The sequence below is a fragment of the Cupressus sempervirens genome, chromosome 10, assembly GCF_028749045.1.
Source record: "Cupressus sempervirens isolate cs-2001-9-10 chromosome 10, ASM2874904v1, whole genome shotgun sequence".
Lineage (NCBI taxonomy): Eukaryota > Viridiplantae > Streptophyta > Pinopsida > Cupressales > Cupressaceae > Cupressus > Cupressus sempervirens.
In genome coordinates, this window is record NC_143127.1 from 934,104,872 (window position 1) to 934,249,050 (window position 144,179).

At 33.2% G+C, this 144,179-nt stretch overlaps 2 pseudogenes; both read left to right on the top strand.

Annotated features, from left to right (window-relative positions):
- The first annotated feature begins 9,228 nt into the window (after positions 1–9,228).
- LOC149537039 (uncharacterized) lies at positions 9,229–105,607 on the top strand (annotated as a pseudogene).
- Positions 105,608–105,611: 4 nt separating this feature from the next.
- On the top strand, positions 105,612–113,164 carry LOC149537040 (pentatricopeptide repeat-containing protein At1g08070, chloroplastic-like; annotated as a pseudogene).
- The last annotated feature ends 31,015 nt before the right edge of the window (positions 113,165–144,179 follow it).

Here is a 144,179-nt window from a genome sequence, read left to right on the forward strand (position 1 = left end):
GATTCTCCCAAAGTTGTTGTCTTGGACATCAGGTAGCCAACTCTGTGCTCTTCTTGTTTTAATGTGGTGTCTACTTTGTCTTAGGCTTGGACTGCATTTTAAATGCATTGGATACACCCTTCTATGCTTGTTGGCATGGATTGCTCTGCAATAAGGCATGCATTCCTTTTGTTAATGCTAACTGCTTGCTTGGATTTAGCTATGTGGCCTTTTTCATGCTTGGTCTTCTTGTTTAAAGTGTTGGCTACATGTGATTCCTCTTCTCCAATGGCTTCATTTGAAACATGGCTCTACCCCTGCCTCAAATCCATAAGTGCTCCATCCTAAGCCAATCATGGCTTTTCTTTGATATGCCTGTGGCTGTCTCTATATTGGAAAGTTTCTCTCCCCTGCCACTGATTTCATTTCTCTATCTTTTCAAATTTCAGAGAAGACCAACCCGTACTCCAATCCTTATGGGCTAGTTTTAGAGAAATACTCTCATGCATAAGAGAATTTAGTTTCTCAGATGGAAATTGTGGACATTTTCGTGTGAGTAAGGAGGGTAAAAGCACAAACTTGTGTCACCTTTTATAAAGAAATGCAATATCAGAATGTGATAGTTCAACATTAATGACAAAAAAAATGGTATTTGTGTTTAAAATATGAAAATGATGTAAACTGATGAAATGTGTAGAATTGTATGAATTTTATGCCTATAATTTTTATAGTTTTACAAAGAATCTATTCATTTTATTTTATTTTGAAGTCCCTTTTTTAACTATAAAAAAGATAGGATGTAGTTCTTGTCAAACAAGTATGTGCAAATCATCTTTTTTTGTTCTAATTTGAAAATATTTTATAGATGACATGTATAGCTAGTGAACAAAAAAAGAAATAATTATTTTTGATGTATATTTTCTTTGTTATAAGTACTCAAGTTCGACCTTGTCAGAATCCAACAGTTTTTTCCTCCCGTCAAAAATTCCCTATCAAATCTAAACCTTCTTGAAAAAAAATTACATATTCGTGAAGAGAATTCTCTCGTCTAGTGATAAATATAATTTTAAAAATTTTTTTGATATGATTTTTTTTTTTTTTCATTTTTTGAGAGAGCATCTTCTGAAATGTTGAAATATTGACTTATAATATTTTGAGATTATAACATATTATAACTAATCAAAAAAATAAATAATTTATATAATGATGATATTGAATCTGAGATCTATAAAAGGGTATTTTTAGTTTTTGAAAAAAATTGAGTTTTTATAGAGAAATGAGATTTGACAAAAATAGGTATTTGTATCACAAATAGTGACACAGATCTGTGCTTTTACCCAGGAGTCTTTAATTCTCTTACGAAGGGCAACTCTATATGTAGCTTCCTGGCAAGAATCACCACAAACATGCTGCTCCACAAGTGGTTGTGATGGAAGAATCCCCATAAATGTGCTTGATCTTTAAAATAGATCAATGGAATTAAATTTTTCCTTTTCAACACAGGATTCATTCCCCTTATTTTGAGTTGCTTCCACATTTTTGATAACAATTGTACTTTACCTCCAGGTGGAAAAGTTATATGACAATCTACACAATATTTTTCTTTGGAAAAAATTGATTAGTTGGTAGCGTTCCATCCATCATTGCAAGAAACCTTTTGACTATTGATAGGTGTAGCATATCAATCACTTAACTTTTAAAACCACTCTAATCCTGAATATTTTATTTGCTTATTGAAGTTAGTTGAACCCCAAAGTGGGTCTGGCTATTTTCTTAAAATTTTCATACAGCTAAATTTGCAAAACTGATTCCTTCATCTTTTGATTGATTACAATCAATTTTGATCACAGATTGATCGTTAAAAACTCAATTTGTCACTTTCTACCAACTATCAAATTTGCATTAGGAGGGTCATTGACTAGTTTTAAAAATTGATCCAAACAGCTGATCGAGCTCTAAAAATTGGCACACCAATTGTTTGTTCCATATATTTTCACCCTATCAGATCTTGTCTCATGATGAATTCGGGGTCAAAAGATGTTTGTTGTCAAAGTTGACCTCTTGAAATTACCTGCATGTAAACATGTCAAAAAACACTAAATTGGTTTCAGATTTGGCTTTGAAAATTAGGTAAATTGACACTTGGGGAGATGAAAATTGGGGCATTGGTTCTCTGTCATGAGGAGATTATGGATCTGTGATTTGGGCTCATGAAAAATAATAGGGTACAAATGGCGATTAGTCAAAGTAGGTTACACAGAACTACTAACTCGAAACAATGTCAGAAAAGTGTTTTTTTGCAAATGGAACAGACCTAGGAAAGTGTGCAGACAGATTTATCAAGATTTAAAAATTGACACACTTGCAATATTTTTAGAGTACAACACAAGGGTAAAATCCATTCGATCTTACTAATCACAAGTTTTTAATTATAGCATCACGAACAGGGGTACCAAACAATTTGCATCTATTGACACCAGTAAAAGGATAGAAATTGTGTTTGGAATCGCTTTCGAAAACTAATCAAACAAATTTTTCATAAGTTGAAACTTAAAACATAAATAGTCTTTGACGTCTATAATACAATGCAAAAGGAATTTTCACATTTTGGTCAATTGGGTCAAAATTATAACATGTCAAACAGGGCTTCCCATAATTCATAATTAATTGCAAAAGCATGAAAACAGTAACTGAGCAACTTTGAGGGATTCAAAACCTAGTCAAATGGACTTGAAATGACTCAAAATTTGAAACATAGGCTCTCAAGTATGGGAGCTAGGTATTCCCAAAGTGGCAAGTCATGAAACATTTCTAGGTGAGAGATATTCAATTGCAAACACAGCCCTACCATTGTTTGACATAGGTAAAAATGCAAATTTGGAATTTGCTTAAAATGGGACTTCATAGAATGGCCTAAAATGTCAATTTATCATCATGGAACAAGTGTACAGGCTTAATGGAGGGTGTTAGAAACATTAAACACCTCAGAGCGGTCCAAAGTAAAGCCAGGAACAACCAAGTACATATGCATTTATTAGACTTGATTTGACTCAAAACCACAAATGGATGCTCAAAATGAGAATGCAATTTAGAGTGCCAACAGTGGCTCTATTTGGGGATGCATGCCCCTTGTGGGCATGGAAAGATTTTAGATCTCTAGGTAAAGTAGACCACACACCTAAACTTCAAAAACTTCTCTCGAACAACTTTATTGAAAGAAAAAGCAACTACAACTACTATGTACACATGATGACCCTGGGACACCAAACTTCAGCAAAATTATTTACCTTTGTTGTATACCTTATTCTCATTTGAACATGCATGAGGTAAACTAAAAATACTTCTCCTATCAGTTTCACGAATTTGATCACCATCCTGAAACTCAATACTTAGTAAAATTGAATCTTCATTCTTACTTCCATAATGCATATAAAAACTTGCTTCTTGTCAACCATTTTCTCATTATGAAACTATTGATTAGCATGCTGAAACATATCAGACTGAAACTGAAACTCTTCTTTATTAGACAAATCATGCATGCTATCATTCTCGAATATGAAGGCTTCATATCCAACATAGGGAAATGGGTCACATACACCTTGAAATTGTGTTTCCTTATGCATATCTAGATGGTACTCTGAAGAACAATCTAACTGGTATTCACACATATCATCAATGTTAAAATTTGAAGCTAATCCACAATCTTCAAATGGTTCTTCACAATCAGCAAAAAAATTAGTCTTCGTATTAAAATATTCATCATAAGACTTAGTACAAGGTGCATGCTGATTTTCAAGAACAACTTCATCAAACACCTTGTAATCTATCTAGTCAGATGCAACATCATAATCATTTTCTCTATCATACATAGAAGAAGAAGAACAGTCTGACCTCTTACAATAGTAAGACAAGGTATCCTCATTAAACCCATCCTCAATCAAATATGAAAGTTCCATGTCTTCTTCGAACAAGGGGCTAATAACTCCATATAGTGATCCTCTTTGAACATTATGACAAAATATGGGCTAATCATCCTCAGGATTTTCATCATAGAGAGCGTTAGTATATACTTTAAAACCATTACCCATCTTGTCTTCACATAGACTTTTAGCATGTAAAGAAAAATTAGAACTACATGTGGACTCACTTTCTACTCCATCAATGAAGCATGTAGAATATAAATCAAAGTTACTTTCATTGTCGTCATGTAGGTGATTCAACTGTCTTGCAGACCTATCATTATTTATCTTAGTAATAGGTGTTGATGCATTAACCTTATAATCATTCATATATTTATCATCACTACATTCATTCTCAAGACATTCATTTACATAATTAGGTAATCCATTCTTATAAACAACCTCTTTATCCTCGTATTGTGTAGACAAATATTCACAATTTTCAACATCTATTTGACTTGTATAACTCTGAATTGGAAATTCACTTTCAGATTTAGAAATAGAACTTATACCTTAATTGACATACAAATACTCACTCCCATCATTGCTTTCTTCTTCCCAACTTGCATTTGATTCGTATGAAGATGAACATACACTATGACTGTCCTCTTCTTCACTCGAGTAACAACTCTCATCATCAGCTTTATATGACACCTCTTGATTATACATTGGATCAACAACTTCATTATCACTTGAAAGATGACTTTTAGTTTCATCATACTCACATTGATATTACTATCTTTCAAATTTAGATTTAATAATGTTCTCTACATGATGTAATCTCTAAAGAAGATAAATCATTTCATGCATATCCGACTGATCCATATTACCATCTATTGTTGAAGCATTAGAAACATATGTGCTATGTTCTTCTAATTGAAAATGAGATGAATGTGACTTACATTTTTCATCCTATGTTATCTATTTGTGGCATGGCAGATCAGCAAAATTGACCTCATGAGTAGAGAGATAACCTTCAACCTCCTCACTCGCACAAGACTGAGACCTAGGTGTAGAATCCTCAAAATTTGAAGCATTAGTTACATCATTATAAATATAATTATCATTAGAAGAACTTACTGCTATAACTAAACTTTAATTCATAAAATCACCACAATGCTGATCCTTATCAAAGTTTGAAATATATCTTGTTGCTATAACATCATGAACATGTGTGTTGTTTTCATTTTCAATAAACTCATTATCCTCTACACACACATTTTGATTTAAAATTTCAATCTGACTATAAATTATAGCAGGGGTGTTGATATTCTGATTTGAAACTGAAGTATCTATACCACATTGAAATTTTGTTTTATGACCATTATACTAGAAATCATTCATAGCAAAATGACCTCTAGTCAATCCATATCTCATATTATTTCCAATATCCCTATCCATCATAAAAGCCTGATATAATGTCTATGGTTCTTTATCCCTTAGTATATAATTCATTTTCTTGTCAAATGCATCAAAATATACAACTAAACACATTTGATCATCAGGTCTATAACTATCAGGGATTTCATTCAACACTCTTGCAAATTTGATGTTAAATTGAGGGATAAGTTCATCACTCTCAATGTGAATCTTCAAGAACTTATAATAGGAATCATATATGCTTACCCATTCTCCAAATTGCTCCATGAAGGCTGACAGTAATTCATCCCAAGATGAAATTGAACATGCTGGTCAAAATAAAAACTAGTCCCTAGCATCATCTTCTAAAGTCTAAACAAACAACTTCATCTAAACATCTTCATGAGCAATTTCAAAATCACCAACCAAGTCCCTAAACAACTGAACATGATGACTGGCTGAAGTTTCACGGTTCCCACTAAACTTATGTAAATACTTTTTGAGATTATATGACATAGTATTTGGGACACCATGAATAGCATTAAAATTTAATGGCATATACCACTTGATAAAAATAGATCTATAATTCTTATCCATGGACTACATACTTGATGAAGGGAAATTTGACATTCTTCAAACTCAACACTCATTCATCACAAATACTCTTAGAATTTATTAATTGCAGCAGATCTGGAGTTCTTTCTACCAATTCAAAACTTCAAACATACTTTGACATATAAAACACTTTTGTTGAATCTACTTTCCACAAAGCATGTTGAACTATAGTGAACCAATCTCCTATTTAATGCTATAAACCATTTGATGGAGAAACTTTCAAAATCTCACTTTCATGTAAATCAGAACACATGAAAGTGGAAAATACCTTTTAATATGGATGCCTGCAACTACTTCAATGCTGTGAATAATAGAAGATTTAGATCTCATCCGGATTTAGTAACACTTGCACTACATCTCATCTAATTCTTTCACCCACTATCAAGAACTTGAAATGAATTCTTCAAATCTACTTTCCTACTGTTGTTTCCTTTAAAATAGCTTCACATTTTGAAGCACTGGTGTAGAGATATAACTTTGAGTTGCCACTCACTTAGTGAGAAATGATTTACCAAAATTGCAAAACATAACAAGCTGGTCTAGAATTTACAATAGGTATTTGATAAGTTTATTCAACAACATGGGAATTTCATATTATTGACAATGCGAAAGCACTTGACACTGACTCTGAACTATGACAACAACTTTATCAAAACTTCAAGTGACTTTGATATTACAAATTAATTAGTTCAATAAAACTACTATTGTCAATGAATAAGAATAATGGGGGACATGAAACTTTAGCAAGGAAAATAAGGAACACCTCTTGCTATATATTTGCTATATCAAATCTATTTCATGCCAAAGATTTTGGTTGTTTCTAAATGTAACTCCCTAGCAAAGTCACCATCTTGTTGGTGTTTGAAAATGTTATCGAGTTTTAAATTATTCCACTAAGAAATTAACATATCTAGGGGTTGCTAACTCCCATTTTAAACATGCCATTTTTGACAACAAGCCAACTATAAGGCATGAACCTTCTTCTACTTCAGGCTCTGCTAAACCTAGGTGGGTAGATCTCAGATTCAAATGATACCTTACCAGTGCAAAAACATATCCCTAAATTTATTTAACAAATGAGAACCCTTATATCTCCTAATAACTCATGAAATAACATCAATCTATAGTAGCTAAATGAAAATCTATGAATCTCATAAGCTGAGTAAGGGTATTACATTTAGGTCCTTCAACTTGAAAGGGAAAGAATGTTTGATTAATAATGATGATTTCAGCAAACCCCTAATATGCAACAATAAGACCTAATGATCCTGTAACTGATTAGTGCCTAATCCATTGGGAAAATCTATGAATCATTTGCATATATATTGATATCTAATACTTATTCATATATTCAGATATACGATCTATCTATTTACCTTGTGAATAGACATATGTGCTCAATCTGAACCTCATTCTTACATGATATCCCTATTAGTAAACTTGTACCCCTATTAATTCCCTGAAGCATTTATATAACTTCTTGAGTCATAAGCAATAGTGAAATAACATACAACCTTAAGGGACTGCAACTACAACCTAAGCTCTTTGTTCAAAGATCATAAAACATTGAAGATCACCCATAAGAGGAGATGAGAATTAGAATGAAACTAATGAATCTATTGCTCTTTGTATTAGTTTCCTTGAAATTATACAGTCATATGCATGAAATGAAAAACATGAATCAACCTAATGGATCTAAATGATCTGTATTAACCTTCTACAGCTGTTCATACAAGAGAAATTGTTGAAAAATATATGGTATCACAGTATTTGAATACATCAAAACTGGATAAAAGACATAGTATCTCAGTAGTGACTGGTTTTTCTCCAAAGACTAGAACCCGTACAATGGATCAGAGAAAGAAAGATAAAGGCAAGAAAGAATTCTCAGATTTTTTCTAAAGATGACATGTGTCCACTTGGAATTCCATCCCTAGTAGTTGTGAAACCTCTTTCATCTCTCTACCCATTTGATCTAATTTGGTTTCATCATTACTTTGTAATTGATATGCAAATTATCTCTTATTGAATGATGGAATCCTTTTGTTTGCCAAAATATCTAATATGCCTTATGAAAATGATGGTGAAAACCCCATTTAACTGACTTAGAAATGACCCCAACTTCATTTTCAGTTTTAACTCATTCCATTGAGAAAGCCCAAAATTTTACATTTCTAGTTATAACCAAAACCCATGAATCCTTGTGCAAAAATGAACTCCATAATCAGAAAGTTTGCCTTCTTACGATTCTGACAATATATAATACTACTATGTTCATGCTTTGGAAACCCCTTGAAAATAAATTTGAAAAACAGACCCTCTACTAGAAATGTCTAACTTGCAACTTTGATTAAACAAAAAATTTAAAATAAAAGTCTAAAGTCTACACTTTAGCTTTAATCATCCTTCAATTCAAAAAAATGTCCACATACATTTTAAGAAAATAATTTAAAATTATTTTCTTACCATTTGCAAATTTTCACTCATCCATGGGTCTTGGGTCAAACCCTGTTGACCAAGCATGCCACATGTCCACCTCTTATTCAGGAACCATTGCATAGTCATTTTCCATTGGTACCACAAGGCGACCTCCAATTGGATGCCTGATTTCTCCATCACCTGCCACTTCACCATCAGCCTAGGCCCCACCGACACATGGTGCACACCCGCAATCTTGCAATACTTAACTAGCAAGCAACTTTGAAATGTGATATTGCATCATCCTTAGATTGTCACACATGTCACAATCTAAGCACTTCCCACCTGAGCTACTTTGTAATGCCACTTCACCATGGCTCGGGACCTACTGCCACATGGCGGTGTCCCACATTCCTACACTTTTTATCCTTTGTGCATCTCTATTATGCGGGCTTGTGCATGCCATCGATTTAGACATGTTTCTAAATCTCATGCAACCTTTGCCACATTAGCGCGTGTTCATCTTTCTCTAAAATATGCTTTTAGGCTAAAAAATTGAAGACTATTTAGTTGACCACAAGCCCCACTCTCCATGTTGCGGCTTGCCGAAAGCCTCATCTTTAATTCATTTTAAGAGGGGTGTTTTATTGTATTTAAAACTTTAAAGTTCCTATATCCGCACAAATTTGGGATAATGTTACTTGATTGTTCATGCATGGCTTCTTGCTCATTCACACCTAGGAATGACATTTCATATTTCTTTCTTTTGGCATGTCTTTGTTTGTGTGCTGCATTGGTTACTTAAGCTATTTTTAGAATTATTTTGTCCCTTGTTGTGTATGGAATATATTTTTTTTAGACATGCCTACCCTCTATTGGAAATGCTTCCACCTTTTACATGCACGGGGCTTCCTTCAATTGGCACTGGGACATCGACAAGGGTGTGGTGGACATGCAGCTCATCGCACATGACAAGGAAGTCTACGACATTGCATGGGGCGATGCAGGAATCTTCACTTCAGTGAGCGCCAATGGGTCTATCCACGTGTTTGACTTTCTCAATAAGGAGCACTCCACCATAATCTATGAGAGCTCTGGCACCCAGCCCCCTATGCAGCTCAAGTGGAACAAGCAAGGTCCCCACTATATGGCCGCCATCATCATGGATTCTCCCAAAGTCATTGTCTTGGACATCAGGTACCCAACTCTACACTCTTCTTGTTTTAACATGGTGCCTACTTTGTCTCAGGCTTGGACTACATTTGAAATGCATTAGATACCCCCTTCCATGCCTATTGGCATGGATTACTCTGCTAGAAGGCATGGGTTCCTTTTATTAATGCTAACTACTTGCTTGGATTTAGTTGTGTGATCTTTTTCATGCTTGGGCTTCTTGTTTAATGCGTTGGCTACATGTGATTCCTCTTCCCCAATGGCTTCATTTGAAACATGTCTCTGTCCCTGTCTCAAATCCACAAGTGCTCCTTACTAAGCCAATCATGGCTTTTCTTTGATATGCTTGTAGCTGTCTTTGTATTGGAAAGTTTCTCTCCCTTGCTACTAATTTCATTTCTTTTTCTTTTCAAATTTCAAAGAAGACCAACCTGTCCTCCAATCCTTATGGGCTAGTTTTAGAGCAATAGTCTCATGCATAAGAGAATTGAGTTTCTCATATGGAAATTGTGGAAATTTTTGTGTGAGCAAGGAGTCATTAATTCTCTTGTGAAGGGCAACTCTAGATGTAGCTTCCTGGCAAGCATCACAACAAACATGCTGCTCCACAAGTGGTTCTAATGGAAGAATCTGCATACATGTGCTTGATATTTAAAATAGATCGATGGAATTACTTTTTTCCTTTTCAACAAACGATTCATTCACCTTATTTTGAGTTGCTTCCACATTTTTGATGATAATAATTGTACTTTAGCTCCAGGTGGAAAAGTTATATGATAATCTACGCAATATTTTTCTTTGGACAAAACTAATCAGTTGCCAGCGTTCCACGCATCATTGTAAGCGACCTTTTGACTATTGACAGGTCTTTCATATCAATCAGTTTACTTTTAAAACCACTCCAATCCTGAATATTTTATCAGCTTGCTAAAGAGTCGGTTAGACCCCAAAGTAGGTCTGGCTAATTTATTTTTTTGTTTCAATACAACTGAAATTGCAAAACTTATTCCTTCATCTTCTGATTGACTAGAATCAATTTTGATCACAGATTGATCGTTAAAAAACTAAATTTGTCACTTTCTGCAAACTATCAAATTTGTGTGAAGAGGGCCATTGACTGGTTTGAAAAACTGATCCAAACACCTGATCGAGCTCTAAAAATTAGCACACTGATTGTTTGTTCCATATATTTTTACCCTGTCAGATGTCGTCTCATGAAAAATTTGGGGACAAAAGATGTTCACTGTCAAAGTTGACCTCTTGAAATTACCTGCATGTAAACACGTCAGAAAACACTAAATTGGGTTCAGATTTGGCTTTGAAAATTGGGTAAAATGACACTTAGGGAGATGAAAAATGGGGCATTAGTTCTCTATCATGAGGACATTATGGATCTTTGATTTGGGCTCATGATGAATAATAGGGCACAAATGAAAATCAATCAAAGTAGGCTACTCAGAATTACTGACTAGAAACAATGTCAAAAAAGTGATTTTTTTCAAATGGAATGGACCTAGGAAAGTATGCAGACTGATTTGTCAAGATTTGAAAATTGACACACTTGGAGTATTTTCAGAGTACAACACAAGGGTACAATCCATTCAATCTTACTTATCATGAGTGTTGAATTATAACATCACAAATAGGGTTACAAAACAATCTACATTTGTTGACACCAGTAAAAAGATAGAAATTGTGTTTGGAATTGCGTTTGAAAACTGATGAAACAGATTTGTCATAAGCTGAGACTTGAAACATAACAATTCTCTAATGTCTATAATGCAACACAAAAATAATTTTTACATTTTTTTCAACTGGGTCAAAATTATAACACATCAAACAGGGCTTCCTAGAATTTAGAATTAATTGCAAAAGCATGAAAACAATAACTAACCAACTTTGAGGGATTCCAAACCTAGTCAAACAGACTCAAAACAAATTGAAATCTAAAAGGTAGGCTATTAGTTATGGACACTATATATTCCCAAAGTGATAAGTCATGAAACATTTCTAGGTAAGAGATATTCAATTACAAACACAGCCTCTTGTTGCTATTTGACACTTAGGTGAAAATGCAGATTTGGAATTTGCTCAAAACAGGACTTCACAGAATGGCTTAAAATGTCAATTTATGATCATGTAACAAGTGGACGAGATGAATGGAGGGTGTTAGAAACATTAAATACCTCATGGGGGTCAAAAGTAAAGCTAGGAACAACTAGGTACATATGCATTTATGAGACATGATTTGACTCAAAACCACAAATGGACGCTCAAAATGAGAACACAATTTTAAGCATTAACAAGACCACCCTTAGGTTTATTTATGTTAGGAATGCCTCTTACTTTCCTCAATTTACTAATTTTCATCAAATTGTCAAAGTTAACATGACATAATCTCCTATGCCATAACAAACTTTCTTCAATTTGAGCAATAAAACATGAACATTCACCAAGTTCAAGATAAAATAAGTAACCTTTTTTCTGAGTGCCTAATCCAATCAGCTCACCTTTTTCATTTAACAGTCTTGCTTTTCCTTGCATGAATTCTACTTTAAATCCATTTGTTGAGTAGTTGTGCCACACTCAATAGATTGAGCTTTAGTCCTTTTACCCAATATACATTATCACATATAAGTTCCTTGGTCAACAAGATTCTTCGTTTTCCTTTTATGCAACAAGATTCATTGTTACCAAATCTTACACTACCACCATCATAGTCTTCAAAGTGTTCAAACTTAGTTTTATAACCAGTCATCTGATGAGAATAACCACTATCTATGATCCATGTATCATTTCTACTCATATGAGAAATGAGTGTCATTTCTTCATTATTATTAGACTCATCTTGCACAGCAATGTAGACAATTTCATCTTTTTCTTCATCATCAGAATCATTGGAATCTTTAGCAATAAAACATGTTTTCTTACCTTTATCCTTGAATTATTTGAAGTCTTTCTTGCCATTGCACTTGTGACCTTTCTTCTCATCCTTGTTTTTCTTATTTGGGCACCTAGCAAAAAATGCCCAATTTCTTCACAAGAAAAGCAGATTAGAGAAACCTTACCTTTGCATTTCCCTTTGCTTCTTGAATATTTCCTTGCTAGTAGAGCTTCAACCACCTCAAGATCACTTTCTGAACTTTGTTCTGATTCTACATCACTAACTGACTATGGATCCTTTGTCTTCTTCCCTTTTTCTTTGAGTGAAATCTTGGCTTCAAATGCTGATTCAATGTTCTTTGCAACTAGAACATAATTATCATAGTTGTCTAGCTCAAATGCAGTCAATCTTCCAACTATGACCTCTAAATATATCTTATGATTTGCTTCACATCTTCTTTCTTGAATTGCAAAGACTCTAAATGCATAGATAGGAGGTAGACTTCTAAGAACTTTACTTATAACTGTCTCCTCCTTGATATCTCCTCTAGATGGTTTGATAGTTCTAACACATGCTTTGACTCTTTCAACATATTTCACAATGTTTTCATCTTCTCTCATCCTCATTTGATCAAATTGACCTCTCAAGCTTTCTGCTTTGGCTCTTCTCACATTATCATCTCCTCCATAGATCTCTTTTAGCTTGTTCCACTTTTCAAAGGCAGTGTTGCAATCTTTGATATCATCAAATTATCCATAACTCAGAGTAGATGCTATATCTATCATCATGTTATTATGAGTCTTCTTTTCAGCAATATCATTGACATATAATGTACCAACTAGTTTTTCATATTTTTCATCAAGATACGTTTGTCCTGAATAACCAATAAAAGCTAGATGAAGTCTCATCAATCCTTGCCATTGTAAGAAGTTGTCCTTGTTCAGTATTTGAAATTCCCTCTTCTAAGACATCTTGATCTTTGGCTTAGATCCTTGAAATCTTTTTGTGTAAGCACCAAAAGCTCTGATACCAATTGGTTGGATTAAAGATAAAGTAACTAAGAGGCGGGGGGGTGGGGGGGGGGGGTGAATTAGTTACTAACAAAAATTAATCCCTAGATCCCTTAGATGTCTTAAAGATCTAGTTACTGTTGATACTCGATAAAAAAAAATGTTGTAACTCAATGAATTAAATTGTTATTTATCTTCAAGCATTCATGCATGTAATTGAAAAAAAAAAGAACACAAGAGACACCAGATTTAACGTGGAAACCCAATATGGGAAAAACCACCAAGTAATTAGTTACCAATTTTTCACTCTTCTAAAGTGAGCCCTATTAGGAGCCAACCCTGTTAAAGGTTACAATACACACTGTTAGGTGTGACCCTGTCAGAGGATTTTGATCACCATGTTAGGAGTGCCTTGCTAGAGGTCTTTAGAAAAATCCAACTGAATTGTCACCTTGTTAGAAGATTTACAAAATGGTTGTTAAACCAACTCTGTTAAGAGATTTGAAATCACTACTACAATTGTTAGAAGGAAGCAATGAATTAACCTGAACAAGATGCATTTAAGTTTGCTAATTATAGGTCTTTATTCTTCATCATTAGATACTCTTTGATCAAATATGGCTTTTCTGCTCCTCAATGATCTCTGATCATCTTTTAAAATTTGCTTCCACAATAATTAATCCTCATATCACATTAATTCCATTTTCATCTCCATCACACTTAGAATTCACAACATGACCTCTTAATTATACCATTCAGATTGTCAAGTCGGCCCATTTACATGTTACAGTTACCAATAAACCACACATTAGTCAGCTAAAAATACTACTTTAAACAAATAAACATTATTTCATAAAATAATGAAACCCTTTACTGGACGACCCTTCTCAGTAAATATTGCTTCCAAAAATTTATTGAGATAATCTTCTTGACTCGGTTAATATTGCAATATCTGCAAAATCCTTTGGCTATCGAGTTTACTTGATAAGAACTACTTCTACCACATTTCCTTTGATGACCGAGTGAGCTAGGTAACAACTAAATTTCTTTGATTAACATTAAAATCTTGGTAACAACTGTCTACTCGGTAGACGCTACAAATTTTCTTTACTAACCTTCTGGGCTCAATAGACTCTGTCCTTTGCCTTGCTAACTATTTGAGCTTGGTAGACTCTATCCTTTGCCTTGCTGACCATATGAGCATGGTAGACTCTGTCCTTTGCCTTGTTGACCATCTGAGCTTGGTAGACTCTTCCCTTTGCCTTGCTGACCATCTCAGCTTGGTAGACTTTGTTTGATTACTGATATGACATTTGTGTGACATCAAAGACTACACAATTGAAAAATTGTATCTAACACTATTCTATATCAAATCAGTGATTTCTTTGATAAAATGGGTGAGAATTTGGATAGAATCATGGATGTATTTTTTGAGAACTTCAAGGAGAAGATGTAAAATAGGTTCAAGATCCCGAAGAAATCAGCTCATGATTATGGAAAAGTCATGTTTCCTAGTTGACTGTGAAAAAGTTCATATTCAAGCAGCTAGATTTAGAATTGCATGGGTGAGACCATTAGGTTATGTAGTTAACATAGATGAAATAAGAGACATCATTGAAGCCCTTATCAATGAACTAATGGATCCTAAAGTGACCTATTTCAGAACTTATGAAGAAGAAAAACTATAATCTCACATAAGATTCAGATTCCTCAAATTTTGAAGAGAGGAAAGAAAAGGGTAGAAAACCATGAGTAAGACTTTGCCAAATCTGATTCCCCTCTCATGCTTACTGAGGGAAAATGTGATGATATAGAAGAGGAAGAAGAAGAGGAAGGTGATCATGAAGAAGAAGAGGGAGAGGAACCTCCAAAGAAGAAGGCAAAAACACCATCAAGAATACATGAAAGGTCTTCTATACCCATGATTATTGTCACCAATCCTAGGAGGCCAAGAAAGAAATTGAGTCATGAAGATGATGATAACACTCCAATCTTCTCACTAAAGAGTCCCCCACATAATTTTGAACAAAACTTATGTTGAAATTATTTAGAATAATAGTGATGACAAGTGAATTAGTTATCCAAGGTCTAGATGTATAAATAAAACTTTTCACAGCTTAGAGAACCCATATCCATAAAACATATTCATCATACATGTGTCATTAGATTATGCAATCACTTAAACTTTGTAGGTTATTATCAAATAAACTTTGCATAAATATAAGCATAAAACAGAATAGATTCAATAACACATTTGACACCATGAATTAGGTGGAAACCCAATTTGGGAAAAATCACTAGTAACATGCTACTAATTCTCACTCTTTTGAAGTGATGCCCTATGAGAAGCCAACTCTATTAAAGCTTACAATGCACATTGTTAATGTGACCTAGTTAAAGGATTTCAATCACCCTGTTAGGAGTGAGCCTTATTAGAGGACTTTAGATCATTCACTTGGAATGTCACCTAGTTAAAGGATTTACAAATGACTATTACATCAACCTCAATCTAAAGGATTTATTCTACATTGATACAATGATTAGATAGTAATAGTAAAGCTTGATGTGATAAAAAATTATAACTCACTTTGTAATTTATAGATCTCTATTTCGATCCTTCATTATGCTTGGCTTTCACACACTTCAACTTTGATACCCTATTCACAATTCAAGCATCCATATCCTTAAGTCTTCTTACTTTTCATGCCAATTGTAGACTCTATATCTTGGCCACCATATGAAACAATAATCTAGGTTCCTTGTCTTTTCTTGGGTTCTTGCTCATGCCCTACATTATTTCATGCCTTGTATTCCCTTCAAAACAGAAATTATATCTTTTTTGTTCACCGTCTATTGTCTATTTTAAGATTAGATAGGATTACAAAGGATTCAATGAATCTACCCATATTTTCATTTTATTCTCCTCTACAAACTTCTGTAGAAGTTGTGAAAACCAACTTCAGAGATCACCAAGAACACCTACATGAAAATAACCAATACTGAAGAGAAACTAGAGAAGGAAAAAGTAGAGCTTGGAAAATCTCAATGGTGTGAGAGTGAAATTGTATTCCAAGTTATGAAAACAAAAAGTACAAAAGTTCAACCTTAAAGGTGAACAAAACCCTAAAGGGAAATAAAGCTAAGTTTACGCATTATAATTAATATAAAATATTAATTATATGCACCTAATAGTAAACTTAAGTAGACTAGAGTAATATATGAGTTAATTAATTAAATCAACATTATTTAATTAGTAAGCATAAATAAATAGTTACTCTAGCACCCACCCCCCCTTAAGCGAAGCTTAGGAGGTAAGCTAACCTAGAAAAGCTATGAAAGTAGGAAAAATGGGTCCTAGCAATAAGGACTAATTAGGTACCAAAAACAAGGAAATCTCTATAAACTAGAGACAAAGAACCCTCTCCAAAAAGAGATAGAACAAACATGCTGAAAAAATATAAATGAAGGAAGGCCTCAACAATACCTCCCAAGGAAAACTTCTATAACCCCAGGCATAGATCGAACTAAAGATAGTGAGCCAATGCAAATAACTTGGTGAAGATGTCAAAAATCTAGGAATTAGTGGGAATATATGCCAAAGAGAGAACACCATACTAGATTAGTTGATGAATGAAATGCATATGAAGCTCAATGTGTTTAGTGTGTTGATGTTCCACTAGGTTGCACAAAATATGAATAGCACTCTGATTATTTTACCATAGAATAGTGGGACAATTAGGAGGAAAACAAAACTCAATCATCAACTGCCAAATCCATAAAATCTCATAACTAGCAAGCACTACTATTCTATACTTAGCCTCTATAGATGAAAGTGTGTGAGCATGCTACTTCTTGCATGACCATGTGATAGGACTAGAGCTAAGACAAAAAAACAAAGCCAAAAGTAGACTTTTGATGATCAACAACACTAGCCCAATCTGAGTCAGTGTAGCCAACAATACAAGGAGTCTCTAATGTGTAATGAATAACATACATAAGGGTGCCCTCAATGTATCTCAAAATATGCTTGGCAACTTGCCAATGACTGTCATGAGGCACATGTGAAAACTAAGAGACAAGACCAACTGCAAAAGAGAGATCAAGACAAGTGTGGGTCAAGTACAACAAGCTACCAACCAACTGTTGGTATGATGTGGGACCCACTAAAGGAAAAGTGTAGGAGGTAGACAAAGTGACACCCAAAAAACATGTCAAAGCATTAAAGCATGTCAAGAGCATACTTCTACTGATAAAAAAAGACTTAAGTAGAGGAATGAACAATCTATAGACCAAGAAAATAGTATAATAGACAAAGATTAGTCATCTCAAACTAGTCCATCAATGTTTGTTGAACATCCTGAATCATAGAAGATGAGCTCCTTGTGAGAGGAAGTTCATCAATATATAGCACAAGATCAAAACATCAGCCTCAAGATGTTGAATGTTGACTATAGAATTGGAATAGTAGTATGTGAAGCCAATAGAAAGTAGAAAGGAGTCCATCTTCTCATACAAAGTTCAAGGGGCTTGTTTGAGACCATACAATGAGTGTCAAAATCTGCAAACCAAGGAGGAATCTAGCACAAATCCCCTAGGTTGATCCATGTAAATCTCCTAAGTGAGATCACCATGCAAGAATGCACTCTTCACATCCATCTAAAATATAGGCTATCCCTGGGAATATGTGAGGGATAAGACAAGGAAAATAGAGTTCACCTTGGTGACAAGAGTGAATGTCTCAGTGTAATCAATACCCTCAACCTATGAAAAACCCTTTGCAACAAGACATGCCTTGTTCTTGTCAATAGAACCATCAGCAACAAACTTAGTACAATAGAACCATTTGCATCGCACTAACTTTCTTTCCTTAGGAAGAGAACAAAGGTCCTGAGTATGATTCTTCATCAAAGAAGAATACTCCTCCTCCATTGCAATGTCCTAGTCAAAATTTCTTATCACTACAATAAATGTTTGAGGATCATCAAAAATAGAATGACTAAGAAGAATAGAACCTATAATATGACATTGAGTGTGACAAGAACTGGAAGGGTCACCAACTAGAGATCTTGCAACGTTAATTGTAACTCAAGCCCATTTAGACATTTGGGGAGGATCTTGTGGTAGAGGTAAATGGGGATGAGAAAGATCATCATCCTCATCAACTGAAAAAGAGATTGGAAAGGACGAGGGAGTAGTAGTAAGTGAAGTAGACTCTGGATATAGGGTATCTACTATAGGAAGGTGCTCATCAAACTGGACATCCTATCAAAATAGGCCTTAACATCCTCACAATAGACAACAAAAATGAGTTGTTGGCTCTTGTACTCCATTGCTCTCCTCTGAGCATGTGGTACAAATGTCCATGCTTCACTATCAAAAACTTAAAATGAAGATTCATCAAGCTTGATATGAGACCAAGCCTCCTCAGAAGTCATATGTTGAATAGCCTTGTGAGGCATCTAATTCTAAATATAGTTGGCACAATTGATTAACTCTACCCAAAAATATGAATCCATGGACCTAGACTAAATCATAGAATTAGCTATCTTCTAAAGTGTTCTATTCTTTCCCTCTACCACACCATTCTACTGAGGGGTGTAAGGCACTAAAAATTGATGTTGAAGACCATGTTCAAAGCAAAAATCCCTAAAAACTTGGTTCACATACTCCTTGTGTTTAATAGAAAGACCAAACTACTTCTCTACAATTATCTTAAATACTTGAAATGAGTCAAAGACATTAGAATTGTACTTCAAAAAGTACACCCATGTACGTGTGGATAATTTATCAATGAAAGTAAGAACATATCTAGCACCAAAAAAAGGAGTGGGAAATAACATGAGGTCACTATGAATCAACTCCAATGGTGCCAAAGCATGAGTGGCTCATCCATATGGAAAAGGATGCCTATGTTGTTTTCCAAGATCATAACTAGGACAAACACCATCTATGTAGGAAATCTAGGGATGCCCAAGAACAAGTGTCTATGTGTTCATCTAATTAAGATATCTATAATTGACATGGCCCAAATGCTCATGTCAAAGTCTACTTATTGAATCTGCATGTGTTACAAGACAGGAACTTGTTTCATTAGAAGACTCAAATCCATCAAATCTATAGAGGTGAGATGTAAAGTCAACACTCCCAATAGCCATAATCAACTCAGAATCAAGTAAGTCCCAAATAACCACATCATGTGGTGAGAACTCAACTATCTTACTAGAGCTAGGGTGGAAAATCTAATAAATAGACAATAGGTTTGTCAAGATGTTAGGGACTAGAAGAATATCTTAAAGAGAACACCTAGCTAATGCAACAAAACCAAAACCTACAATTGAAAGGTGTGATGAGTTCCCAATAGCAATCTATCAAGTAGCACATGGAGTAAGTGAGGTGACTAACTCTTGAGTGTTTGTCATATTGTGAGAGGCACTGGAATCAAGAATCTAGGTAGGCCCAGAAATCATAACTTGTGCAATAAGAGCATGACCTTTCCTAGCAAGGGGGATGAAGACTTAGGCGCTAAAATATGATGCTCCTACATGGGTTCCTCTAAAGCCTCCAAACATTCCCAACACCTAGAAACAAGATGTCCATCCTTTATACAAAAATTATAGGTCTCAACTGATTTCTTCTTAGTCTTGGAGGTAGACATAGTAGACTTGAAGTAGATTTACCCTTGGAAGGGTCAGGTAGATGTTCAAAATCAATTTTTGGTGTATCTTTTTTTAGTTTGACTTTCTATTTTAGTTTTCCCTAAGAAGTTTGAGCAACCGATGTTTGGCTAGAAGAGCTAGAGGCATCCATCTATTGGATCTTTGCCTATTCCCATGTCAAATGATCACAAAATATCTCAAAAGAAGGCATCTAGTTTTTTTTATCCAAGGCATCCATAATGGAGTAGACAGTTGAAGAAAATATCTTATATTGTCCTCAAAACTTTGAGAGTATCAAAAAAATACACTCATCATTTGTTATGTTTTTTTCACATCCTTGCAAAGCTCCAAGAAGAGATTTTAACTTCATCAAGAAGTCCTCAATGGTGGGGAAGCTAGTAGGTGTCAAAGCAGTCAACTCTACATCAAGTTGTAGTGCTTGGAAGTCATTCACTATGCCAAACAAGTTGTGAAACTTGGTCCAAATAACCTGAGGAGTTGTCAAACCATCTAGGTGAAGTAATAAACTATCAGAGATGTTCAATGCAATCAATCCCATGGCTTCATCCATTTTGTTCCCATGTTAAATGTTCTTTTGTTAAAGAATGTCAAAAGGGCATTGTAGGATAGGTTGATTCTCATCTAGACATGACCATAGGTCATGTGACATAAGAAGCCAAGTCATGTGTGCTTTTGAATTGTGATAGTCATGTGTTGTTAGCTGGGCCACATAGGGGTTCAACATTGAGAGAAGAAGAAATAATTAGAGTGGTCAATTCTAAAGTAAATTATAGAAAAGAAAATAATCCCCCAACAATGTATAAATATATTCCTCAAAAACCAAAGAAACAACTATTGCAAGCACCAAAACTGAGAAGAAAACATGGACGCTAGATGTAGAGAGGGAGGAAATAGAAGCCTCTAATTCAATGCAAAAAATGGGAGCTCAAATAGAATTAAAATAAAATGAAACCTACATCATTGTATTTGTCTCAGAAACAACTTTCTAGCACTTCTTTTGGATCGAGAAAAGACCTTCGTATGCTTAAGTTATGGCAAAAAAATAAAATGCTCCTCCAAAAATTGAGCTCACAAGAAAAAATTTGATGGTCATATGGCCATCAACTACCTATCACCAAAAAGAAAATCTAACTACTAGAAAGTGATGTTAGCAGACAGGAAATGTTGTCATCCTACCAAAAAGTGATGTAAATAGAGGTGCTTGGAATGATGATGTCAGCAAGTCTAAGAGTGATGTAAGTGGCCAAAAAAGTTAAATCACCTGTCACAATGGTGATGTTAGTAGCCAATATCCTACATCAACATCAATAGTGGCAAGTGGGTGAAGCTCCATTGGAAAGAGCAGTGAGTGGGTTAAGCACAAATGGTAGTACATTAGTGGAGGTGGCCAAAGGGTGGCCTGCCAAAAATACCTCACACTAGCATTGCACTAGCCACAATGGAGCACTGGTCAAGCGTAGGTAGTGCTTTGATGGTGGTAGGGTGGCACTAAGGTGGCTGGTGGGTGGAGTAGCCCAAAAATCAACTTTTTGGATTTTTTGATTTTTTTTGAAAAACATATCCATACGGCCTTTTGAGGGACCAATTTTTTTTTCAAAAGCTAGAATGACTAAAATTATAAAAATTATATGATTTTTGACTATACTGGGCCTTCTGAGGATGATGGCAGCATTCAATTTTGCCCAAAGTGCCTTAAAAAAATGCACCTCCTCCTGATTGAAGAAAAAACCTCAAAAATGTAAGGGTTTCTATCTCCTAGTTGCAGCTTCAAAATCTCCAAACCAAGAAGCAACACAAACACTCTAATACCATGTAGAAGTTGTGAAAACCAACTTCACTAATCACCAAGAACACCTACATGCAAATAACTTGTATAGATGAGAAACCAGAGAAGGAAAAAGTAGAGCTTGGAAAATCTCAATGATGTGAGAGAAAAATTGTATTCCAAGTTATGAAACAAAAAGTAGAAAAGTTCAACTTTAAAGGTGAACAAAACACTAAAGGGAAAGAAAAATAAGTTTGTGCATTATAATTAATATAAAACATTAATTATATACACCTAAGAGTAAGCTTAAGTAGAATAGAGTAATACATGATTTAATTAATTAAATCAACATGATTTAATTAATAAGCATAAATAAATAGTTACTCTAACAACTTCTCCTTCAATCTTCTTTAAATTCATCTCAAAATGGGTTATCTTGAATTCTGTGCCACTAACTCATCAAGCTTATCTTCCATGTAGTTCACACAATCCAAGAAATCAAACTTGTTAGCTCAGATTCATCAAATTCATGATCCTTCTCCTAATGTTGAAACTCTACATTAACTTGCTTCTGATGCTTGACACCTACTACTTTTCTAGGCATGCACTATCAAATCACTCAACAGAAACTAAAGTTTACTAGTGCTTGGCATCAACTAAACATTACTCAGCTAACACTATATCACATGGCATACACTAGAATTTGACTTATCTTGAATCCAACTTAGTTTCTTCTTGACTTGCACTATCTTTTCTTAGTATCTACTATCCACTTGGTCAAGATTGGAAGACTTATTTCTTCTCTCTTGTTCATCTAAACTTAATCATTATATCCAACCATTGCAAACTTAAGTAGACAATTAATGCACTCTAATTTATTCCTATCTTAACTAACCTTTGAACCTCTTTTCCATATCATAACTCAACCTTTCCTCTAGGTTATATAGTTACCTCATTTGATCAAATCCTCTTCTTCAATCAAACAAATGATATTACTCAAATCATCTATGCAATTATCCTACCAACAAGTAGCAAGTTTGACATTAGTGAGAAAAAAATGATTGAAACACATATTCATACTTGTATCAATCTTTTTTTAACAATGTCCTTTGGAATTGATGGAAAACAAAACTAAATTAGTACGACCAACAATAATACCAAAAAGAAAATAATTCCTTTTATTGAAATCTCTCCCTCTATTAGAAACTTTCTTCTTCTATATAGGTTACAAAAATTTGTTTCTATTCTAATCAACAACCAATCAACTCTTCCTTATGACTCCCTTCATCGATCATCTTGTAGTTCTCTTATATCTCCCTTAGCACTATCATTATCTCCCTCTTACTAAGGAGATATTTCTTGAAGTGTTCTTCTTCCTCTGAGTAGATATTGATATACCTTCCCTATTTAGTATCCTTACTTACATCTCCCTGTTTGACAATAATGCCAAAGACTTGTCATCTTAATATGCAGATATGAACATTTTTAGTTTCTCTCTCTGTCACCAAGCTTGTGACTAATTTATAGCTCTATCTTTTTAATTACTTTAGGTAGTTCCTAAAGCAAGATCCACTACATCAATGTGTAACATATATCAATCATCTTGTTTGATGCAAGGAACTTCTTATGCTTATTACATAGCTTTTAATACTAGTATCACCCCTATTTTACCTCTTAGATACTCATGAGCATCCTTAGGTAATACATTTGTGATGATATCAGCTATTTGCTCTTTTGTGTTGACATATTCCATCTTCACCTCTTTATCTTGAACTAACTCTATCATGTAATGATCCTTGATTGCAGTGTACTTAGTCTTTGTATGCATCACAAGACCCTTTGATATATTTATAACACTTTTATTATCACAATAAAGTCTCACAAGTTCAATAATTTCCTCTTTTGTCATTTTTATTAGTTGTTTGATGCATACAATATTCATACATTTTATTGTAGCAATAATAAATTTAGCTTTAATAATAGATTGAGATATGCAGTTTTATTTTTTGCTAATCCATGTAACCATACCTTTTCCTTATAAAAATGCTCCTCCACTAATTCTCTTTCTATCATCAATACTTATAGCCCATCCAACATCAATATAGGCTCTCAACTAAAATTTCTCATTTTTATTATAACATAGACCATAGTCTTTGAGGCCTTTTAGATATCTCATTATTCTATTTACAACCATCAAATGATTATCCCTAGGAATAGCACAGAATCTTGCAACTATCCCAATAGATAATGCAATATTAGGTCTATTGTGTACTAAATATTATAATTTTCCAATCATAGACCAGTACAATGTTTGATTTACCTTAGTTGAATCAACATTATTAGACAATTTATGTCTTGTCACCATAGGTGTGCTTACTAGCTTGGAATCCCCCAATCCAAAAGTTTTTAGTATCTCCTTTACATATTTTGACTGAGTGATGTATATACCATATTTCATCTATTATACTTGCAAACCCACAAAGAACTTGATCTCTCCAAACATAGACATTTCAAATTCCTTCTTCATTTTATTTGCAAAAGTCTTACATAAAGTATCTTGACCTCCAAATATTATGCCATCAACAAAAATTTTAGTTATTAAAATATGTTTTCCTTTTCCTATTTTCAAGTACATATTGATGTTATCTTCATTCCTTTCAAATTCAATCTTCATAAGATAATTATAAAGAATTTCATACCATGCTCTTAGTGCTTGCTTCAAACCATTTAAAGCTTTGTGTAGTCTACATACCATGCTTTTATTGTTAGCATCAAAAAATCCTTCTGGGTGTTCTATAGACACTTCTTCTTCCAATATACCTTTCAAAAATGTACACAATATCTATTTGATAAACTATGAAACCTTTGTATGTAGAGTAAGTAAGCAGAGTTCTTACTCCTTCAAATCTTGCAATAGGAGGAAAAGTTTCTACATAGTCTATTCCTTCTTGTGCATATCCTTTACAGACTAAGCTTGCTTTGTTCCTTGTGACTTCACCATTTTCATTTAACTTTCTTCTGTACACCCACTCGGTGCCAATCATATTTTTATTTTCTAGTTCAACATATCTTTCATGTACACTAATCTTAGGATCAAAATGTGCCTCAACTTCATTCTATAACTCAACACTTGAATGTAGCTTAGTTCCTAAATACAACTCAACATTCATGGTATGTGAGTCAGTATTCATTGAAATGTCATGTCAATTTGCAACCTAATTTTCAACATTTTCATCAACAAGCATGCCTTCATAAAAATATACAAATAATTTGTATTCCTCTAGTTCCTTAATAGGTTTAGCCTCATGTACTTTGGTATATTCATCAAATTTCACATTTTCCTTTTCCACAACTTTTTTAGTGTTAGTGTTTAAGAACTTATAAGCTTTACTTGTAGAATAGCTAAGGAATATACCTTCTTCACTTTTTGCATCAAATTCATGATTCCTAAAACCCTTGATAATGTAACACTTTCTTCCAAAAACCTTAAAATATTTTACATTGGGTGAGTATCCATAATATTGTTCAAAAGGGGTTGAATGAGTGTCTTTCTTGATATGCACATGGTTTAAAGTGTATACAATTGTACTTACAACTTCTCTCCAGTATTTCAAAGAAACATTCATCTGTGTCATGAGTGACCTAGCACAATCCATTATAGATCTATTCATCCTCTTAACAATTCCATTTTGTAAAGGGGTCCTAGGGGTAGATGTATGTCTTTTGATTCCTCTGTCATTAAAAAACATCTCAAACTCATTTGATGTAAATTCTCCTCCTCTATTAGATCTCAAACATTTCAGACTTTTACCTATTTCTTTCTCAACTTTTGCTAAGTACCACTTACACATTTGCAAAGCATCAGATTTTTATTTCAAAAACATAATTGTCATCATTCTAAAATAATCATCAACAAATAAAATAATGTACTTATCTCCTTTATAGCTTTGCACATCAATTGGCCCACACAAGCCAGTATGAACAATCTTTAATATTGCTTTAGAGCTACGAGTCTTACTTTTGAAACTTGACTTTTTCATTTTGCCTAACTGACATTGTTTACAAACCATATTGTCACATTTTTTCAACTTAGGAAGACATCTTACTCTTCTCATATTACTGATTTTAATTGAGTTATCAAAATGAACATGACATTCAACCTCTTGTCCATAGTCATACATCATCAAATTCTACAACTAAACAAGTAGCATCATCAATATCAAGGTAGAATAGATTGCCTCTAGTTTGACCACCTTTTGCAATTAGTTTTCCATCAGTATCAAATATCTTAGCATTCTTGTTCTCAAACTCAATCTTACAACCTAAACTATTCAGTTGCCACGCATTCAACATATTATAGTTAAGTCATTCAACATGGTAAGCATTTGCATATAAGTGTATGTGAAGGATCATTGTCAACCAAACTATGCTCTTAAGTGGTAATAAAAAATAAGCAAATATGGATTATGTCAACATGATGTGCAATTTTTAAGTTTTTATAAACTTTATATCAAAAATTTGAGACAAAAGAATCTCTAGGAAATTTAAATTTTTTTCTAAACTACTAGGCCTTATCTGAAAAACCAAAAATAAATTGGTCAAAAATTTGAATTTTAATTCAATAGTATAAATAGTTTAGGACAACAATAAGAAGTAGAAGTATGTTTGACCACCTTAATCAAAATAAAATTATAATATTTTTTTATAATATTGGAGATATAAGAAGTAGACTATCTCTAGATTTCACCCATATTTTTTACTATTTTTATTCAAATAGTATTTTTAGAATACAAAAATTCACGTGTTTGACTACCTTAACTAATTCAAAACTCTGTGAAATTTTATTTTTCTTTTCTTTTTCTTATAATAGAAGAAGAATAGAATGTGATGCATCTTTTAGATTTCAAAAGTGTGGTACAATTTGTAAGTTATAATTGTTTTTCAATAAATGCGTCAATCAACACTTTATATGTAACTCCATTAGAAAAAAGTAATAATTACTTACCGACCTCATAATTTGACAAAACATATATTTATGGAAAGATAAGAACATTGTTAAGATACCCTTTTTCATTTCATCAAAATTGAGTGAAAAAAAGGTCATGGGATACATGTTTGAAGTAAAAAACACACAAAAATAGGCCAAAAACACATTTTCAGGATGTTCTTAAAGTTGACCATGTAGGGTTGGTATCGAAATATATACTAGGCCTTATAAATGTATTAATTTTTTGGTTTGGTATCAAGATGGGTGGGAAAAAATTTGAAATAGATTTTGAAATTCTTTAAGGCATTTCAAAACTACATATTTTTCAGATTGCCACTTTTTGGTATGCCATGATCTTTTTATCAGACAGGGTGCATCACTACCAAACCTTACACTATTTCCATCATAATAATTCAAGGAAATGAACTTCATTTTATCTCTAGTCATGTGATGTGAACTCCCACTATCAATGATCTATATGTCATTTTTTCATAGAAGACACTAGTGCAGTTGCCTCTTCCTCATCAAAATCATCCTTCATTGGAACATACATTACTTCATCATCATGAGCATCTGATTCATCTTTGGTTTCTTCTTCAGAAATGTAGCAAGACTTCTTGCCTTTGTCTTTTTTATCTTTGTTGTTTTCATCTCCTCTACTTTTGCTCTTGTCTCCACCTCTATAATTTTTCTTCTCTAGACACTTAGAAACAATATGACCAATCTCATTGCAATTGAAATATATGATGGGCAACTTACCTTTGAATTTTCCTCTACCTCTGCGAGATCTCCTTGCTAGTAGTGCTTCAATTTTTTCTACATCTATATCACTATCACTAGAAACATCTTTTACCTTTCTTTTCTTCTTCTCATTAGATTCATTCAATGAAAACTTAGCTTTAGAAGCAAATTTAGTATTGTCAAATTTGAAATTATCAAAATTAGACAATTCAAAAGTAGTGAGCCTACCTACCAGACCTTGAAGAGTTAGATTAGAACTTGGTATACATCTTAGTTCATGAATTTTTGAAACTCTAATAGCATAAATCAGTAGTGATGTACTCAAAAATTTACTCAGCACAGTATCATCATCTATTTTACCATTAGCTCCTCTTATGAAATTAAGACCATCTTTTATCTTGGGGTAATATTGAGCAATATTCTCACCTTCTTGCATTCTCATATTATCCAACTTAACTCTTTGAAGCTTTTTAGATTTGGCTCTTAAAACATTTGTCTCTCCTCCATAGATGGTGTGAAGAGTATCCCACATTTTCTTTGCACTATCACAACCCTTGATATCATCAAACTTGGCATAACTTGGGGCAGATGTAATCTCCAACATTGTCTAGTTATGTTCTCTCTCCTTTCTCAAATATTTAGTAGTTAAGGCTCTAGTAGTGTCAACGTGCTCTATGGGGATGGTAGATTGTGTATGATCTCCAAGTCCTCTAAGGTGTAGCTTCATCAAACTTTTCCATGCAGGAAAATTTTCTCTATTAAGCTTGGTTACCTCTCTTTTTGACATCTTGATCTTTTTGCTTCTAGTACCTTCAAACTAGTCCTCTTAAGTAGACAAATCTAATACCAATTATTGTAAAATTCTTTCGAATAACTGAGAGGGGGATGAATCAGTTATCCAAGGTCTAGATGTACAAATAATTTTTTTCATATCTTAGTGAACCTATATCCATAAAACATATTCAAAATCCATGTAAGAATTAGATTATGCAATCACTTAAACTTTGTAGGTTATTGTCAAATCAACTTTTTAGAAATATAAGCATGAAACATAACAGATTGAATAACACATTTGACACAATGATTTTACATGGAAACTCAATTTGGTAAAAATGACCAGTAACATACTATTGATTCTCACTCTTTTGAACTAATGCCCTATAAAAGGCCAACACTATTAAAGGTTACAATGCACTTTATTAAATGTGACCTAGTTATAGGATTTCAATCACCCTATTAGGAGTGAGCCTTGTTAGTGGACTTTAGATCATTCACTTGGAATGTCACCCGGTTAAAGGATTTATCTGATAACAACTTACAACTCAATTTGGAGATCATAGATCTTTGTTTCAGTCCTCCATTCTACTTTGCTTTTACACACTTTAGCTATGATAGATTGTTCACCCTTCAAGAATCCATATCCTTAAGTTTTCTTACTTTGTATGCCAATTACAAACTCTATAGTTTGGCCACCATATGAAAATACACCCTAGCCTCCTTGTCTTTTCCTGGGTTGTTGCTCATGCCAACTATTGTGTCATGCCTTGAATTGCCTTATAAAGAGACATCAGATCTTTTTTCATTCATCCTCTATTGTCCATTCTAGGGATTGGTTAGATTCAATGAATCTACTCATACTTTTTATTTTATTCTCCTCTAGAAGCTTCTCCATCAATCCTCTTTGAGGTCACCTCAGAATGATTTATGTTGAATTCTATGCCACCAGCTCATCAAGTTTATCTTCCACATAATCCACACAATCCAAGAAATTAAACTTGTTGGATTAGATTGAATTAATTCACAATCTTTCTCATAGTGTTGACACTCAACATTAACTTTCTTTTGATGCTCGATACATACTATGTTTCTCACTATCCACTATAAAATCACTCAGCACAAAGTAAAGTTTACTAGTGCTCAACATATGTATATGAGCAATGTTATTATGCTAATATAAACCAAATTTAAATAAAGCTTCTACAAACTAAACAAAATTCATAAACTTCAAGATAGACTAAGATGAGCTCTCAATTAAGAATATGAGCCATTAATGGGCTCTCTCAATAAGAAGCTCTCTTGTTGAGTGGCTTTGTCTAAATAGATAGGATGTATGCTCAAGCTTATGCTTCAAAAAGGGCTTCAAATGGAATTAGAATTTGTGTGTGAGTGTATGGTTTTGATGTAAAATGGCTTCTTAAAATGGCATTATGACTTTACTTCATGGATTGTGTTTTTTTGCAAAGGGGAAGGATCCAATTTATAGGCAAGAGGCTTGAGGGTTTGAGGGCTAAGATGCAAGGATGGAAAAAAGCTCATGGAGGGCTCAGATTGCATGAGAGGAGAGCATATGGATTGTGCTTCCTTACAGCCAATCAGGGAGTTACACGTCATAGGGTGAAAGGATGGAGGAAAGGGGAAGGATGAGTCAACAAAGGAGGCTCAAGGGATAAAATCTTCATAAAGACCCTCATAATGGCTTGTAAGAGCAATAAAAGGGCTTGGAAGAGTCATTTATGGCCTAGTGGGCTTCATAAAGTTTTATGGTTGGGATATTTTGAAGGAGATGAGAGGAATTTCGGCTTGGACTTGATTAGGAAGGTTTTAAGATTGCTTAGGATTGTGCAAATGATTAGAGGATGGATTAGGATGGTTTAGGATTAGCTTAGGGATAGGCAAGTGGATGGCATTTAATGAGGGTGGGTGAAGGAGGAGATATTTGTTAACTTTGGCTTGGGTTAGTAAGTCTTAACCCATGTTTAGAGAATGTGACAAGGTTAGGAGGGGATTAGGATTAGGTTTAAAGACATCTTCTAGAAGAGTCTAGACTTTGGATGAGGATAAAGACTTTCTAGAATAGTCTAGAACTTCCTAGGATGAGGATGAATTAGATTTTTTAGGAAATAAATAAAGTTTTATTTTTTTCAAGGGTTTGGTTGAGGAGATATTTATTAAAACTTTTTAAATAAACATGAGGATTAATATTTAATCTTAATTAAATATTTTGAGTTGGGATTAGGGGTAGGAAATGATGGGATTAGCCTTTAATCAAATTTAAAGAAGGATTAGAAGATTTTGGAAGAGGTTAGTGGTCTTAAGGAAATTGGCCAAGTTTTGGGCAAAAAATAAATTATTTATTTATTTTGGGTTTTTTGGTCAATTTATTAATTAAATAATTAATAAATAAGGAAATAATGTTTAAATAAAATTTAAAAATTTTTGGGAGGGATTCCTTAATTAAATATTTTTAATTAAGATAAAGGGATTTAATGGCATAAAATAAATAAATAAATTAAATAATTAATTAATTAATAAATGATGATGTCATCAGGAATTTTTCAGAAAATAAAAATACTTTATTTTCTAAAGGTTTTTAGGTGTCTACAACATCAACTAAACTTTACTTAGCTAACACTATATCACTCAACATACACTAGAATTTGACTTTTCTTAGTTGCAATAGATTTTCTTCTTGGCTTGCACTATCTTTTTTTGGCAGCTACTATCCACTCAGTCGAGCTCAGTAGACTTAATTCTTCTATATTTTTTTCCTAAACTTAATCAGTATATCCAAAAAATTTAACCTTAAGTGGATAGTTAATGCACTATAATATCACTATCTTAACTAACCTTTGTACCTCTTTTCCATATCATAACTCATCCTTTCCTCTAGGTGCTATTGTTACCTCATTTGATTAAATCCTCTTCATCAATCAAACAAGTGATAGTACTCAAATCATCTAAGTAATTATCTTACTAGTAAGTAGCAAGTTTGACATTAGTGACAAAACAATGATTGCAATACATATTCATACTTGTGTCAATCTATTTTCAATAGGTTAAAATAAGTAAAGGAAGGAAGTGGCATGGCTGACTTCAAATTCCTCAAATATCAGATCATAAGAAAGAATAAGCATAAAAATATTATAAATAGATTGGTGAAGAGAATGGAAAAATAGAAGTATAACCCCACTGAATTAAAAGGGCATACTCTTGAAACATGTTTCTCAGCATTAGAATAACATAATCAAGATAGAGAAAGACACCAAAGAGCAGACTTTGAAGAAACTAATGCCAAATCTATCTAAGCAGGGAAAGGTTATTGATAAAATTGACCTAGATGAAGAGATTGTGATTCCAAATTGGGACCAATCTAATATATCTTCTGAGAAAATGGACATATTGGGTGAAGTATGGAAGAAAAAAGCCAAGATACAAATGTTGAGAGTAGAAAAGGATAGAAGCAAAGTCCTTAATGACATCAAACAAATATTTTTGGATATACTATTTATACAGATAAGTGAAAAAGTTACCATCATCAAACAACTAGTTGAAATTGTACATACATTCAATCAAGATGTAGATGGTCAAGAAAAACTTCTTGAAAAGGTTGAAAGGAAGTTGGAAAGAAAAGTGCTAGAAAATGTAGCACAGAAAATTGTCATTGACCAATTAGAGTTATCCACTCTGGTTACTACACTAAAGAATTTTGGAAATAATGTTGTATAATCATTTATAAAATTGAGTGAGTCAATAAATTTTACCAAGGAGATCAAGGATAAATTTGCTAAGATTGATATGGACTTGAGGGTTAGTGCCAATCAGTTGGCACTTTACCCAAGTTCTAGCTCAACTCATTTGATAAAAGTTAGATTTTTAATAAATCTTTAGGAGGAACTATTAAGAGAAGAGGCAAAAATAAGGGAAACCCTGATAGATATTCATAGTATGATGATATTATGCAAAAGAAAATGGAACATTTAAGACACTAGTCAAAGATACAAACCTTTCAGTGTCACAACACATGATGGAGTTACTAGTTAAGCTTTAGATAAATGTTCACATCTTAAAGGTATTGCAAGATAATTAGGACAAGACTTTCTCTTTAATTTTGAAGGTTCATCATGATTTCCTCTCTTATTTTGGCATAACCTTGTAAATATTTTACATTTGTAACAAAAACAAGGGGGAATTTATATAAACACATGTATATAATTTTATTTTATTTTTTGAAAAATTAGAGCTTTCACTTCAAACCTAGTTGTAGGAAAAAGCACATACATAGGGGGAGTTTGACTAAAAGATTTTGATCAAAGACTTCATGCATGAAAAAAAAAATTCTTGCTAATGCCAAATGGGGAGATTGTTGACCCTAAGGAAAGACATATTGTCAATTAGTTCCAAAACCCTTTGTCATCATGAAAGTTAGTATAGCCCAAGCTACTAGAAAAAAGAGTGTTAATAGAGCTCATGTTCAAACTGAGCTAATAGTGGCAATAATGTTCTAGTGTAACTGAAGTGTTTTTAGAATTCTAGTTTCAAATTGAGAACTAAGTAAGAAGAGCTATGTGAACCAAGCCAACTGAGTTTTCCAAGTTTTCAATGTGAACCAAGCATCTCTAGTTGATTGAGTTCTAGACACAATCAAGTAGACAATGTTGCTTGAGTGGCTTCATACCACTTGAGTAATCCATTAGACCCATTTATCAACACTAAGCAGACTTCGTAATTCTTTTTCAAACTACTGAATTTCTATTATAGTTTATCAAATGTGGAGTTAGTATTTGGATCGATATATAAGGAAGAAACATTTTTTCATCCTAAAGAATATAACATGGAGTTATATTTATTATTAAATGCAAATATGGATAATGGAAGACCGAATTGATTAGGAGGCTATCAACCAGTACAAAGGAAAGGAAGAGACTCATCTATCATAGTTAGGTGACCAATACATTATTCAAATGATCTTCATCAGCAAAAAAAGTTGCTAGTAGAGATCAACATATTGATTCATCCCAATAGGTGTATTAGTCTCAAATCCTCTAACTAGGTGGACCTAAAATGTTGGTATAAGATTGTTTTGAATTGAAGAACCTATAATAGAACAATCATTATTTTCTCAATGATGTCAAACATGTTACCTAGTGATGAGACATTTTTTTTGGTTTGAAAGCTGTCAATTATTTTATTGATGAAGAGTATTTAAAAAGAGGAGATAACAAGAGCATGTAGATAAAGGTTTAGTTTTTTGGTATGTAAAAGAAGCACTAAGACCAAGTAATACATTGATATTATGGTATATTTTTTATCTACTTAATGTTTGAAATGAAACATTACTCAAATTGGGACTAAAAAAAGATCAAGTAAGAAAAATGTCTACCAAGCCTTGCTGAGCATTTTGTTTAAGCCAAGTAGAAATCAATAGAAGTCGATAAAAAGTAAGATGTGCAAAGAAAAGATGAAAAAGAGTGCAAGAAAAGTGATTGTTAGTATATTCCAAGTAGAGTTTAGTTGGTGTCAAGCATCAGTAAACTTTAGTGTTTTCTAAGTGAACTAGTGTTGACCAACTGGTAGAATAGTACATAGATGATGATTGACAAAAAATATTTTTAAATAAAAAATTTCATGAATCTGAGCCAGCTAATTTAATTTCCTAGATTATGTGAAGCATGTGGAAGACAACTATGATGTGCTGGTGGCACAAAATTCACTATAAACTTGTTCCAAGTGAATTCTATGAAGATTCATTGTATCCTACCTAATCCTACCTAACCCTAAAATGGATGATTGTCACAAAAGATCTAAATTCTCTATTTATAGAGATAGTTGGTTAGAAGAAAAGGTATTGATGTGTGAGAACAAAAGGAAGGCAAGGAGTCTGAGGTATTGCGTCATTTAGTGGACAAACAGAAGAGGTTGCAGTTGGCATACAAAGAAACAAGGCTGAAGAGTATGAATTCTTAAAGGGTGAACAAGCTATCATAATAAAGTGTGTAAAATCCAAGAAGAGTGGAAAACTAAAACAAAGATTTGTAATTTTCAAGTGAGTTGTAATTTTTTATCAGATCAAGCCTTACTATTACATTCTAATCACTCTATTAGTCTATGGTAAATCTTTAGGATTGAGGTTGACCTAGCGATCATTTGTAAATCCTTTAATCGGGGGACGTTCTAATGGAATGGTCTAAAGTCCTTTAAAAAGGCTAACTCCTAATAGGGTGATTGAAATCCTTTAACCTGGTCACATTTAACATTGTGCATTGTAACCTTTAATAGGGCTAGCCTTTTACAGGGCATTACTTCAGAAGAGTGAGAATTAGTAGCATGTTACAGGTGATTTTTTCCCAAATTGGGTTTCCACATAAAATCCTTGTGTTAGATTGTGTGAATGTTCTTATGGTGTTTCATGTTTACATTTCTACAAAGTTCTTTTGATCTAGGATAGTAACCTACAAAGTTTAAGCATTGTATGATCTAATGGATACATGAATGATAAGGTTTTATAGATACAGGTTTGCTGAGAATTGAAAAGTTTTATTTGTAAATGTGGACCTTGGATAGTTGATTCACCCCCTCCCAATTATTCTAAAGAATTCCAACATAATTTTCCTTGCAAAATCTCTTGGATGATTGCATACTTTATTGTATTGCAAAAATCCTTTCACAAGGTGGACCTAGTAGTCCTACTTACTCTCAAAGGAGTAGATCACCAGAAGCGATCAATTGTAAGCCTTAATAGGATAACTTTATTACTGCATTATTGAAACATTCTAGGTGTCATCCTCACCCCATTTTTACCTTCTCCTTGGAGGGTTCATAGGTTACCAAATATTGTGTCAAAGTGTTATGGTGTCGTTACCTTTGTTGCTTTACATTCAATGCATGCAAGTAGATTAGATAATTTAATAAAGTGGGATTAAGAAAAAGAATTTTTAAGTGGTTAATGATCATCACTACAACATCATTCACTAGATCATCATTACATTCATAACACTAATAAATTAAGGTATTTGACCACTGATGATGAAAGAAGTTTTGAATGTGAAGAATTTGCAAATTTTACGAAGACAATGCTTGAGGAAGTAAAAGAAAATTTAAAGGATTGTACCAATAGTAAGCTGAAAATGAAGAAATCTAGTTCTTGTAAGATTCTAAGATATTTTGACAGTGTAAATTATTTTGAAATTGAATTTCCTGAAGATGTAGACATTTCATCTATATTTAATGTCATAGATATATTTGAGTATTTTGAATTAGAAAATGAATCAACAAACAACTTTGATTATCCTAGGATAAGATATATAGTATTGAGAGTATCTTACTTAGTAGAATAAGAAAGAGTATCACAAGAAAGCACTTCATGGAATACCTTGTTAAGTGGACAGACAACCTAGTTGAATATAATTCATGGATTATACAAAATGAGTTCGATATTTATGATTGATAATATAAGTAATGCATAATGTGGACATCAGTTCTTTTTTAGCTTCAGGTGTCTCACGCTAGAGTGTCTTGGGTCTTTGAGAAATCTTGCATGAGCCAAAATTATTCCTTTCTTTTTGTACCATTCTTCCATTCACAAAGTAGTCATTTCTTCTTTTAGCTTTGGATTATTCACATTTTTTATCATGTTGAGGACCTATCCTAGATCCTTATCCTAAGTGTGCTTGTCCAAAATTCTCATATTCTTCATTTTTCATGTTTTTCTTCATTTTTTCATGTAGTTTCATCTAATAAGGCATACTATTTTTGTTTACATGGCTGTTACAAAGGCCAGAGTTGTTGTTGTACTAAAAGATCAACCTATTAATGCCTAATACAATGAACAGTTTAATAGAACCATAAGATGAAGTTAAGCCATGTCATGAGCCAAACAAGGGATGCTAGCCCACTATCAACAATCCCCATCTTAGCATGACTTTTCTTGGCCTACGAGATTCAAACCTATGACCATTCTCTAATGCTAATTTTTAGAAAGGCCAAAGCTGTTATTGCACAAAAAGATGAACCTTGCAATGCCTAATGAAACTAGTAGTCTTATAGATCCATGGGACATGATTATGCCATGTTGGGAACCCTATGAGGGACACTAGCCTATTGTTAATATATTTTCCTATGATGACATGGCATCTTTGTAGATGGGAGACAACTCTTTACTCAAATGTGAGCCTATTCTTAAGGAGGCATGATTTATGTTTTCATTTTCTTAGCTTTTAGTTTAATCTTCTAAGACAAGACGTATAATGTAATTAAATGGTTGATTGGAAGACTTATGGCTTAGCTAGCTATATAAGATGCTTAATGAGATGTAGGCAATCCTCACCTTGAGGAATATAAGATAGAAGACATGAGCTTGGACTCTAAATTTTAATTCTTAAGGCCACAACCTAGAAGGCCTCATAGCTAGGCATGTTGTTATTTTATATGTGAAGTTAAATAATTACACCTATTGAATGTTGCATATGGCCTCTTGTTCCTTGTTTTGTATGTAATTAAACTTCTATTTGTAACTGGGAGTATTGGTAGCTTGAGATTCTCTCTCTTAGGATGCCATAATCTTGTGTCAAAGATGAAGGATAATTGTTTCCATGTGTGGTATTATCTTTTCTATGGCTTCTCAAATACAAGGTTGAAGAATGTTTTTTTTCTCCATTCTAGTTTCCTCCTTCTACTATCCTTATTTAAGTGGGATCCTATCTTATAAAGGAAAATACTATCTTTAAAAAAATATATTATTTTTTATCATGATCTCATTTTTAGGTTCATCTAGTTGGTTGTGGATGCCAATTTGAAACCTTCCTCAAGGATTTGGAGAGATCTAGAAAATTTTCTCCTCTTCCTCTTGATCCTTGGGAGGATCTATAGTAGAATTGTTATGGGAGGAATTTTTTTTTGTTTTTATTCTATTTGGTAACACATGAGAAGTTAATGATAGGAAATTCTTATTAGACACCATTTCTTGTGAATATTTTAGTTGTTAGGTTGATCATATTTGACCTTCACCCATATTTAACCAATTATTTTATGGTTTGGTGTTTTGGTTAACTATAGGTTGGCTACCTGTGTAGAATGGATTTCCTTCATTTAATGTCATTTAAAAAAAAAAAAAAATTATTTCTTGGTCTACCAAGTTGGATTTTTCCTCTTTCTTTATGAAAGGAATCAAGTCGCTATCAAAACTTATACATGAAGGAAAAGTAACTAAAAGTCTAAGCCATATTATAGATTGAAACTAGATAAATTTATATTCAATAGCTTCAAATTAGATGGTAGAATTTCAATCTCATTGGCTTTTTAAGACTAATGTTCCTGTACATAACTTTTTACATGTATATCCCTTGCCATTTAACATACTATAGTTATGACCTAACTATTAAACTAACCTAAAATTAATTTAATATGCCAACACTTCTTACCTTAAAATATCCCCATTCTTATTTGAAGAGGATGTTTGCATATTTTATGGCGTACAATAATAGGGTCTATGCAATAATTTTTTTTTCAAAAAGGGGTAAAAATTTATTCAATCAGATCAAAAGTAATACAAAAATCCTTAGGACCAACAAGTATAGAAACAACCACAACAACCATTGAATCCTATCCTTTTCCACTAACTACTCCAAAGTCACAAGATAATTTGTAGGAAGCTTATCCTTTCTTGCAATATCCCAACCAACTCTATTCTCTGATGGCCATTTTGCCAAAACATTAGCCACTCCATTCCATCCCCTAGGAATATGACAAATAGAGATCCAATCCACATGATTACTTAGATACAAAATATCTCTACAATAGAGGCTAATTGCTAATTAATATCAACCACATTATGGTTATTTATCATATCCACAAGAATCTAAGAATCTAACTCATTTATAATCTTCTTCCATCCCAATTAACATCCTTGCTCAATAGTCATGTTAATAGCAAGGGTTTTCATAAAATTATTAGAGGACTCACCTTTATAGATAGACAAAAAAAAGATAAATTTTCCATCATTACGTCTTCCTATGCACCGAATACTTGTCTACTCGTGATTCCCTCAAGACAAGCCATCAAAATTAATTTTTAGGATACCAGTGAAGGGTGGGCTCCACCTCCCATCTCCACAAATGCTTCACTTGAATGAAGGAGATCTCTTTCTACCTATGTTGCACACTCTCTTGTCCACTAGTCCCAATTCTTCACAATACTACAATTTCTATGATCAATATGTTCATACATATCACACTTGGCATAAATAGTGTCCTATAGCCTACTCAAAATCTTCAACCACAATATAGTGATTCCCAAAATTGAGTTGAAAAATATCCTATGATTTTGCTCCAACCAAAGATTACATACAATGAAAGTAGATCCAATAGCCCATGCTACCTAAAGAAAAGTAGCTATCACAAGGGATCTACCAAGGCTTTCCCAAAATTCAATAAGCAACACAACATGGATACAGTCATGGCTCCATGTCTCCTACCACTTGTTCCATATTTCTCTAGAGAAGGGGCAAAGAATGAATAAGTGGGATATACTCTCTTCATCATGCATACATAGGGACCAAAGAAAAGACCCTTGAAATCCTCTCTTTTGAAGGTTATCATAGGTAAGACTTTTAGTTTGAGATGGAAACCATCAAAAAAAATTACACTTAGGTGGAGAATAACTATTCAAAACCTTCTTCCCCTAGGGTACTTCTACTAACACATGCCATGGTTTATCCATCCAAGCATATGCTTGGGCAACATTAAACCTTCCTTTATGACTCAAACCCTAGTCAAGGATCCAGAGTATAACTATAGAGCCCACCCAAGATGAGGTTAGGAAGCTTAGCCCGAATCTCCATGAGATTATGGAGTAACAGAGAGGGGGGGGGGGGGGGGGGGGGGGGGCGGCGGGGGGGGGGGGGGGGGGGGCGTGAATCAGTTACTTATAAAAATTAATCCAAAAATACCTTAGATGTCTTAATGAAAATGTTGCAACTTAGTAGATTAAGCTATTACTTATCTTTTAAGCATTCACACATGTAATTGAAAAGAAAATGAACACAAGAGAAACCAGATTTAACGTGGAAACCCAATATGGGAAAAACCACCAAGTAACTAGTCACAAATTTTCACTCTTCTAAAGTGAGCCCTGTTAGGAGCCAACCTTGTTAAAGGTTACAATACACACTATTAGGTGTCACCTTGTTAGAGGATTTAATCAACCTATTAGGAGTGGCCTTGCTAGAGGTCTCTAGAACAATTCAACTGAACTCTCACCTTATTAGAGGATTTACAAAATGACTACTAAACCAACTCTGTCAAGAGATTTGAAATCACTACTACAATATTTAGAAAGCAATAATGAATTGATTTGAACAAGATGCAACTGAATTTGCTAGATACAGGTCTTTGTTCAACATCATTAGATCGTCCTTGATCAAATATGACTCTGCTGCTCCTTAATGATCTCTGATCATTCTTCAAATTCGCTTCCACAATAATTAGTCTTCATATCATATTAACTTTGCATATCTCCTCACTATTATTTTTTGAATTCGCAACTTGATTTCTTACTTATACCATTTGAGTTGTCAAGTCAGCTCATATACATGTTTCATTTACCAATAAACTATTCATCAGTTAGCTGCAGATATTTTACTTAAAAAAAATAAACATCCTTTATTGGCCGACCCTGCTTGGTAAATACTGCTTCCAGGAATTTCCCAGAGTTAACCTTCTTGACTCGGTTAACATTACAAAATCTTAAAATCTTTTGGCTGCAAGTTGACTTAGTAAGAACTACTTTTACCTAGTTACCTTTGATGACCGAGTGAACTCGGTAAGAACTGTTTCTATCATATTTTCTTCGATTATCGAGTGAGCTCGGTAAGAACTTCTTTTGTTATATTTTCTTCAATTATCGAGTGAGCTTAATAAGAACTAAATTTATTTGATTACCTTGAAGGCTCGGTAACCAACTATCTACTTGGTAGACACTGCAAGCTATCTTTACTAACCTTTTAGGCTCGGTAGACACTATCTATTGCCTTGCTAACCTTCTGAGCTCGGTAGACACTGCCTGATGACTGATATGACATTTGTGTGACATCAAAGAAAACACACAATTGAATAGTTGTATCCAATAGGAATCATGTAAAGGTCACTCATATGGGTCCTTCCAATAGGTCACATCCACTGATCCACACATTTTGATAGTCTTGAATTATTTGACTCTAATCAATCCTACATGCATAAAAATATGGAAAAGATGTTGAAGATGTTCTCCCTTTTAAAAATTATCATAAGAAAAAGAGTCTTTATCAACTAGAGCTACTTTTGGGATATCTTGATTGTCCACTCTAGGAAAGTACATTGTATTAAGAATCTTGGCCTAATCCTGATCTTGATTATTGCATCATTTCTAATTTAACATAGTACAAGAGCCTTGACAGCAAGAGGCATGTACTTGACACCTGGAACCTCAACAAACTTTGTCAAGAAAATGGTTTCTCAAATGAATAAACTCCACTTTGAACAGACAAGGTTATCTAACAAAAGAAATTTTTGAGACAAAGGATCAAATTCCTTTAGAACATACATAGGGGGAATCTACATAAAATGTCTATAGATAGGAATGGCCTAAATCACTATCTTATGGAGATAACTCTCCTAGTTGTAGAGAGCCACCTATAAGTCCAATGGCTAATCGTACACCAGAATTTGTCTAAAAGGTCCTACCAATAAGCATTATGTTGAGCTCCCAAAGCCAAGGGAATTCTAAGATACATCAAAGGAAGAGAGCCAATCTGAAATTTGAGATGTTAAGATAATGGGTGTTTCACACATTTCCTAATATTGTTATATTGTATTATTTTATTTTATTATGTAATATTGTACCTAGATGGGTGTGCAACATGTAAAAGTTCTAATGGGATATACTTATGAGTTATATTGTAACATTGTGTTAATATTTCATGTAATTATTTAATATTAGGGAAACACATTAAATTTCGTCTATTAAATGTGGAGTCAATGGGTTAGGTAGAACATGGTTTTAGCACATGATTTATGTAATACCACTTGGTGGTTTTGTTGGACTTGGTACTATATAAGTAGCCACAAGGCTAGTTGTAGAAACAAGATGAAGGCCAAAAGTGGTGTAGGAGCACACACCAGATATTACTTTAGTGTCAAATCTTTTCCTTTTGGTGATCCTATCTGATGGGTCAATCATCATTTGAAAAATAGTGCATGCAATGCAAGTCAACCACATCGCCAAATATTTATCGAATTTGTGTCCAATGCTTGGGGTAGTCAACCATTAGTTATCACATGTTTGATCAAAAATATTGGTCCAATTGCTAATGTAATATACATTTTAATACATTTATTTTTAAAATATATCTCCAGCCTTTGCATGTTGTTTATTATTATCCCATGTTCTTTCACCATTATTACAACCAAATAAGTTTCCCTTGGGTTGGGTGTCACCAACCATTTTCCTGACATGTGTTGATGACCACCCCCATTTAACCAATTGTTTCCTACTATGGGCTTGCATAGTAAGGTGCATTTTTCCTACATTTGACATTCTTTCTTGTTAATCCTATCTAATTTGCCAACTTAGATTGGACTATAAGATATTATTATTCTACACAATTTTCTATTTTGTGGTTTGGAAACTGGCATTTCTTATTGTTGCCAAACTTTTAGAGTGCTGATTGCATTGGCCATTGAGTCATGGACATTAGTTTTTGCAAAAATTAGGTGATTTTTAATTTATTTTTTATGTCATAGTGGTATCGGACCACTGGTACAGTGGTACTAGTTTTGTTTTAAGTTTTACTGTCTAGTGCCCATTGGTGGCTGGACATCTCACATGCTAATATAACTTATAGGTTTGTGAATTATATTGGGTAGTACTATAGACTATAGTACCGTAGTAGTAGTACCCATTTTTTGAGAATGAATCATATTATTGTTATTATATGTAGTCTAAGTAGGTGAGTCTTTTGTTCAACAACTAATTTGATATTTTTTTGCAACCTTTATCAGTTTTCCATGTTAAACAAGAGGGGTAATAGTGGTTTCGGTAGGATCCCTGAAAGCCAAGAGAGGCCACCATTACTGAATGCAGAACCATAGTGGCATATTTTGGTGGTGGAAATGTTGGCAACCTACAAGATTCACAAGCCAGATCTCTAGTGCTTATTGAATAAGGAGATTCATCACAAGTTGGACACTCAAACTGTATTGAAGTTCAAGTTGGTGAACTTAATATCTCAGTCGAGGATGAACTTAAACATGATTCAGAGGAACTTCCCCTAAGTAGGGAGTCACAAACTAAGATTATAGAGCTGGAGTTAGTCATAGACTGGTCAGGTGAGAAAACCAAAATTAATTCCATAAATCATGTTCATACACAAAATGGTAAAAGAAAATTGGAATCAACAAAAGATCAATCTCGTTGGGATCTATCAAAAAGGAATTTTTAGTTAGAATGGGTGGAAAAGTATTGGTTCATTGAACTAGTACCCAATCCAATTGATGGTGAGCCTCTTGCAGAATGTAGATATAAGATTTGCATAGAGATTAAAAAAAGGAGAAGAGGTTGCAGCTTAAAATTGATACCATAGAAAAGCTTGTTGGTAAAGTTTACAAAAAGGAAACTATAGATGGAGTTAAAAAAATCCATGCTAACTTGTAAAAAAAAGGATAACTATCTGCATATCAGGAATGCCAAAGTATATGAGTTATAGTAACAATTACAGGAGAAGCGTTTCACAATAAAAGGTTCCATTGAAGATTTCATTGGGAAAGGAACAAAAGTGCAAAATATGAGAAAAGTAGTTCAATTAAGTGTGGTGTTTTATATATTGAGTAGAGGACATCCTATGATAGACTACCATTCAATTCCTACCTTATTGGACTTTTTGAAAACTTGAAACTATTTGAATAGTCACTGTTCAGTAAACAATAGGTGGGAATGGGCTAGATGTCTTGTATAGGTTGAGAAATAAGACATGAAGGACAAAATTAAAGACTCTGATTTCATTGCATTGTCTCTTGATGAAGTTGCAACAATTGATAATACTTCTTGGGTGTGTATGTGTGATGCCTCGCCCTAACTCTTCGTAGCCTTAGTTATTACTTTATCATTTTGATACTCACGACTCAGGATGTTGAGACATTATCAGATACTTGAACATATTATATTATTTTATGTTGTATGATGTTATTTTAAGATATTTGATGTTTGTCATTTAATGTTTTATGTATATGTATGTTGATGAAATTAGTAAATGTAGGATTGATACTTTGATTTAAGAGATTTTAAATGGCTAAGAATTAAGTAGGATGAAAGAAACTCTGAGTGATGTATGTTCCAATTTATGTGAAATTTTGATACGTATATACATATGTACATGTGATTTTTAGGACTACTGATGTGTTCAATGAGTGTGAAGATATTTTAGCTAAGAAAATTGATGAAGGAAAATAACTGATCTTTATGTGCTAATTTTGGAAATCTTGTTGTTCGTAATTCAAGTACTTTAACTGTGAGATGTATGTATTTTCTTTCTGTGTTCAGTGAATGTTAATGTTCGTAACTATGTTCTTTTAGTGTCACTTGACACTCATTTTTTGTGCTCTTTAGCATGCTAGTTAGGGTTAGCTATGTAATCCATGGACCTAAGTCGATTTAAGTTATTGTCAGTTTGCTACTTGGGTTCTTAATCAAGTTTAGTCACCCTTAATCCAAATTAGTGCTTAATCTGCATTGTTAGAGTTGTTAGTTGGTCCTAATTATTTTCTAGCTTTTGTTTGGCTCTAAACATATTCCTAAGGCTTTAAAAAATGAATTTTTTTATACCCAAGGGGTATGGGTATGGGTTAGGGGTCTTTTCCAACCCCTAAGCCCCTTTTATTGACTTTTGAGGCCACTGAAAAAGTCCTTTTTATCTTTTGTACGAAAATTGAGTATGGCTACCATGAGTTGTCTCACCTCGCCTCCACTTAGTGGTTAACCATAGTATGGGTTGAGTTAGGAGCTTATAGATTAATAGGTGAGTGGGAGAAGTTATTGATCCCTTTGGTGGTTGAGTTTGAGGCTTATTTAGAGGCCCTTCTTGGATTAGTTGAGGTTGTTATCCAATCTCTACATTTAGAGAGGAGTCTTGGATGATTGAAGGAAGGAAGGGAAAAGCTCTACTCAAACTTTTTCATTGCCATTACCTCTTTGTGAAGGTAGGAATTCTCATCTCTCTCGTACAGATTTTCATGTTTGTTTCATGATTATGCTACCTTGTTGTTATTTAAATGCTTGTATGATTGTGGGTATGTTGGGAAGATTTTAAAACCATGTTATTTTGGATGATTTCCTTTCATGTTTTTGTTTAATTTTGAGATGTTCTTGCATGGGTGTTTTGGCATCACTCACCCTTGGAGAGGGTAGAAGTGGCCAATTTTGGGAAAGAGAATTTTAGTTGGACTCCAATAGTGTAGAGTCTCTTCTCAGGACAAGAAAAGGGAGAGAGGATAGGGTGTTATGGGCCCCTACCTGTCAGCACAAACCACGTATGAGTTTTGGCATGTAAGAATGGAAGAACGGAAGTTCTTGATTTATAGCCCTGATTGGGCACTTGGTTTGGTGTTGTGTTTGATGTCTCTTGTTGGAAAAATACACCTTTCCCTAGTTTTGATTCATTGTGAATCCTATTGTGAAAGTCTTGTATGAATATGTATGTTTGATTTGTTCCTTGGTCATGCTTGTGGTCACCTGATGAGATTTTGTTTCCTCCACGGTTCATAGAAATGTGTTGTAGAATTTGATATGGAACCCTTGATGAGGGTCATGAAAGAAATTTAAATTAAGTGTTGTAATTTAGGATTGAAATCCTATGTAAGTTGTATCTAAAAACCTTGTTGTAATGGCAACGACGTCGGCTTTTCTTCCTGGTTCTTTCCTGGTTGAGCCTTTGAATTAGGTTTGCCAATATAATTGGTGTTTGAGTATAATTTTTTATCATGTGAATTAGTTGTAATTTTAGTTTAGATGGATTCACATCAAAAATAGGATAGAAATAATGATGATGTTCAATTTGGCAAAATTTCAAGTTTTCATATATGTTGAAAATGAAAATTTATGATCATGCATGTAGATTCAGTTTTTATGATTATTAGATATTAATTAATCTTGCATTATTGTACCACAATGACTAAATCTATGTTATAATTCCATTCAATTAATATACTCCTTGTACAAATAAAAATAAAAATATACATCACTTTGTAATCTATACTTAGAAAAAATAAAGCTTAAAAAAAAAAATTCCCCCAAGAGAAAAATGCTCTCTGGATTTTGCATGGAGGAAGGAAATTAACTTATTTGTGGAACAGAGAATATTCCCTCTTGATTCTTTGTTTCAAATTTATATTCAAAATAAATAATTAATAAAATAAATATGAATAACTAAAGAAACATAATACTAATATCTAATATTCTAATATCCTAACACTTACCAATAAAACTTTATTGTCTTTATTTCTTAACTTTCTCCTTGGACATCAGTTTGAAAAGGTGGGTTTAAAAATCTTTTATATTGCAAAAGTCTTTTAGTCATCATAAAAGATGACGTCACCCCCCTATCCCTTCATAAATTTCATTGACCTTGGCATTTGTTCTTAAGTGTTTTATATTTGTTTGAAGTTCAAAAGAAAAATTGCTTTTTCCTTGGGCAGCTACCTTTGTTTCCACCCAAGGCAAGTGGGATGGAGGGGGGAATATCACTAACGTAGGGTTAGTAAACTTGGGCAGCACGTAGAGTAGTGCTTGGGAAAGCTCATGCTTGTAGGGTAAGGGGTTGATGTGACCTTTTGGGGGGGAAAGAAGTATAGGGGTTTTTGGTGGGTAATTTAGTAGTTAGGTTAGTATTAATTTTTAGTATAGTTTGTTAGTGTTTAGTTATTAGTATGTAGTTTAGGTTAGTTAAAATTTTATGTTATTAAATGGTAGGTTATTATTATCATTTTTAGTTTTAGTGTTAGTTTTATAAAGAAATGTTAAAAGTAAGTTAGCAATAAATATTATAGTAGTGATTAGAAATTTGCATATTAGTTGTAGTTTTAATTAAAATTGTTTAAGTATGGTTGTTTTAGAATATAGATCTTAAATTTAGTGTAATTTAGATTTAATTTAGTTAAGTATTTTAATATACGTAACTTACTTTAGCTTTGTAGATGATATTTAAATTAGAGTTAGTTATTTTAGTTATTAAAAAGATTTAAATTAAGTCTTGTATAAGAAAAATTAGGATAGAAATTAGATTGAAGTTAGTTTAATATAGTATTAATTTAGTTGTTTAATTAATTTAAAAAGCTTTAAATTAGTTAGAATTTATTAGTTAACTAATTTTTAGTAGGGTTTTGATAGTTAATTATTATGCTAAAGTAGTTGAAATATTTAAAGTTAATAAATTATATATATATATATATATATATATATATATATATATATATATATATATAATGTTTTAATGGTAGTTAATTGTTTTTCTTAAGTGACTTTTCAATATAGATTAAATTGTCAATCGATCATTGTCTAAGAGATTTGTAATTGAACTTGATCTAGTCGAACTTGATTAAAATTTCTTTTTTTATAATGTTAACCTTATTTGAGATAAAAGATGTTATGTAATAAATGTTAAATGTATCTTTAATTATAATATTATAGAGAAAATTTAAATCTATTATTTTAAGATTAATATGAAACGAAATAAACGTCGATATTATTTTAATAATGAGAGCTTCAGTTTAACGATTTATTCCTTCTCAAGATATGTAACTTAAGATGAGTTGTAGTGAACGTTTCTTAAACTGTGATCACCACTTATCAAACTTAGAGCATTTTTAATTATTCATTATTATTCAAAAAAATTTGTGTGTTTTTGCCCTCATAGTTTGGGCATGATAGCATGCATGTTTATATTGTAAACAATCTTTTTTTCCAAACATTTGTACTATCTATTGCTAAATTGAATCATAGTACAACAGTTCAAAATTTATATGAATTATTAAAGACTACTCTAATTGAATTTGGAGGTTTGGATAGCATGGAGATTGCTAAAAACTTGGTATGTGTCGGAGCGAATGAAGCTTCAATTATGTAAGGTCATAAAGGAAGTCTTTGCAAAATGATCACAAATGATCTGGTACCCTACGTTATTCCCATTCATTGCATGGCCCATCAAATGAATCTAGCTTTTGGAATTGTCAACAATTTTGGTTGTGTAAGTAAAGTGAAATCTCTAATCAAAGAGATTTACCAATACTTCTATCAAAGTCCAAAACAAGTCTGGGAATTTCAACATTTTGCTAAAGGACTTACTGATGAGAGGAAGCTTCTTAAAGATAGTGATACCAGATGGATCTCTTTGGATGGACTAGCACATTGAGTAATGTTTGAATACCCGTTATTGCTTGGACTAATCCACTCTGTGCAAGACAAATTCCCTCAGCTATATTCAAGCCTAACCAATGTTAAGGTACTCTTTAACTTTAGCAACTATTCTCCCCATGCTACAAGACATTAGAAATATTATAAAAAGGGTTGAACAAATAGCAATGCACATTGCAGAATATAATAAGCCACATAAAATGACATAAAGTAGCTAGGATACTCTATACCAATTAATACCATTAGATGAAACAAAGTTTGCAAAGTGGTTAGAAATCTCAGATTTGAACAATCCTAGAAACTTTTTACATAATAGTGCAAATGATGAGGTATATATGCCAAGGTACATGGAGTTGACATACCAATGCAATACTATGCATGTGTCAACCTTGACTCCAATCCCAATGAAGTAGGAAGCGGAGTTGAATCAATAACAGAAAAGGTACTTTCATATGCTACAAGTGAAAGCTTCAAGAAGATCAAAGACTCTATGCTTGACTATTTCAAGTGAGTTTGCTACAATCTTTTGTTAGAAATTAGATTCAGATTCCCTCTAGAGGAACTACTCGAAGAAATGTCAATTATTTTTCCATAATATTGTTCTCTAAACTATCCAACTAATTTTCAAAGAAGGATGATGGGTTTGATTAAACATTTTTATAAACCTAAGGTAATCAATGAAGTCACTATAAATGTAATTTTAGATGAATGTTGACTGAGAGATCAATCATATTCTTTTGCAAACATAATGAGGAAACAATATGCTCTTATGGAGAACCCAAATAAAGAGGAAGTGATAATAAAGCTTTGGAAAAACCTTAATGAGAGCAATAAGTTTTGAGAGGCAATATCAGAATATTTCAAGCTTACTGATTTATGTCTGATAATGATATTGGGTTCAGTGGAGGATGAGAGAGTTTTTAGTACTTTGTGCTTCCTAAAGTCAAAGGTTAGAAACAAATTAGACAAAAAATTGGATAATTGTCTGAGGCCCTATAATTCTAGGTATGAGGTAAAAAAATTTCCTTATTATAGGGTTGTTAGCATTTGGTGAAATCAATGTCAAAGAAGAGGGATTGCCAACATTTCAAATCCAAGCATAATGATAGTGGTGGTGGCAGTGGTAGTGGCTATGGCCATGGTAGTAGTTCATATCCTAAAATTGGAACTAAAGAAGATGATGTTGACTTTGGCATACATAGTGAGTCTAACACTGACAGTGAATACAAAGAAAACACAATGGACAATGAAATGTTATATGCAAAAAATGAGGAGGATTATAATGATAGTGATGCTGAGCCGATCTAGGCAGAATGGCAACTATAGTAGCATCTCAACCTCAAGTTCTAAATTCGGCATGAGCCAAGTAGTAGGCTAGTATCTCTTATCTAAGACTCTACCTACTAATTAATTATGTAACATGTTTGTAGTAGTTAATTTATAGGCATCATTCACTATCCCTTTATAGATGCTTAAATTATTATTTTTTGAATATGTTGGTGCTACAAGCTTACATGTTGAGATTTTCATTGATTCTAGTTTCTTTAAGAAATTGTAACATAATGCATTCAATAGAATAAGCTCTATTTAAAAAAAATTGTATTATAATTTATAATTATTAATCAGCCTCTAACATAATATATTTAACAATTTTCAATTATAAACAATTACAACCGTTTGCAAATGACTCAATGTCAGATTGAAATGACCCTAAATTCCTTTTGCAAATACAAGGGAGCAAAAATAGCTATAGGTCAGTATGTAATTGTATATATAATCAAATTATTACTACATAATACATTATGTGTGTACAATCACATTGCCAATTGTACAATTTTTTCAAGTAGTAGGGAAATTTTTTCCATCTGTTTTGTGTAGTAATGGTATGCTAGTGCCTAGCTGCCCAACTATCTTGATATGCTAGCTCTTGATTCTAGTAACAACTAACAGTTAACAAAGTTAAAATTAAATCCAAAATTTGAAATTAAGGAGCAAAAAGTAACAAAACAATTATAGTATTATCACTTACTAAGTTCTTACTTCTTAGTGCTATCAGCTATGACTACCACTGACAACAATAGTAACAACTTTAGTTTGAGAAGATGACCTAGCTTCAAAAAATTTCTTTAGGGCACTCCATTCTACATCACTTTGAAGCTCCATTTGTTTTAGGTTGTAGTGAAATAGTTGTAACCTCATCAACAATAAATACTTATGATATATTTGTGCATGGATCAAGGAATTTATCTATAACTTCATTCATTATTTATAGTGGTTTGATGCAACTTGCAATTCTTTCTAGAGTGGTTTTTTCAAGAAAGTTGCCTAAATTAGAATTCATGCTATCCTACAACCTTTTTCATATAATTTTCTTTTCTAATGAATCTATCATCAGAGTTAGCTAGATTTGGTAATCCAATAGTCAACAAGTTTAGTATGATTTTATTCATCTTCATCAATTCTTTGGAAGTAGATTTGAGAGCTTCACCTATTTTTTTTACTTGTTCACAATGGTGATTGACTTCAATGGTCATTACATAGGCATCCAAGTGGTTGTTTATTCCATGGTTTTCCAAATTCCTTTCACTAGATCTTTTTACTTTATTCAAAATTTGGGCAGAAAGATTTTTTAAGGAATTGGTGAAGATTTTTCTTTTACACACAATATCACTTTTTACATTTTCAAACACAAGTTTGAGATTTCCATTTAAATCAAGTCATTCAAATAAACTATCACTATTCTTCATTATTTTGTCCCGATTTTTTTGTTTGATAAGCTTAACCATGTTTTTTATAGTATCCTTCACATGATGGTCTTGGAAAGAGGTCGTTCTATTTTCTACCATTACATTCTCTATGTTTTTCTTCCTTTCAGACATCTCCTTTTCACTCTTTTTCTGTATTTCCTCTAGTTTCCTTTGCCAATTAGTTGCTCTCTTCCTCTGATCCTCCAATTTTTTCTTCAAATCTTGGATTTTATTTGCATTAGTTACCTTTTTTTATTCTCATCCTTGAGTTCCCTTTTCAAATCATGGATTGTCTTTGCAGTAGACTCCTCCTTTTTCTTCACATTGTCCAATTCCTTCTTCAAATCATGGAGTCTTTTAGTAGACTCCTCTTTCTTTGCGTTCTCCAATTCCTTTCTCAAATCAAGTATTTTCTTTGTAGTTGAATCCTCTTTTTTCTTTGAGTTCTCCAATTCCTTCCTCATGTGATGGATTGTGTTCATGCTTGTAGTAGCACTAGTCTCTATTTTGTTCGCATTCTCCAATTCTTTCTTCAAATCACTGATATTTTTTGTAGTTGACTCCTCTTTTTGTTTCATATTCTCCAATTTCTTATTCAAATTTTGGATTCTGTTTGCACTGGACTCCTCTTTTTCCTTGTCATTCCCCAATTCCTTTCGCAAATTAAAAATCATGCTTTCCCTAGAGTGCAAATGTTTCTTTTCTTTTTCCAATTCAGTCTTCAAAATATTATTTTCCTTGATACCATAGTCTAGGTTAGTTTTCAATTTATTATTGATGTATGCACTACTCTCTATAGACTTGAAAAACTATGCAATAGAGGCTTGTTCATGCTGAAGTCTTTTTTGGTACTCATCCAATTATTTTGTCAATTTTTGCACTTGTTCATTCATCTTTTCTTGCTAGACAATCAGCTATGTAGGAGGAGATTTTTTTATCCTATTTTATAATTCTTTGAACCTATTATCTATTTCTTTCTCCTTCCTTTACACATTATCAAGGTCTACCTATAACTTTTCTATTTTCTTTGTAAGCCTTTTATTTTCCCTCTTCAATTTCAGAAGGTAGAGTAGAGCATTTTGTTTCTCTCTTTTGATATATTGATTTTGTCAATATTTTTCACTTTTGACAAATCCATTTGAAGACTGGTAACTTGTATATTGTTAGGATTTATTACATTTTTTGGTGGATTATTATCTCTATCCAAGGGCATAGTAGCCATGAAGTTCATCATTTCATTTTTTGGATCATATGTTGGAAATATTCTGTTAGTAGATCCCTGATATTCAGCAACAACATCACTTGCCAAAGTCTTCATAATTTTCCTATTTCTTTCTCTTGTATGTTCAAACTTTGATGCAAACTTGTTCAATCTAAAATATAGGTTTGCTAACACAATTGAGTGTTTGAAAGGTGAATTATCAGTTGTATCATTGTATGGTCCTCCAACTCCAATTAACCTTACTTCACCTGCAATTATATTTTGAGGATTGCCAACAAACTGAAGATGGCCCATTCCAAATCTTGCCATTTTATGACTATTTTTTGGATTTTGTACAGAAGCTACTAGCACATATATTGGTGAAATAACTTCTGACATTGTCATAATTGTCATAACTCTTTGCTTTTTTACACAAGGCTCATCCATGCTAGTGCCAGTGCTAGTGCCAATGGGATCAACTACAACTAGATTTGAATATGTAACAAATAATGTTTTGGGATGACCTTCAAAAGTAGAGGCATATTATTTTTTTCCTTTCTAGATAAATCATCTTCATTCTTAGAGAGCCCAATGATTGAATTACATCCTCTTTTGGGTGGATCTGGTATTAGAACTAGATTCCAAATCCCTTCACCACTTGCACCAATGGGTCCTACACTTGCATAACCCATTTTTTGTATCATAGTTGCCCCTTTACTATAATTTTGTTTAATAGAATCACTCATTTCAAGTTTAACAATATCTCTACCCCTAGTTGACCTGGAATCCTGAATACCTTGAACGGTTGCATCAGACTTGAGGTCATTTTGTCTTTCATTATCATTGTCACTTCCAAAATCATATAATAAAGTTTGATGGTCTTTATTCCAATAATTTCTGAAAATTTCATCCTCCTCAATTTCATCAAAACCTACTGATGTTATTGGTTTACCCAAATTTTGCCTCATTTTCTAAAAATCAATCATCTTCGTTTGACACCTCATTTTAGCTATGCATGCCTCTTTAATTTCTTTTGGGATAGACCTCTTAGAAGGTTTAGATACTTTCTTGTAGAAATTTAAGTATGTCAGAAGGTCTAATTTGTGCAATGTCATAATTTGGGATGACAATTCTTGCATTGAAATATTATTCTCTATTGCATGTTTCTCCATCTCTTTCTTAACCTCATCCCACAAATCCTTGTTTTCTCACTTTTCTATCAATGGCATCTGTTGATGTTGATATTTGTTCATAGAGTTTCCATTGGCAATAAGTCTCATTTTTATTATGTTTAGTGAATCATAATTCCAATGACTGACAAAATCAAAGCCAAAAAAGTGACCCATTCATTTGCCACTTTGAATGCCTTTCTCTCAACTATGAGGCCTTCAATTGTGAAAGAAAAGGAAGGAAATATAATTTTCTTTTGTTGTCTACTAAAATGTTCATTTGCACTCTCCATATGTCGTACATATTCCAGTGCAAGAACCCTTTCTATAAAATGCATTGGATGTTTGTAGGGTTCAACTGTTGAACCATAAAACCTTAAGATAGTGTACTCTTCCATAAAGAACCTATCAGCTCATTGAATCTAACTTCCTAGTTGAATGCAATCTTTAAAAGATAGAGGCAATCTAGACATCGAAGTACCTGTGATTTTTTTGTAAATAGGTGCCAAAAAGAAGTCTACAAAATTGTTATAGTTTTTATTTGTAGTAGTCATCCTCATCTTATATGTCCACTCATATACTAGACTTGGAGTCTCTAATTTCTTATGGTTTTTCTCATCAAACTTATAGACCTCAATATCAAGCTTGTTGTTCTCTATCTCAAATATTGGAAAATGCTTTGCTAAAAGAAGGTAGCACAAGTAACTTGTGAACCTAAATGTCTTCATATTCCATATAGTTTTACTTTGTTTAATCATCAGTAATTTTGGTTGCATAGATTCAACAATGTGCTAAACAAAATTATATCTTACATCTACCTTCTCACCTAATTGACCTCAACAATGGATATTATAAATCATTTCAAGAACACTAGCATCCACTTCCTTTTTACTATCCAATCCTAGACAAAATGATAAGAACAAAATAGTATTCTGAACCCATGGCACAAAAATATCATACTAATAAGAAGGCTTATGGTTTATGTTTAGTCTAACACTAGTAGAGGACTTTGAGTTTATTAAACTCCTAATAAATGAATCTTGAAATAATCTTTCCAATCTATCATAAGCTTGTGCTGGTTTATCCAAGTCAATGCACTTGTTAGAGCTTTCTTGTTTAAACCCTAGCCCTAGGTCTAACAGAGTGAAAAATTCACTCTTAGTTATGGATAAAATTTCCTCCTGAGTGTTTTGGTTTACAATTGTCTTTCTATTTTCATCATAATTCTGAGTGCATAGCATTACAATTTTAGGGCAAGGGGATATTTCAGGTACAACGAGGTTTTCTAATTCAGTAACTAGAGCAACTAGTTTATTTATATTTGCACAAATACTGTTGTTATATTTGGAATAAATTCTTCCCTTCTGTGGATCTTTCCACTTATTAAATAATGAACATCTAATTCTCATGATTCCTAAATCTCCATAGATAATAGGATCAAAATTATCATGACATTCATCGGTGAAACCTGGGGTTTGTAGCACTTGCCTGACTTCTATGATGTGTTTATTTTCCTTTTTGCTTGCACTTGTATAGGAGGTTTTTGACTTTGTTTTGCCCATGCCTACTACTAGTTATTACACAAAATTCTTCTTTAGGCCCTATTTAAAATAATTGCAAAGTATAAACCTAAGATAGTTAAACTTAGGATTTCTATTGCTACGCAATCAAAAACATTTTTAAAAAAATATACCAAAAATTGAGATTGGATAATTATCAATTGGTGTTGTCATCTGGTACAAAAGTTTCACACTTTCAATCTTCAGAACACAAAATGGAATTCTACCAATCTAAGAAAATTTCAAATTTGAAAACTTTATCGTATCAAACTCTAAAAATAATGAACATACAAGGTAGAGTTAATAGTTAAAAAGAAAGTATTAACTAATTAATGGTTTTAGGTACTTTATTAATAGTATGTACAATGTACATGTAAAAGACATAAAGAGTCAAGACTCAATAATTTAGTAATGTACATAACAATAAAAAAAATTTATAAAGAAAAAAATTATTATATCGATTTACATTTGAATAGTTTTTTCATTTTAAATAAATAAATTAATAATTGATGATTCAATATGATTTTCGGGTGAATTTGTGGAGTGATATCACTGTTGTCAAGAGTCATCCAGAATTGTGACACGGGTCCATCAATCGTGACACTTGTCAAGGAGATGTGTCACAATTTTGGATGAATCTAGGCAATTGGAAAAGCATTCCCCAAACTGACCCAAAATTCATCTCAGGCCATCGATCTTTATTTTACTCAACGGTTGAGATTTTAATTTTCAAGTAGAATCTTGCAATACATGTGTCCTGATTTTGAGTTAATTTAATTATTGATATTCAATGAAGATATATTATATTTTATAAAATAAAATTGGTGCAAGATATGAAATAAGTGCCACTAGTACTTACCTTTAGCTTTTACAAAAATCTAATTTAAATTTAATAAATTTATTATAATATATAAAAAAAATTAATTAATAAAAGTGTATTATAATTATATTTTTTCATAATGATGTTAATTTAAGTTTAAATTTTATTCATAAATATATTATATAATCATTGATATACATGTTCTATTACATAAGTATCATATGGTTATAATTATATTATATTATAAATAATTATATTATATGTTTTATTATATAATAAATAATTATAAATTAAAATAATAATATTTTTATAATAATAATAAATGATAAAAGATTATATAATACAAGTAATATTATTTTTAATTGAATGAAAAAAGAAATATATTATAATTTATAAAAAAAAAAGTACATTATTACAATATAAAATATAAACCAATGCACTTACATTAAAAAATAAATAAAATAAACATTAATGAATCACATTAAAAATAAAATATTTAGCTCTTATACCTAAGCCTAGTAGCTACCAGCAAGTACTAATAATTATTAATAAATTATAATGAGAATAGTTTAATTTAAATAAAATAAATAAAATTTTAAAAAATAATTACAACTATTATATTTTTATTCATATTTATTATTTAGTTTCAAAATAAAAATGTAATATAGTTTAATTATCTATAAATTATTAACATATATTGATAATTATTATAATTATTTATAAACATAATTCTTAATAATATTAACCTAGTTTTCTGATTGGCAATGACCAGACACTTGTCATGATTCTATATGAACCTAGGCACATGAGAAAGCATTCCCCAAATTGGCATGAAATTCATCTTGGGCCATCGATCCTTCGTTTATGCAATGGTCAAGATTTTTGGGCAGAATTTTTTAAATAAGGAAGGATTCAAAGGAAACATTATTTCAATCCATAAAATTGCATATCGACGACATTTTGGTGTAGGTCTAATGGAGCTGACCTTCACTTTAAAAAATTTGAAGCAACAAAAAGCATTGTTTGGGAGTGTGGCAGATTGTCAGTTGAAGAAAATGGTGAAATGTCCTTCAGAGGTGGTGATTCAAGCTATGTAGGAGACATTATGGTCATTTCTCCATGAAGTTGACCATTGTTGGAAGGTTCAGGTGGATATAGCAGCAATAATATTGGCATGGGGTTTGCATGTTGGAGAACATGAGCAAATTGTGTCATGGGTAATGAGGGACCTTTTTGAGGAAGCTCTAATTTCAAATTTGGATGCATTACTAGAATGGGCACAAATAGGATGGACATTTGATTTTAGTGAAGGATATGCAAATTAGGAAGAAGGTGTTGAAAAAGTAATTATTTATTTTGTAAACTAGTTGCATGGGTAGATAGATCAAGAAGCTTACACAAATGAGTATCACCATGCATGACATGTGCTCAAATGTGCAATCTTGGCCGACAAGGAATAGAAGAAGGTGGCTATCATTCCACAAAAATTTCTTAAAGGAAAACGATCAACAAGGATGTTACAACAGAATAAATCAATGATTGTATTTTTTGGGAGCTTCGAAGATTATTCAGAAGATGATCTAGGAGGCTAGAAGAGGTCTTTTTTAGAAAAGAGTGATGGCTTTCAAGAAAATCAGCCTAGTAGAGGCTTTTTGTTTTTAGAATGTAAAAATGATATGAAAAATTCAATGAAGATATATTAAATTTTATAAAATAAAATTGGTACAATATATTAGGATATAATAATAATGACAATAGTTTAATGTAAATAAAATAATTACAATTTAAAAATATAATTGTAAATGCTATATTTTGTTCATATTTATTATTTAGTTTCAAAATTAAAATATAATATAGTTAAAATATCTATAAATTAATAAAATTTAACATATATTGAAAATTGTGATAATTGTTTATAATTTATTCTTCATCATTTAAAAGATTTCATAATGAAAAAAAGTTAGGAATAGGTGACAAGATAGTTATGAAATAAAAATTTGACACATAAATTATCAAAATTATATTTAACTTTGTTAAGCTTATAATCTATTAATCTTTAGTTTTCTTTGAAGCTTCATTTGTTTTAACCAATCAAATTAAACAAAAATAGTTAATTATTAATAGTTAACTATTTCTAAAAAAGTCATAGACTAATAGTAACATTTCAATAGTGCATTGAGAATTAAGATGCCAAAAACAAACTTGCAAACTTGTAGACTAACAAGAACAACAATTTGGGAAGCCAAAAAATATTGCTTTCATTGATAATATTTTAGTCTATACAATGCAATTAGTACTAATTCATAGCATAGATATTAAAAATAACTAATTTAATTAGCTTGGTTTTACTATTTTGTAATTTATGAAAAAGGGCGAGGCCCAATCCAAAGAAAAATAGAGATATCTTTAAAATAATTTTTCTCCCTAAGGGAAATGGGTAAGGAAACAATATTCAGAAATAGAGCTGAGGGAAAAGAGAACCAGGGAACTAGGGAGGTTGGAAGCATGAGTGGGATAAGGGGTTTAGGGCTTGAAGCCTTTCATCAGAAAGGTCTTCGAGTTTGTCTGTGAGAAATCTGTTGGAGAAGATGATGTCGCTAAACTCGTCAAGCCATGTGAAGTCAGTCTCACTGATTTTGTCCAAAACAAACCATTTTCATAGGAAATCCCTTCCATGCCATGCCCACTTCTGATGGTGAGTCAATTTATATTCGTTCAAGCTGAGCAAGAAATGATGCTTATGTATAATGCACCAGGCTATGCCTTCCTCCTAGCACTTGTCTGCTACATTTGCAAAAGGGATGCCAATGCCTGGCCCTGGTATTTTCTCGACTAATACAAGAATTTTGACATTATTTAAAAAAAAATTCTTAAAAATGTTACACAGAAGCATCAACATGTCTATTTGACTACATCCAAGTTTGAGGAGAGATGAAAAGAAGCAAGAGGTAATATCTGTGGACACAAGGTACCTCTTATCATTTCTCAAGAATTCATGGCCAAGTACCATGAATATAGCATGGAAGATAAAAGGACTTTAGGCATCTACCTTGCAAACCATGGCAAGGGCATCGTTAGGAATCATGCCCAGAAAGGGCTTTTGCAGAGCCATTGTAGTGCATTTGAGGCGAATTGGCATAACCATGAATAAGATTTAAGAAAGTCTACAAATTGCAACTACAAACCGAATTTAGGTCAAATAATATAAGAAATGATAATGAAAGAGGAATTAAAGAGGCTATTTAATGGCAATTGCATTTAATTTTTTGGCATTCGAAATCTTTCGTATCATAAATTTTCATCTTGTTATTAATTTTCAAGTGTGTGAAACACCAGAATATACTAGCATTAATGTCGAATAGTTGATAGTGTTTGACATTGAGTAATGATTTGCATGCAAAAATTTCCATGTGGTCTCCATTTTGGAGAATTACGTGTGACTCTAGGTCTTTTCAAGTGAGTGGCCCCGAGATGCATTTTCTATCATTGATCTCCAACTAATCAACGGTCAATAAAACTATTGTATTTACTATTAACAATGCAAAAGTGATGGTAGCTAACTTAGTAATAGTGACACTGATGTAACAATGTTACGACATTATTAATAACACACCTAAGACATTACACAAGTTGATACTTGAAGTGACTACGTACTAGTTAGTACAGTCATTAGCCAATACATGTGAAAATTTCACTTTTAGATTAAACAATTTTTTAATTTACTAGTGAAGATTAGCCAAGACCATTATTACTCATTTTCCTACAAAACAAATAATTCTCCTCTAACATTATTAATTCATTTTTGGCAAGGAAAAAATAGCCATCATTTATTTATCCATCAGCCAAAAAAATTATTAATTTGCCACATTTAAAATGATTTTTGCTAGGGCAAGAAAAAATTTGCCAACATATAATATTTTATCTCCCTATATGAAACAAAAAAATTGCCTTCGACATTAAAATTTTCCTACCCACAAAATGTTAGATTTGCTAGCATTTTAGGCATTTATTTTAGGAGGGGTTTCTTAAAGTTATCACTAGCACCCACATAAAGAGTTTTTTAATATTTTAACTTCATTTCCATAGGTACATATGTCCATCATGTATTAGGTTGTTGCCTAGTTTCAATCATTGCCAAGTTACAACAATCAGTTGCAGCAATTGCCAAGTACTAGTAATTTTGCAGTTTAAATTGAGTTCAGGTTATCCTACGTCATGTTAATAGTTAGGTTCACATGTTACCCCATCTTGCTCTGTAGTGTGTGCTGAGTTCCATAGTATGTGCTAAGCTCTCCTTCATGTGTTGAGTTACCTAGAATATGCTGAGTGACTCTTCATGTGTCAAGTTATCCTATTGATGTTGAGTGTCAGTATTTTGGACGTGATTTCTAAACAAGCTAACTTGTGGGATTTATTTTGATCACAACATTTATGATAAGATCTTTTCTTGGGATGTGTCTAGACCATTATGGAGTTGGTTTTCCTATTCTGTAATGATCTAGAACATTTTATAAACTATTTTGGCAAGATCTAGAACATTTTGTAAGCCATTTTGGCAAGAGATCCTTTGGGTCGACTTTCCTATTATGTAATAATCTAGAATTTTCTATAGGCCATCTTAGCAAGTATAAATAGGGTCTTTGTGCTTAGAGTAAGGTAGGCTTTTTGAGATATTAGTAGAGAGATTCTTAGATCTTAAATATATATTTTTTGTATATGGCCACAACCCAGAAGGCCTTACAGTTGGGCATGTATGCGGGAATTTAGATGAATCAATAGAAGATTATTGTTTTCTCTCTCTTTGGTGTTGATATCTCTTTGAGTGTATTTTTGTTGTTGTTGTTGCATTTTAGTTCCTTCTTTGCATCATTATTGGTATCAGAGCTTGAGGCAAGGTCGTAAAGTAATTAACTTTTATGTAAAAATCAAAGTCTGAAGCTAAGAAATCAAACATGGTCACCAATGCTAAATTTGCAAAGAAGATGCAAGAACCTGAGAAAACTAGTAAGTGGTTATTGGATGATTTTGCAAATTCAAAGGGCCAGATGGAGAAAGGAATAAAGGTTCCCTCAAAGAAAGAGGAAGAAGGGGGGAAAAAAAATACCCCTAAGCAAGAGGTGGTTAACTTGCTTGTAGATTAGAGATATTTCATAGAAGGCCTTGAAAGAGTTGGCAAGAAGGATGCCAAATGTGACCTACCCATATTTTCAGGAAGGATGGATGCTAATGTTATTGTCGATTGGATAGAAGCCTTGAACAACCACTTTGAATGTGAAAATGTAGCAGAAAAAGATAAGGTAAATATTTCCAAGTCAAAATTGAAGGGAGCAACTCTCACTTGGTGGAATTTCACCCAAGGGGAAAGGGTTAGAGAAGGTAAGAACATGATAAATTCATGGGGCCAGATGAGTTCCAAGGTAAGATAAACTTACCTACATGAGGATTATGAAATCCAACTACATGGAAGGAGACAAAGTTTAAGACAAAAGGAAGCTAGAGTAAATCAAGAGCTAGAAGAGAAAATAAGTTACCTAATGAAGGAACTTAAAAAAGGGGAAGAACATTTAGAGAGATTAAAAGAGAAGTTGAAGAAAAATATGGAAAAAGAAAATAGTGATCTAGAGAAGCAATCCATTGAGATTACAAAAGCTTGTGAAGATGGAATAGAGAACTTGGCTACCAATGAAGAGGAGACTTGTCCATTAGAAGGACAAAATGAACAAATTGATGTTGATATAAAAAGTTTGCAGCAAATAGTTGTTGATGAACCATATGATAAAAAGGTTCTTGAAGGTAGTAAAGAGGTTGAAGTGGTAATTATTGATGAGCCTTGTAATGAAAAGGTTCATAAAGATTGAAATGAGATGATGGTTCTTGATGGAACCAAGAGATGGGATTTGAAGTTAAGAAAGAAGGTGGTATGGCCTATCAAAAGGTCAATAATTAAAACATGGAAAAAGACTCATGATGTAGCCAAGAGAATAGATAAGGCTCAAATAGTGATGAATTTATCTCCAAGCATGGAAATATTGTAGCATAAGGATAGTGGAAAAGCGGATGCAAAGGTTCCTAGAGTGAACCAAATTGATGGATTCATATATGATGAGGTGCCATTTTCTTTTTATAATCCATTTATTGTAGGTTTGTAGGAGTTATACCAAAATTCTTATATGGAAGAGGTTTATGAAAATATGATAGTTGACTTGGGTACTTGGCAAGAGTACAAACAAAAAATACCAAGGAATTGGAAGACAATAAAGTGGATGAATAATCCAAGGGACTTGGATTCTATTGTGCTCGGGGTGTATGGTGCAGGAGCACCCACATAAAGAGTTTTAAAAACTTTAACTTCATTTCCACATGTACGTATGTCCATCATGCATTAGGTTGTTTTTGGGTTTTAGTCATTGCCGAGTTATAGAAATTAGTTGCAGCAACTACCGAGTACCAATAATTTTGTAGTTTTAGTTGAGTTTAGGTTATCCCATGTCATGTTAACACTCAGGTTTGCCTATTATCTCATCTTTATCTACAATGTGTGCTGAGTTCCATAGTATGTTTTGAGCTCTCCTTCATGTGCCTAGTTACCTAGCGTATACCAAGTGACTCTTCATGTGTCGAGTTATCCTATTGATGCTAAGTGTTAGTATTTTGGATGCGATTTCTGCGCAAGCCAACTTGTAGGATTTATTTTGATCACAACATTTATGATAAGATCTTTTCTTCAAATATGTCTAGACCATTGTGGGGTCAATTTTCCTATTCTATAATGATCTTGAACATTTTGTAAATCATTTTGGCAAGATCTAGAACATTTTTTAAGCCATTTTGGCAAGAGATCTATTTGGGTTGATTTCTTTTTATGTAATAATATAGAATGTTCTGTAGGCCATCTTAACAAGTATAAATAGAGTCTTTTTCCTTAGAGTAAGGTAGGGTTTTTAAGAGATCATTAGAAAATGCCTTGCAGTTGGTCATGCATGCTACAAAATGGATGAATCAATATAGAATATTATTGCTCTCTCTCTCTATAGTACTGATATCTCTCAAAGTGTATTATTTTTTTTGCCTATATTTTTTCTTACTATTGCATTTTAGTTCCTTCTCTGCATCAAAAAGGGAAAGATTCAAGCAAGAAAAAGCTTGATAGGTTAGCAAAGGGAGAATTTGTGAAGGTTGGAAGCATGTCATGGGATGTGTGGATTCATGCTTGTTCACATGGATTACTTGGCAATGGATATGGCTTTGAAGCCTTCCATTATTGTATTGCAATAATATTTTTGCTAAATAATACATGAAGATGGAGGCTTTCCCATCGTATACCTTGCATCACAATTTTGTAAATATGTTGTCTATTCTTTTGCATGTGGATTCTAATTGTATATTTATTTCAGATCTATTATGGATTATGTGAAAAAAGTTATATTATTTGTTGTAAGTTTCCTTACAAGTGGTATCAGAGATATGGTTTTATTATTGTAACCCTAAATTGAATCCATGGGAATGCACGAGAGAATAAAAGAAATGGAAAGATATATTGGGTTTTATAGATTGTTTATTACAAATCTAAGGGTTTTAAAGTTGTTGTTATGATGGGATATTAGTAGATTTTGGGCATGTGAAATTGTTGGTCCAAAAGGGTTTTTTGGATGTTTCATTTAAATGAGAACTTTGAGGGGAGCTTGTAGAAATGACCTCCTTGGTAAAAAAAAACCTCACCATTGGATCTAAGTTGATATTTCCATAAATTTTGATATATGGTATGCACTAGTTTGTCTATGTGAAGAGAAAATACAAAGTTTCTTTGGTTTTGCACATGATGGTTGTCAAATTTAATTCCTTTGAAATTTTTGTGTCAAATATATATCAGTGAGAAATCTTAGTGAAAATGGTAAAAATGTTGTCTTGGTAAAATGACCATTACATTTTGTCATAATATTAGATTTTATACTTCGTATAGGCATTGGAAAGATAATTTAGAGAACTATAACTTGGTATATGTTTGGTTCTATGATTTTTAAATTTTGTCAAGTTTTGAGAGCCTGAAAGTTAGATGTTTTTTTTATTTGAGTACAAATCAAGTCATAGTTGGGCATATGGAGTCAAATTTTTGACTTTGAGTAACACATTGATTTAGATTTGGTGTTAGTTTGACATAGTTTATTTGGTGGTATATTAATATGAATATTTTATGATATATATTGAGAATAGTAGCATTGTGAGTTTATGACATTGTATATTTTGGAGATTTGGATTTGATGCCATTATATACTCAATTCATATTTTAGATTGTTCTCATGATGATATGATAATAAATGTTTGGTTTGGATATATATGAAGATTTGTTGGATCTATAAGTTGTGCAGTATTGTAAGTGGTCTATACTTACAAGTTGCATTTATAGCTTGGTTATGGGTTGTCTTTGCCAATAGATCTTTCAATATTAATGCATATTCAGATTGGTGGCTTGGATTCGGGTTGTCTATGCCCTAAGTCACATGATTTTCTAATTTATTTTTATGTTGAAGGGATAAGATGTTGTTACCAGGTATAGTCACAATGGAGGATTGTGGTTGACTATTTTATGCTAACACATTGGAAACTTTGAGAGTAAGCTACTTGGTTCATGAATGTGATCATGATGTCATGGATTTTGGCATGACATTATTAGATATAGAGGTACATCTCTAATTTTCATTGGCTTAAATTTATAATTTAGTTATGGTGTTCTATATCTTCTTGGTTTAGGATCATAGTTATTTGGATTCTTTTAAGGAACTCATGATGTGCACTTTGAGTTTCTTGATGGTTTGATGCATTGATTTACTCCCATGGTTAAAGGATGGTTTCTTCATCATGATGTCATGGATAGCTTGGATATATTGTTTAGTGGGAGCTTGTGGTAGTGATGGGGTGATAGTGTAGGATTAGTTCACGGTTCAGTTTGTATCTTCTTGGTTTGGAGATATTAGTTTCAGTTGGTACTAACACTTTGGTTGTGTGAGTGTAGACCTAGAGGATCTTCATATAGGAGATATATTTTATGATATCATAGATGACTTGGTACCATAGTCGACTGGGAGTATTTTTGCATTGATATATTTATTGAGTGTTTGTAGATTTTGGAGGTTTGTCTTAGATTCTATTGCTACAGAAGCATCTTTGATATTTGCACAGTGCACTTGTTATCTTCATGGTCCATGGAGATGGTTCTTCATGGTATGTGGAGATAGTTTTCTTCATGACATATGAAGATTGTTGCATCTTGAGATCTTGAGATGGTTTAGATTATGTTATCATGTTTATGTTCCTAATGCCATTGTTGGAACTTTGACATTGATCTTGATTTAGTTTCTTGCTATTGAGTACATTGATCATAACCTAGATACTTCATGATATTTCTATGTTGTATTTGGAGTCGGCATAGATTTGATTAGTTATAGGTACTCATTGATACTTAGAGACAGTGGTGATGTTAATTTCTCTTGGATTACAGAATTATTTGTTGGAATAATTATTTGGTTTTAGTAAGAAGTAGAAGGTACATTCACCTAATATGGACTTTAGAGGAGATTCTTCTTAGACGAGTCTTGGTTGGTGACTTGGATATCTTGATAAGCATTCTCATTACCCACTCTTGGTCTACTATGCAATTTTCTACTTAAGAGGTATATCCCATTATTTCTCTTAGGTCCATTATGTTTACATTTGTCTTTCATGGATATGGATCTTGAGCTATGGTACATGAGTTATTTCTAGAGGGTTCATTTGACAAATCAATTCGCATTGGTTATCTCCATTTGCATATGTTGTTATGTTGGTTGAGTATGGGAGATGGTTTTATAATGGGAATATTCCTTGGATTAGTAATGGTTATTCCTTGATTTATGAATGGTATATGAATTTGGTCTTCTTGTGAGAGTCTTACACCCATGATTAGTTTACATGATATGATTTGGGTGTTGTTGTGTCTTCTTGATTGAGGTTTTAATGAAGAGATCATACTTGTACAATTTACATCTAGAGGTTTGTGTAGAAGGACATGATATAAGTTATGATTTGCATGGTTTCTCTTTGGTCTTGGTTATCTTCCTAGATATTTAGTTTTTCTTATGTTGGATTTGATATTGGTTAGAGATTGTAATAACTGGTTTGTGCTCGTGTATGTCATGTGAGAGATGACATGGTTATTCCTTTATCTCATTCCTCTATTCATTGTGGAGATCTTGGGAGACTGTTTGAGATTTTTTATGAGAGTTGTTCTTGAAGCCTATTGGTTTATGTGTTGTGGATTTCCTTAAGACTAAATGAATTCACTTCTCTAAAATTTTGTGATTGGATTGGATATAGATTTGATACTATTTCATGGAGTAGGAGCTTCTTGGTATATATGTGGTAGGTATTGTTCTTGAGCCTTGTGATTGTAGGTTATAGATTAGATATGTTGATGATGTGAGATTCACTTGGTATACCTTTGGAGCTATAGATAGTTGGATGGGTTTGACACTTGTTGTGGGTGCTATTATAGATATGGAATTTTTGACAACTATAGAAATATGTGATTACCTTTGGATCAGTTTTTTTTGTGCGTGGAATTTAAGTTGGTACATGATTTTATGATCTTCTAATGAGACAGGTTGGGTGGCTTTCACTTTGGATGATTTTGGTGTATGTATAGTGGAAGTGGCATAATAGGAGGTGGCTTTATTCATGTTTTAAATTTAGGATTATTTAATTTTTTTGTGGGTACTAGGATGGAGCACATGGTGTACTTTGATCAATGATGGTGGATGTGCTAGGAGGGATTATTTCCTTATTCTTTTATGTGGCTATGAATTGACCCTATGCAATGTATGCAACAAGTGGGAGATGGTTGATATAATTAGAGTTGCACACATTTCATAATATTATTGTTGGAATGTTCAAAATGGGAAGAGTACTTCTAAGAGTGGGGGGGAGTGAATCAAAAGTACCACTCTTTAACCTTTTCTACTATTTTCAAATAATTAATTGAAAGTAAACTACATACATGTAATCATATTAAATGAACATCAAATAAACACATGCAATCTCACACATACAATCTCACACATAACACCATATTTGGTAACCCAGAAATCCTCTAGGAATAAGAAGCTAAAACTAGGGTGGGGATGATACCCATAAAATCACTACAACAATAATTGTTTCACCACTTCTGATGGTCTGCCCTATGAAAGGCTTGCCCTGTTAAAGGATTTACACTATATCAATAGTGACTTGGTTAGAGGATTTATAAAAACTTTACATGAAGTGTCACCCTATTAAAGGATTTATTCACCTCTTCAAAGGATCTACATAGTAGTTTTTAAGCTAACCTATCAACATAGGATTTTCACTATCCAATATGATGGCGAGACAGTATTAGAAACTTTTGACCTGATTGTTCACAATCTTGAATTGCTGATTTTAGGAACTTGTTTCACTCACCCTAATGTGATCCTTGATTTATCTAATATTTTTTCATATCCATTGCTTTGTTTTAATCAACTAGATATGTAGTTTTTGCTATGTTCCTTTAAGTCTTTCACACTTCACATTGAATTTCACTATAGTTTACCCATACATTTTTCTCTTCCTCATACACAATGGGTTTTTGTCCTCCTTCAAAATGGGTTTTTGTCCTCATTTTAAAGATTGAGAAGACTCAGGGTTAGGTATGGATCTATGATCCATATTGAATCTTTAATTCCCACTCATTCCTTGCATTTTTCTCATTCATTGCATGCCTTCTCCATTTTTCTAATCGGTTGCATGTTGATTGAATATGAAATGCAAGAGATTCTATCTTCATCCTTTAAAATCCTTCTATGTTGGCTCCAAAAATTGTTTACATATGAGTTTGTGAGGGCACAAACTCATATGTTGATTCTATGTTAGTTGGCACATACTAGACTACTAGTTCTTGACACATATACTATCCTAGTTTGCATCCTATCTTGCTTGGCACATGTATGACTCTAGCTCATTCGACATATGAAGCATTCTAATTTTATTGGCATCAACTATTAATCAGCACATATATATCACTTGGAACTTATATAATGCTTGGAACTTGAAGTCACTCAGCATCTATTGGAAAATTGACTTGGCACATAGTATGGCTTGGCATACATAGTGTACTCGGCTTTAATATAAAAAGTGATTATGTGTGTTGACACTCAAATGTCAAAACTATTCTAAGACCAACAATCTCACCCTTTGACATGAGTGTCAAAAACACCTAACTAAATGTTACTAATCTGGCCTTATGAGTACCCTATCTAATCTGTTTTGCATATGTACAAAATTTCAAAATTTGTTCAAAATACCTTGTTACTCCCCCTGAGCTAATTGTGCCTTGACATTCTTGAAACCAAAATTCTATGCTGATGTGTCATATACTCTTTTTCTTTTTCCCTATCCCTATATTCTATACCTATGTTCTATATATGATCTATTAGAGCTATAGAATTCCTACATTTTGTATTAGATCTTATATGGAATAGAGCTATCTTCCATATTGCAAAAATTTTGTATCTCCCCCTCACTTTGTCTTATTACTTATCTCCCCCTTTTTGACATAATCTCAAAGGGTTCTAAGGAGTAATATCATACTTAGCCAAAAAGTTACTATTTACCTCCATTACTATTTTTAGAGTTGCATCCCAATTCTCCAAAGTAATGTCAAGTGACTTGTGTTGGATGATAGTCTTTGTAGCAAGGTGTACAAGTCCATCAAGTGTAGAAAGATTAGGATCTTTCTTTAGAACTATTTCTACATATACTTGCTCCTTGTGGAGGATTCCAAATGTGGGGTGATAGAGGATTTAATTTGCATCAATTTAGCCTTTATATTGGCTTCCTTTTCTGTGAGTACAACTAACTCCCTTTGAATGTGAAGTGATTGTGCAAAATGATTCTCACTTTGAGCTGGATCTTTTGTTAGTTGTATGCTAGAAATCTTCAAATTTATTTCCAAGCTCAATATGATTTCATTTGTTTCTTGTGTGAAGTTAGAAAAATCACACAACTTCTTCTACAATGAGAAAATGTTCTCAAGTACAGCTTTGACCTTATCAATTTTCTTGGCCAACTCTACCTATTGAAGTGCTATACCACTTGATATCTTCTCATTTACCTTCCCCTAAATTTTTCTCTCAGACCATTCCATAAGTTTAACATTGGTATCCTAGTCTTCACTAGTCACCTGGTCAACTATATTAGATAGTTGTTCTATTATGGGCTTTGCTTCATTTGGTGACTTCAAGCTAAAGGCATCCGTAAAGATGTCCTTAATCTCATGTAGTGCTTGCTTATGTTTGTACTCTTTTCTGAGTATTTCTCGCCTCTTCCTTCTATCTAAAGCATCTTGCATTTCTATGATCTAAGCCATGGTGATGGTATTGGAGTCATAGATGGGTATTACTATGTCTTCATCTAATTAAAGGTCTCCATAGTGAAGTACCATAGCCACTTTGGTTGAGCTTGAGCCTGGAGTTGAGATTTACAAGGGTATGGCTTCAATGCTCAGCTTTTGAAGGGTCTTTTTCGGAGTGCCAGTCTTTGGTAATTCTACCAATTTTTGGATAGAAGCCTACTCCTTTTCTTTTGAGGTATACTCCTTCTCATCTAACTTCCTCTCCTCTGCAAATGGCTTCTATAATATATCACCTACTTCTGGAGGTTGTGGGAACATCAAAACTTTGGTGCTAGTAGTTGTATAGGTAAAATGTGGTTCCTTTGGTTTCACCTTTTCTCTTTGTGGTTCTACTAAAGCCTTTTATAGTTCACCTAAACTCACTAATACAGGGCTTGTACATAGTTATGCTTGAAGAGTAGATTGGTGAAGGATCTTGGAGACATCCTCTATAGTTAGGGGATTAATTTTCTGAGATGAATTGTCAGGAACATCCTTAATACTTATTGTATCTGCAGGTGTGATGGTTATATGAGGAGGGATAGGAGGTGGCGTTTATGTTCTTGCAAACTCTATTCCTATTCTTGCTAATGTTTAGCTATTTCCATAGATTCTTCCTTTTGTGTTTCTTCCTCCTCATGTTTTTCTTTATCATCCTTATCTTTCTTATCTTCCTCCTCTTTCTTCTTTTCTTCATCTGCTCTTGTTGTTTCTTCCTTCTCTTCCTCTTGCTTCTCTTCTTCTCCATTCTTTTCTTATATTTCCTTTCCCTTGGTACTAGCCTCTGTCTTATTTGTTTCCTCTTCCTTGTCATTAGTTATCTTATAATTGTTTTCCACAATTGTGTGGATTTATTCACTACATCTTCAATCTTGTTTTGTAGTCCGGCTCTATACTTAGGTGCAAATTTGCCACCATGTTTCTTATTAGCCTTTGTCATTTGACCTTTTTTTATGTTAGGCTTTACTTGAGCTAAGATATATTCTCTAATCTCCCTTTCCAGTTTTAGATAATAATGCCATTTATTTTCAATTATCTCATATAACTCCCTAGGCAGGGTAGTGTCTAGCTCTAGAGGTGTGTTTTTGAATTCAGCCATCATGGCATACACAAATTCCTCTATTTTATTTTGCTCTTCTCTACTAAGCTTATTCAAATCAATGTTTTTTAATTCATTCAAATATGCATTTCTAACATTTTTAGAAATTTATTCTATAGCAAATTTGGGAGGATGACTTACCACTTTGAATTGGCTTATATCCTCTGACTCTATTCTTTCCTCATCATCTGTGTCTAGTTGTGCCACATATTTTCTTCTATTCTTTTGCACTTCACTAGTCTATTCATTGGATTTCTTCTTCTCTTTTTATTTTTCCTTGGCCTTTTGTGTGGATGCCCTTGTAGTAGCTCTTGTTGTTGGTGCTAGCTTGGCTCATGTAGGTTTAGTGACCTTCTTGGGCTTGAGTTGAGCCAAAGGCTATATTTTAGCCTTTCTTTTCTTTTGCTCGGCTGGTGTAGGTGCTTCCTTGGCTTTTTCTTCCTTCGCATCATCTTCCTTGTCTTCACCTAAGCTCTAGGTCAACTCTATTGGGCCTTGCCCTTGGTCTTCTTCTTCTTCACTTTCTCTTTCTTCTTCTTCTTCTTCTTCTTCTTCTTCTTCTTCTTCTTCACCTGCTTCTCCTTCAATACTCACTCCAAATTTCTTCTTTATCTTCTATACTAATTTATCTTTCTTCTTGATAATAGAAGCTATCTTTAATTCAGTTTCAAATTTTCATTTGACAACATCATATGTGCCAAAGTGAGAAGCTACCTTATCCATTTCTTCTACAAGCAATGATATGATTTCTGCTGAGGCTTCATCTATATCAAGCTCATATTCAAATGGCCTTAGCCATCTTACTCTTGGTATTGATGCTTAGATGTAGGTATAATCAATGTCAACAAAAAATCATATGTCATTAATGTGTTTTTCCACTAGGGAAACTAGTATTCTCACCTTTTGCTTCATGGATTTCTTAAAATCCTCATAGTAACATTTCATTTGGGCCTCAAAATTGTCATCCATATGATTAATGAACTCATTGATTTGTGTAATTGCAGTTTTGTTAGGGTTCCAATTAACCTTTCCAATAGAAGGAAACTCTTCCATGACATAAAAGAATATACACATGAGAACTAAACCAAATTTACATTGAGAACCTTTTGATCTGCTTATTGCTCCTAGATTTTCATTTATTTGTTACAACATTAGTTCTGACAGATCATATGTGTGATCTTTCTTTACCAATTTGTAGGCTACATCAATAGCTATACAGGCACACTATTTAGTCTACTAGATTGCTAGAATTTGTAGGATATTACTCTTACAACAAAATCTAGAAGAGGATTAGTTACTGTGTCAATAGTCATACCCCTCTTATTCTATTTGGCTCCTATGTTCCTTTCAGTGATCTCTTTGGAATCACTACACAGGGTCTTAGGCTGATCTAGGGTTGGGAAATACCTAACCCTATACACTATCATTTTCATAATCTTTACTAGTCCTATTTCTAGCCATAAACATCCATTTTGAATCCTGTTGAGGACAATCTATATCCATTCAATTTTGAAACTAGAAGGGTAAACTAGGGCATTGGTCAAACCCTTTCTCTCAACAATATGAAATTTGTCCTTTAGAATCTTGTTTTCACATAATTCTTCATTGGTTTGGAATATCTCTAGATCAACTAGTACACCTATCTTTCTATTATAATACTTTATCACATTTTGTACTGTGACAACTTTAGGTGGAATGATAGACAATGTGCCAGCTGGTTCATTTTTATAGGTAACTTTAGGTATTGGCCTAAACTCGGGCTGTTTTACCTCATTGCTAACTAACTAGACCTCATGACACTCCTTTCCTTTGGGGTTTCTTGAACTAGAAGCCATTATACCAAACCACGGTTTAAATATATTAAAAAATTTAACTCTACGTAGCTTGACACTTGATAAATACTTGATATTGTTGAAATGTATGTTGAATCCCTATTGAGATCAATGCAAATGGCTTCAAAGTTGTTGTATGATCACTCATGCTCTTTAATCATCTTTTCTTTGCATTCAAATGGCATAAAAATGATCAAAAGTTACCTTTATACCTATCAAAACCTAGCATTAAATGCTTAGTTTATACAGTTGTAAACTCGACACTTGAAGGTTCCACCATGACTCAGCTCCCATTGTATTTTGTTTACTTATCTTCCACTAGTTCTCCACTTCATTCAGCTTCAACTGTCAACTTAGTTTCTATTAGAAACTTGGTATTCATTGGAGCTTTACTCGGCATCTAAGGATAGTTCGACAGTGTTTGCAAAAACCTTAAATTTAGGCTTGACATGTTTGCCCATGCAGATTTCTTCCTTATAGTACCTCTTTATCTTGGAGCTAATGTATGATACAACTTTGTATATCAGTCCCATACACTTATTTTTGCTCCATTGGATGAGATGTGATCACTTGACCTCTTGGATGAAGTGAACTCTTCATTTGATGTGTTGCACTCATCTTTCTTCTTCCAAATTTTGTTCATTTTCCCTCTTATTTGTTCAACATCGACCTTTTCTTTTCCTTTTCTTACTTCTATCTTGGGTGCTTTTGACTTTGTTGGGCAATTCCTACTGACATGACTAGTTTTCAAGCAACTAAAACATGTAGTTTGACTTAATCATCTGCTATAATTCCCTCTAAAATGTGTCCATATTCCTAACAATAGTGACATCTATGCCTAGTTTTATAATCCTAGTTGTACTGATGACCATGGTTGTTTCCTTTTATAGGCTAATTAGGTCTCCACATAAGCTTTGATCTATATTCAAATGCTCTATGCCCATACTTTCTGTAGTTGTAGCAGTGACCTTCAAATCTTGGTGTCCACATTGTCTTGGTTTTACATTCATGTGCTTGATGTCCTTGTTTTTTGCACTTGTGAAAAAAGCTTACATTTGTAGGCTTATCTTGCTAATGACTATTCTTTCTCTTGCATACATTAGAGGTATGTCCCTTTTTACCATATAAATGAAAATTAGATTTAGTATTCTTACCTTTGTTTCTCCTTTCTTCTATAGTCTTGGATAATTCTCCTTGCTCGTTGCCAGTGTAACCATGTCCTGAAGTGTCATTACTAGCCCTTCGTGATTTCAATAGTTGCTCAAAGTACTTGATAGCCTCATTAGGTTTGTTCAAGCTTTCTACTATCTCCTTCTCTCTTTTTAATTCTTTTTGTAGTTGATCATTTTTTTTCTTCAATGTGTTGATCTCAATGCCTTTCATATTTAGCTCATGATGAGCATTCATCATCTGACTTAAGGTGTCCAATTGCATGTTTGAGATTCTTTCAAACTCAATTGTCTTTTCCTCTAGTCTACTGGTAAGATTTCTCTTATTATCTTTTGTCATGACCTTGTCTTCAATGGCTCTCTCTTTTTTTTAGTCACTTCACAAAGCATTATGGCTTGTGACTCTTATTCAGGCTTGAGTAATCTAATTTCTTTAGTGTGTGCTATATTTTTCTCTATCAATTCTGCTATTGTTGCATCAAATTCCTTGGAATCTCCATTGGAAAATATTTGTGTGGGGTCAATCTCCTTGTAGTGTATGTCATTTTTAGCTATGGCTGTATCATTTCTTCTTTTTAAGAACATTTTAAATTCTTTTATGGCTTCCTCCAATTTATGTATAGCAAGATGCACATCAATTACCTAATTTTCTATTATCTTCCCACGTTTGAAGACTTCCATCTTTAGACCTTTTATCTAAGTTGTTAGGCTTCTCCTTGTGAGAACCTGGGCTCTAATACCAATTGTTGGAATGTTCAAAATGGGAAGAGTACTTCTGAGAGCGGGGGTGAATCAGAAGTACCACACTTTAACCTTTTCAAGTACTTTCAAACAATTAACTGAAAGTAAACTACATGAATGTACTCATATTAAATGAAAAAAAAATCAACACATGCAATCACACACATAAAACCAAATTTGGTAACACAAAAACCCTCTAGAAATAAGAAGGTAAAATTGGGGTGGGGATGATACCCACAAAATCATTGTAGCAATAATTGTTTGACCACTTCTGATGGTCTGCCCTATGAAAGGCCTACCCTATTAAAGGCTTTACACTATGTCAATACTAACTTGATTAGAGGATATACAAACTCTTTCCATTAAGTGTCACCCTATTAAAGGATTTAGTCACCTCTTTAAAGGATCTACATAGTAGTTGTTAAGCTAATCTATCAACATAGGATTTTCACTATCCAATACAATGGCTAGAGAGTATTAGAAACCTTTGATCTAATTGTTCACAATCTTCAATTTTTTGTTTTAGGAACTTGTTTTGGTCACCGTGATGTGATCCTTTCTTTATATAATATATTTTTGTATCCTTTGCTTTGTTTGATCAACTAGATATGTAGTTTCTGCTCTGTTCCTCTAAGTCTTTCACACTTCACATTGAATTTCGCTATAGTTTACCCATACATTATTCTCTTCCTCATACATAATGTGTTTTTTCCTCTTTTTAAATATTAAGAAGACTTAGGGTTATGTATGGATCTATGATCCATATTGAATCTTGAATTCTTGCTCATTCCTTGCATTTTTCTCATTGGTTGCATGCCTTCTCCATTTTTCTAATTGGTTGCATGTTGATTGCATAGGAAATGCAAAAGATTTGATATTATCCTTTTCATCCTTTGAAATCCTTCTATGTTGGCTCCAAAAAATGTTTATATCTGAGTTTGTGAGGGCACAAACTCATATGTTGATTCTGTGTTACTCGACACATAATAGACTACTGGTTCTTAGCACCTATTACATCCTATCTTGCTCGACACATGTATGACTCTGGCTCATTCAACATATGAAGCATTCTAACTTGCTTGGCATCAATTGTGACTCAACACCTATATATCACTTGGCACTTATATAATTCTTGGCACCTAAAGTCACTCGACATCTATTGGAAATTTGACTAGGCACATACTGTGGCTTGGCATACATAGTGTACTCAGCTTCAATGTAGAAAGTGATTAAGTTTGATGACACTAAAATGTCAAAACTATTCTAAGACCAAGAGTTTTTATATTATTTTATTTTATTTTATTATGTAATGTTGCAACTAAATAGACATGCAACATGTAAAGATTCTCATAGGATATTCTTCATGAGTTTTATCGTAACCCTATGATAATATTTCATATAATTATTTAATCTTGGAGAAAAGAATTAAACTTTCAATATTAAAAATTGGGTTAATGGGTTAGGTAGTACATGGTTTTAACACATGGTTTATGTATTACCACTTGGTGGTTTTATGGGACTTGGTACTATATAAGTAGTTGCAAGGGTAGTTGTAGAAGCAAGACAAAGACAAAAAGGAAAAAGAGTCAAGTGGGACAAGGCTTATCAGGTTCACCAAGGGAGTCTTTGTAAAGGTTGGAAGTATGGCATGGGGTGTGTGGACTCATGTTTGTTCACATGGATTACTTGGTAATAGCTATGGCTTTGAAGGCTTCCATGGTTGTATTGCAATGGTAATTTTGTTAAATAATACATGAAGATGGATGCTTTTTGAGGTTGGATTTTTCCCTCAATGAGGGTTTCCCAGAGTGTATCTTGTGTCACAATTTTGTGGGTATGTTGTCTATTCTCTTGCATGTGGATTTTGATTGCATATTTATTTTAGATCTATTATGGGTTATGTGGAAATGGTTATTTTCTTTATTACAAGTTTCCTTACATGAGAATCCTAGCAATCTTATTCTAGATAAGTATTAAAGACATAAATGGAAAACTTATTTTCATTGATTTTTTGTGTAGAATCTTTTAGATAGGTGTCTAAAACCCTTCTAAAATTTCTTTCCTCATTGATTGTAGGCAAGTTCATCAGTCTAGTGTTGTCCATGAATTATAAATGAGAATATGATGGGAGATTATTATTCTATTTCCACCCATGGATGAGCCCTTGTTCAAGGTCAAATTTAATAATTCTTCCTTCCATAATGATAAAGTGATAAGGAGATAGAGGGTCCCCTTGCTGAAGCTGCCAAGAAGCAAAAAATAGCTCAAGAGGTTCTCCATTACTAACAATAGAGAAGGTAGGAGAAGTCACACAATTAAGAGTTCAATCAACCCATTCCTCATCAAAACTAGAATCTATAAGCATTCTACTCAACAAATCTTGGCTTACCCAATTATATACCTTTTGCAAATCCTACTTGATAAACATGGCATTTTCCTTCAAACTAGCCATAGAGTGGTTTGGCTCTAGTGTAATAACAACATCATAAAGAATTTGTCTACCACCAATAAAGCCTCCCTATTCCTTAGATATCAAAGTACCCAAAAGAGGCTTGAGCCTTTTAGAAATTAATTTGGTGATAATTTTGTAAGTAACATTACACAAAGAAATAGGCTCAAATTGATCCAAATTGTTGGCCCTCTCAATCTTGGGCATGAGAGCCAAGAAGTTAGCAGTGACGTAGGAAGAAGGAAATAACTAAGGCTAAAAGGCACACTCAACTATCCAAACCATCGTATAAGAGTTAACACAATGGAAACACAACACAAAGTATAATAACCAAAGGAGGAAGTAAAGCAAAGCACTTTTATTGATTCTTTTGAGATTCAACATACATGCCTAGCTATAAGGACTTCTAGGTTATGACCATGTAAAAATTCAATTATAAACCACTATGATCCTACTTTGCATTATTGCTCCTTACTCTTATAATGTTCCTCTCTCTAAAACTTAATCCTAGACCTCCTTAAATACTTGTGTGGCCATAGGTTGGCCTATCACAAAAAATATTAAAACCTTTCATTAAATGTATGCATAGCCATAAGTTGGCTCACAAAAAATATTAAAACCTATACCAAAGTTAAAAGCATGAAAGGTTGTCCTAAACTAGAACCAAACATAGACTACTTGGAAAAAAAAGACTTCACAAAACACTAGCACTTGACACTCAAATGATCACTCAAAAACCACACAAGCTCGACATCCAAAGATAACTCAAAAACTATGGAGAACTTGGAAACCAAAGGATCACTCAGAAAACAAAGGAATCATTTAGTAGTAACTAAGAACTTAGCAACAATTGAACACTCAGCAACCACTAAAAGCTTGGTGATAAAAGACATTTCAACTTAGTAGAAAGGAAAAATGAGATCATGTATGATATCAGTGCAACCCAAGATGCTCTTGTGTCAGACAACTAGGGTTGGAAGAAATGATTCTCATGAATCATTGAGATGTCATAACCTAAGCTAAATCCAATGTAGATTGGGAAATCCATGAAGCATCTTCAATACGTTTGTTCTTCCACTTCACCAAATATTCATAGTAATCTTTTCCACTTGTGCTCATATGAACTCTCTGATCCAATATCTGTTCAACTTCTTCAATTTGTTTCTTAGGATAATATTCTAATATAACAAAATCATCATTTGACTTATGATACTTATATAAATCAACAACATTGAATATAGGAGATATATCCACGTCATTAACTAACTCAACTTCATAACCATTACTGCTATCAAACTTATTCATCTTCAACTTATTGTATGTTCCAACAAGAAATCTTCCTTTGTTCAAATAAACCATGACCTCATCACCAACTTGAAAATTATGATATCTTCTATACTAATCAAAACTATCCTTATACTTATGATTACTTTTTTCCAACCTTAGTTTCAATTCTTTATGTAAAAATTCCATAAAATCAGCAAATTCTTCCCTTGCAATACTTCTCTTTTTTTCACTAGTAATATCCCTTAAATCTGATACTCCTCTAGGCTACATCTAGTAACAATCTCAAAAGATGTTTTTCTTGTACTCCTATTCATAGAATTATTATATGCAAACTTATCTTGTTCCAATACCATCTCCCAATTACTTGGCTTATCTCCCACTTGACATCTCATCAAATTGTCCAAGCCTTTATTCAAAACCTTTGTCTATTCATCTATCTATAGATGGGATGTAGAACTAAAGTTCAACTCAATACCCATCTTTTTCCACAAAGTCTTCCAAAAATAATCAACAAACTTACTATCTCTACCAAAAATATTACTTCTTGGTAATCCATGCAATCTCACAATCTCTTTAAAGAAAAGTTCAGCAACATGCTCAACATCTGATGTCTTCTTATAAGGTACAAAATGAACCATCTTAGAAAATCTATCTACAATAACAAATATAGAATTATACCCCTTAACTATTTTATGAAATCCAAGAACAAAATCCATATTGATGTCACTCCAAGGTCTTTTAGGAACAATAATAGGTGTATACAAAATAGTATTCTAACTTACTCTTTTGACAACTTGACAAACTCCAGAACTCTCTAAAATTTTTTGAACATCCTTATAAATTTGTGGCCAATAATATTTCTCTTTCAGAAAACTCAATGTCTTATCAATTCCAAAATGTCCAGCCAATCCACCACTATGGTTTTCCTTAATCAAATCCAACCTCATAGAACTTCTAGAAATACACAACTAAATACCTTTGAACAACATATCTTCTTGAATGAAATACACATCATACTCACTTATGTGATTTGTGAGAATTGGTGTTTTTCACTCTCTCTACACCTCAAAAAAAATTAGCATTAGTATCATATAACTCTTTCATTTTGTCAAAACTAAGAACTTCAACCTTCATCTCAACAAATAAAGAACATCTTCTTCTCAATGCATAAAAAAATTTGTTAGCAGCTCCACTCTTGTGCTTAATGACAAATATGAAACTCTGCAAGTACTCAACCTATTTATGTGTCTCTGATTCAATTTATGTTGACTTCCCAAGAATTGCAAATCTTTATGATCAATATACAACACAAATTCCTTAGGAATATTATAATGTCTTCACCTCTTCAATTCTTGAACAATAACATAAAACTCATGATCATACATAGAATACTTCCTTTTTACATCATTCAACTTTTCACTAAAGAAAGCAAAAGGTTTGCCTTCTTTACTCAATACAGCTCCTATGGCACTACCACTAGCATCACATTCAACTTGAAATACCTCATTGAAATTAGGTAAAGCCAATACAAGAAACTCAATAGCCTTTTGTTTCAAAGTCTCAAAACTATTATCAGCTTCATGTGTCTAGTTGCATTCCTTTTTATCTCCTCCCAATGTCTTAGTCATGGCATTACAAACAACACTTAAATTATTTATAAAATTTCTATAAAAACTAGCCAAACCATGAAATGACCTCATCTCACCCATATTCTTAGGTGGAGTCCATTCCAAAATTTCTTTCACCTTCTCAGGATCCATCTTCAAACCATCAACTAAAATGACAAAATCCAAAATACACAATCTCCTCTTACATAAAAGAATGCTTCTTCAAATCAATCATCAACTCCTCCTCTTTCAATATCTACAATACTTTTCTAACATGCTCAAGATGTTCTTCCTTAGTCTTATTGAATATCAAAATGTCATCCAAATGAACAATCATAAAATTACCCAAAAATATTTTCAAAAACTCATTCATTAACTTCATGAAAGTACTAGGTGTATTAGTCAAACCAAAAGGCATAACCAACCATTCATACAAACCATCTTTTGTCTTAAAAGTAGTCTTTCATTCATCATCTTCTCTAATTATGATATGATGATAGCCACTCTTCAAATCAATCTTGGAAAAATATTGTGCTCCTCTCAAAGAATCCATTATGTCATCCATCCTTGGCATAGGAAACCAATATTTCACTATGATCTTATTAATAGCTCTAGAATCAGTACAAATCATCCATTCTCCATTCTTCTTAGGTGCTATTATAGTAGGTACATCACATGGACTCAATATTTCTCTGATCAAACCTTTCTCCAACAAGTCATGCACTTGTTTGTTAAGTTATTCATTCTCTATAGGTGTCAATCTATATGGTGCTTTGTTTGGAAAACTAGCTCCAAGAATCTGATCCATACAATGACTTATACTTCTCATTGGAGGTAAACCATCAAGAATATCCTATACAAAAGTCTCTTTATACTCATTCAATAGTTCTATAATTTCTTCTAGTACTTGGTCAATACTACCACCTATCACTCGATCACCAATGACTAGCACTAAGTTAACATTATCTTCTACCACTCGATCACTATTGACACAACTTGCTTTCCTTGGAATTATAGCAAAAAAAACTTGATTCATTTTCATTTCCTTTTCAAATTGTTTCCCTTCAACCATGCAAGTTTTTATAGTAGTACAATTAACCTCATCTAGACTTTTAATCAAAGGTAGCAATAGTTTCTTCTTCCCATTCACCCAAAGAGTATATTGATTCAATCTTCCATCATGTATAGCATATCTATCATATTGCCAATGTCTACCCAAAAAAATATGACAACAATCCATAGGCATAATGTCATACCAAACTTCATCATAGTAATGTCCAATCTTGAATTTCACAAGGCATTTCTTACCAATATCTAATGCTCATCTTTGATCCATGAAACATCATAGGGTTTAGGATGCTTTAGCCTCTGCAATTGCAACTTTATAACCAACTCTTTTAATGCCAAAATTGTAGAATTTCCACTATCAATGATCAATTTTGAACATTTTCTAGCCATCTTACATTAGGTTCTAGAAAGACTTCTTAAAATAGATTCCTCATCACTTCGCTTATTACACAAGATTCTTCTCACCATCAAGTTTTCACTAGCCTTAGGTCCACTTCATGAACCCTCATCATCTCCTTGAATCATAACATTTATGTTATCTTGCCCACTTTCAAAAGATCTATGCCCTTCTTTACCACATCTAAAACAATTACCACAAAATCCACCTCTAGAATAAGAATTACCTCTTCCTTGGTGAGAACTAGTACCTCCTCAGTAAGAATCACCACCTTTCCACTTGGTCTTGGCTTTTTCATCATCCCTCCATTTAGATTTACCCTTAACTTGCACAAAATTATTAGATCTACCTCCTTCTCCATAGGATCTACCTCTACCTCTCTAGAATCTACCACCTCTACCTCTTTGTCTTTGTTCATACTTCTTTGTCAAGATATCCTCATCTTTCAAGGAATATTGGCATGCTTCTTCCATACTTTCAAATTTCACATAACTCATTTCATCTTGAATTCTAGATCTCAATCCATTTATATACCTTGCAATTTTCCCAACATCATCATCCACATGTCTAGATTTGATGTCCAATTTATAGAATTCCTTAGTATACTCCTTTAGACTCATGTCTCTTTGCCTTAAATTTTGCATCTTTCTCAACAAGTTAACTTGGTAATCAATAGGAAGGAATTTGTTCTTTACCTTGTTCACCATCTTCACCCAAGTTCTGATCTTCTTCTTTCCTCTCCTTTGTCTATTTGTTTGTAAATGCTCCCACCACAATGAGGCATGACCTTTCAACCTTGTAACTACAATTTTCACCATCCTATTATCAGAGATGTTTTCATACTCTTGAAGAACTTCATTTTAGAGACCAATCTAGCACAACATTGGTATCCAATTTTACATCATAAGGAACAACTTCTATAATAGGTTTTGAATTTTCCCTAGATAACACTCTCAATAACCTTGTCTCATCTTGATCTTCTTCAGGTTTTGGATTAGGATTTTCTACTAATGCTTGATCATCAGTTACATCATCAAGATGTTCTCCTCTCCTCCATGCTATCTCCAGAGCATCTAATCTTGCTGCAATTTGTCTCAATGTATCCAACATTGCATTATCAACATTTCCTTTACCTTGAACCATCTTTACAAATCAAATTTTTTCAAGATTGTAACCCTCTTCAAATTATAGGTCAAATCCACAAATTTTCAATCCTACAACCAAATTCAAATCAAGGTTCTACATGATCCAAGGTCTTGGTAAAAAGTACCTCAAACTTCAATGATCTACTCGCACACTCAAGAACAACTATGCTTCAATACCACTTAATGAAGGAAGAAAAAAATAATTAGGCCCAAAGGCACACCCAGCTATCCAAACCACCCTGCAAGAGTTAACACAATGGAAACAAAACACAAAGAACAACAACTAACAAAGGCGGAAGAACAAAACACTTTTAATGATTCTTTACAGATTCAACATACATGCCCAACTATAAGGCATTCTAGGTTATGGCCATGTAACAATTCAATTAAAAAACATGATTATCCTACTTTCAATTTCTTTCTCCTTACTCTTCTAAGTTTCTTCTCTCTAAAACTTAATCCTAGATCTCCTTAAATACTTGTGTGGTCATAGGCCAGCCTATCACAAAACTAGACCTTATATTAAATGTATGCATAGCCATAAGTCAGCTCACAACAAATATTAACTATCTATAACAAAATTAAATGCATGAAAGATTAGCCCAAACTGGAACCAAACACAAGCTACTTGAAAAATGAAGACTTCACAAAACACTTGCACTTGGGAATTGGACAATCATTAGAAAACCACACAAGCTCAAAATCCAAAGAGAACTTGACAACCATAGAGAACTCAACAACCAAAGGATCACTCAGCAACCAAATGATCACTTGGCAACCAAAGAAATCACTTAGCAACCAATAGAATCACTTAGCAAAAACTAAGAACTTGGCAACAACTAAATGCTCAGAAACCATTGAAAGCTTGGTGATGAAAGATATTGCAACTTGGTAGAAAGGAAAACTGAAATCATGCAGGATATCAATGCAACCCAAGATGCTCCTGCATCAAGCATTTAGATACTTGAGAATTTGTTTGTTTCTATGGAATTCCTTGAGCACTTCTAGAAGTTCAAATTTAATAAAAAATTAATTACGAAACTGTCGAGGATATGGGCCTCACCTATTTTCATACTAGACACCACTTTCTTTAGCTCATCTAATGAAATAGGTCATAAGAGACTCATGGAATCTAAAATAGTCCTTGCCTCCAACATTGGAATGGGTTTCTCCCTAGAGAAAATATTGGAGAATTATGTGATGGCCTCTAGAGAAATATCCTACTTGGAAGACAGTTGTGCTCCAATAAAAAAGACAATAGAGGAGATAGAATTACCAAACATGTGAGCCTTAACATTATTAGGGAAAATAGCGGCATTCCTATCTCCCTCCCGAAGCCAATTTACATTAGAACTTTTCTTTAAGAAGATTGCTTCCCAAAACTTCCATTTTTCTAACTCCTTAAGTTCTGAAGATTAAGTAGTAATCAAACCCACAGTCATCCATTTGTCCCAAATCTAGAGAGTGACATTGTTCATCCTAGACTAAACCACCAACTTTTAGGCCTATAGATTCCCAAAATACTATTTGTTCCACCTTTTGAGCCTAAATTTTACATGATGAAGCATCTTCTCAAAAGTGAACATGAAAGTACCATAAGGAGGCCTACCTTTAGGCCAGCAAACTGTCATAAGATCTTGGAAAGAGTAATCTCTTAACCACATCAACTAAAATTTGAAGGAAGTTTTCTATTGGAATTTAAGGTAGTAACATAAAGCTTAATAGGCTAATGATCCTAGCTTTTCCAATCAAGAATTTATAATCTAGTAAACCACCAAATATCCATCCAATAAAAGAAACTAAGAGCCTATCCAACCTTTTTTTTCCATCTTAACCGATTACAACATTAAAACCCCTAGCCACAATCCAATGGAGGAAAGGATCTAAGGAATGAAAAAAGGTAATGTGGGACCACATAAGATATATACCCACCAAATAATTAGGAAAGTAAATATTACAAAACATGCACATTTCTCTCATCTCAAAGTGAGAAGCAATGAAAGAAATAGAAGAGGTACTCAAAATCCACCACAAAGGTGACACCTTCATTTGCTTCCAGAGATAGGCAATTCCACCATAGCTACCTTGAGAACCTACTCCTAGCTAACCACCATGGGGCCACAACTTTGAAGCACAACTAGCCAAACCATCAACTATAAGCTTGGTTTGCTAAATAAAAACATTATCTGGAGATTGAGACTTAATTAACCTACAAACAACATTTTATCTAAAGATGATATTCAACCCCCTCACATTCCAAGAGATAATTATCATTTGGGGAGTTGATATAAGTGGGAACCAAAGGGCTTTACAAATTCTTACTCAACTAATGTCTCCCCCAACATCTTAAAGTTCTCAAGATCAATATTACTTGCACTCTTGGATGGTTTCTCTGAGGGCCCTTTTGTGAAAAGCTTTGATTGTAACCCTAATGTAGGTGCAATTCTAGTACCTTTCATACTATCTATCATCCCCTTATAAGAAAGGAGAGTAGAATCTAAATTTCTTAAATTAGACCTAGGTTGTGCACCCTCAAGAACACATCTATCCTTCTCCTGAGATGGCTCAACCATAGGAATTTTTTTACCTTGTTTCTCTTCTAGTGGCTATACTAGATCCCTTACTTCCTCATCCTAGGCCCCTTATTGAGCCCCACCCCTAGAGGCCATTTTGACTAGAATTCCTTCCTCTTGAGATAATTTATCTAGGATATTAAAGTAGTTAAGAGTATCATCATTCAGTTTGTCCATCCAAGTTATCTTCTTCCCTTTACCCTCATTATAGGGCTTCACTAGGACAAATCCCTCCTTGTTTGCAAGTTCGTCAGGTAGAGGGGCCTTGTCCTTATTTTTTTAAGAATTAGATTCAATAGAACCCAATAATTGATAATATTTATTTTGAGGGAATTCTTGTTGTAATCTACTACCCATATTCATGACATATCTTGCATCTAAAATGTAGAGTTTCATAGTCCTACTATTGTATCAATGAGGTAGGGCCCAAAAAAATTCCATAGATTCTAGAAGTGGGTTATTTAGATCAACCTCAATAGAAATATGTGGATAAGAAATTACCTTATGACCTTAAGTCTACATAGCTGAACCTACTAGCTTCCCAAGCAATAGGGAAATAGAGTGAAGAATATTCTCCTTTCAAAACTCTAAAGGATGTCCTGGTCGAAAAACACACACAAGTACCCAAGAGGCGATCTCCTCTACAAAATTAAATCATATATGCAAGTGCTTGATGAAGAGGCTAGTCTAGTTAAATAAATATGGACCACCTTCAAATACCTTATTCATTTTTATCAAATTTTAAAAAATTAACAAAAAAATAGTTATTAGTAGCTAGGAGAATCTCCATGTCCCCCTTAGGGTTCTAAATATGATGTGCCCATGATTCAAACACTAGAAGAGAAAGATGGAGGCCCAAAAATTTAATAAATGAGTGCATGCTTTGTCTAGTATTTACTATCATCTAAAATCTACTTAGATTGAATGACCAAAACTTGATAGTATTCTAACCTCTCCAGACCCCCATTCACCTTTTTGATATGGATCACACCCTTCGAAGAAGAAGCATCAACCCTAGATGGAAGATTATCAACCTAGACCTTGGCCCCAATTTTCACTGATAGAGAAGGTTAATCCATCTCCATATTATATATAAAATTTGAGAAGATTAGAATCCCTATTGCACCATACTAATAACTCAAGAAGCCCTACCCATTTAGTCAAAATATCCACAAGCACAACACACACCTGGCCCATGTCAACCAACACACACCCTATATTCCCCACTAATGATCAAAAAACCCCCATAGTCTCCACACAGACCCCTACCCCACTCTCCAACCACTGAGCATAGATAATATCTCCATGCAAATCCAACAACAGAGAGAGTCAAGAAGATCTTTAGCTAGGGCACATTCACCCTAGCCCTGTTTAGAACACAACACACAACAATTTCCCAATCCCTTTATCTTGATCATTCTATGTAATAATTTTTAATATTTACATATAACATAAGTATTTTAGACTACAGAACAAAGAATCAAAGTTCTTTTCATATAGCCAATGATGTCATTATATTTTTCTTTTGGCTTTGTGCTCATAATAAAAAATTCTTAATAAATACTTATGCATTGTTGTGTGATCATGCTCTTCTTCTATGTCACTTATGTTTTAGTATTAAGCTATCTGCACCATACACATTTTTTATGATGAATACATAGTCAATATGATTATTCAATTTATAAATCCATTTAACCCTAATCATTTCCTCTTATTAAACTATTGTACTTATTCATAGCCATTCTAAATTTCATCAATCAAATACATCTCTTCCCTACTAGCTTTACGTCAGATCTTTTAATTTAGTCCTTCTATATATAGAGAAGGTTAAACTTTAAAATGAACAACTATATTTTTTTTAGAAATCTATTAGGGAAAACTAGATTAGAGTAAATAAAAAATGAACAACTAGATTCCTTTTAGAAATGTTTTGGAAAAAACATATTTATACTTCTTAACTTTTATCAAGACACTAGACTTTATGTTAGACTTTAACTATCAAATATTGTTGATGCATCTCTCAAATATTAATAATCTAATGTTGGAGCTCCTTTTCAAAGGGCTATGGATGTGGCTTTTGTCGATATTATTGACAAATTTTTGGTTGTGTATTAGGATGACCTCATTGCCTATTCCAAGGATAAAAATGATCATTGCCTACATTTGGAAAAAGTATTCATCGAAGCCCTTAAGTACAGTATTTCTTTGAAACCAAGGAAGTGTAATTTTGGCGTTACTAAAGGAAGGTTGCTAGGCCATTTAGTTGGCAAGCATGGAGTGAGGATTGACCCTGAAAGGGTAGAAGCAATAGACAAGATCCAGAAACCTAAAACTGTTAAAGGCATTCAGTCATTCTTTGGATAGATCAACTTTCTTATGAGATTTGTGATAAATTTTGAAAAAATTAGTAGGCCTATACAAAGGATGCTAAAGAATGGATCTGAGATAAAATGGGATGCTGAACCTAGTATTGCATTCTAGAAAATTAAGTAAGCTATTAAAGATGCCCTTATCCTTAGAGCTCCAAATTATGATAAACCAATGCATATCTTATTTTTTCCTCATTTCACACTATTACCATAGTGTTGTTACAATAAAATGAGGAAGGTTATGAACAACCCATTGCATTATTCAGCATGTCTTTGCAAGTAGTAGAACTTAAGTATGACATCAATGAAAAATAGGCATATACACTAGTGAAAGGAGTCAAGGCTTTTAGATGTTACTTATTAGGAGCTACTATCATTTCTTTTTTTGCTACTACTACTGTGAAGGACATTTTTCACAATAAGAGTTATCTGGCTGGAGGTGTAGATGGATTAATAGGATACAAGAGTTTAATATTGATATTCAGATTACCAAACTAGTTAGGGTAAAGGTTTGGCCAAATTGATGACAAAAGCTAATCTAGAGGCAAACCAAATTAATCAACTTGATGATAGTTGTAGGGATAATCTTTTTGATATGGATACCTTTGACTAGTACAAAGATGTGATTTATTATTTTTAAAATATGAAACCTCCATAAGATTTAATAGACAATTAGAAAAGATCCATTAAGTTATAGGCCATAAGGTATTTTATAGTACAAGGACAATTATGGTGGAGAAATATGGAAGGGTTACTTTTAAAGTGTGTGGATGAGATTGCATCTAAAAGAGTTTTGAAAGATATGCATGAAGGTGTATGTGGGGGTCATTATATTGCTAAGACCATGACTCATAAAATTCTCAGGGCTGGCTTTTGGTGGCCAACACTTTTCAAAGATACTCATGAGTTTGGGAAAGTTTGTGATGCTTATCAAAGGTTCAGTGCAAAGTTAAAATATTCTAGGAATCTACCATTAAGACCTGTTGAAATACAAGTACCGTTTCAGTAGTGGGGAATTGATTTTATAGGTGAGATCACAAAGAAATCTAGTGGTGGACATGCATGGATATTGGTAGCCACTGATTATTTCACCAAGTGGGTCAAGGTAGTCCCTACTAAGAATGGAACAAGTAAGGTGGTGATTAATATCATTGTAAATAATATTGTGACCAGATTTGGGTGCCCACTAATAGATAATGTTATGTATTTCAGATCAGAGGAATATAAATTTCTTTATAAGAAGTATGGCATTACAAAGTACACATCATCACCAGATCATCCCCAAGGAAATGGTCAGGTAGAATCAAGTAATAAGAGTATATTAAAAATCATCAAGAAGATCTTAAGAGAAAATAAGAAGGCCTAGAATTCAAAATTACCATTAGCTCTATGGGTTGATAGGGTTACCTTGAAAAAGGCCATTAGATGTGCTCCATTTGACTTTGTTTATGGTATATAGACTAGACTTACACAGAATAACTTAAAAGAGATGTATAAATTTGTTCAATTGTATGAAGATGATATCATTCATGAGATGCAACTTAGAATGGATGACATTTTACAACTAGAGGAAGCAAGGAGAGAGTCTTCTATTCAAAATTCCAAGTTACAATCACAAATGAAGCACCTATATAACAAAAACGCCATAAGAGGAAATTTGAAATAGATGACATGGTACTGATGTGGAATGCTAAGTTGAAAGATAAAGGAAAGCATGGTAAATTTGACCCAATCTGAATTGGCCCATAAAAAATTTGTGATACAAAATGGAGAAGGTTCATATTTTTTTAAGGACTTCAGAGGAGATATTCTTGAATTCCCAACTCGTGGATAATTCTTGAAGAGGTACTTTTCTTAAGAAGTATCTATTTTTTGTGAAAAATATACTTAGGTTTCCTTGTTTGCCTATACATTTTGTATATGTTGTAAATTCATGTAAATATCCCTGTAGAGTCTAGTTTCTTTTTTTTTTTTGTTGCTTTGTGCTCTCTGAAGAAGTTGACATTTTGAAGTCAATTATGTGGTTTACTCTTCCATAGATTCTAAATTCTTGCATAGACTCAAGTATACTATCATCCCTAGACAGAGCCACTATTGGTCTAATTTTTCATAGTGTAGAAAAAGGTTTAAAAAGTTGGGTGAAAAATTAGTTAGGCCATTGCATTTTGTAGATTAGGGTTTCATTCCTCATAATTTTCATAATTTTTGGTTACCCTAGTTGTGCCCTGATTCATGTGTTGTTGAAATCTATTAAATTTTCAAAGTTTGTCTCCCAACATAGCCATTATAATACCCTAAGTGTGAAAAACCCTAGGTCTCCTTTGAATTTTTCAAAAATATTTGAAAAGCACTTAAAATTTTTCCCTTTATGGTCTTATAGTGTACAGTTTCACATAAGAGCGTAATACCTTTTCCCTCTTGTTTTTGTAGTCACGTTTTATAGTGTAGCATAAGAGTGTAAAGAAGTTTTGTTTTACAGGCATATTCTTTTGTCTTTTGTAATAGAAAAATAGTTCATTTAGAGTCTCCCCGATCATATTTTTTGTTTTTAAGAAAAGAAATGTAAAGGGCTTTTTATGCTTTGAAAGTAGTTTTATAGCTTTACGGTGAACAATTGAACGGGTGAGAAAAAGAGGTTTGAAGAGGTATTCCCAAACATATGATATAGTGTTGATCATGCGATCATAAAAGGTTGTGAAAGATATGTGATGTGTTTCTTTATGGGAATACAAGTAAGCAGTTGAGCAAAAGGGTGGAGAGGTGTTGAGTTTTGATTTATGCATCTACGTTCTAATGAATGGCATAAGAGCATAATACCTCAGCATGGCATAAAGGAATGGTTCATAAGAATGCACAAAATGTTTTATGATTCTATGGAAAAAGTGAATTCATAGGAGAAAAGGTGAGATGCAGTTGTGTTTACATGTATATGTTCTTTGGGCTTGTGGACAATTGCAAAGGTAGATTATAACAGTGATCATTTGAATATGGGACCTGTTGAGTTGTCAAATGGGCCCTATGTAAGTGAATCAAATGGTGACATGTCACAAACATTAGATGGGTTTGACCCACATGGTAGAAAACTTAGGTTCTTAATTTTGCTTGTGCTAAAAATCAACAGTGATGTTATTTTCTATTTGTTTATGTTGTAATGTCGGTTGTTGATCAGTGAAAGGTGAAATTTTATCATTACACCTTTATGCTTACAAGATAAGCATATGAAAAAAGAGCTATTGCATCCTTTCTCTATGGTTATGAGTTAATTTTAAGCATATAAGCGTAAAAGGTAAAGTGAAGGAATGAAGGCTTTATGCTTATACAAGAAAGGAAAATGTAAGAGCGAGATGCCATTTTTAAAAACTTTTCGGTGCTACAAGGATAAGGTAACTCATGCAAACATAAAGGAAGAATAAAGAAAAGATAAAAGGCATTTATGGTGCCATGGGTAAAGCCTAGATCATATGACCAGAGGATGAATGTTTAAAGAGTTACAATGTCCTAGGTATCGAAGTTAGTGAAGCAACATAAATGAATTTTTTAAGCCTTCCATTGATACATGTGTATATGAGTGTAAAGGGTACATATAAGGTAGCAGCAAGGGTTATATGCTCATATGAGGAATTTTTGATGCATAAGAGTGAAGATGTGAGTTGCGAAGGTTTGAGATTCTATGTTGTAAAGGGTTATATATAGGCATAAAGGCTAGCAAGGGGTGTCTCTAGGGTTATGAAGATTGAAGATCTTGATTCAACATAAGAATGGAAGATCAAAATTTGAAAAAAAAGTTGTTGAAGTGTCATACCAATTTAGAGAAGGACAAAATCACCATAGCCAAGTAAAATAAAACATTGAAAATGACATCAGGACTAAATTTAATGATTGATATCACTTGTTGTTAGCCTACGAAGGTGGTATTAAATGCTTGTGCATGTAAAATGAATTAAAAAGCTGGTGGATTGAATCATTAAAAGCATAAATATTTCATTGAACATCCATAATATTGCCACTCTGAAGAAATTATGTTCTTGCTCTGAAAATTTTATCCAAGTATCCATAGCCTTGTGATTTCTGCACTTGTGTGCAAAAATTTCAAAAAGTATAATCTACAAAAAAGATGGCTAATAGAAAAATTGAAGAGGTTCCTAAAGAAGAGGTTGAGGTTGAAGACAAAAGAGATGATGTGGTAGAAGTCATAGTAGAAGGTAAAAGAAAGAAGAGTACTACTAAGACTAAGAAGAAATCAAGGGTTAGGAAGGCCAACAAGCATGCTAAAGATTGGTTAAAATTTCTTCTAGGGTCATCGAATGCTATTTCAACTAATGACCACATCTTCAGAGACCCTTATTTCTTGGTTAGGGATGCACAGTGCCCTAGAATTGATGGTTTCAACTTGTTTTTATATTTTTACCAGAATAAAATAGAAAAGGTGCTAGTTTATAACCCATGGAAAAAAACATGGCAAAACTAATATTTCTAGAAGTATTTGTTGATGTAGACCTATTGAAAGCATTGATAAATTCCTACAATCTAGTTACTAGGACATTTAAAAGGCACAATGGGAGTTTTTTGTGCACACTGAATAGAATTTCTTTTATAGAAGCATTTGGATTGGAAGGGCAGATGGATGTGCCTATTGATCTTGAAGAACTAAAGAGGAAATTTGGGAGTAATAAGACCTAATTTTTAAACAATGTAATGTTGCCCCACATCCCTTATAGTGTGAAGAAGGTAGGAATGATTCCAAGGAAAGTAGGGGATTTTTTTCCTTAAGAAGATTCAAGAATTATTTAAAGAATAGAGTACAAGGGCTACACAAACTTCTAGGGAGTGATGGTGTAGAGGATTGTGTTTATGGTTCCCTATTCTTGATGATATGTGATATACATGACCCTTTCCACGATAAGGAGTATGAATATGTAGCCTTTATCATTGATAACATGCACGATCAACTTGTTAGTGTAAATAAGAGAGAAATGAAGAATTTCATGTTTCACCATTACTCACCATTGATGCACCTTATTATGTATCACAACATTGGTTACATCAGCTCAAACTTCATTGATCAAACCTCTAATGAATTTGGTGAGTCACCTATGCAACTATGGACTAGAATTTGGGATAAAAACTTTCATTATTCAAATGCACTTGTGTTTTTCAATTTATTCAATTCTATTATCATGAGGCAATTAGACCATACTTTCTTTAGGGCACCAAATATTTTGAATACTTTTCTTAGGTCCTCATTCTTAGATGAGAAAATCAAATTAGATCATAACTAGGGAAGCATCTTTTTATTCAAAGAGTGCACATTGATGAGAGTCTATGCATGGCCATAGCCTCCTCACCTTCTACCTAAATATTTACCCCCTAGGTTGGCTATTATTGAGTTCTTTTGGTAGTTTTTATTGATGACTAAAGAAATGATCCCTCCTTCTCTGCACAAGCCTACTTTTTTTGTAGAACCTTTAAAGTGGGAGATTTTGAGATAGGAAATAATGCATATGAGGAGTTGAGTGAGTACCTAGGCCAGTATGAATTTGCTACTAGGCCCTATAGGATGTATGACCTTGAAAAACTAAATTACCAATGAGGTCAAGGCTATTAGGGGATACATCCTACCTCCAAGCAAGCCAATCCCTGTAGAGGACTTAATTGCCAATATAGTAGTATTATGGGAGGCTAATGAGCTATTAATCAAATATGAATAGATAAGGAAAGTAAAGGAGGCCTTGAAAAGGACCAACCCTAACTTTAAGTTTTTTTATACAGAGGTTCCATACCCTAGTAACCTAAGAAAAATGGTTGATAATTTTGACTATATCATGTCGCAAATGCCACATGAGCTAGAGGGAGAGGAAGCCACTGTAGATAGAGAATTCCCTAAGCCAAATGTGTAGTTGGAGATTGAGTTGGAAGAGGAGCAACCATCAACTTTAGCTTGGGTGCCCAAAGGGAATAAAAACCAGAGAATAATGCACATCCTAGAGAGGGTAGTTAGAAAAACCTTACAAGTGATGTTAGAAAATAGTGAATATTTTGTTGATATTAGGAAAAATTATTTACATCAAAGGGCTCTAAAAGCAAGAAAAGCTTCTACTAATCTCTAGATTACAACATCAAGATTGGATGACAGGCTCATTCAATCTAAAAAGTTTATGGAAGATGATGATTTTATTAAATCATTAGAGTTTAAAAGTTTTCTTGATTTTTTTTTTTAAAAAATGATCTCACATTGAGTCTCATGCTTGGAGAGGATCCAGAGAAGAACAGGGAGTTAGTTGAAAAACTATTAGCCTGTGATCTTGGGAGTGAAATAATGACCTCTACAAAAGCCAAGGAGTTTGTACATAGGAGTGGTATGATTTTAATACCACATTGGGATATTGAGAGGGCTTTTGTTTTGGAAAAATTGAGAAGACAAGACAAGGCCATAAGTTATGAAGCCACTAGTAGTGAAGGATTAAAGAGAGGGTCTTGATTTAACATAGACACAAAAACCCTAGTAGTATGGAGTGTGGCCCCTGACACCAAAAAGCCAAAAATGATGGATATAAAGGAAACTACACATGGCAATATGATTGTGTAGACATTAGAGAACACTACTGGAAAAGAAATCTCTATCTTGGTTAAACACTTTGCTCCCATGAATGAGGTAAAGGTGGATGAAATTGAGGATAAGCTAGCTACAGTGTACAATGAGTGTATTGACATTAGAAAATTGTATGAAGAAGATCTCAAAATGAGCCATGTACAAAAATAGAGAATAGTAGAGTTGGAGGGGAAAATTCAAAATCTAGAAGCAGAAATAATATCCCTCAAAGAGAAACTCAAGGCAGTAGGTGAGGTAGTACATGCACCCAAGTAGATAGAAGAAGAAAGGAACACTATATAGGCAAATCCAAAATAGACCTGAGATGCCTATAGGGGTAATAGTGCCAATACCTATAGTAAATGTGGAAATAGAGGCTCCTAAATCTGACAATATAACTAAGAAAAGTGTTATGATGACTATGTTAATCCATAGAATAAGCACTTTAAAAAGAATATCTCAAGATGCTTATAATGCATTCATAAGTCTATAAGTTACAGATCTAGTATGCAAGGATGCAATTGGATGGCTTGAGCCAATTTTTCAACAATGGGGACCATCTTTGCAATTCTTTGATAGATTGATACCCTTGTTAGCAAAAAAGCTAGATCTCCCAGATAAAGTTATTGCTATAAAGCAGGTTATGGACAAGGTGAAAGACCTATTGCAATTTTTCATAGGAAAACTAACAGCCATGAAAAATAAAAATGAAAGCATAAACAAGTGGTTTTCATTCTTTGACTCTTTTTGTTCTTGATTCTAATAGAAAAGTAAGGTATTTCAATGAATGGTCTAGTTCTTTTGACCATATTGTAGACTTTCCACAGGTGGCATCCATTTTAGAGGCTGATATTGATGATTGTATTTTTAATGAACTTATTGACACCCTACTCAAGATTGAAACTAAAATGAATAGGTTTACTATAGAAGGAAAGGTGACTACTGATGCCAGATGGCAGAAATCTATTGGTGAGTTAGCAATAGCCAAGACTTGTGAGTGGCCCACCAAAGGAGAAGTTATTGTCTGGGAAGAAATTGTAGAAATCAAGGCCCTACCAATAGGAAATATTTAGAGAAAAGGATAAATTTGAAGATTTTATGGTCCACCTATCATTTGTAACTATCTTTCTTTGTTTCTTTTTGAAAAAAGGTTTCTCGATATTTGGAAAAGGTTGTTATACTCATTGTTGTAAAAAGACACCTATCATTCACAATTTCCTTTGCTTGTTGTAGCTCATGTTGTATAAATGAGTTTTCAAGGCATTGTGATGGTCCAAAAAAAATTGTATTTTTTTAATCTTTCAAGAAAATAGATTTGGTCTAGTCATATGCAATACTTTTGAGTTTATTTTCAACGATGTACTTTTCTGATGACAAATAGAAATGTAGAGCCAGTATAGTCTTCTATGTTCTTTACAGAGTTCCTATTGGTTGTTTTATTCATCAACAAAAAGGATAATACAAAGGGGTATTTACACTAAATTTGTGTCACCATTTTCTATCTCCTTTTCATGAGTTTACATTTTTGAGATAATTTGGATAATTTTCATTTGATTGAATGCATTCTAGATGGGGTGTGTACTGGTTATATTGTTGGTTTTAATTCAATGAATTGTGTAAATGCTTCAATAAATTAGTAGAATTCATGAGTTTATGAGGAGGATATCATGTAAGAATGGAAATAGGTGATTATAGTTGATAGATTCAATTACAAGTTGATTGAACAAGGTCTCTTGCCAATAAGTGATTCTTTGTGCCCAATGGATAAGGCACTGGTCTTATAAATCAGAGATGATTAAGAATAAATTCTGCCTCTACATGTTAAAACTATTATAAATTCAAAATCATTCATATTCTATTTTGTACAAGGTTTTAATGCTGGTCATCACTCATTTACATTTAGCTTGCTGAGTCATAGGTAGCTACTATTCCTAGAAACACTTGTAAATTATAGGAAATTTATGACGAGATCTTCTTATAGGGGATGCATATAGATTTGAGAGATTTAAAGAAATTGATAAACCATGTATATTCCTAAGGGTAGAAGATGAAAATCAAAATGAAACTTAGATAATTTCATATAACAATTTGCATTAGAATCATCCCTAGGTATATCCACCTTGGTTTAGTAGAGCCTAAAGAGTAGGAAACCATCCTCAATTTCATTAAAGTTGGGTCTAGACGATCTACTTGTGTAATTTATTATAAGAATTGGCTAATCTTTAGATTATTTGAGCACTTTCATCCTGGTATTGAGCATTTTGTTGCTCAGTAGTTTCAAGCACCAACATACTCATCGCTTTCTTTCTTCTTCCTTCTCTGCTCTGATCTCTTCTTCTTCAACTATCAAGTTGAATGAATGTAGATCATTCCTTTTTGTCTTTTGCCAAAAATATTTCCTCCTCTTTTCCAAATTTGGAAACATACCTACCTGTATTAAATTTTGTGACATTGTACACGTCATCAGGGGTGGTAGGTGGGCATTTGGCTCTAGGGGCAAATGACTGCAGCATTAAATATTTCAACACTCCCCCTTTGTCCCGAGCCAAAAAAATAAGGATAATTTCTAATCCAAATCAACTACACCAAGACACTCTCTTAGGTGTACGAAACTTCCAATTCCTAATAACTTTGTGAAAATTTCGACTAGCTACTATTCAGACTTGCAAAATTCCATTCTAATATCCCCACTATCCACCAACTCTATGATGAAGTGATATCTAATCTCAATATGTTTGCTTCTACCATGGAAGAATGGATTCTTGGATAATGAAATTGATGAGATGTTGTCACAATAAATTGTGGTTCCATCCTCTTGCCTTTCATTCAAATCTATTAAGATCCTCCTTAACCAAATAGCTTGGCATATTGTTGCATTTTTTGCTATATATTCAACCTCTGCTATAGATTGAGCAACAATAGGTTGCTTCATGGATGCCCATGAAATTGTACTCAGTCCCATATGAAACATGTATTCAGAAGTGCTCTTCCTATCATCTAGACTTCCAGCTCAATCACTATTTGTATAACCCACAAACTTGAAATTGTTTTCTGCTGTATACAAAATTTCAAATCCCTTGGTAACATTCACATACATTAGGATACTCTTTCCCACTTGCCAATGTGTTGGTGTTTTCATAAATCTGGAAATTTGACTTACTGCATGCATTATGTCTAGCCAAGTTGTAGTCAAATAAATCAAACTTCCAACCATTCTCTTGTATAGTGTTGGATTCAATTTTTTGTTGCAATCTTCCTTGCTCAACATTAGACCTACTACTGTTGGTGTTGGGGCTGCCTTACTATTCTCCATTTTAAATATCTCCAAGATTTTCCTTACATACTTTTCTTGAGAGATGAAGATGTCATCATGCATTTGTTTTACTTCTATGCTTAGAAAATACTTCAAGAGACCTAGGTTTGTCATTTCAGATTCATTTTTCATGGCCTCTTTGAACTCACCAATAAGGAAATTATAATTTCTAGCAAAAATTAAATCATCAACATACAAGAAAAAAATCAACACATTACCATTTAGTACCTTGATGTAAAGTGTGGTCTCACCATCGCTTTTTCTAAAGCCATTGCTCATCAAATATGATTCAATATTTTTGTACCATGCCTATGGAGCTTGCTTGAGCCCATAAAGACCTCTCTTCAATCTACACACCTTGTTCTCTTCACTTGCAACTTCATAACAAGGTGGCTACTCCACATAAACTTCTTTCTTGAATACACCATTTAAGAAGGCAAACTTCACATCCATTTGATTTACCTTCCAATTGTGTTGGACTAAAATTGCTATGATAGCACACATGATTTCCATTCTTGTATTTGGGGCATATGTCTCATCATAATCTCTACCATACTATTGTTTGTACCCCTTGACTACCAAACGTGCCTTATACCTATCTATTTTTCCTTCAGCACTACACTTGGTCTTATATATCCATTTCAATCCAATTACTTGTTTACTTGTTTCATCTTAATATATCTCCCTTAAAATTTTAGTTTTTCTTGGCAATAGGCAAGTGAGAGTGGGATCTAAATTATTAGTATTGCTACTACTACTATTTTGTATACTAGCTCAAGGTTATCTTGAAGTGCTTGGAGCTATTGCTCAACATGTTATGGGCTACTTGCCTTTGTGCCTTTGTTTGCAATCTATGGTTTCTGCTCCATCTTCTTGTTGATCACTGATGTCATCTTCTTCCTCTTCAATAGTAGGCACTTTACTTGAAGTGATTGAGGATTGATCTACTGAGGCATCCCATGACTGATTTTTAAGAAACTCCACATATCTTGAAATAATGATCTTCTTGTTAATTAGATCATATAGACTATAAGCCTTTGATTCAGAGCTATAACTTGTGAAGATGCACTTCAAACCTTTTTCATATAGCTTTTTCCTTTGTTCCTTAGGAACATGTGCATATGCTACACATCTGAACACTCTTAAGTGTTCAACTATCCATTTGCCCCTTGACCAAGCCTCAAGAGGTATCTTGTCATGAACTAATTTTGTATGATACCTATTTATCAAGTATATTGTTATTGCTATAGCTTCTCCCCAGTATTCAGTTGGGAGCCCTTTAGCTTTCATCATACTTCTAGCCATTTCAACAATAGTCCTATTCTTTCTCTTAGCCACTCCATTTTGCTGCAGAGTATAATTGGCTATAAGATCTTTTCTTATGCCATTTTTCTTGCAAAAATTAACAAACATATTGGAGGTATACTCCCCTACTCTATCCGATCTAAGGACCTTGACATAGTGTCAACATTATTTTTCAGTTAGGGCTTTGAATTCAACAATTATATCAAATGCTTCAGATTAGTTCTTCAAAAAATACACCCATGTCCTATGACTAAAATCATCTTTGAATGTCACAAAATAAGTACTCCCCCCAATATAAGTAGTTTACATAGGGCCTACCAAATTAGAATGCACCAATTCTAATGGTGATTTAGCCTTTCTAGAATATTCAGAATTAAAGGGAAGCCTATGTTTCTTACCCAATATGCAAGTCTCACACTTGTCATATGAATTTACAATGCTTGGAAAATCATCTACCATTCTTTTCTTGGACAAAAAATTTCAACTAACAAAGCCAAGATGTCCATACTTGAGATGCCAAAGCTTGGAGGGGTCTTCACTCATGCTCCTAAGAGCTGATTTCTAATGTACTATTGTACATGCATGCTTAGGAGGTGCATCACTAACTTGAAAAGAGAAAAATGTCTCTATTCTCAATGGGAAGATCCAGTTCTTTGTCATTTGGATTGTTGCAAGTAATCTATTACTCCATCCTTCTCATGAATGACACACTTGTCATTTTCCATCAACACCTTGTATCCATTTTGAATGAGTTGTCCAACACTCATCAAGTTGTGCTTTATACTAGGGGCAAAATACACATTTTTTATTTCCTTCTTCTCACCTTGCTTGGTGTGGACCATAATAGATCCTTTGCCCACTATGGGAATGGTTCCATTATTTCCCATTTTAATTTCAAACTTAAAAGTCTTATCAATAAAATAGAATAAAATTTCATTACCACTCATGTGGTTGCTACATCCACTGTCCAGGTATAATACCTTAGGGATTCCCACTTCACCAATGTTACACATGATGAAGGCTATGATGTTATTTGCATTTCCCATGTTCACATTAGCCACATTAGCATTTTTCTTTGACTAATCACCCTGTTTCTTCTATCATTCACTTGCATAATGCCCATACTTATGACAGTAGTAGCATTCAACATTAACCTTATTTGAGTTGTAATTTTTCTTACCTCCTTTAGAGTTGTATTGAGAGGTGCTTGCTCCCTTTTGGTTGCTTGCTTTTCTTGAGCTTTCTACACTAGCATTCCTTTGACCATTCCTTCCATAACCTCTTTTTCTTGAGCCTCTACTAGATCCATTTCTACCTCTCCCCTTGCCTCTTGAATTCTCTTGAGCTTTGAAAGACTACTCTTGAGAAGTAGTAGCTGACCTATTTATCTGGTGCTCATGGGTTTGAAGAGTTCCCATCAACTCGTCCATGGTCAATGTGGTGAGGTATTTTTTTTCCTCTATGGTCGTGACAAGATTTTCATATTTCTGAGGTAAACTCCTCAGTATCTTTTCCACAATTCTTGACTCGTTATATTCTTCTCTATTTGATTCAAGCTAGTTTACCAAAGTGGAGATTTGTGAGCTTAACTCTATAATAGGTTCATTATCCCTCATCTAAAGGTTCTCAAACTCTCTTCTGATCATCTGTAGCTTCACTACTCTGACCTTATTAGTTCCTTGGAAGTTCATATCAAGGATGTGCCATGCTTCCTTTGGATAATTTACTACTACAATCTTGGGAAAGACTGGTTCTATCATTACTACTTCAATAAGACTTAATGCCTTAGAATCCTTTCTCCTTGACTCTTTCATCTGAGTCTTTTGTGAGTTTGTGAGGGCAACATACTAAGCTGGTCAGTCACATCATTTAACCTATTTATCACAAACTTGCATAAATCATTTGCAACCATTATGGATTTCGTTTTCTTTGCCTATGTATCATAATTTTGTCCATTGAAGGACAATGGCTACAACCATATCTTTCCTATATCTCCTCCCATGTCAAATATCTCAGAAGAAACAAATTCCCTAAATCATTATGGATGTGGCGCCTCAAAGCTCTGATACTATGTGAAAAATCAAATCACAACTCAAAATTTTTCTAAACAATAACTATTACCAAGTGCCAATTTGAGCACATCTTGTGAAGGAGCCGAGTGGTAGGAGAGTGTCGAGTGAGCTCGACACATGAAGGAGCCAAGTGATCTCAATGCTCAAAGGGCAGCTTGGCAGAAATGGAAACCAAGTGAGCTTGCTCGGTAGAAGTTTATGCCAAGTGAGCTTGGCTTAAACTACAAAGTTTCAGCCCAAACAAAGACCAAACCAAGTGACTAGATTTACAACATGAATATTTCCACCATTAAAAATAGAGATCCAAAGCTTGAAGCATACAATAATAAACTTCTCAAATGCAATAAATAGAGGAAGAATAATGGATTCAAGTATTATTTCTTTCTTTTTGTTCAACTTTGATTAAAACTATTACAAAAATCTGGTAGCATTTGGCTTCAACCAAAAAAACCCTAAAATAACCCTAAAACTTTGAACTAGTAAAACTTCAAACTTCAAACTTTAAACTTGCAGTTCTAATGGCTACATACAATAGTTCTTGCAGAAATCACTACTTTACAGGATGAACTCAACAAACAAAAAACTTACAGAATGACCAAAGAAGAAACATGTGCAACTACAAGCACAAAATGAACTTCCTTCTGATTTTTGCATGACTAGATCTACTGCTCACTTTCTTTCTTCTTCCTTCTCTACTCTACTCTTCTCTAATCTCATCTTCTTCAACTAGCTAGTTGAATGAATATAGATCATTTCATTTTGTCTTTTTCCAAAAATATTTCCCCCTCTTTTCCAAATTTGAAAGCTCACCTACATGTATTAAATTTTGTGACTATTGTGTAGGTCATCAATGGTGGTAGGTGGGCATTTGTCTCTAGGGGAAAATGACTATAGAAATAAATATTTCAATAATAAAGTGCAAATCATATGAAGTTTCTGATCATAAACATCAAAATGAAATTCTAGGTAAAATAAAGGAATGAATTAAAATATGAAAAATAGGCCTAGCCACATGAATAACAATATAATTGAGGAACCTAAAACTGCTCATAGAATGCATCTCACTTATAGTACTAGTCATTTTTAGTTAAAAAATTTAACTGTGGAGGAGAAAGATCCCCACCAATATGGGGCCATCTCCAAGATATACCAAAAAATATTTGTTGTATTATCGCCAAAGTCTTCCCACTTGTGTAAAATTAATCTTCTTCATAAGCAGAAACTAAAGATCACTTTCTAAATCTTAAAAGACTACCACTCATAGATCATTTTAAGTTTGAACAACTCATAGAACTTATTGTGATTATAAAATAAATCTTGAATTCGATTCTTCACAATACATATAGATACTATGGATGGTGATTACCTTAGTATTATGCATCACAAAATTATCACAAATACAAGACTTTCACATCATATCTATACTAAGGTCAAGTGAATTCCTATGCATTTTCCTTGGTAGATAATGTGAATGCTGATCAGATCAAATAAAACATTTATAAGACCCATGCACCATTTTCTCTACACAACACACTAGGCCAAACATCTTTTTGTGGCTTAAGAATAGACCACAATCACCTTTACACAAAAGGAATAAACTCAATCTTACAACACAAAATTTGTAATATACCACAAAAATATTCTTTAAAAGAGAGAAAAATAAAATGCTATAGGCTTATCTCCAGAGAAAATGCACTAAAGAAAAAACAAAGTCAAGAATTATTTTTTCTAGATTTACTATTTTTTTGTTGTGTTCCACTATAAGCTATGTAGATCATAAAGATCAACTACTGAAACTTTCAGAAAAATCCATGATATTTCAATTTTTTGAAAATTGATCAACTCTACAATTTGTAGGGACAATAGCCACATCCCATAAATAGCTCCGATAAATAGTTTCATTTATCAATAACATGGAATGCGGTAGGAAATGGCATAAAGATGTCAAAATTATAGTAAAGATATTCATAGCTTGCTACTCTCTAGGAAAATACTCCAAACAAAGATCATTTTGCATAAGCTATCTCATGAAGTGCACATCAATTTCAATATGATTTCTATTTAGATGCTCTTTTAGATTGCAAGAAATGTAAATAATACTTTACTTGTCCCACAAAAGAATGATATAGTGATAAGAATGAATGTGAATAATCAATTGTGAAATAAAATAATTTATTGAAAGAATAAAAGCAAACAATCAATCATCAATTGTCCAAGCAAATAATTTGTTGAGAAACATAGCATCACATCCTTCTCTGGAATTGAAATAGGGTTTCTATATTAATTAATTATAGCTAACATAATACTTTTAGGTAGAGGTGACATCATGCTTTTGGGTAGAGGTGACATAATCCTCATTCCTTCTATGTAGCGATGCATATAAATCCCAATTACTTCTACATAGCTAGTGATGTCAATGTTGGGTGTATATGTGAAGCCCAATAGTCTTTAATTTATTATATACAATTTATTATTCTTTCCCTCCAATTTTTTGTCTCTTCATTTCCTTTGAGACTCTATATTTATATGTATTGGAGATTCATTATTTCACATTGTATTCGAAGAGCTGAAGCTATAGTTGTGATGTAAAGTTCAAAATTTTACATTAATAAGAGTTCTTTCCTATAGTGTGGATGTAGCCACAATTGGTGATGAACCATGATAAAATTGTGTGCTTGCATTTTTCTCCACTTGGTTGTTCTATTCTTTCTAGTTTGCAATTTTAACGAACTACATAATTGGTATCAGAGCTTGGTGTAGTCATTGGAATCAATTTTGGTGTTTGAAAAACTAGAGTCATGCAAGTTTTGTGTGTGTAAAAATTCTTACGATAGAATTTTAGTTTGTCGAAAGTTCGGATGTTTTGGTTTCTAATCAAGCAAGACTTGATGGTAGCAATTGATGGAAAAGCAAAGAAACCAACTACAATGAAGGATTAAGATTGGGATAAAACTATTGAGAAGGCAAAGGTGGAAATCTTTCTTTCTTTATCACAAAATGATTAATTCAATGTTAATAATGAATCTACAACCAAAGAAGTTTGGTATAAACTTCAAAGTATGTACGAAATGATCTCAACTACAAACAAAATATTCATTATGAAGAAGCTCTACAAGCTGAAAATGAAGGATGGGTCTATGATGTCAAATCACATAAATTATTTTAACACTTTATTATGTCAAGCAACCTTGGTTGACATGACACAAGATGATGAATCTAAAGCTATCATCTTGTTGTGTTCATTACTTGACAACTGGGATCTAGTTGTTATAGTAGTTAGCACTTTGACCTCCTCAAAGAGAAATTTGGTCTATGATGGAGTAAGGACAACTCTATTTAGTGAGGATATGTAGAGAAGAAACAAGGAATACTCATGTAGTGAAGCCTTGAGAATAGTAAACATAGAAAATAGTGGAAGAAGCCAAAATAGAGGTAAAAATAATCATCATAGAAGATCAAAATTAGCTAGGCACTAGAAGTCAAGGGAAAGGAAAGGAGGAGATTTCTAGTTTTTTTGCAAAAGTGGTCACATGAAAAAGGATTGTAGAGGTTATAAAAGAGCACAAAAATGAGTGCGAAAAAGTCAAGTCAACACCATCTATGACAAAGATGACAGTGTACTGATTTTATCTACAACTGAGACTGCTTCAGCCTCATGGGTTTTGGATTCTGATGCATCATTTCATGCCTCTTCATGTACATAATACTTCTCAAATTATCAAGACAGTAAGTTTAGTGAAGTATACTTTGGTTATAATAAAGCATGTGAAGTAGTAGGCAAAGGAGATATTTTATTATCTTTGAAAGGAAGTGTTAAATGGCTATTAAAAGATGTTCATCATGTTCCAAAACTAAAGAGAATTTTGATTTCTATAAGTCAGCTATATGCACAAGGTTTTGTCACTTCCCTAACTGATTCATGGAAAGTCACAAAAGGATCCATGTTAGTTGCAACAGGAGACAAGATTGGGAGTTTATATATTGTAGAAAATATCAGTGAAGTGGAGGCTACCATAATAGTTGAAGATAGCAATTCAGAATTGTGGCATTAAAAGGTTCAGTCACATGAGTAAAAAGGGCCTTTTTGTTATGCATAAAAGGGAGCAATTACTAGGGCTGAAATCAATTGACTTAAAAGTTTGTGAACATTATCTCTTTGGAAAATAGAAGCAGGTCAGCTTCTTGAAGACCAAACATGAAAAGCAAGGTACTCCTTTGGCATTTTTTTATTCTGATGTGTTCAGACCCACTGAGGAAAGCTCTATTGGAGGATAAAAATTCTTCCTCACTTTCCTTGATGATTGTGCAAGAAAGGTATGGATTTACATATTGCATAAGAAATCTGATGTTTTTAGAAAGTTTAAAGTTTTGAAGGCTTTAGTTGAGAATCAGATTGGTCACAAAATAAAGTTCTTGGAAATGAGCAATGGCAGAAATTTTTCTCATTAGAGTTTGATTCATTTTGTGTGGACAATGACATCCATAGAATTAAGATTGTTCCATTCACCCCACAAGAAAATGGAGCAGAAGAGAGGATGAATAGAACAATCCTTGAGAAATCTTGTTGTATGCTCTCTAATGTCAGTTTAGGAAAGGATTTTTGGGTAGAGGCATGTAATATAGTAGTACACTTAATCAACCAAAGTCCCTCTTCTCGATTGTACTTTGGCATACCAGAGGAAGAGTGGCTGGGAAGTAAAATCTCATATTCTCACATATGAGTGTTTGGATGCGAAGCTTATGTACATTTTGTTAAGGAGAAAAGAAGGAAACTTGATCCAAAATCACAAAGAGGAATATTTGTAGGCTATGGTGAAGACAAGTTTGGTTTCAAAATTTGGGATCCAATTCGGAAGAAAATGATTAGAAGTAGAGATGTCATCTTCAATGAGAAAGTATTTCTAGCATTACATAAGTAAGAAAATATGGTATGCGAATATGCCCTGTTCTTTATTTTAATAACACAAATGCTTATAGAAATCAAAACAATGTTTCTTCAAGTATTCTATCTCCCACTTCAGTTTGAGCTCCTGCCCCTCTTTCCTCCTCTTCTACAAGTATGTGGAATTAATATGATAAACATGGTAAACAAAATTTAGATTATCATAGTCAAAGAGATAACACTGCATCCTTGAATTACAATCAAAATAGAGAAGATAATTCTCTACTTGGGTACAACAGAAATGGAAAATATATTGAGCAAGGCTATCCTACTTGGGTACCCATGGAGATTAGCTCTCGAGAATGATTTCCTCGAATCAGAAATTTTGGTGAGAAAGTTTTCCTCAAGTGGACCAAAGCTTACAAATTAAACAAGGCAGTCAGGTTTAACTTATTAATTGGACACGTGATGGAAGGATTGTACCTTCCTTCAAGAAAGTTTTCCTTCTAGGCTATGCCTACACGAACTATGGAAGCTATGCTTTTTCCTATTTGTGTTCATGTCACTAGATGCACCTTTTTCCTACACACTCGACTGTCTCCAAACTACTCAATGCTCTAAAGTACTTCCACTATGTCCCAACTTCCAAAAGTTTAGGGTTTAAGCATTATGGCAGTTGCAGGAGCATACCAGAGATCAATTCTAGTGATATCATTTATAGTAATATATATATATATATATATATATATATATATATATATATATATGGAAGCTTGGGTGCTAATGTAGATTTTAATGTTTCGAGTTTACAAGCAAATGTAGATAACTATGACAGGCTTCTGCGAGCCTGCATTGACACCAAGGCTTTTAAAGAGGGCAAACAGGTCCATGCCCACATCATTAAAACTGGACTTTACTGGGAGGTGTTTCTTCAAAACCAGCTTGTTAACTTTTATACTAAAATTGGAAATGCAGGAGATGCGTGCAAACTATTTTAAAAAAATTCCCAAACGAAATCTGCTCTCGTGGAATGCACTGTTTGCAGGATATGCCCAATGCGGGTATGGTGAGAAATCCTTCAATCTCCTTATTCAAATGCAAGCGGCTAGTGTACAAGCTGATCAGTTCACTTTTACCAGTGTTCTGAGTGTGAGCTCAAGGCCAGGGTGACTGAGAAAAGGTAAATAGGTACATGTCCATATTATAAAAATTTGATTCGAATTGGAAATTACCGTAGAGAATGCTCTACTTGCTATGTATAGCAAAGGTGATAGTATAGAGGAAGCACATGAATTGTTTGATAAAATGAAGCAGTGAGATGTTATCTCATGGACTACAATGGTGACGGGTTATGCATTGTATGGCTACTCTGATAAGGCCTTCTAGCACTTTGAACAAATGCCCACGAAGAATGTGGTCTCTTCGAATGCCATGATTTCAAGGTATTCTCAAAACTCGTAAGGTTGCAATGCTCTGAAACTCTTCTACCAAATACAAATGGCAGTCATCTACCCTATTGAATTTACCTTTGGAAAGGTTGTAAATGCATGTGCCAGTGTAGCATCTTTGGAATATGGAAAGTGGATTCATGGCTTCATTGCTAAGACTGGCTACCAGTCAACTCTTCATGTTGGAAGTGCACTTGCAGATATGTATGTTTAGTGTGGGGATATAGATGATGCACGCAAAATTTTTGACAGAATGTCTGAAAGAAATGTGGTGTCATGGACAGGAATGATAACAGGGTACAACCAATATGATCAAGGTGAGGAAGCCCTTAAAATCTTGTGCAAAATGATAAAAACTAGTGTAATTCCAAATCAAATCACCTTGGCCAGTATCCTTGGTGTATGCGGCAGTTTGGCAACCTTGAAAGAAGGAAGGCAATGCCATGCTCATGCTATTAAAAGAGGATATATTACAAATATTGCAGTTAGCAATGCACTCACTACTATGTATGCTAAATGTGGCATCATGGAAAATGCAAGAAGTGGGCATCAAGCTGGATCATGTTACCTTTATCTCAGTGCTTTCTGCATCTAATCATTTAGGCCTAGTGGATGAAGGTCGTCATTACTTTAATTCCATGACTAAAAGATATGACATTGCATGAAGAATAGAGCATTATGCTTCCATGGTGGACCTTCTAGGCAGAGCTGGACACTATGTATTTCGACCAAACATCTATGTTGTGACTCACAGGTGGATATGATGACAACTCACCAAAATCAGTCTCAGAGGATTGCAAATTCTATAACTTATATCAATAGGAAGAGAAGGTTGTAGTATCACTATCAAGACTACAGTTAGTGCATGAGCAATTGATGTTGTGGAAGATTATTTCTTTGTCCATACTCAATATGTCCGACTTGGTGATGATCATGAAGAAGAGTCTTATCAAGTAATGCAACAAGTCAATGATTCAAAAATTTGAAGACATGTTCCAAGCTATGCATTTCAATTAGTGGCCATTGTTATTTGAGGTTAATTTTGGTGAGGTTAATTAACCTCAGTCAAATCACGTATTTGGGAGGTGGTTATTAACTACGAAGAGGTAGTTATTAACCTTTGTGTCTATATAAGGGCTCTTTTGGGCTTTGTAAGGGGACTTTTGGGCTTGAGAATAAGGGAACACTATGCTGAAATTTTGATTAAAAGATGATATTTGGGAAGTATGTACACATTTTGTCTTTATAATTAGAAATTCCTCTTAACTTCTTGGTGCAAGAAAATAATGGAATGTGTAGTTTGAGTTCCCTCTTTTCAAATCTAAATTATTACAAATGTTGATTCTCTTTCTAGTGATCATTCTCACAGTATGGTTTAGATGTTTATGAATCTATGGATCAGTGTTGTGCTATTAATAGTTTTCAAGCGTACATCTTGATCATTTTTATTAGTGGTTTTAAGTTAGTAGTTCGGGAAAGCTTTGAAGTTGTGTGGTACATTCATCATCATGAGCTTTCTCCCCCTTTTAGTTTGAGGTTCTTTATTCAAAAAGATTGAAAATTATATCATATGAGGGAGCTTCCCCTCTAAACGTAGAGGAAGGCTGCATACCAAGGGCATACCAAGGGCCTCTCCAACTGTTGTGAACGGTTTGCCACACACTCTGTTGGGAAAATTCTACTGTGACAAATCTGTTTACCAACAAAATCATATCAATAAATTCTTCCTTAGTCAACTCACATATCATCCTTAGAGTAAGCTCATCAAGATTTAGCAATCAAAATAATTTTGTAAGTTGTACAACTCAATTTGCTAACATGCTTTGTCATGCACTATGAAATAACTGCAACATTATTTCCTCTGTAACTTTAACTAGGTTTCTTGTATGGACATGTGCACTGGTATGCATCATCAAGATGATGTCATACATCTAGGGTTAACTACACAGGAGAATATTCCAAGGGAATATTCTTCTATCAAAATTTTTTTGTCATGTTGTTGTAACATTGTCCAATACTTAGGCAATTTTCCTTTACAAATAATCATAACTAAACTATGAAACATATGTTGCTATAAATGAAAATCACATATCTCACCTTATTTGATTGATTGGTCCTATTGCTAATAGTTTCATATCCATCTTCCTATTCATAGCTCAATGGCAACATGTGGAATTCAAATCCATTTTTTTAACAGACATATGGGTGACTCTTGGAAACACTTTGGAAATACTCATTTTTATCAAAATTGTGTTGTTCCTCATAGCGCCAAGCATTCACATTTGACCAATTTTGGTCATGATTACTAGCATGAACTCAGCACAAGTCAAATAATAGTTCATGATAATCCTCTACCACAAGTCTTTTCTATTTGACTAGATGAAGTTGACAAATGATATAAAACAGAAGGCAGACATAATCAAGAGTGTGTCAATACATCCATTGGTAGAAGTCATAATGAAAATTTTAGTAGCATACTTCCTCCACAACAGAGAAGTCACTTTAATGCAAAACATGAATATCAAACTAATCAAACACATAATAGAGATGTTTTTTTTTTTTTGGGGGGGGGGGGGCGGGGTGTGGGGGGGGTGGCAAAAAACATAGAGACATGATACTAGTATGGGGACTATACAAAAAGAAATTGATCAAAACCAAATTCAAAAGAAGCATTGCACATCTTCAAAAGGCAATGACTTTGAACTCAAAATGCCAAACTCCTAGGATAAAGAAAAGGGACATTTTGATCAAATGAAAATGCTCAAGGATGGAGGAAATCTATAAGATAGAGAAGGCTTGTTGCCTAATTCTCTGATTATGAACTCTTGTACTCCAAAGAAGTAGAGCCAAAACTTTTTCTTTCAAACCAAGTTGAACCAACAAGCTTCAAAGAAGCTCACAAAGCATCAAATTCTCACAAATGTGAGGTAGCAATGCAGGATGAGATGTATTTTCTATTGCAAAACAAAACTTGTGATTTGGTTCCTTTGCCACCAAATTAGAAAGCAATGAAAAATCGATGGATTTATTGGTTGAAAGATGAAGGCAAAAATAAGAAGCGGTATAAAGCTAGGCTAGTTGTTAAAGGTTTCAATCAGCAAAAGGGCATAGATTTCAATGAAATATTCTCACCCGTGGTCCAGATGACTAAAATATAGGCTATTCTTGGATTAGTTGCTTCTCATAATCTTAAACTTGAACACCTAGATGTCAAAATGACATTTCTCCATGATGATCTAAATGAAGAAATCTACATGTTGCAGCTTGGGGGATTTATTAAATGTTCTAAAGAAAATTCATATTGCAGATTGAGGAAGAGCTTGTATGGTCTTAAGCAAGCTGCAAGGCAGTGGTACCTCAAGTTTGATCGATTCATGAATGAAAATAACTTCATTCAGTGTGAATCCAATTCATGTGTCTACTACGAGAAGTTATCTAATGGTTCCTTTATTCTTGTATTGCTCTATGTTGATGACATACTTGTCACCAGCCCATCTATGAAGTTGATTTTAGAATTGAAAGAAAAGATGTCAAAAAGGTTTTCCATGAAGGACCTAGGGGCAGAAAAATAGATACTTGGCATGGACATTATCCATGATAGACACAAGAGGGAAATAAAGCTTTCTCAAGAACACTATATTCTCAAGGTATTAGAAAGATTTGGCATGGAAGATGCCAAACTGGTAAGCTCCTCTCGCTAATCATTTCATATTATTTTCAGCCACGTGTCCCAAGACACAAGACAAACAAAATGACATGAAGAAAATCCCATATTCTTTAGTGGTGGGTAGTCTTATTTATGCAATGGTTTTCACTCATCCAAATATTGCCCAATAAATGGGGGTTGTCAATAGATTTATGAATAATCTAGGTAAGCAACATTGGGATGTAGTTAAGTGGATCTTAAGGTCACTCCTAATTTTGTATTATGTTTGGGTGAAAAAGACACTTTACTCAGAGGTTATACTGATTCATATATGGTCGGAAATTTAGATAATAGAAGATTTAATACTGGTTATGTATTTACATTTGCTAGAGCAGTGATTAGTTGACCATCAAAGTTGCAACAAGTGGTCTTACTTTCTAGTATTGAGGTTGAACACATTGCTCTCACTAAAGGAGCAAAAGAGTTGATTTGGTTGTAACATCTATTTGGGGATTTTGATTGTCCTCAGTAAGGATCAACGTTGTATTTTGATAGTAAAAGTGCTATTGACTTGGCTAAAAATGGATTTTTTCATTTCAAGACTAAGCATATTGAGGTACATTATCATTTTATTCAAAGTAAACTTGAGTAGGGAAAACTTCAAGTCTTGAAGATTAACACAAAGGAGAATCCAGGTGATGCATTCACAAAGGTTGTTCCACAAGAGAAGTTTGAGTTATGCCAAGCTTCTCTTCACATTGTAAATAAATAATAGTAGGGGAATTCAAGGGAGACTAACACATTACAGTAGTTGGACTTCAAGTGGGGGTTTGTTGGGTGTATATTTGAAGCCCAACAATCTTTCAGTTATTATGTACAACTTATTATTGTTTCCCTCCAATTGTTTGTCTCTTCATTTCCTTTGAGACTATATATATGTATTTGAGGTTCATTATTTCACACTGTATTTAAAGAGTTGAAGCTATAGCTATGTGGTAAAGTTAAAACTTTTTTATTAATAAGAGATCTCCCCTATAGTGTTGACATAGCCACAATTTGTGATGAACAGCGATAAAATTGTGTGTTTGTGTTTTTCTTCTCTTTTCTATTATGTTCTTCCCAATTTGCACCTTTAGGGAAATTTACATTCAATGCATATTTATTTTGAATCTATAGTCTAATATCGTGGTAGGGACAAATAAACTTTTTAGATCATTTTGAGTCTATAAACTATGATGCTCTGGTAGGGACAAATCAGCTTTCAGTCATTTTGGTTCCTATTCTGATGCTCTCAAACTAACAAGTGGGACTCCCCATGATTTATGTTTCAGTTTTTGAGATTTCCACTATTATACACACATTGTAGTCCTGGATTAGGATGGAAAATCCTTGTATTTGGCATCCATTTTTAATTTTAAAGGTTTTGTCTCTTGTCCCAAAGTGGTTGAACAATTGTTGCTGTCACAACTAACTTTTTCATATGCCAAAATTCTCGATGTGTTTATTACCACATAGATTCATGGTAATTGTGCATATGTGGAAACCTGACTTAGTTAAGAAATCCAATTACTTTGCACAATATTTAGATGTAAATTATGATTTCATTTGATTAGATAAAGAAAAAAACAAAATGGGTTAGTTATACATATACAAGAACCCAACAACTTAAGAAGGGGAGATAAGAAACTATTAAAGGGGATGGTGGAAGCAGAAGGAGGGAGGGGAGGAAGCACATTAGCTTGGAAATAAGAAGAAGCTAATGGGGATGCATGGTATTCGGAGTAGATTGGGAAAGATTTCTCACCATGGTGGAAGAAACAACCAGTTGCAACCACATGTATAGGAGCTTGTCATATAATGGATGGTGTGTTTGTTTCAGCAACCAATCTAAAAGCATCGATCCAAGTGCTTCCTCTTATTATTCTTTTTCTTGAATGATGGATACTATTAGAGTGTTTTAAATCTTTAAATTACTATGAAATAGTTATGAGAACCTTTTTCTTCAACCCTCTCTTTGGGCATTAAAGAGCATAATTATTACTTCCTAAAACCCTGAATTCCATACAAAGTTATAGGTTCTTGGATGTGTTTTATAGATAATTTAGTTAATTTCTATTCATTCAGTAATGCAATATATCTTGCATGTTTGATTTGAAGGCCACAAAACTTGTTGAGTTTGTTGTGATAGTGAATGTCAATTGAAATCAATAATGGGGGATGTCTATTTTGGTGGAAATCATATACTTTTCTCCATTGCTCTTCATACTATGGATAGACTTGTCATGCCCATTAATTAAGAGGTTTTATACTCCTAGAAGAGTACAAGCCACAAATTGAAATTTAAAACTGGAAGGAATACATGGGAATGAAAATCAAAACTCTATTGAGATGCAAGCAATTAATTTGAAACCACTTCCTTATGCTGTTTTTCTTTTAGAATCCTTCAATTTTGCTCATTTGGAAATACAAAGCATGCCAATTTGATTTTTGTGTCCTCTTTTTTAGTTACTACTTTTCCTATTTTGAGGCCACTATACTCCTCAAAGTTTCACCAGTGTTGATAAGAGCCAAGCCACAATCTTTTGATATAAATCAAACCAATTGTACAAAATCACCAAAAGGAGAACAAAGATGATAATGAGTATTTAGAGTGTTGTAATGTCCCCTTTTTAGCATTCATAGCATGATTTTTTCGTTAGCCTATTTCCCCATGGTCCCATAGGCTAACCAAGACATTAAAGGGGCTTAGAGGCCATTTGGCCTAAATAGTTTTAGTTGCAGGTCTTTCTGAGGGGTTTTGAGGCAACTTTCAGCATACTTACTATTTATAGTAAGTCATCTTGGGCATGGGTGGACATCCAGTGGTAGCGGTATGTCGATGGTAATTGTTTAAAATCGGCAAGAAGACTTGTTTATCATTGATAAGATTTGTTTTGCATTAATAAAGCTATTTTATAAAGTGAAATTTAAATATTTAACTTTATTAATGCATAGACTATAGTTTGTGGGAAATATTTAAATTAAAAAGGTCCCCTTTATTTTATAACACATTGGAGACATAAGTTACATAAAGGGAGTTATGTTTTATCCCACATTGAGAAAACGAAGGATGGAGCTCTTGTGAGAACACTATAAAAGAAATGGAAAAGCTTCTTTTAAGCATGGTTGGAAATATGAAAGAAATTGGAGAATTTTTTGGAGGTTATGTCTCAATAGTTTGAAGGACGAAATCCCTTCAAGCTAAAAATCTTGACGCCATTGAAAGATATGGTCTTGAGATTCAACAGGGTAGCAATCCAAAAAAACAGAAACGAAAAAGCAGTCCGAAAAAGAAAAATCGAAAAAGCAGGCAGAAAAAGTGGAATCGAAAAAGCAAGAGGAAAAGTGGAACTAAAAAGCAAGCAAAAAAAAGTGGAATCGAAAAAACAAGTAGAAAAAGCGGAACCGAAAAAGCAGGCTAAAAAGGCAGTTCAAAAGAGTAAAGCAAAAGGGGCAGCATTGAAGGAAAATTATTACAGCCATCTACAACTAGGTTCCCTTGTTAGTATTGTTTTTTTTAGGGTATTATAAGTTTCAGCTGTAAGTGTACATTATACCAGCATTGTCATTGTGGTAATCCATGTAAATGCCAACGTCTTGGCCATATTTCATGAGCATTGTAATAGAAATTTGATTGCAATAAAAAAGATAATAGTTGCTGGTGTCATTTAAGCAATTCAATCTCATTATTTATCAGCTAGATAGTTTGCATACCAACTGTTTGCAAAAATGCCAGTTGGTTGTAGGTGTTCTTTTCTCATGCTTAGATCATAATATATGCACCGAATATTGTCAAAATTAGGAGCACACTGATGTTAGGTCATTGTGTAGTTCATTGTAATCTTCTATCACTAGATTCTCATTGATGCAAATTGGAAAAAAGTCATTTAAAGCAAGCTAAAATACTTTATCAGTCATATGTCTCTTGCATGTGAATTGTTTGACAAAATTCTTTAAGCCTTCAATCAGCATCTTTAAGAGCAGATTTGAGGAGGGTTATTATAGTGGTATCAGAGCTTGCTTGCAAAGTGTTTGACGAAATGTCTAACAACTGAAGTATAAAGATTTTTGGTGTTTGAAGAAGTTATAACCTATTGGGGTCATTACAGTGGTATCAGAGCTTGCTTGCAAAGTGTTTGACGAAATGTCAAACAACTAAAGTATAAAGATTTTTTGGTGTTTGAAGAAGTTATAACCTATTGGGGTTATTACAGGGGTATTAGAGCTTGCTTGCAAAGTGTTTGATGAAATGTCAAACAACTGAAGTATAAAGATTTTTGGTGTTTGAAGAAGTTATAACCTATTGGGGTTATTACAAGTGTAGGGTGAACAGACTTGTACAAGTAAAATTTAAATGCTCATTTTCACTCCTTGTAACTGATTTACCTATTAATTTGGTATGGATTATTATTAGCTTAGAATGTATAGAAATAAATATCTTTTTGTATTATGCGTATATCCAAATACCATTCCTTCTTAAACAGAAATAGATTAATGCATTGTTATGAGTATCCTTGACTATTAAAGAAAATATTAGAGCTATAAGGAACTGAACCTAGATAGAACTTTAGTTATATTTACCCTATTTTCCACGGTCGATGTATGTTAGAAATGTGCATTAGAAATTATTTAAGAACTATTCTTAAATAGATGGATTGATTCCAACCTTAGCACACTCTACTACAACTCACACAAAAATATAGTCTTTTTCTATCAAAAGATCTCTATAGAAATTGAATAGTACATTCTACTACTCAAGCATTGAATAAAACTCTCATGGCATACATAGTGAATACTTGTTTGCATGTACTACAAAATGTAGGAATAAATTAATGTTAAGAATTATGTATCTATTGAGGCTTTATCTAAGGTAGATGATTTTGTATGACAACAAATTAAATGTCCTACAAAATGATAAGGAATGTACTAGCTTTTTGTATGAAGTTTTCTAGATTATTTAAGAGAATTTCTTATTTTATTATCAACAAGGAAAACTCCTAACTATCACAGTATTAGGAATAATGAGATAGTTCTTATTTGGGTGAACAAAATATTTCTTTTTCTCTTAATACCTTAAATGTAATTGCGCACTTTACATAGCACTCTAAATATGAATTTTAATCCATTATCGATGGTTGTATTTTCTAGTACCATGTGGGAAGCAAGATGCAAATATAATGTCTTAAATATAATGGGAAAATAGTTTCTAAACTCCTAGTATTTATATTCTTAAAAAGATATGCATAGCTTGTCTGAATTATTGTTATGCTAATTACATTTTCTGAGTGATTTAGTTATATGAAATGTAAACGGATACATCCTTTGAGTTTTAATTCCTTGTTAAATGGATGTTGTCCTAATTTTGTTTTAGGCATTATGAAATGAGTATATGTTTAAAAGAAAATATCTCCAATGTGTTTTCGAATAGTAATTCACTTTACTCTATTATTGGATGAAATATAGTAGCTATCATGATTTTTTTTCCAATATAAAGATGTGTTTACTAGATGAAATCTATAGTTGCTATCTTGGAGTTTTGAGAGAAACATTCTTTACCTATATTGAAAATTATTCTAATTACATGCTTACAAGGTCAAAGAAAAGAGGTTAGGTGTGTTTTGAATATTAAGGTTATAAAGGAGATCTTCTCTACCAGATAAACATTGCATGTATTGAGAACTAATGACTTCATTAAAAAAAAAGGGTAAATGAGAGTATTGTCTTATACTAATGGTTCCATGTGACATGTTTGATGATGTCACATTATGAATTTCTTATGATTTTTACCTCACATGCATATATGTTGGTTATGATGTGCATGTGAACTAAAGATGATAAAATTATTTTGATTATCATAAGTTGGATGCTTGCTTAATTATCTGGTTTTATGAGAGACTGAGAGTTATGTATGGTTTTAGAATATGGTTTCATTTACCTACATGATTCCATTACCACTCTTGGTTTTACTTGTTTAGACTTCCTTGTTGTTGAGCTGGGTATCTTTCATGTTAGGAAGGATTCTAGTGAAGCTTTATAGATTCATGGTAGGGTGGTAAAACACTCCTACAATATTCTTGCCCTTGTGTTCTTAGACAAGTTCTTGAGTTTTTATCAACATGGTCAGCATAATCAGTACATTTCCATATTCTGGTAATGAAATTATGGTTTCTTTTAGATTTGAGTATATATGTATATTTAACACATTTTTTTTAATGATAGTTAATCAACTAATGTTGACTGGTCAATATTCAAATGAGTTTGACCCTCATTGATTTTTCCACATTTTATGGAGATTTTTGATGTGGCATTGGTTTTGCAGGGGTAGTCTTTATAGTTGTTGATGTGAGTGAATGAGATCCTCCCTTGTAAGCCTCATTTTTTAGCAATTAGTACCCCTCAAACTTAGTGAATAACAATCAAAAGTTATGTCTTATTTCAAACTCAGATGATCACAATTAGTGGAAACATCAGCAAGTGGCAAAGCATAGAGAACCAATCAGGGGCGACCAAGAATTAGAAATAATTTGGTTTAGTGTACATCAATGATGACTAAGCTTTAAAAGTCCATGTAAACAAAAAGTACTCCAAAACCAAAAACATGTTTATAAATTGCATCATTTCTAACTAGCACAACATAGGCAGTGGGAATAACAAGAAGTAGCAAAACATAGAAGAGCAATCAGGGGCACCAACAATGAGTTCAAAATAAGCAATGAGAAGAAGCAAAGCAAGGACATGCAAATAAGGGCTATGAACAATGAGTCCAACATAGACAATCAAAATAAGCTATAGAACATGGATAAGAAAATGGGGGCCATGAGCAATGACTTCAATGGAAATGAGTTGCAGAACATGGATAAGAAAATAAGGGCTATGAATAGTGACTCCAACATATGTGATTGGAACAAGCAATAGGACAAGGATAAGCAAATATGAACCATGCACAATAAGTTCAACATAGGTGATGAGAATAAGTAGCAGAGCAAGGATAAGCAAATAAGGGCCATGAACAATGAGTCTAGCATAGATGACGGGAACAAGCTATAGAACATGGATAAGCAAATGGGGGCCATGAACAATGACTCCAATGGGAACAAGCTACAAAACATCGATAAGAAAATGGGGGCCATGAAAAATGACTCCAACATACATGATGGGAACAAGTAGCAAGACAAGGATAAGAAAATATGGACCATGAATAGTAATTACAACATAAGCCATGAGAACAAGCAACTAAACATGGATAAGCAAACAAGGGCCAAAAATAATGAGTCCAACATAGGCAATGGTAACAAGCAATAGAATAGGGATATGAAAATATAGACCATGAACAATGATTCCATGAAAGGCCATGAGAACAAGCAGTATAAAAATATGCAATAGCCTTAGCATTAAAAAGATCATGATTGAAGGGGATTCTCATATGATATTAAACACTGTCAGAAAAGGGGAAACACCAAACTAGATCCTAAATTCCAGATTAGAAATGACACTCAAACTACTAGAAAAATTTGAAGAAGTAAGATTCTCCCATATCTACAGAGAAGGGAACAAGGAAGCCGATAGCTTAGCTAATAAAGGAACTAATGGAGAAAACTTATTAATTTATAACCAAAATTTAGGATATTCTTTCACCTAAGTTGTTTATTCTAATTACCATCCTATCCCCTATCAAGATTTTATTAATCATTAAAGCAAGCCTTGTACCAGATTATGAGACATATCTCTCTCTTGTGTATGAAAATTTTCTCAATTATGACTTCGACTACATTTTCAAACCTATTAGGGTGTCCTTGTCATAATTTCTATTTCTAGATTTTTCCTTCTTAAATCTATATCTAGTGGTTTTGGATTGGAAGTGTTTATATTCTCTATAGCCTATGGTTTGCAAATTTTTTTCTCCATGGATACAAATATCTATCTTTATCATGCATTTGAAAACCACACCATCTCCTTCTATGGTCCAATTAAGAAAGAGAGATGGAATAGGTTATTTTGGCCAATAGACAACATGAGCTGAATTGTAGTTAGTAGAGTGCTGGGTGAGGGGGTTTTTTGATTATGAGTAGTCATGGAGGACAAATAGTGATATTTTAGGGCTATGGGTGGGATGCCTAGCTAGGGAAAGGGTGGAGAAAAGGGAAACTGTTAGATTGAGCTACCACATTTTCAACCCCTATTGGTTGCTAGGGCTTGAGATGGTGGTAGCTAACATTTATGATAGGTAACGAATCCCCCTTCCTGAAGCATACATGGAATATGAATTGGATAGTCCAGAGCTCGCTAGAAGCTCGAGGCAATTGTGTCTAGTAATCAGGGACAACATTTAGTTCTTCAAAGACTGGCCAAGAATGGAAGCAAGCATTAGTTTCTTGCTAAGATGGAGAGGAATAATTGAGGATCTTGGTAGAGACTGGCTGATGAATTATTTAAGGGCCTTTGATGCATGCATCCACTCGGACACAAATCTCTCTGACTTGGACAATGTGGAATTTTGCCTCACAAATTATTACAAATCAAGCAGAGGCAAGACAACCTTTGAGTTTTCTTTGGGTTCAAAGGCCACAAATATGCCAGTTATAGTTTTCCTATTCGACAAGTTGGTTGTAAGGATGCATTTTATAAGCAGTCCTCTCATATGCCCAAATCTATCATGTATTTTATTTTAATATGTAAATACTATTACTAGAATAGATAAAGATAGTAACTTATGAAATTTTTTCTAGCTTCATTATTTGTATAATGGTCTCTATAATTTTGGCAAGTGGACACCATTTCAGTTTGTTAATTTAGATTTTCCTTCATTTGCATATGTGTCACTTTCGAGATTGTTTTCTTGCCATGTATAGTTTTTGTCAGTTTCCCTCGTTCATTCACTTTGACTTTGCAAAGTGATTTACACTTATAATTAGGGATTATTCATGTTAGCCCCCTTGATCATTCAATTATTTGTAATAATCTACCCTTTGAATCTCGAGTTCTTAAGATTATCTGCTATATGATGGAGTTTTCTCCTTTTGGATTCAATGAAACACTATCACAATTTATTTTAATTATGGTTAGCTAACTTCTAACACCCCTTTCTATTTATTATGTGATGTTTTATAGAGATCAGGAATAACATTGCAACATGCCGAGATGGTCTAAAGATTAACTTTAAGCATTTGGTGATGTAATCACCTTAACATCATGTCTAATTTTTAAACTGAGGTATGCCCCTTTTATTGATGTATAATATAGGACTTTAGTCCTAGGCTCTCGAGGTTTTCTTTCTCTGTTCTTTCCTACTAGTGTCTGTTAGAACAGAGGAACCCTTATATTATTTAATCTCATTAATATAATAGATTTAAAGGCTACAACTATATATATAATATTATATTATATTATATTATATTATATTATATTATATATTAACATAATTATATTATTAATACAACTATTATATTATAAAAAGACACAACTCTTATCATTGAAATATATAAAAAGGGAATAAAAATGTTGGTAAGGGGATGATGAAGAGGGAAAAACATATAATATATGCACAGTTAAGATTTAAAATCTGATGGCCCTTAAACGGGTCATTACAAGTGATATCAGAGAAAACTTTCTTGCAATCTTATAAAAAAAATGTATTTGCATTAAAAAGAACTACATTTGCGACTCAATGAAAAGATGAACAGTAGAGATGGATTGAATAAAGATTAAAAAAATTAACAAATACAAATTTGAGTTAAATATACAACGTGAAAAGGCATGATTTAGAGAAGTCATCTAATAATTCGGTGCAAAAATATTTAGGGATGATGTCATTACTATGCATCAAAACAAAATAATGAATATAGGGATCTGACCAACCATCCTTCATTCTCACACCGAAAAAATAAAAATAAAATAGTTTGATGCTGCGTATAATTCCATGATCATTAGAAAATTTGATCCTTGTCATTGCAAACATTTGGCTAAACGATCTAGGCGAATTGTAACAATAAAGAAATGAAGTACTGTTGTCTACCAAGAAATATGGTCACTCACAAAAAATAAAGGAAACCAAATCATATTATTTCTTATGTGCTTCTCCCTACGAAATATAAAGGGAACTGCAAGTATTGAACCATCATACACATTCACATAGTCATTGGTGTCCACAAACAAGTGGGTGAAATAGGATAATGAGATTTGAATTAAAAACATGACCATCAATGATAAAACAAATAACCACCAAATCAGATGCAGAAAATGACAAAGGAAATTTAATATACATGAGATCGATGGATTTAAAGACTAATACAAAATAAATGCAAGGCCATGGAAATAAGTCAAAGCATAAAGAAGTGCAGTTATATATGCTTGCTAATATATATGTCAAATTGCACAATTCAAACCCGAGTGGAAAGAATATTGACAAACCCGAGTGTCGCTTTTTATATATCCATTTTAACTAGCTCGAGGGGAGTGGCATTGTCTACCACCAGTTTTATCACTTTTTCAGCAAAGCTTTGTAGTGTATGCTTTAATGACTTGCCCTTGGTATGAACATATTGATTTGAGAAAATACTTTCTTACGACATCCTTGCTGACAGGATTGGCCGTTTCTCCAACAAAAGTGAGTAGGGCTCAAATACTTCCTTCAACAAAGATCCCTTGCTGAAATAATTATGGCTTACATGTACATATTACAACTTCATTTTAGAGAACAACTACGTATTATTCATCAAAAAAAAAAGATCATATCAAAATAAATAAATCAGTAAGGAACTGAAAATGTTATCAAAACTTTTCATATTTGCGAGAAAATCTTCTACATTAATGTATACATAATAGGTACAAATTCATGGGACATTACAATTTGATGGACCACAGAAACTTGAAATCACTATTTATTAACTAGTTGGCAATTACAAAGTTTTTGAAACCTCTGGGAATAAAAGAGATCCACACAAACATTTCTAATCTTTTCCCTCCAACCATATTTGTAATAGAAAATCAATGATTTCCCACAAAAAGATCTGCCAACTGGACCACCAAACTTCATTTAGAAAATGGCCATCATATTTTGTTAAATTATTAGGAAATTTACCTATTGCTTTGCTATAGGTTCAGATAATTTTCTATTTTCCAATGTTGAATCAACCAATTGAGATTCAAAGCTCTCAACAATCCGTGAAAATAAGAACATAAAGATAAGAAAACACCCTTCTTAAATTCTGCATGAGAAGAAGTCAACAATAACTGCTAGTGTAGTAACTATGGCCTCCATACAGAAAATTACCTTTTGAGTTTTTTTTGCACTAAGTTTTAAAAAAGAGGCTTGGTGCTTTTCCTCCAATAAATTTAATGAATTATGTGTGCGCCTAAACATCTATCCAATAGAAAAGTGAAAAGAAAGAGATAGTGTGTAAGGAATTCAAATGAGTTATAAAAACAACACTACCCATTCTAAACAGTGATTGTTGAATCTGCCAGTATGGTACAGATCCACGGGGAGTAGGTTCGTACTATAAGCATGAGAAGCATTCGATGATGGGCACAAAATATAAAAAAGTTCACTTTAACTGCCAATTTAGAATTGAGGCATTCGCTAAATAGATCATGGGTTGAGGGCATGCTAGAAGTAAGAGCTGTAGACATATTTGGGGAGTTGCGTCGAATAGTAAAGTTAATACGATACAAGTCTCAATCAACCTAGGAATTCAAAGTCGGTAAAGGATAAGTCTTGAATGGTTAACTATATTGTGTTATTGGTGAAAATACTTTAAAGGTATGCATATTCATTTAAAGGGATGAATATTTATATTTATATGTTTTAAGTATATTCATTTAAAGGTATGAATTCATATAATATTTAATTATATTAGTATAATTATAAGGTATGCATTATTCTTATTATTTACTTTATGTAAAAATAGATATTATGAATTTAAGATGTATAATTTGAAATATTATAGATGTATAACATCTAAATGAGATTATGTTCAAATTTTATGAAATCTATATATATATTTTTTAAAGGGGATACAACTATTCCAAAGTATTATTATAATTTCTAATATTCTAGATATGTAATTTCTAATTGCATCCAAATATATAAATAGGATTAGCGTTGAGAGACAAAATATTTTTTACCATACACTCTACCATCCATTATGGAATTTAATACATGGGAAATATTGTCATTACTCAGAATTGTTAATCAAATTAAAACCCTTGGTGATAAAGATTGATGATGGATAGGGAGTGTGCACACAGGGAGGAGTAAATAGCTTGCATTGAGGCAAATGAATCCCAATATGGACTATAGTTTGAGGGAGCCTCAAGATGAGCATGTCCAAACTCAAAGCCACAATAAATCTTTGGTTCATCATGGGACCTTTTACAAGGGCAACAATTATAAAAAACTACCATCCACGTTACAAATTAAACATGTTCCTAGTGGGTAGGGAGTGTCGATAGGGGGAGGAGTAAATTGGTCGCACTGTGGCAAAATGAATCCCAATATGGACTAAGGTCTGAGGGAGCCCCAAGTTGGGCATGTCCAAACTCAGAGCCACGATAAATCTACCATCCACTATGGAGTTATACACCTTAGTATAGTACTAGCTATAGAAAATATGCATCTTCAATCTAAGTCTTTATTTCAAGACAGAGGAAAGGAGCATGACATTTATGATCAAAAGGGTAAAACAATTCCTTAAATTTTTCTTATTTCAATTCTCAAGCTAGATTCTAACATGTATACTATGTATCTACATCGTGCCTTCATGCATCAATGTGTTTTCTTTGTGTCTTCATGTATTCGTGTCTACTTCGTGTTTGCATTGGGTCTTCATGCATTAATGTGTCTACTTTGTGTCTCCATTCATATGTTCTTGTACATGCTAATATATACTAACATGTCTACTTTGTAAGTGCTTAACACACAAGCAGGAAAGGGACTGAATCCAAACTATTATGAGAAAATCAATTGCTTGAGAACAAGTAAATTTGAGAGGGGAGGACTGTGATATCCCCATTTTACATATAATTTTTTAATAAAATAAGTATTACACATAGGGTCTATAATATTAAAAGAATAAATATTATATAGGAATAATATAATAATACTAAAATATAAATTATTATAGATCATAATAAAATACATACTATCATATAATTATATATAGTAATTTGATATTAAATAATATACTATTCAATACACACACATCCATATTATGATATAAATAAATAATATTTATATCACTAATACCATTAAGAATAATGATATCACGATAGATATGTTATGTATAATTAAACTTATATAGTATAATCTATATGTTAATATAATATATATTAATATAATTATATTATTTATATAACTATTAAATTTTAAAATAATGATTATATTAATAATAATTATTAATAGAATTATATTATTAATATAACTATTATATTGTAAAAAAGACACAACTCTTACCATTGAAGTATATAAAAATGGAATAAAAAAATTGGTAAGGGAATGATGAAGAGGGAAAAACATATAATATATGCATAGTTAAGATTTAAAATCTGATGGGCCTAAAACAGGTCATTATAGAAAGAAAAATTTGATATAAAAAATGATGAAGACATATCTTGGGATATTTCAATAAGAGTAAAGCATACAAATGTTTGAATCTATCTACTCATAAAATAATAGAAAGTGCACATGTGAAGATTGATGAGTTTGTAGAAAAGAGTGAAGAACAAAGTAGTAATGAACTTGATGACTATAGAAACTTTGTTTACTATGAGCCTATTATTATACATAAAAATCAAACAAGTAGCAGTCAACAATCTTTACTACCTGAGTCCCTAAAATCCCCAATTCAACCTGAGTTGTAGCTAGTGCAACCCAAGTCACAGTCTGAAGGACCTAAATCATAGTTAGAAGAACTTGGGTTACAAGCAATGCAAACTAGGTCATCTAGAGGACCTAAGTCATAGCTAGAAGAACTTGAGTTGCAACTATTGCAAATTGAGTCATCTAGAGGACCCAAGTCATAGACAGTAGGACCCAAGCATGACACAAAAGATCATGGTAGACTTAGTGAATTTAGAAAGGAGCCCAAACTTTTTGGATATGTCAGAAGGCATCATGCACCCAAGAAAATCATTGGAGATTGGTCATTTGGTACAATGACAAGGAACAAATTAAAAGGTATATGTTTATTTACTAAATTTGAACATAGATTTGTCAAAGATTCATTAGAGAATGAAAGATGGATAGAAGCAATGAATGTAGAAATTTATTAGATAGAAAGTAACAAAACTTGGACTCTTGTTCCGATACCTAAGGATAAGAATGTAATTGGCACAAAATGGGTATTTTGAAATAAATTGAATGGAAATGGAGAAGTTTCAAGAAACAAGGCAAGGCCAGTTTGCAAGGGTTATTCTCAAGATGAAGGTATTGATTATGGAGAAACATTTGCTCTTGTTACTAGACTTGAAGTTTCTAGAACACTCCTTGTATATGTAGCACACCAATGATTCAAAGTATATCAAATGGATGTGAAATCAACATTCCTAAATGGAATCTTAGAAGAGGAATTCTACATTGAGTAACTAAAAGGTTTCAATGATCCTAGAAAAAGGGACATAGTTTGCAGATTACACATAGCTTTGTATGGTATCAAGTAATCCCCTAAAGCATTGTATGAAAGGCTATACAATTATGTCATAAAGATTGGTTTTTAGAGAACTAATGATAATAATAACCTATGAATCAAAGAAGGACTAGATAAGAATATTGTGTTGGGAGAAATCTTTTGGGATGATACATTATTCACTAGGAATTATGATTTGTGCAAATCCTTTTCTGATGAAATGAGTAAGGAATTTGAGATGTCAATGTTTGGAGAGATCAAATTCTCTTTTGGCTTACAGATTCAACAAATGAAGGATGATATTTATATTACTCAAAAAAAAAATATCAAGGAGATACTAAAGAAATTTGGAATGGAGTATTCTAGACCAGTTGGAACACCTATATCTTCTAGACATAATATTTCCAAAGATGATGATTCCAAAGAGGTAGACCATAGTACTCATAGACCAATGATTGGAAAACTTTAGTATGTGGTACACACAAGACTTGATATAGTACTAGCAGTTGGTATGGTGGCTAGATTCTCCATAATATTGAAGAAAATCATATGATGAAAATCAAATTAATCATGAGGTATTTAAAAGGTACTGAAGAGTATGGTTTGTGGTATAAGAAAGGAGGAAATTTTGAATTGAATGCATTTAGTGATGCTGATTGCATAAGTGTTGATGAAATAAAGAGCACTAGTGAAGGAGTATTTTTTCTTGGAAAAACACTAGTATCTTTGACAACAAAGAACCATAACTATATCTATCATTCTAAAACATAAGAAAAATATATTGTTGCAATAGTCAATTGTTTTAAAATTGTGTGGTTCAAGCAACTATTGTCAAGAATGAAGGAGGAGACCAAGGACCTAGTTGTTATCCTCTACGACAACACCAGTGTAATTAATATTTCTAACAATCCAGTGATGCATACCAAAACCAAGAATATTGCAATAAAGTATCATTTCTAGAGAGAATTGGTGCAAGATAAAGAAGTAAGATTGGAATATTTTAATACAAAAGAATAGATTGCAAACATATTCACCAAGACATTACCTAAGGATGCATTCTTGTATATTAGAGGTAAGCTAGAGGTCATTCCCCTATTTGAAGCTTACTAATAAAATTTTAGTGATGTATCAACCAAGTATTTTGAAGATTGGTCAATTTGATGAGGTATGGTATGAGCAGGTTGTATATGAATCTGTACATCAAGGTACATATAAGTTCATTGATTATTGTCCCTAGCATGAGATGTCAAAGAAGGAGAGTTTTTTCATACATAAGAAATTTTTTTTGTCATATTTCAGAGATATTTTTTATATATCTCAGAGATGTCAAAGAGGGAGAATAAACTTGAGTTGATATCAAAGAGGGAGAGCTTGATATTGCATGTTGGAAATATTCAAGATAAGGTAGGTTACTGAGAGGGGAGGGTTGAATTAGTAACTTATAAAACTTTTATCTTATTCAGCATTTTAACCATTCATCATTCATTCATCTAAACTACTGCATAACTAAAGGAACACACATTCATTGCACATGTACACAAAGATTTGGTGACCCAGAAACCTTCCAAATAGAAAGTAAAATTGGGGTTGGGATGATACCCACAAAACTTCAATACTGTAGTATAAAGTTGGCCTATTAAGGCTTACAATGATCACTTCTAGTGATTTGCCCGATTAGGAGCAAGTAGGACTGCTAGATCCACCTTGTTAGAGGATTTACAAGCATACAGTGAAGTATGCACTCTGTTAGGAGATTTACAAAAAGACTGTTAGGTCCACCCGATTAAAGGATTTATGAACTAATTCACCTGTTAGGATGAAGTAGTGGATCTGCTTACAACTGTTTGCTAATATGATCCTTGTTGCATTGATCACCTGATGTGATAGGTATAACTTTTCTACACCTATGTTGACCTTGTTGTATTCACTTTTATTTTGCTACTAATTCGCTTTCACTTTTCTCAAAAATATATCAATACCTTCTTCATATGCAAACATTACTCTCATTTATACACTTACTTTTATTCTACAAATGATATCATACATTACATATATACTATTCCAATATTTACAACTACAAAGTTGGCTAAAACATAAGTGAGCAAAACATTATTGAGTCAGCCAAATAGTAGAAAACTTGGGTTCCTCAAGCTGACTCGGTGACCTTCTGATACTTAGAATCTACTACATTACTCGGTATCGTCATGCACTCAGTAGAAGTAAAGGCTTGGTTCATACTAGCCACACAATACTTCTTGGGACTCGGTAGATATAGTGTCATTCGATAGAAGCTAACTTCTTCGTCTACCTTGCTATGCTTGGTGAACACTGAGTCCCTCATTTACCTTCCTATGCTCGGTGAACATTGAGTTCTTCATTTACCTTCCTATGCTCAGTGAACACTAAGTTCTTCATTTACCTTCCTTTGCTTGGCGAACACTGAGTTCTTCATTTACCTTGCTTTACTCGATGAACATTAAGTTCTTCATTTACCTTGCTTTGCTCAATGAACACTAAGTTCTTCATTTACCTTGATTTCCTTGGTGAACACTGAGTTCTTCATTTACCTTGCTTTTCTCGGTGAACACTGAGTTCTTCATTTACCTTGCTTTGCTCGGTGAACACTGCTGAACTACCCATTCACTTGGTAACCTCTAGAATGCTCGGTGAGAACTGTTTACCTGCTGAACTTATAAGATAACCACTAAATGCTTGGTATACACTGTAGACTAATTGATGAGCTTGGTAAGCATTGAGAACTGAATAAGTGTTTGCACTAATAAAAAATATATCATAATTCCAACAATCTCCCCCTTTGGCATTAGTGACAAAAACACTTATGAGCCAAAACTTAGGTGCAAAATTTGACATACTAATTTACATATATCTCCCCCATAGAATATGCACATAGTATTTACAAGTATCTCTATCTTTACACAAGACTTCCTTTACTTACATATATCTCTTTTCTCTTCTTTGGTACACTATCTCCCCGTTTTTGACAATAATGCCAAAGTAAACAATATGTATTTACACAGAAACACCAAAATGAGAGATAAACTCATAATGTACCTTGAGAATAAGAGCCAAAGTCTTATCCCAATTTTCTTGCAAAATTTTGCAAGTGGAGAGTGCTATCAAAATTTTCATCCATCTCTGCTACAAACTCATTTATTTGATACAAAATTGGAATGTCTTTTCTCCATATGATAGTTCATTTAGATGGAAAGAATTTTTGAACGTAGAAAAATAAACAAATCAATAGAGAACCGAATTTACAAGAGTTATTCTTGGAAGTCCTTATACTATCCATATTTTTATTCAATTGTTTCAGCAATACCTTGGATAGATCAAGTTCAAGGTTTTTCTTTACAACCTTGAGGGCTAAATCCATAGCTTCACAAGGTACACTATTAAATCTATTGGAACTGTATAATTTGTATGCAATTACATGAATGTTGAATCTTAGTTTGACATCAGATACAGTATTTACCTTTAAATCTCTACTGTCCCATTCAGCTATGATTTTCCTTTGTAACTCCTCCCAACTTAGGGTTTTGGTGGTTTTGGCTTTACTGAACATAGGGAGACCTGTGATTTTGTGAATCATTTTCTTAGTGATTAGCATTGGTTGCTCTAACCATAATTGTCCATTATGTACCCGACTCAAGATATACCTAATCCATTCGGTTTGGAAGTTTCTAGGCATATGCAAGATATGAGTCAATCCTTTTTTTTCAAGATGTTTGAATTCAAGTTTCAAAGAGCCATCTACACTCATTTCACCTAGGGCACTGTCCATTTCTAGGTTTCTAATTTCTTGAATAGAATATTTGAAATGAGTACAAATATCATTGATAATAAGTACCTTAGGGCATATTTGTGATTGAGCTCCAATTGGGTTGAGTGATTCTGCAATGGTCAGAACAATCTTGAAATTGGGCACTTTCCATTATGTACCCTTTACCAACATCTCTGAGTTCCTCTTTTCACCTTGCTGCTGCTGGTGCTTATGGATGCCATAGCTAGTCGGTAAATATAAGAAAATCTTGAACGAATTCTCAACTTGAAATTCCCTTGGAATCACTTGGGATTTGCTCTAGATTCATTGGAAATCTTTTAGCTCTGAGTATTCTTAAGTCGTGGTGAAAAATGAAATCAAATTCTGCCCTTTTGGTGAAAATGTTGTCATTAATGCTTGGTACGAAGGTAGATGAGATGACATAGTGATTGCCAGTTTGTCATTGCTCTACTCAGTAAAGCTTTGCAACTTGGTGATCAAACAAAATCTTTGATACACCTGACCTAGCTCGGTAAAGTCTTTAACCCACCTTGCTTGCTAAATGCAACACACTGAATGATAACTTTCCTTTGGTCCTTGAACCTAAAATATTGATTTGATCATTTGCACTCTTTCACTCTGGAAGTACTTGAGATATGGCTTGATGATGCAATTCTTGATTCTTCTTACATCTAATTGGAAATGGTGGAGTCACCCATTTCTTGAGTGACATAACCATCATTTGAACTGTCTTGCTCGGTAGATTTAGGAATCCATTATTGTCTCATCTACTTCCAAATGTTATCAACTTTAGCTTTCTTTTCATATTCAATTCTTTTAGTATTCATGCAATTCTTGGCTATATGACCAAGTTTTGTACATGTATAACATCTAATTGTTGTGTCTCTTTTCCTCAAGTGATGCCTTGAATAATTTTTTCCAACATGTCCATATTCTCCATAATAATGACATCTGCACCAAGTATTGTAGTCCCATCCAAATATTGCTTTGACAAGTTGTTCAGCTTGATTGAATGATTTGGATTTGCATTGGAATGCCTTGTGACCATGTTTCTTGCATTTGTGACATTTGCCTTCAAATTTTGGTTTTTCTTTGCATTCATTAGCTTTATGACCATGTTGATTGCAGTTGAAGCATTTGCCATTGAATTTTCCTTTTCCATTACTCCAACATTTGTTTGATGTATGACCTATCTTGCCGTAGTGATTGCAAGTGGGTCTTTGATTCCCTTGGGCACCTTGTTTTGAGGATTCACCTTCTTCCTTATATCCAAGACTGGCTTTACCTTTTTGTCTATGAATATTCTTCTCATGTTTTTGATTCAATTGGTTTATGTCTATTTGAGATTTCATCGTTCTTTCATTGGTTTGTCTTTCAGTGATCAAGTCATTTTCCAAACTTTCATTGATTTGTCTCTTACATCTTAGATCACTTTGTAAGCTTGCATTGATTTGTCATTTAGTGATTAAATCATTTCTCAAACTTTCACTCTTAGATCTTAGATTCAAAATTTCTTCATTTGCATTAGATAGTTGACCTACAAGGTTTTCATGCTGAAGGGATTGATTATTTCTTACCTCTAGGTCTTCATTTGCCTTGTTTCTCTATTCCAAAACTTCACATAGCCTTATGGATTGGATTTCTTTTTCTCTTTTAAGCTTCCTTACTTCTTCCTATAGAGAACCATTCTTAGGTAGGAATTCCTTGATTGCTTCATTAGCTTCATTTGAACTGCTTGATGGTAAAAGGTCTTCAATCTTTTCTTTGACATACTGATGATCATTCATTTGTCTTGTAAGTTCCTTCCTTCTTTTTAGAGATTGAGAAAGATGCTCCTTTGCTTCTTTGAGTTGAGCCATGGCCATTTCTAGATCTAGCTTTTTATTTTCAATAGATTTGTCAAGTCTGAATATCTCCATTGTCCTTGATCTTTGATCAAGCTATCAAACTTTATCCTGAGAAGCACAAAGCTCTGATACCAATTTTTGGAAATATTCAGGATAAGGTAGGTTACTAAGAGGGGAGGGGTGAATCAGTAACTTATAATTTTTTTATTTTATTCAACATTTTAACCATTCATCATTCATTCATCTAAACTACTGCATAAATGAAGGAGCAAACATTCATTGCACATGTACACAGAGATTTGGTGACCCAGAAACCTTCCAAATAGAAACCTAATGTAAGTTACCTAAAATTACTTGGAAGAAAATGTTACATTTTGAAAGAATCTAGAAAAGGTAAATTTGATGTCAAGGGTGATGACAGAATATTTTTGGAATATTCTTGCAAGAGTAAAGCATATAGATGTTTTAATTTGTCTACTCAAAAAATCATAGAAAGTGCACATCTAAAAGTTGATGAGTTTGTAGAAAGAACTAAAGAAGAAAGCAAAAGGGAACTAGAAGAATACATGATATTTGTTTTCATTGAGCTTGATACAGTACTAGGTACACCTATTAATCAAAAAATTTCTACTCCAAAGTCTTCTATAATCGAGTTGCAGGAAGTTCAAACTAAGTCCATATCTACAAACATAAAAGCTACTGAATCAATAGCTATTGAGCCCAAGCAACTAGAACAAGAATTTGAAACATAGAAGGATAACAATGCAAGTCATTCAAAAGGCAAGGAGCCTATTCTAGCCAAGTATGTCAAGAAGCATCATGTACCAGATCAGATCATTGGAGATAAATCTGAAGGAACAATGACAAGAACTAAGTTGAGAGGCACTTGTTTACTTACTAATTTTGAACCTAGAAATGTTAGAGATGCATTAGAAAATGAAAGTTGGATTGAAGCTATGAATGAAGAGATAGAGCAGATAGAGAAAAACAAAACATGGACTCTTGTAACCAGGCCTAAAGACAAAAATGTGATTGGAACTAAGTGGGTATTCAAAAACAAGTTAAATAAAAATGGTAAGGTGTCAAGGAACAAAGCTAGACTGGTATGCAAAGGATACTCTCAAGAAGAAGGTGTAGACTATGGAGAGACTTTTGCTCCTATTGCAAGATTAGGTGTGAGAAGCTTACTTGCATATGCTACATACAAAGGATTCAAAGTTTATTAGATGGATGTTAAGTCAACATTTCTCAATGGTACATTTGATGAAGAGGTTTACATTGAACAACCTAAAGGTTTTTTTGATCCAGACAAGAAGGACATGGTCTACAAATTACATAAAGCATTGTATGGTCTGAAAGAAGCCCCTAAAGCATGGTATGAGAGACTACATAACTATCTAATTCAGATTGGTTTTCAAAGAACTAATGATAATATTAGCTTGTAGATCAATGAAGGACCAGATAATAAGATTGTTTTGGTAGAAATATTCGTAGATGATACTTTGTTCACTGGAAATGATAATCATTGCAAATAATTCTCAAAACAAATGAACAAGGAATTTGAAATGTCAATGTTTGGTGAGATCAAATTCTTTGTTGGTGTTCAAATTCAACAGAATGAGAATGACATCTACATCACTCAACCTAAATATATCAAGGAGATACTAAAAAAGTTTGGTATGGAAGACTGCAAACTATTTGGGATTCCTATGTGTACTAGATTGAAACTTACCAAGGATGATGAATCAAAAGAAGTGAATTAGACATTGTATAGATCTATGATTGGAAAGTTGTAGTATGTAGTGCACACAAGATCGGACATTGCCCTTGCAATAGGAATTGTAGCAAGATTCTTAGAAAAACCAAAAGAAAATCACATGATGGCAATCAAAAGGATCATGAGATATCTGAAAGGAATTGAAGATTATGGATTATGGTATAAACTTGGAGGAAATCTGGATTTACAAGTGTTTACTAATGTAGATTGGGCAGGGAATGTTGATGACAAAAAGAGTACAAGTGGAGGAGCTTTCTTTCTCAGAAAGAGGTTGGTTTCTTGGAAAAGTAAAAAGCAAAATTATACATCTCATTCCACAACAGAGGCTAAATATGTTGTAGCAATAGTAAACTATTGAAACATTGTTTGGTTTAAAAAATTATTGGAAGGTATGAAGCAATAAATAAAAGAACATATTGTTATGTTTTATGACAATACAAGTGCAATTAACATATCCAAGAATTCAGTGATGCATTCAAAAACCAAGCATATTGATATAAAGTGTCACTTTTTCAGAGAATTGGTGCAAGATAAGGAAATTAGATCAGAATATGTCCATACAAAGGAACAAATTGTTGACATATTCACAAAACCTTTACCTAAGGATGCATTCTTGTATCTAAGAGGTAAGTTAGGGGTCATTCCCCTATCTAAAGCTCACTAAAATATAGTTGCAGTGATGCATCAACATGAACAAAAGTAAAAGATCTATCAATTGATGCAGCAAAGTAATGAAAAGATTGCATATGAATCAGTACCTAAGCTACAGTGAAATTCATTTTGAGTTATGTTGTCTTTGGCATGTGTTGTTAAAGAGAGAGAGTTTACTTTCATATCTTTCTAAAATTTGCAAGAAAAAAGAGAGTTTATGTAAGAGGGAGAGATTACTATAAAAGAGGAAGATTACTATAATGAAATAGAGAGGAAGAAGCATTTTGTCAGAAAATACTTGTTTTCAAATTTCATTCAGCTATGACAAGTTGTGTTGCCATCAATGCCAAAGAGGGAGATTATTGGATACAATTATTTAATTGTGTGTTGTCTTTGATGTTACACAAATGTCATACCAGTTATCAGATAGAGTCTACCAAGCTTTGTTGGTCAGCATGGAAAAAGACAGAGTCTACCAAGCTTAGAAGGTTAGCAAAGAAGGTCTACAATGTCTACTAAGCATTCTCAAGCTTTACCTTGTATAGACAGTTGTTACCAAGCTTTCAAGGTGAAACAAGAAAATTCAATTGCTAACGAGCTTACTCGGTCATCAACGGGAAGTATGGCAGAAATAGTTCTTATCAAGCTCTCATGGAAAATGAAAGAAATTTTGTTCTTGTCGAGTTAACTCAGTAGCCAAAGGATTTTGCAGATTTTGCAATTTAACTCAAGAAAAAAAATTTGAGTAGTATTTACTGAGCAAGGTCAGCCAACAAAGGATTTTATTTTTTTGTGAAATATAGTTTATTCGTTTAAATATTTGTATTAGTGAATAAAATCTCTTAACAGAGTTGGCTTAACAACTATTTTGTAAGTCTTCTAACAATATGACATTTCTAGATTGAAGTGTTTAAAGACCTCTAACAAAGTCACTCCTAATAGGGTGAACTAAATCCTTTAATAGGTTCACAACTAAAAATGTGTTTTGTAATGTTTAATAAGGTTGGCTCCTAATAGGGCTCACTTTAGAAGTGTGAAAAATAGTAGCTAGTTGCAATTGATGGGTTTTTCCAAATTGGGTTTCCATGTTAAATCCTAGTGTCTCATGTTTTAATCCTATTTGCTTTATATTTTTAAAAAAAAATTAATTGTGGCTAATAACACTAAACATCTTAAAAAAATATTTCACTATTTACTAAGTTACAAAAATTCTTAGGGCTTGCCAAGTGATTCTAGTTCTGACCAAGTTACAATAATACTTTACTTTTAGTAGAGTTTTCATTTTGATTTGTATTAACATCTAGGGTATCTAGGATTTATTTTTGTAGTAACTAATTCACTGCTTCCCTCTCAATTACTTATCTTATATTTCCTATAGAAACTTATTGTTTCTAATCTTAAGGATGGAATCCAAGTTAGTTTAGCATTCAATCTCTACTATCCTACTCTTTCACATCCTGATGATGGATCATGCAGTATGATCCGAAATGTTGATGGTAAAAAAACTCACACAATCAAATCTAGAAAACTTCTTATTTACAAAATGGATTGTGGAAATTTGATGATGTTAAAAGAAAGAATATAACCATTTATACATAACCCATAATAGATTTGAAATAAACATGCAATTAAAATCCACATGCAGGAGAATAGACAACATACTCATAAAAATTGCAACACAAGATATGCCCTAGGAAACCCTCATTGAGGGAAAAAACCAACCTCCAAAAGAATCCATCACCAAGTATTATTTAGCAAAAATAACATTGCAATACAATTATGGAAGCCTTCAAAACCATAGCTACTACCAAGCAATCCATGTGAACAATCATGATTCTGCACATCCCATGCCATGCTTCCAAGCTTCACAAATGCTCCCTTGGCTAACCTGTCAAGCCCTTGTCCTACTTGACTCTTGCCTTTTTCCTTTTCTCTTCTCTTACTATGCCAAAAACTACCCTTATGGCTGCTTATATAGTAGCAAGTCCCACAAAACCACCAAGTAGTATTACATAAACCATGTGCTACGTTTAATCCATTGACCCCACATTTAATGTTGGGCATTTAATTTCTTTTCCCCAATATTAATATAATTAGATGAAATATTATCACAATATTATAGTAAAACTCATCAAGTATATCCGATGGGAATCTTAACATGTTATACATACATCTAGGTCCTCCTAGATACAACATTACATAATAAAATCATGCAATATGTGCCACACCCATTATCTCAACAGCTATCTTATCCAGTATTAGAGTTCTACATTGTTTTTCCATTCACTCATCTAAGAGGGGATACCTAGTGAGGGAATGCTCTTTTTATAGACCTTATAGTCAAATCATTTGTTAGTTAGTGACTAAATACTTAACCATATTGATTGTATATATTTCTATTGATCTCTATAGTAGCTAGCAAGCTCCTCATAAAACTATTAGTATAATTTGAGCATTTCTATATTTACCAAGCTTCACAGAGTCTACCAAAATTCTTAGAGTCTATCAAGCTTCAAATAGTCTAGTGAGCTAATCAGTACAAACCATGAAGAAAGTAGTGATAAATGAGCTTATTAGTGTCTACCCAGATGATAGTATTAATGAAGCATGATGAAGGTAGTGTTGAGTGAGCTCTCTAGTATCAAGTGAGTCCTCTAGTGTCTATTGAGTTCTTCAATATTCAGCGAGTAACCAAGTGGTGACCAAGTTTTGAACTACTAATGAGTGATTAATTTGAACCATACACCAATTTCAAATGAATGCCAAATTTTGCTAAGTTTATAGTGTTTCCGAGTGTCAGAATATCAACAAGTGGTATTTAGAACCTAAGCTCTAGGAGTGACCATGTTAGAGTAATTAGATATTTTCTAATTAACTCTACTCTACTTAAGCTAAACATTAGGTATCTAATAACTAATTTCTTTTATTAATTATTATGATACAACCTATATTAAATACTCTTCTTATATTTAATAATTATCTTGTAATTATTAAATACATAGATTAAATACTCTTCCTATATTTAATAATTATCTTGTAATTACTAAATACCCTAAAGAGTTTTATGTTACCTTTTTAGGTTTCAATCTCCTTTATAAGGATGATCTCTCATTGTATTTTTAACACATATCTATTCTTTATCTAAGAATACAATTTTCATATTTTTAGACCAAATTCTTGCCTCTTCTTGTCTTTTTCTTCTATGTGACATGTTTTATACATACAAGTATTCAAGGGCTTCATGGATTTGATTTGCATATTTGCTCAAATTCTTTATAGAATCAAAGCCAGATCTTTTGTATCTTGTTTAGAATTTAGAGAAAAAGACAGAATAAGGGTTTGATGGATCAGATCTGGAGTTTTTCAGGTATTTCCTAAGAAAATATGGGAGTCACTAATTTTTGGAGTAGTTTGAGGCTAAATGGACTTCACAAATGGATCTAGAAGGCATCAAAACCCTTATTTCCACATAAATTTTCTCTATTTTGGACAATGTTGATCTGAGAGGCAATTTTTTTTGCTTGGCAAGGTCGTACAACCTCTACATGCACTCCAATGCCTTTTTTTTTGCAAAAAATAAAATAAAAAATATTTTTTTGGTGGTTTGACCACCGTGGTTATCTAACCACAGTGGAACCACTATGATTACCACTGTGGTCACCACTGCACTTACTGCTAGCAATCACCACTTAGCGGTTTGCCTAGTGGCTTCGCTAGCATTGTCACTATGGCTCTACCACCTAATTGCCACTCCACCTGTTGATCTCTCACCATCGGATCCATGCCCACCCCACTACCTGGCCACTGCCCCATTGGTGGTGTATGATTTTTTTTTTAATTAAAATTTTTTATGAAAAAAATAATTTTTATGCATTTCTAGGGGCCTTGTTGGTTTTTTCATCATATCTTGAGCATATGGGCATATTTTTTCAATTTGAAAGAAGCATTAGAAAGCTAGTTCCAAGATGGAGACATTGGTGTAGGTTTTTTTGGTTTTGATGTAGTTTGGTTACCTAATTTGATTGTCAAAGTTGGATATATTCTTTTTCACTCTAGCAAGCACATCTTGAGTGTCCCATCTCCATTTTTCAAAAATGTTATATTTTTGAAAGATGGTTCAGTCCTCTTTTCAGAAATGCTATAATTTCCTTCTAATTTTGCTCCACATTATTTCTATTATTTTTTTAATTTTTTTTCCACTATGGTGGATATCTTGGGTGTTTTAGGTCCAAGGATCATTTTAATGGCATGGGATCTTTTCTTTTGGGTTGTACTATCTATAGTATCAACTCTTTGCCCTTTTTGATCATTGTCGATAGATCATTTATAGGAATTTTTATGCAAATGCACTAAGATAAAAGTACCACTCCTTACTTTTTGGGATCTTTTCCATCATTGACTTATTGTACTTGCACTACATTATAAAGTGCCATGGGGTGATAGTTGTTTGGCTTTTATTTCCCTCTTCCTTTTTCAAGTGAGTGTACCTTCCATGACATTAGCTCCATGATGTGTCGATGAAACATGCCTTTATAGATGTTTGTACCTCTTCCTCACTCTCAATGTTCTTCATTCTTTCTACAACAAATTTTTAGCCCACGTCCTTAGTTGCTTGTCACCTAACCATGTCTGCATTAGGGAGGGTTCTTCTATTATTTCTAATGCTTCCTTGGTTTGATGGAGTGAGCTATGTATTTAGCATTTGATCCTATGTACTAGGTGATTGTAGTGCCTAGATACCTATGCATTTTAGTGAGATGGATCATCTACCATATAGACACTCTTCTTTTCATTCCTACTTTGGTTACAGTCTTCCTTGGTTCAATTGATCAACTCTTCAGGCTTTGGTGTTTTATGACATCTATATTTTTTAGTTTAGTTGTTTGTCTTTGTTTTCCTCTTGATTTAATGCAAATTATATTCTTCTCAACATAGTTAGGTTCTATTTTAGTAGAGGTTCTTTAGATCGACAATTTTATTTTGACAGACTTTGTAGCTTCTACATGCTTCAGTGATATTCTTCATGATCATCTCTTGTTCCTATCTTCTAGGACATTCCTCTAGCAGGAGCCTTCTATAGTCCTTCACTAGTTTTTTAGCATTTTTTCCATATTTTTTTGGAGTAGGGCTTCTCTAATGCAGTTTTCTCTATTTCCTCTCTTTTTAGAGATTTGGTTGTGCTTGGATATATCATCAGGCCTTTTTTGTTAGGACCCAAATATATTTTTAGTGGTACTTTCTAAGTTTTTAGCTACTCCCTAAGTGTATCTTAAGGGGGTGTTAGAGTAATTAGATATTTTCTATTTAACTCCAGTTTGATTAAGCTAAACTTTAGGTATCTAATAATTATTATTTTTTATTAATTATTATGATACAACCTAGATTAAATACTCTTCCTATATTTAATAATTATCTTTTAATTATTAAATACCTAGAATAAATACTCTTCTTATATTTAATAATTATCTTGTAATTATTAAATACCTTAAAGAGTTCTACATTACCTTCTTAGGTTTTGATCTCCTTTATAAGGACAATCTCTCATTATATTTCTAACACATCTTTTCTTTAGCTAAAAATACAATTTTCATATTTTTAGACCAAACCCTTGCCTCTTCTTGTATGTTTTCTACATGCAGGTATTCAAGGGCTTCATGTATTTGATTTGTGTATTTTCTCAAATCCTACCAACCTGACTTAGTGAATATTATTATATTTGGTATTGTAGCAGACTCTGGAATGTAATTTATTTTATTGGTATATATGTAATGTATGTTATCATATCCAATTGAGCATCAAACATGTGACAAGCAAGAATAAGCATTAGTATGAATTAGAAGAAGGCAACAAGAAGTATAAGGAAAAGTAAAGTCTGATTTATTACAACAAGTTGATAATTTTATTTCAAATAAATCTCATTCAACAAACCAAGTTCCTAATCAGAGATTAGCTATAGATTCATTATAATAGGTTTATTAGTCAAAATCTCTAACAAGGTGGACTTAATAGTCTTTTCCAATCTCCTAACTAAGTGCATAATTCATTGTATGTTATAAATCCTTTCACAAGGTGGACCTAATAGTCCTTATTGCTCCTAATAGTGAGGATCACTAGAAGTGATTGTAATGACCCATTTCAGGCCATTAAATTTTTAACCCTTATTGTGCATACATTTTCTTTTCTTTTTATTTTTCCTTCTTCATATCATGTCCCCTCCAACCTGCTCACTATATATTTCTCCATAGTTTCCCGATTTTTTCCAATTTGGGTTTCTTGCTGAGGACTCTAGGAGATTGCTTGCAAATATTATATGCATTTTTCGATGAGATCATCAATTAAAACTCTGAAGCAACTCAAAGTATAGGTAGACATTTGTCTCTATTGGAGAAACACATAGTTTCCACATATATAATGAGTTTGATGCATTTAAAGTAGTCATCAAAATTGTGCATAGTGGTTACTTTGATCTCGTTTAGTTTATCCGTCGACCACTGCTCAAACCATTTTGGTTCGAAACACTCAGATTTATTGAGAATGAGAGAATGGAGATGAAACTGATTCCTTTCATATTTTTGATCATTTGGATTCTCTCCTAGTCCTAGTATTCAAATCTTCCATTCAACAGTGTGGCAGGTATATCTTTGAATGCTTCCTTCTTACTGATTGGGCTCCAATGTCTATTCTACACTGAATGTGGAATCTGGCTCATTCAACATTGCTACTACTGTGTTGACTATCTATTGATAGTTTGGCCATATATATAAACTTATATATTAGCATGGAACACATTAATTGCTTCCAAAAAATGGTGACTACATATGAAATCGACATCTAGTCCCAGTTTGAAATGTATCACGATCAAATATGTTTGTATTTTCATATGCGATTCTATAGTATCTTCTAGTGGTAGTGATTCTATTCAATGATATTGCTCTTGGTAGAAGGTCTATGTGCTCTAATGCCAAATTGTTATTTGTATGGGGTGTTCTTTGCATCCATTCCAATCATATTCAACGGTAGCTATCGATTCTCAAGGCATATTATTAATTTATATCTATGCTACTGTCCAAAGAATTCCAGTCATGTTCTACAACCCGTATGTGCCATATATAACCTCAAATGATTGTTGGATCTATTTCTTTTAATCCTCCTATGTGACATGCATTTTGTCACTCTTCTTATGCCCTTATTCTCTGCTATGCCTGTCTACATATCTTGAATTATTTGAAATGTTGTGTTGATCTTTCTCCAATAATGTCCAACATTCTCTTTGCAAATATGTCTCACCATATTCATATATTATTGTGTAAATGGAAGCTTCACTTTGATATAGTTTTTTTCTTTTTTTTTTTAGGAAAAAGTGGCAAGCCACTATAATATTTAATAATCTAATTCAACAAGGTCAACTGGGAAAGAATCAGTGAAGAAAACCCAGCATCATCCCTAATGATTACATAAATTTGTATATTTTGAGAAAATAATTACATAAGGTTATCACCCATCAAAATACCAAAATATGAGAATAACCCACTCTAAACTTCTGCAAAATACAGATACAAAATTTTTGGCATAAAGTACTTAGACATGGAGCTGCAAAAAAATAAGGAACATAGCCTTTCAATTTTTCTCAGACAAAAAAATGAGCATGAATAGAGGATCCAAAATCAAAATCAACAAGATGAATTCTATAGCCCAATTACATTGCTGAACTATCCACAAGCCAATCTAGGTCAGAGTTGACCACCCCAATTGAATCCCAAAAACTCTATTCAATTGGTTGCATATTTACTGTTGGTGTATTTGACTATACAAAATTTGAAATATTAGGATTCTTTTGCAATTCAATCATGGCCAAGCCTACTGACATATTTCTATCCACCATATTCACACCCATTAAGCATGGATCAGGAGGCAGTGCATGTTTCAAATAAATGATATTGCAAGTATCTATGCCTTTCTTCATCACCTCAAAAATAACATAATATTCATATTTTTGTAGAAGATGAAAATGTGAGAATAGATCCCCTACTAAAGCCATACCATTCCATAGATCATACTTCTTCATAGCTGTATCCAATTTATTGTCCACAAGGAAATGTGGCAGAATTACCTTGCGGGCTAAAACTTGAAGCATATCTGGAGATTACAAAAGATCCATGGCATTAGATAGGAAAATAGAAATGACCTAAGAGGGATAAAGAAAAACAAGTGCCAAAGGATAGAGAAGCTCTTCACCAATGATGTGCCGAATAGCTGTTTTGATCGAGTGAGAATGTATTATAAACGTTTGGTTTATCACCTCATCCATAATGTGCCTAGGTAACATAGCTTCATCTAACACCGACATCAACCAAATACAAAATTTTTTTGGCATAACAAGATGATGTTGTTGATGACACATTTTGCAAGCCAAATATATATCCCACCCAGAATTCATCTTGAGACACAATCACAACTCCTCAAACTTGTTTTGCCTAATTAAGCATTCACAGTATGTTTGCAAAAATGTGCAAGGAATTTAAATAAATAATCATAACATAGCATGTCATTTGCCATGTAGATTCTCACCAATTTCGTCCTTATCCAGCCTAGAAAAGGGACTAACAACATAACTCCTTAATGGCTCAGATTTTTTCGCATGAGGGAATCCAACAACATGACATCAAAGTTGGGTAATGTCAAGGAATAAAAAAGATTTGGATCATGCTAATTGTACTTTAGAAATCATGTCATTATAAATGCTCTGAAGAAAAGCATGCAACATTAAATACACTTTCACATGACACCAACTATAAATATAGGATAACTCGGCACCTGACAGCCTCCTCTACATAACTCGACACCTGACCCATCTAACTAATAACTTGACATCTAAGACTCATTTATTTGGCACTTTGTAGAAAACATAGTAACTCAACATCAATTACCTTTATGCTGACTTGGCACCTAAAAAATTCCTTTTCACTCATTAGTTCTAAAAAACTTGGCACCTATTACCAGAAAAACTAAATTTTGAGAAATTCGACACCAAAACACAGCATTTGTTGCTTGAAAAACTTGGCCTACTAAAAACTAGCTCAACACTTGAAGGATAACATAGAAAGACTTATTAGATGAAACCTAAAAAGCTTGACACTTACAACAGACTCAGCTCGACACCTGTTTCCTGATTTCTCAACTCGGCATTTTTTTCCTAAAGAATTCAACCTACTAAACACTAGCTCAACACCTAAAGGATAACACTGGGAAACTCAACAGTTGAAACCTAAATAGCTTGGCACTTACAGCTGGCTCAGCTCAGCACCTATTGCTTGAAGCAGTCGGCCTGAAAAAATTGGGATCAAGACAATTTTACTTGGCATCTTAACAACTGTTTCAACTTGGTGCTTGAAATTTACCTACTAAACACTAGCTCGACACCTGAAAGATAACACCGACAAACTCGACAATTGAAACCTGAATAGCTTGGCACTTGAAGCATATTTACTCAACATCTTAGCTTAATTTTCTCACCTCAAACATGACAACTATTAGATGCTTCCATGTCATCATGAGTAAGATTTTTTAAAACATTATGTTTCTCAATAAAAGGTAGAGAGTGAAAAGTAGAAACATTAACCCCATCACAACCCAAATTTGATAAATAATCTGCAACTTTATTCCCTTCTTGATAAATATGTGAAAAGAAAACATCTGAACATTCATCAAGGAGTCTCCAAATTTGATTAAGAAAATATTTAAGTTTCCAAGAAATGATGTGCCTATGAAAAGAAGCATCAATAATATCTAATGAATCCCCTTCTATATGTAACCTATTAAAACAACCTTGTTTAGCTAATAAAAGTCTAGCCAAAAATGCATGAGCCTCAACAATGTTATTTGTGCCAATAGGCAAAGGAGATACTGTGATTGCTACTACCTCTCCAAAAGAATTTCTAATACATACCCCAAAACTCAAAGGACTTGGATTTCCTCTAGATGCACCATCAAAATTTAGCTTCCAAAAACCAAATGATGGGGGTCTCCAAGTGCCCTTCTGAGTAAACTATGAGTTGGCCATGGACTTATTTTCCACCCATTAGGAATAAATAATAGTTTTCATTCTTGCACAACTTGGGAGTCCCAATGAGTCACAATCAGATTAAAATTAATCATTTTCAAGCTAGAATTAGTCACTTCTGAAATAGATCTTTCAATATGCTTCAAAAAAATTTCTAATGGAGGGGATTCCTTTTTGAAAATGCACTTATTTCTTTCCCACAAAATAGTCCAAACTACCAGAGCTGGAATACATTTCCAGAGATTTGCAAACAATGCTTTTCGATAAAGAAGTGGCCAGGCTTGAAAAAGATCCCACAGATTGTTTGGGAAGGGAGTACAATACTTAAGCTTGCTCAAAATAAAATAATAGCATTGATAAGAAAATGACCATGTAACAAACAAATGATCCACAGTTTTATCCTATTCCACATAGAATGCACATTTAAATAGCTTCACAATTTGTAATCTATGTAATCTGTCACTGGTTAAAATCCTATGTTTTAATGCCAACCATGAGAAACAACCTACTTTAGGAAGAACAACCAGATTCCAACAAAAAGAAAAAGCTCTGGACATAGGTTTATTAAAATCATTCTGAATTAAAATTGTGTACCCCTCTTTCACTGAATAGATACTATCCTTAGCGGGAGCCCAAAAAATCTGATCTTGGACGTTGGAGAAGTAGACTATTCTAGAGCCTAGAATAGATTGAAATTCATTAATTTCATGAAATGAGAGGGGCAGAAAATTTGGGTCTTTCCAAATAATTTTCTTTGAAAATTCAGAAACAAATTTGACATATTGATTCAACTAGGTCCCCCAATGGGTTTCAGCAACTTGAATAATGTTCAAAGAAATCCCACTTTTAGAAAGGGGAATTTGACCATTCTAGGAATCATCCCAAAAATCAATACTTAGTCCATTATTGAGTTCCCAGGAAATATAATCAACTATGATTTTGCATTAAGCTATCATGAAGTCCCAAACAATGAAACCTTTTGTGGGTTTAGAAATCATTAAGACTCTAGCAGGATAATTGTTATCCAGGTATTTTTGTTGCATAATATTGCACCACATGGACTAAAACATAGAATACATGTGCCAAATCAATTTCCCACCAAATGCTTCATTTCTAAATGAAAGGTCGTAGATTCTTGCCCCTCCAACATTAGGAGTGTGTGACATATCTTGCAAAGAAATAAGAGGAATCTTTCGAGAATCATCTATGTTACCCGACCAAAGGAAACCTTTGATCAATTTTTGAATTGGAAATAGTAATTTAGGTGGGATCTTAAGGACAACAATAAATAGTTAGGGATAACAGCTAAAACTAATTTAATCAACAAAATTCTTCATGCTAGTGACAACCATCTAACTTTCCAAGATGCAATTCGACTCTAAATACATTGAATAACTAAAGACCAATACAAAGATTTATTTAAGCCCATGAAAAAAGGAATGCCCAAATAGATTGAGGGTAAGAAATATTTTGAAAAACCCAAGACTTGTTTAACTTTATCAGAAACCAATTTGACAATATTGAAAAAGTACATCTTGGATTTCAGAGGATTGACAATCTAAATAGACACTACTGAATAAAGATCAAGTGTATATAAAATCTGGCGAGCTTACTGTACATTTGACAAACCAAACAAAAGAGTATGATCTGCAAAAAGAGAATGTGTGATGGATATGTTT